A 144,179-nucleotide genomic window follows, 5' to 3' on the forward strand; every position below is an offset into this window, starting at 1 on the left:
TCAGGAAAACCAGAAATGGTGAAAAAAAACAGTTTAATGCGAAAGCGCCACAAATGAGTACAGTGTTCCCTCGTTTTCCGCTGGGGTTAGGTTCCAAAAAATACCCGCAATAAATGAAATCCGCGAAGTAGTTAGCTTTATGTTTTACAACTGTTATAAATGTTTTAAGGCTCTAAAATCCCCGACCGCACAATTTATACACTTTTCTCATTGAGGCATTTACATGTTCTCACATTTCTCTCTTGTTCAAACATTGACAATGTTCAAACCTTCATAAATTTTATAAAATGGGTATATTACTGTAAAAAAATATGCAAAATTGCACTTAAAAAAAAATCCGCGATACAGCGAGACCGCGAAAAGTGAACCGCGTTATAGCGAGGGAAGACTGTACTACATTTAGCACATTTTCAGCTTTTATTTTCAAACATGTATATTGTAATACGAAACAAATCTCCCTAATTTACTTTACCAGGTCTTTAAAAATTTAAAGAGGAAGTCAACCTCTCCACCAAAAAAGATTCTTGACAATAATATTTTTCTATGAAGCCCATTTAGTCTAAATACGGTATTTTGGTTAATATTGCGTTAGTGGAATATGAGTTACACAGCAAAATTCTGCAGTTTTTATCAATGTCAAAAGGCGGCCATTTTGCCACTCGTTGTCGAGTGAAAATGACATTACAGTTACTCAGGTCTTGGGTAACAACGAATCGCAGCACAGCTTCAGAAAACAGGTGAACTGTGATTGGTCGTTGAGCAACTGCGATGTCATCTTCAGTCGACAGCAAGTGGCAAAATGGCCGCCCCCTGAGATGGATAAAAACAGATGTATTTTGCTTCATAACTTATATTCCTCAAATGTAATATTAATCAGAATGTGAGTATGTAGTGAGGTTACTATCAAGAAATGTTTAAGGTTGACAGTCATTTTAAGAACCTTCTCTATGTCTTTGGCCATGTATGGCAAAAGGCGTACATTATAAAGGTGAGCGTTATCTAAAAAACACACAGCACTAAAACAGGATGCTCATAATCCTGAGCAAACATTAAATGTTCACATTTAAAAATTTATTGTCTGGTCAATATGTGTTCTGATGTCATAACCAGGATTTTGCGATTTTACCTTTGTACGCCGACACAATGAATTTCAGAATAAGTTCAAGAATTACAGTCCATTTATCAGTACTAGCTGTAGCACTGACAGTTTTGTTTTTTCAGTTTATAAAGGTAAACTTATTTTTTGTTTATTCACTACAGAAATACTTCATGTCAAAGTAAAACCAAACATTTCTTTAAAAAAAAAAAAAAAAAAAGTCAATGCAGTTAGCGTTCTACTCGCAGCAATTTAATCGCTCAAAAGAACGGTTATTCATACAAAACGCTTCATGAAGGTACACAGATAAGCATCTTAACATTACTTACCGGAATATGCGCTTCCTATGCTGCAAAAAAATTTAGCGGCTTAACTTGATCGTGACTTTTTTTCTTCTACTCTCAAATGTGGCTACATCAGAACGTGCGGAACCACACTGCCCCTAAGTGGCCAAATCGAGTACAACATGAACAGAATTCCCAGTAAAGGCACACACAAACAAGGGCAAGACAGTATAAAATAATTTAAATAAAATTGTTTTGGGGACATTTAAGCTACTACTAAATGAGTACTAAATGAGAATCGCGATTCTTATGAGAATCGATTTTTTTTTTTTTTTTTTTTTGACACACCCCTATTGGGTACCCGTTGATTTGAATGTCATTCACACTTTGGCAAATAGGCCTATACCTATCCTGTTTTGTTTTTTTTTTTGTTCGTTTGTTTGTTTTTCAAAAATATATACTTTTGGTCAGTCTATGTGTGATGTCATTTTTACGAATTAACTCTAAAAACAGTTGGGTCAAAAGTAACACAATTATGGATCGAAAATTGACTGCTCCACTTTATGGGTCAATTTGACCCAACTTTCTGGGTTGTTTAATACAAAATGGCCACATTTTTTTGACCCAAGTAGAGCATCTGACCAGTATTTATGTCTATGAGTTGTTTTACATGGAAAGACCCATTTCTTGACTCAAAGTTGGGTGAAATCAATGCTTCAGCATTCCCACAATGAAAAATTCCAAAACTATAATAACCCTATTTTTGACCCAACTGTTTTCAGAGTAAAAGTATCGAAAATGGCTTGCTCTCTTTGATGATGCAATGGTAATTGGTTGAAAAGCTTTCAGAGGTTTTGGCCTGATGCTAGCAATATTTACAGATTTTTTTTTTCTCAATATTTTATATTTTCTTTGCGCCAATGCCTGCTTCAGTAGTTCAGTGTTTTCAAATCGAAAAAAAACATTCTTGCTAACAACTAAAAGGATTTGACAAAAAATAAATCAATAACTGACACCACATTCTACGTTTATAAAACTAACTGCAGTGTTCCCTCACTTTTCTCTGGCGATACCCCCGCAAAGTAGATGTTCACTTTTTTTTGGGGGGGGGTGCGGGGCAATTACAGCCATTACAGAGAAACGTGCACAGCTGCTTGTGGCTATATAACTTTTCTTAATCAAATATGCGTACTGTTGTGCGTTTGGTTACACAAAAACAAAATACAAAGGGAGCACTCTCAAATCAGACATCATAAACACCAACGTAACTTGAGCCGTGTAACCGGAGCACCTTGTGACTGGCGTCAGACTGCTGCGGACACAAAAGACAACCATATGGCCACACCTGTGCTGCCTCTGACTGAGCTGAGGCGATGGCGTGAGTTTAGATGTGCAAACACAATGAGGGGCCGGCCGTCTTGTACCTACATCCTACATTGGAGGTTGCCATGTGAATCAAGTCCTGTTTGACGGGTGAAAGCAAACAAACCGGGATTGCGTCAGCCGAGCGTGTTTAGTCGTAATAAAGTGCTGCGTACAAACACTTTGGAAGTACAACATTCTCATTGTTGTCTTGCCCATGGTGGCTCAGCTGTCAAGACTTTTTGATAGGCTTTATAGCCGTCACATATTATTTCATAACATTTTTCACTATTAAAAAAATAAATAAAAATAAAATAACAGTGGTTGCAAAAGTCTGCACACCCTCTTATAAATGGGATGTGGCTATACATTGGAGCTAAGCATACATACACCTAATTTCATTTTTTTCCCCATCATGAACATAAATATAAATGTTTTGAGAAGGAAAGTAAAATTAACTGGTTGCAAAAGTGTGCACACCCTCTTATAAGTGGAATGTGGCTGAGCCCAGCAGACATTCACCTAATTTTTTATTTTATGTTTTTTATTTATATTTAATTTAATTTATTTAATTTATATTATTTAATTTTGTTTTTAATTGTATTTATTGCTTCAGTGTGTTTTAGCTTATTAAGCGGGAAAGTAAAATTTGCAAAAGTGTTCACACCCTCTTATAAATAGGATGTGGCTGAGCCCAGCATACGTTCACCTAATTTCACACCATCCATCCATCCATCCATCCATCCATCCATCCATCCATCCATTTTCTTGACCGCTTATTCCTCACAGGGGTCGCGGGGGGTGCTGGCGCCCATCCCAGCTGGCTCTGGGCAGTAGGCGGGGGACACCCTGGACTGGTTGCCAGCCAATCGCAGGGCACACAGAGACAAACAACCATCCGCACTCACACGCACACCTCGGGACAATTCAGAGCGCCCAATTAACCTGCCATGCATGTCTTTGGAATGTGGGAGGAGACCGGAGTACCCGGAGAAGACCCACGCGGGCACGGGGAGAACATGCAAATTCCACCCAGGAAGGCCGGAGCCTGGACTCGAACCCGAGTCCTCAGAACTGGGAGGCGGATGTGCTAACCACTCACCACACCTTTAAAATGTATATTATTTAATTTTATTTTTATTTGTATATATTGTTTTGGCTTGTTTTAGTTTATTAAGCAGGACAGTAAAAAATAATTGTGGTTGCAAAAGTGTGCACACCATTATAAGTGGGATGTGGCTGAGCCCAGCATACATTCACCTAATTTCAGATTTTTTCATCATTAACAACAACAACAAAAAATCTTTTGAGAGTGCAAAAACAACTGTGGTTGCAAAAGTGTGCACACCTTGTTATAAGTGGAATATGGTTATACAGTGGAGCCCAGCAGCATAAATTCACCTATACTTTTAGATTTTTTTTCCATTTTTAAAAATATTTTAATTTTAATTTTTTCATATTACATGATTATTCGTGTATTTTAAGAATTGTATTATTTAATATTTTATTTTTAATTGTATTTATTGTTTTGCCTTGTTTTAGTTAATTGAGAGGGAAAGTGCGACTCTTGTGAGAAGCAGGCGGTTAAGAAAATGGATGGATGGATTTATTGTTTGTTTCGGTTTATCAGCATTTTTTTGAATTGTTAAATTTTATTTTTATAAAGTATCTCAATGGCCGTCAGTCATACGTAGATTTTCGGTGTTCACCTGACGGGCCGGTGCTTATCTACCAACAATCGCAGCGATCCGCTCTATTCAGAATTAAACAATCGCCTTCAAAGTCATGTTAAATAAAAATTTTGACGTGCCTTTGATGAACCCCAATAAATTTCAGCTGTTCTAGTAGGTTTTTCCCGACATTTCTCTTTCAAGCAGAGGCCAGTTTTGTGCTAAAATGGTTTACTACTTGGAACTGCAGGCCCCGGTTCCATCTGAATAAAAACAGCTCTGAAGCAGGATGCTGCCACCAGTATTATTTTGTTGATAAGCAGTCTTGTGTTTGCTCCAAACATGCCACAATTTCAAACACGTTTGGGAGGTTTTGCTAAGCTCCATTAAAACCAACGTTTAACTTAGTTTCGAAACGATTCGTCTTGGTCTTGAGGAGATTCGGTAAACGACGAGACGATGAGATGAAGGTGAGTCGTCACTTTCCACAACAAAAGCGGGTACTGGCGCACTTGCAGGGTGATGATGCTCTATTTGTAGAGCTGGAGAGCTATCTTTTTTGGCACACACACGGCGGGGCAAGCTGCTGGAATGAATAACAGGAAACGCACTCTTCCGCCGTGAAACTCGATCGTCTCAAGGACGGTTGAACAGATACTGGAATCTAACACCTGTCAAAGTGTAACACTCGCCTTGCTGCGTGCGGTCACTTATTGCATGTTAATGTTTTGCTGAGGGGTTGTGGTGTGTGATAGGATTAGAAGCCCTTGTATCGTTTGCTTTATAAATGATTTTGTCCGGGGTGACTTTTCAACAAGTACGTTTATGTTGGTGATGAACAAAGTTTTAAATGGCACATGGCTGTTTTCTGTGCATTATTCGACATAACATTAGACCCGTGCTTCTCAAATAGGGTTGCGCATTTGACTTTATGTTTTTTCTTGCCATACTAGAATAAAGTGTAATTGTACATCCACTACAGTAGGTGGCAGTGGCGCTCTCATTGTCAGAAAACAAGTTTCAATCCAAATGTTTCGAAACGGACATGCGACCTATGCGCGTTTCCATCCATTCTTCTTTCGCAAATATGCTCCGCCAGATGACGTTGTCGTGAGGGGTGCATGATTCAACCACGACGATGGGGAGTTCCGGGTGGGAATGTTGGACTGAACGGAAGTACAGTAGTTTGTCTTGTTGGCTTCCCACACGCATGTAACTGAAGTGTGTCGTTAAATTGAGAGCAGATTTCAATAAATTAATGATTATTATTATTATTATTATTATTATTATTATATTATTATTATAAATTATTATTATCATTTATTGTGACTACAAACGTGCGTGTGACGAGGTATCGGTTAAAAACGTGCCACGTATATCCGGTCTTGTAGCTGCTTATTCTCAAAAGCTATTTTCCATAGCCAAAATGCGCATTTTCCTTTTTTCGATACACTTCAAAATCTACCCCCTCAAAGCGTAAAAAGTTTTTCTGCGAATTTTGGGCCTTTTTTTTTCCAAATTTCTGGCATTTCCTTTCAAATATTCTTATTGTGAGACAAAACGCAATGAAAAAACAGACTCCACAAGCATTGCGTCTCACTTTCCAAATATAACATCAACTATACATTCCAAACCATCATAGACACAAAACAGAATAAAATACAATGTAATAGCCTAATAAAAAAAAAAAAAAAAAAGCTAAACAAAAACATCCTCCCAATCCCATCACCTGAGTGCTACTAAAAACATCTAAAAATGATCACTGCACCGTGTGCTAACCATCCTTTCTCTCTATGAATAACAACATTGGTCTCCAAATCTTTTCAAAGTCTTCAATTTCTGGCGTTTCCATTCAGTTTCTTTTTCGCAATTTTTTGAAAATTTGAATAAAAATAGGTGGATGGAAACCCACCTATAGCTCCTGTGCAGAGCCGTACTTACTTATTTTATTGACAAATGATTCAGTGGTGAGTTATGGGAACGCAAAATATTTTCTTCCTCCCTGGGAGAGGAGTGCGTAGCAAAATATAATTGAGAAGGACTGCATTAGATGTCATATTTTTGCCAAGGGCTGGTAAACCGCTGGTGAATTTTTTTTAACTAGCAGCAATCAGAATGGCTGTACATTTTGCTTCTCCACAGAGCATTTTAGCTTGGTGACAGATTCTGTAAATTGGTGGATGGTAAAACAAGATGCCAAAAATTTCATGATTTGAGATAAGTCGAATGTTCACTGTTGATGTGTAGTAGGAGAACCTACTAAAAAAAAAATAGTAGAAATGAATATGTACATATTTTTTACATATTTTAAATTTTAGATGAAAGATTCTTTAAATTAATTATTGATTTAGAAAAAAAAGAATAATTAAATATTCAATAAAATCGTCCAAATTTGGAAGCTGTCAGGAAAAGAGGCCAAAAGTAGATGAAAAGTTGTTTTTTTTAAATCTCTAAACATATTGAAAATGTGATCATAAGGAAGAGGAAAAGCAGAAAATTACCATATAATGTACACAAAATTGCCCAAAAAGTCTGAGAATTTATTTTTAAAAAGGCAGAAAGGAAACTGTTAAAAAAATGTCCAAAAACAAAAGAAGAAATCCTGAAAATTACCACATTATGTGCCAAAAATTGCCCCCTCCCACCCCCCAAAAAAACACACACAAAAAGGTCAGAAGATGTATTTTTTTTTTTTTTTAAAGGCAAGAAAAAATTAAACTATAAAAAAACTATAAAAAGTCCAAAAACAAAAGAAATCCCCAAAATGTCTATAAAATGCCCACAAAATTGCCAAAAATGTCAGAAAATTTAGAGCAAAAAGGAAGAAACAAATGTCAAAAAAGCCATAAAATGTCCAAAAAGAAAGATAAGCAGAAAGTCACCACAATACAGTATATTCATACATTTACCAGGAATATAAATTTTTTTACAGAAAAGTCTAAAAATGTATGAAAAACTAAATATGAAAATTACACGCAAAAAAAATCCCAAAACAGAAGACGAAAGGTCGAACAAAATTAATCGTATTTAGTGCATCTATAATGAGCTCTTGCTCCCTCAGTACAGTAGACGAACACGAACAGTTTTGTTCATCATAATGTTCAAAGCTTTTGCAGCTGCAGACTGATTTTTTTGTTATTTATTTGGCCTAAAATGGCTTTTTGACAGTAAAGGTCGCAGACTCCTGTAGTACACGACTGCTTGACTAGTCAATTAATCAGATTTACCCTAACGCAGCCCTTCACACATGGATTACGTTTCATCTCCCCTTTGTAAGTGAACAACCCCCCCGACCAACCGCAAACCACCACCATAAGAAGATTACGCAACCTCTCTGCAGCAGCGTTCTGCAAAGCAACAAGACATCACGTATGTGCATCAAGAAAACGAAAGACGATGCGGGCTCTCTGTGAACCATAACTTGAGGGCCACACAGAAATTATGTTGTGCTCTAGTCTCAACTTTATCTTTAGAGCATTTTAACAACAACCACGGTTGTATCGTTTTTCAATAGCTGTATACGGGTACTGGCGTACAAATGAAGGTGGGGAAAAAAAACTAAACTACTTTTACCACAACAAGTTGTAAACTTGGTTGGGATTAAATGGAACAGTCCTAACTGGTTAAGATCCAATTGAGAGGAAATTAGTTATTTTGTGACCAATGGAAGTTTCAAATCTGCACGAATGACCATTACAAGTGGGGTCCCTCAAGGGTCCGTCTTTGGACCCCTTTTAATTGTGCAATACAGTGTATGTTTCCTTGTGAAATATTCCAGAACGCAATGTCAAGCCCTCCTCACGCTGCAAGCGACATCTCGTATATATCAGCAGCGCTCTCGTCCTAACGCGACTTCCTGTTGTTTGCCACCTCATTAAGCAGCAGACAGCAGCAACATAAGCCAAGAGGTCCCCTAAAGGCTTTGGTCTACTTCATCACATGATGGATCGAGCCCATAATCAGCAGAGCGATTTTGCGACTTGCTAGAATGCAATCAGTCTTGAATAACAACACGTCTCTGTTCTTGTGTGGCTGGAAAAAAATAAATAAATAAACAATCACCCTGAAACAAAACATCTATACAAAGACACTATTGCTTTGTAGTGATGATGATGATGATGACCCAAATTTTTGACCCGAAGTTTGCTGCTGCTGTGCTTTGCAGGTCATGGAATGTTCTCTGGCGGGTTCCAAGGGATTAGGAATGTGAACTATTGAGTAAATGTCAGCTATTTCTGAAAAAAGATCACAAGCCTTTGCCTTGCAGGACTATTTTATTTACTTGCCTTGTAGAATGTCTTCAAAATTACAACAAATGTGATTTGTTTGAAGGACTCGTATCAAGGTGAATTTTTACAAATGAGTAGTTCATATTGTTAGCACCTGTAAAGTAAACATAACTACAAAATGTGGAACTGCATTTAAACGTATTTCAAGTACATTCAAACGTATTTAAATACATTTAAACATATTTGCAAGTACGTTCGAATATTTAAAAACGTTTATTTAATTTTTGAACTTACTGGTATAATGTAGACTGAACCTAAAAAATATTTTTTTTCTTAAAGGGATAGCAACATGAAAAAGCAACTTTTTTGAGCTTTTAGCCATGTTAAAATGCTAATTCCTCACCAAAAACATGACAGAAGTGGTGTTTTCCCCCATTCGCCCCGCTCTGAGAAATTCAAGGTTATTCTGCTCTCCAAGCAGCAGCCCCTCCCAACCTGTGAAAACGAGCGAGTGCGCACTTTATGACATCATAAAGTGCGGCCCCATCCCCGCACCGTCTCTGCGAAGTAACGCACACCCACTTTCTCTGAGACCTCCATGGAATAGTGACAAAAGTAGCCTTTATCAGTAAATTTTCTGTCCAAATGGATTCAAATTCTGTGGTCTGGCTGACACTTCTGTAAACTACAAGTAAAATTTTTGCACTATTTAACCTAAGTGAATGAATAGTATAGTGTTTAGTGTGCTTGCTCTGTAAGCAGCAAGTCACTGGTTCAAAACTAGCCAAGTTTTTTTTTTCCCTCCTCCTTTCCTCTCTCATTTTCTCTCTCCTCCTCCACGATTTCTTGTTTCAAATGTTTATTGAAGAATTGGCTTGCGTCAAGTTGTGAGGTGTAGTCAGAGGAGTGCTCAAACGCAAATCTCCAACAGCAGACTGTAGTCGGCTCGCAGGGGGCGCATCAATTATATGGGGAGACGCGTGGTTTTACTGAACTGGGTGTTCTACTTCTGTGTTACAAAAATAACCAGCAAAACACCTAATAATTCATTAAAAATTACATAGTAAGATTTAATCATTATATGCCTATAGTTAACTTTTGGAAGGGCTTAAAATACCGTGGTGTAATCCCTTTAACTTGTGCATGTGCAAGTCAATACCCTGTGGCATTATGGGAAATATGCTACATTTTTAGCAATTAGCCGAAAAGTATATTCACACTTATTTGCAAATACATTTAAACGTATTTACAAGTACGTTCAAATGTATTTGCAAGTAATGTACGTTTGAACGTATTTAAATACATTTAAGAATCTTTGCAAGTACAAGTTCAAATGTATTTAAAAATGTTTACTTATTTTTCGAATGTACTGGTATAATGTAGACTAAATGCTTTAAAAACAAAAAACAAAAAACAAAACTTGTGATGCGCAGCAAGTCAATACCCTTTGGCACATTTGAACATACTTGCAAATACATTTAAAAGTATTTGTTAGTCAAGTCAAGTCATTTCTGTTTAGTAAAAAATGTTTACTAAGCATTGGCAGTTCCTTGCTTCCGGTCTTAACAACCCTGCCAAAATCGCCAATTTTTTTTTAATTTTTTTTTAAATAAGGCTTTAAAATTGTGAAAAATGACTTTTCACGGGGCAGTTCATGTCTCAACAACAGGGCACTCTAATATAGCCACGTGAGCCAGAAGACCCAGTCCACACCCTGGCTGTGTTGTGGGACTTTATAAGAAGAAAAAAAATCAAAAATCCGTCTCTTCATGTTTTTCTTTGTTTGATGTGAGTGCACTCGTGGCTAACAATGAGGCACTCTAAAGAAGCTACGCAAGCTAACCCTCTGAAGCGAAGACACATTTTTAGGGTGGAGGCATAAGTAGAAAGCTAGCTCGCCGCATATCACGCTGGCGACAGTTTACCACGCCATTTTAGCTAGGCCCCCCCAAAAAATCAAGAAAACTGAAATGGTGAACATAATATCAACACAACTGAGGTCTATGTATTTCTCAGCCTTAGCACGTTTGTTATATTAACATTTAACTACATGATAGGGGGAAGAAAAAAAAAGTATAAATGACTTTTCTTGAGAATAATTATTGCTTACACAATTAAAATGATGTTCTGCTACAAAGATTTCCACATGCCTTCCTCTGTTATTGATTGTTGTAAACCGATAGTCGGTACACGCTAACTCATTTCCTGTTACTAGTTGACTTGTGTTTGGATAAGAACAGTGACATTCACGCATGGGTCACTTCTCTTATCTGGACATGGATTTCCAAACAAGTCACAGAACATTTATTTACAGTAAGGTACGGTTTTGTTCAACATGGTCAACAGGCCACCCAAAACCATTTTCTCAGCTAGCATTAGCACTGACGTGCACAAGAATGTTCAATGTGGGAATTATTTGGCCTCAGTAACGTGCCTGCCAAGATACAGTATCACCAGGGTGACAGATTAAGTCCCCAAACAAAAACAGGAATTATTTTGGAGCCAACAGGAATCAAAGTCCTTGAGCGTGCTTAAAGTCTGCTTCCTGGCATGTCAGTTATGCTGCTCTGACACTTCTTGCATTTGATTGGTTTGTATTATTAACTGAATTAGATGCAGGATTTTGACTTTTAAGAGAGGATATGTCTCTTTCCTTTCCCATCCTTTATAAAACAAGATCATCATTTTGACTTCCTCATGCTTAGGATGTTGCATAATCAGCTAAGGCTTTAAAAAAAAAAAAAAGTGTCACAATAAGTGATTGTTCTGCACCAATTTTCCGCATATACGCCCAAATATTGCTTTCCTTTCATCTCTGTCTCACAATACTTGATTTCAAACTCACGGAGGAGGCACATTTTCTTCTGTTTTTCTGACTGTCGTCCTTTTGCATCACCCGTCATGTTGTTGTGCTTCAACTTCAACTTCTCCCACAAAATGTCTTTACACACTTGGGAATTATTATTATTTTTCGTCAATCATGGCAATGCATCAACAAACGATCTTACCATCGGCTGATGAACGTTCAAGGCTTTTAGAGATATTTTTTGTGATGCTTATCATCTTGATGCAAGGTAATGATTCTCCATATCTTCAAATCTGTAGCTGTTCTGAGATCTATTGTTTGGTTAATGCTAGTGCTAATGCTAGCAAACGCAAGATTGTTGTCTTTCACATAGAAGGCATTAGCTTTGTGGTTGACATACTTTTTCCACTCTGTACTTAGAATGTTTACGAAAACGTGACCGTTTGTGTGGTATGTTTACATAGACTGATATTACATTTAATAACCAATTTATGTAGGAATCCAGACAATTACAAGTGGCTCACATATCTTTTCTAGCAACTGTATTTACTTTAACAAGTTAATGCTAAACCTGAACCAACATTGTTCTATCCTGTCAAACAAGGATAAGGGGGTGGGGGGGATAGCTTTCCAGTCTTAGCTGCTACAGTTAAACAGTAGTCACAGCACACATAAGCACACCTAGCCTCTAATTACACGAATGCCACAACAGCTAGACAAGGGCTAATACCCTCATGCTAAAAGTAGCGCCGTATGACATCATCAGCCAAGTGAACAGTTGGTATAAACTCACTGGAACTTTTGTCAATGTCATGGACGATCGCATTGATAAATTTACCAGGATGTAAAAAGGAATTTAATAATATAATTTTTTTTGTTTCTTCCACAGAGGATACCCTACAGGTAATATGGCAAATGTTTTTCCACCTACAAGGCACTCAAAGTGCTTTACGCTATGACTACTCATTCACCCACTAATGACGTAGCATCAGGAGCAACTGGGGGGGTTCAGTATCATGCTCAAGGGCACTTTGACATGGTCACAACGGCCATGGATTGAATCCGTATACCCGATAAGCACACGCACACACCAGTAAGTGACTTACACACTGTCAGACAATCACACCGTTTAAAATGCACCGTTTTGATGACCCCATTGAAAGGCAAAGGTGATCCAGGACTGACCAATCAGAGAAAAGGGGTTGTCCCAAACATTTTGTCAATTCTGGTAATTCCCCTAGTCATGCTACCGAAAGCTGTACTCGGCAACAAAACAGTGATTTCAACAAGTAGAAGTGTGTTTTATGTATAACGGAATGTATGGTGTTCCACAGGGTTCAATTTTGGGGTCTTTGCTGTTTTTGTGCCCCTAAAGTTCATTTTAAAGGGGAAGTCAACCTTAAATATTTCTGACCAATATGTTATATGTGACCTCACTATTCTAAAAATAACATTCTGATGACTATTACATTTGTAGAATACGAGTTGTGCAGCAAAATCCAGCCATTTTTAATCATCTCATTTTGCCACTTGCTGTCGACAGAAGATGACATCACGGTTGCTCAGGCAACAACCAATCACAGCACACCTGGTTTCTGAAGCGGAGCTGTGATTGGTTGTTACCTGAAATGGCCGCCATGTGATAGAATTTTTTTTTATTGGGGGGGGTTGACTTCCTTTAAGAAAATAGTGGTGGCTGTTTTAAAGTGCTCCATAGAGTTGAGTGCGCACGTAGGAAATGAATCACTGACACACATACGCAGATATTTTTCTTATCCCAAACTTTACTCAAACAGTCGAGGGTTTACAAAGACAGACTTAATGCTAAGTTTCACTTGAGACCAAACGGCAACCAATCGCTAAGCAGTACGGGTATTATTTGACCCTCACTGACTATCATCCTCACCATGTTGGGACACAACTACTACTTTCTTACTTCATCTCTAAAACTAGCAGTCACCAGACAAAAATGAAGAAAAGTTGAGCTCTTTCGCGGCCACGTCCTCAGTGGAAGGTGATTCCAGGGAAACTGAGCCAAAGAGAACAAGCCGGAAAGCTGTTAAGAGTGCCTGAAAACCTGCCATTATTATCATAAATATAAATACATCTGAGGTTTTCGACAAGCCAAAAGGACAAAAATAGTTCATTTCCTCAAACTGAAGTCACCCGCATAATCAAAAATGATTTGTGATCTTTTAAGGGGGGGAAATAAGGCTCGAGTACATTTCTTGACTTTTCACAGGTGATTGCAAACAAATTGCGATGAATTTTATTGAGATGGGATGAGAGGGAAATTTCAGGCTTGTTGACACTCTCCACGTGTAATGTTGAACATCTTTGGGCAAATGCGACGTGTGAACTGGAGTGATTCGGTACATGTTTAACACTGCCATAGTTATGTTCATATCACTCTCTTTAAAAGTCACATGAAGGACAAAAATGAGAAAATGGCTTCTGAGATGCATATCAGGGGAAGGGGGGGGGGGGGACATCTCGCCTCAATAAGTAGTGCAACTTTTGATGGCTTCTACCCCTCCAAAAAATAAATTAAGGATAAGGAAATCTACAGAGCACGATATGAAAGTGTTATTCGAAGCACATCAAAGTCATTTAAGTCCCAGCCGTACTTTATAAATATGAAGCCTGGCAGGCCGTGGAAGCAAATGAGGGAGGGGCAGGACAAACGGACGTCACTCCATGATGGCCCGATATATGATGGGCTCGATGTAGTCCTCCCTGTACCGGGAGTTGATGACCCGTTGCCGCTTGGAGTTCTGTTTGACGTGATCCTGCGTGAAGAGCTCAAAGCGCATGTCCGACGCCACCGACTGCAGAGGGGAAGGGAAGAAAATTTGTACTGTGGACAGTACAAACTGGTATGTCGACAAATAGTCCGTCTGGGACTTACCAGTCGCGACTTGACCCGTTTGGGCAGATCTTCATCTAAAGTGTACACGTCTTCGCGCTTGACGGAAATTTGGGATTCGTCTTCAAATTCCACCTGAAAGGCAGAAGACGTGCATGTTGATTCACCTTTTGAGCAAATGTATTGTAACGTAGTTGAACCTTTTTCTGAACTTTTGTTTCATGTTCATCTTTTCATCATAAACCCAAATGTCTTCAGTATACAACAAAAACAAAGAAATTGACCTTGCTGTTCTAATAGTTTTGGAAGAGATTGAAATTAAACTAGAGGTGTCAAAATGAGCAGCCTACGTTAATCTTGAGTTTATTTAAAAGTTCATTTCATTATTTATTTATTGGTTTAAACGCTCGGTTAATGACTGTTCCTTACTTGCAAAGCCTGAAATGGGGGAATTCCAGTCGCAACATAATTTTGCAGTGATAAATTGAATAATAATGCATCGGTTTGTGGAGACAGGGGTCAAGTTGCATTTTACAATTTTAAAAATGTGCAAAATTTTACGTTACTTCATGATCAAGATTAGATAGCTATTAATATGAAAAGAAAAATGCACTGAACTGTCACCAATGTCTTACAAATGCAATTATGCCATCTAGTGGCAGAAAAATGACCAACACAAATCAATATCACCCATTTTTTACAGTACATCTTTTTCATTTGAACTCAATTTTATGAATTATGAAATTACTGTATCAATGACTAAACGATTCAGCCATATTTCCATGAGGTTTTTTTTCTTCACTTTTATGTTAACTAGAGTCTGAAAACTTAGGAAAAAACATTTTATTGTACATTTAGAACAGATATAAAATTTTAGATTAATAACGATTACAAATTTTAATCGCCTGACACCCCTGAATTAAACAGAAAGTAAAACTTTAAAGTGTTGGTGCATTATAATTCTGTTGTGCTCACCTTGGACACTAGGGGGCAGTATAATACAAAGCTATTAGGGGCCCCGCTGATTATACTGTCCAGTAAAATCTCATTTTTTTCAATGCTGTTCAGTAGGGATGTAACGATATCCAAACATCACAATACGATATCACGATATTGTGAGGAGGTTGGCGATATTTAAAAAAGGTCCCAAAAAAAAAAAAAAAAAAGCTCATATTAAGAAAAAGCACAATATTGTGATTTTGTAAATAACATCAATGTTATCAATATTATTCATATTATTATCAATATTATTATTATTAAGTTTTGTTATTATTGTTATTATTATGTTGGGTTGTTAATGCGCACACACATTGATTCCTCCACATATTGACTTGCTTCACAGGCATATTACATATGCCCTTTTCATCTGACAATTAGAGTAGATTTTAAACATAGAAGGGCCAAAACATCCCTAATGAAAATTAAATTGCACTAAAAAACTAGCCACCAGAGGGAACTGCACAAATGGAAATTAACCTGACCTTTTTTTTTTAACAGATGTGTTGCATTTAAATATCGTGAACATGACGACGACGATATCGTGGCAGTTTTAATATCACGATATCGCCGTTATCGTTACATCCCTACTGTTCAATAGGTATGGGCAGGAAGTAAATAACATGCATAACTGCTTTAACATTACTCTTTGTGAATTACATACAGCCTTCTAAAATCCTCTCATATGCCAATTAACACGACACAATGTTTGTATAAATGTTGCTAAGATTGATATTCATTCTTAGACTTATTAGATGAATTAGCTGCTACACAGCAAGAAAATTGTCCTACCAGGTACATAGGGATTGAGTGAGACGCCACAAACTTGGCTCCATACAACAACCCGTCGGTCCATCGCACCGACACGGTAGCGCCCTCTGCAGGCGGTCCAAGTCGCACGCAGTCCCGATTCTGGAAAGAGCAAACCGTCACGACGCGCAGAATGGGCCGGCGTCCAGTGCGAATGCGGCGCGACGCGGACTGACCTCGATGTCCTCCGGGAAGAGGTTGTCGCTGTACGAGCCGTCGTCGAACACCACCTCGTAGAAGGTGGCGGTGGTCAGTCCCACCACCTCGCTGTGGTAGTAACGCCCGTTTCGGTATTTACATATCACCCGCTGCCCCACCGACAGCTCTCGCATGGCGTCCTTGTTACGCTGTGGACCACAACACGTTTGTTTAGCTCACTCCATCGAGGCGCCAAAGCACATATTTTACATGAGATTAGACAAACAAAAAAAGTGACAAAAACAAAACAAAACAAAAAAAGGTTTCCGTAGAAGGTACGTTGCAGAACCTGTGCAATAAGTCAAAATATGTAATATTTAAAATTTTTTATAAAATCATCCGTAAGGTAAGTGTGAAATTATAGACAACTGTTTTGCTGCAAGTCAGTTGTAAAATTAAAAATTATAACACAACACAAGTCAAAACATTTTGTTATAATATGTTCTATGTATCGCCACTAATCTAAACATTGCATTCGTAGAATATTAATTAAGCAGGGGGAAAATAAATCTGATATTATGGTGACGTTATATTAGCTTTCTTTGAACTTAAAGGGATACTTCACTTATTTAGCCGATTACAGCAATAAAAAGTTAATATTTTGTCTATAATTCATTTGATAATTTCATTATTTTTCACGTACAATTAGTTAGTACCTTTAAAAACACATTTTGCAACTTGCTGTCGACTGAAAATGACATCACAAGGGCTCAGTGAACCAATCACAGCTCACACCTGTTTTCGCGGTTTGGTCATGTGACATTCACATGCTGAGCTGTGATTGGTTACCTGAGCCCTTGTGATGTCATTTTCAGTCGACAGCAAGTTGAAAAATGTGTTTTTAAAGGTACTAATTGTACATTAAAAATAATGAAGACATCAAATCTATTATAGGCAAAATATTAATGTTTGACTGCCAAAAATGGCTAAATAAGTAAAGTATCCCTTTAAAAACAAAGTTTTGGATATTTGGAAATCCTAAAAATCATTCATTTACTCATATAGATTTAATTAATGGTAGAAACTTTCAGTTGCGCAAATGCCTTCTGATTAATGTGCACTGCCCTTACAAAAAAAAGAAAAAAAAGAAAAAAGAAAAAAAAAAGATATGGTTTGGGATTGCAAACCTGTCGCCAACTTCTGCCAGCAGGTTGCTTCTGGTTTATCATTAATAACAACAAACTAAATGAATCCTCAAATTTTTATTTTAAGTAATTTAACTTCAATTAACTTAACTTATCACAATGTAAAAAGTTATTGGCTGGTCAAAAAGCAGCAAAAATAAATAAAATAAAATAATTGCATTAAGCTGGAAACCATACATAGTAATTCTCACTGTTACTTAACTTTTCTTGATATTATTTATTTGGAATTATTGATGGTGCAAATGAATAATGCAACTGCTACAACAACAACATTTTTGACTGCGGCAGCTGCGCTAATAAAAGGCAAACTTGATAGAGGTCTTTAACTTAATTTGTTTGCTGTTATCTATTGTAATTTAATTTACGTTTGTATGTATGTATGCATGCATACGGCATGTGTTTTGTTATGTATATAGGTTATTTAGATTTTGTATGTCAGTTTTATGTTAATCATTCCTTGTTGTCATTGTGTATTCCACAGTTTATATAATTTTTTTTAAAAAATAAGACTTCATTAAAATTTGTTTTACAATTTTTAAATGTGCCAGTGTGTACTAGTTAGCCCCAAGTAGCCCATAGGTCTGTTCTAAAAATAGCTCACCGGTGATGGGATACTTGGTGGGCTGGGTACTAGGAGGAATTGAACCAAGAAGAATTAACGTTTATTTAGTTAAATTTAACATGTTATACATCTATTAATGCACTAAATTTTCTACATTGTTAAAAATAAAATAGATTGTGTACAAGGAAAAAAAAACTAATAATTAAAAAAAAAAAAAGTGACTTCAGAGCTGTAATTTTAATGCCGTACGATTTTTGCTCATGGTTATCGTAGCCACTAGAATCTAATATTGCCCATGCCTAATGTGTCTTGCACTGTATGTAATATGAAAATGAAATGTGAGCTATGAATAAATTCTGAAGCTTCCTCCTCACTCTTGGATTGTGCCCACTGTTTTTAACTTGTGATGTGAACAATACACATTACATTCATCCATTCATAATACATTGCGAATTGACCAATAAGTAACCAGAGTTCCTATTTAGACTGTATTTAACTCATTCACTCCCAGCCATTTTCACAGAAGCAATCCCGTTCGCTCCCGGCTGTTTTACTAGATTTTGACTGATTTTGCAAGGCCCACAGAATATTGTGTTCTATTGCTATAAAAGCATGGAACCTATCAAAAGAAAGATTAAAGTCTCTTCTTTCATCAGGAAAAAAAAAAAAAGTATGTTTCTATCGGTTTCCGTTTTGCAGCAATTAGCATTAGAAAGGAGCTAAGTTTCATCAGTTTTCACAAATCTATTTAAAATTGTAAGTTAGCTTTTTTTTCTAGATGGCCCTGGTTGATCTCTTTTGCTCTGCTGCCACCTGCTGGCCGTTTGAGTAATAACTACCATTTCTGCAACCGTTCTTTGCAGTTGAGAGGCAGCATCAAAGCCTTCTGTATGTTCTAGCATTAAAAAAACAAAAAAACAAAAACGTATAAATACGTCTTTGGGACACTTGGAACATTAAAAAAACGTATTTATACGTTATTGGGAGTAAATGAGTTAAGGAGGGGGGGGGAAAAAATGTAGTCTAAATATGGGCATGTTTGTGATGGATCAAAAGCTCTATGAAATTGGAAACTACACAGCCGCTCTTTAGGCTGACCACGTTCCGGAACGTTTCTAATAACATTTGGACTATTCGGCCGCTACCTCAGCAATGTTGTTGGCTCTGTGGCGAGGACAGGTGATGAAGACGGTGAACGGCCAGTCGTCCGGGTGCATGAGGACGCCGGCGGCCTGCGCGCAGCTAGGGTGGAACGCCGTGGAGCAGCGGCCGTGGGAGCACTGGACGCAGCAGCCCGTCGACTCCCTCTTCATCCGCTTCCTGCAGAAAACGCATTTCTGCCAAAGGACAAAGAGTCACGCCGGGCGCGGGTGTCAAGGGGAAAGGTTTCAAGCGGTGGGGTAAAGTAAGGGAAGTGCCAACGGGAAGAAGGGGAAGGAAAGGAGGAGAAAGGAAACAAGCGGGAGAAAGACCAAAAAAAAAAAAAAAAAAAGGTTTCAAAGGGAGTAGTCAACCCGGACACACATGAACAACATTTTGCGGGATACTCAACAGCTTCCTTCTAATGTGAGACTGACATCATACATGCTTTTTATTAGACTATGATACTATTTAAAAGCCTGACTCAGCCTCCATTGAGATTTACAACAATGACAATGGAGGCAAGGCTGACGAATGGGTTCAAAGCACTGAATCATTCCCAGACATTTTCGTTTCACACCCACCTAGGGCTTAAACGATAAATCAAAAAATTTGATTCCAAAAAAGCTCAGTCAGAGCAAAATGTCATGCCTCAAAGTTTCAATTGCATGCATCACTTTGTAAAACTACTTTGTTAGTTTTTGGTTTTCTTTCAAGTTGAGTTCATGTAGTGCAAAAAAAAAAAAGGCAAAAAAAAATACATAGTAAAATATACCATTAGGCTAACAATTTATAATGCACAATCACTAGCCTAACAGTATTGCTAATTTGCTAGAGAGAGAGAAAAAAAAAAAGCAAACATCCTTGGATCCGTTCTTTACAAAACACCAGACAAAAAAAAAAAAAAAAAAAAAAAAACACTTCTGAGAGAGAACGTGAACCAAAGAGGGCAAAAAACGATGAGGACAGCAGTTAAAAAGGTAAATGACCATCATTTTTATTCTTTATTCTATTCTTTGTTTTTTACATTATGCACAACTACCATTTATTGTGCAATAATCTAATTGTAACGTATTTGTTACATGATTTGATGCATTTTTATGCTTTAGAAAACATTTATGTCTGAATTTTGGGAGGCTTGGAACGGATTAGGGCATTTACATAGAAAATGCGTCTCAACTTACAAAATTTTGTACTTAAGAATTTTCTTCCAGAACCATTTAAATTCGTAAATAGAGGTACCACTGTACATCATAGAGATGTGATCCCCACCAGTAGTTTAAAAGAAGACGAACGGGAAGCGACTGCGCCCTGCGATGACATCGTATGAGTTCGCTTTTGTAATACTTGATAAACTGTAGCGTTTTTTTTTCTTCTGTTTTCCATCTAAAATTGCATTCATATTCACTTCTTTAATTAATTCCGAAAAGATTTTTGTTTCGCCGTCCCCCCCCTCAAACATACCTTACTTTATCATCCGCCATTGCTTTGTGACCACAAACGTACGTGTAACATAATATCTGGTCAAAACGTGTACCCGGTCTTTGTCAGCGTTTATTCACATTTTCCTTTTTTTCCAATGGGCTTCAAAATCCACCCCCTCCAAGTGTAAAACGTTTTTTGCTAATTTGGGGCCCTCCTTCGAATTTGTATCGTTTCCATTCAGCTTTATTTTCACATTTCTTGAAAATTCGAATCAAATGGGTGGATGGAAACCCAACTACATTCAGCTGACTACGCTCATTCACCGACACCCATGTCACTCACCAGCGGAAAAAAAAACACTTGCAACTCACATGCATGTTATTATGGTTAATAAAGTAATTTCTGGGATAACCAGCATATAGATTAAGACTTCAGACCGTATTGAGGCCAGTTCATGAAAATGATAAAATATGACCCAATTACAAATCATTTCTATTCAAAACTCTATTGGAACCACTTTTTTTTTTTCGCTCACGATATAATGTTCTGCAATTCAATATTACAACTCTGCAGTTGCAAATGACCACCAGCATCGCGTGAATGTCAACATTTGTGGATTTAAGTGCAAGGATGTGATTCTACAGTATTAACTTGTAATGAGTTGAATCTAAAGAAATAGCCTTTAATGTCCTCATTTCAGTTTCCATTTGTGCCAACGTAAAATATTAAGAGTACCACTTTGTTTTCTACTTTGATAGTCAAATAACAGTCAATTCTCATCAAAATGATGATGATGATTATTATTATTCTAAATTATTGAAGCTTGTTTAAAAAAAAAAGAAAAAACATTACCCCTTTGAACAACTGACAATTTCCCCCCATTTTCATCATGAAGCCGAATTCATTTCAACAACACGAAGGATCCTGGAGAATCATTTATGATCCGTGCACTCTCAAGGGTCGGGGACTCTTACCAGTCTGAAGCGAGGCAGTGGGATTGCTGACAGATCGATGGGACGCCGCTCTGTGATGTTTACAAAGCGAGCTTCCAGCACAGTGATGGCGCACAGCACATGAACCCACCTGCCGCACGGACAAACATGACATTGACTCAAGACAAACAGAACAATGTCCAGGGTGCAATATTCTGCAGCATACCTACATTATTTAGGCAAGCACACATTCAGTTAATTCTTGTCTTTTTTTTTTTTTACTTGAACTTTTAACACAAGTGTGAGGGGGGGAAGAAAAATACATTTTACGCTCAAATAAACAATTGGACAATATGTTACATCCCTTTCAAATATTACCACAGTAAATTTTTGGGGGGACATTTTTAAATGTTTTCATTTGTATGTAGGGAATACATAACTTTTGACGGCTGGCCAATTGAAAGCTGTGTCAATGGGGTAAAAGTATTCAAGTTTTAACATCATTCATATTATGAAATTAGTCATGACAACAGGGGGGAAAAAAGCTCAAGCGCTGTCCCTTTAAAGGGAGGCACAGAATGAACCTGGAAAAAACCTCAGCACATAAAGGTGGTGTGAGGACAATGGCACTGAACAGCCCACTTTCTTAGCTATTAAAATAGCAAATATGAATATTTGTTCGGAAATTCTTCACATTTTGACAGAAAATAAACAGTAACCTCAACATGTGTCATAAGGCCACACTGCAAGAATCATGCATTGCAGCCTGGACTATATATCGACTTGTAAAGCATCTCCAGTCTTTAAAATCCGATGAACTGACAAACATGCCAAATCAAACAATCAAATCACAATCGCTGACGGGATTGCTGGGATTATTTACTTGTCATTGTTGGCTCGCTGCAGAGCTCCGCCTCGGAGAGAACACAGACAGCAATCCTAGTGCAAGAAAAAAAGGGAGGTTGACTCTGTTAAAAGAACTGAAATTAAAAGCCCCAATCAAGACAAAAATAATAATAATAATAATAAAATAATTTTTTGTTTCAGATTCAAAAATGAAAATCTAGATAGCAGTACTGTAATTAAATTCCTATTCCCATTGCACACTGTACTGCCCACTAGTGGTCACTTAAGATCATTAGTGGTGCAAATATTGGGCAATATTCCCGGATAGTTGCAGAAAAATGAAGCAGGAATGCTGATAACAACAGTTAAGATACCGCTCAAAAACAAAACGAGGAACAATGTATTCTACTAACAAAAACACACAACGGAAGGGAACACTCCCAGCAGGACATAAATAGGAGGAGCACAGCCAAGTTGACTTTTCATAGTGCCGTTTTACAGTAGATTACAATGATTTTTTTTAATTTTTTTTAAACCTGTGAGCGGTATGGGTTGCGTTTAAAACCTTCACAAAGCTCCATGTGGAACCTCGCTGTGTTTAAGTGAAGCTTATCAGCCTAACAACAACTGGCGATGAATAATTGAAAGGCCGGTTTCACAAACCTCAAAGGTGGCATCAGCTTCGCAGCGAGCACACAGCCAGTCATCCTGCTCTGCTTCCTCTCTCGTTACACCATAGCAACCTGAGACAGACAAGAACAGGTTTTTTTTGTTCCATTACATTTTTTCCCCTCTGTATATGGTGACTAGCTACTAGTGTTAATCTTATCAGCAATTGTAACATTTTGTCTCAGTTTTAGTCATTAATGTCATTAATATGCACAAACAATTATGGTTAACAGTGGAATATAAATTTAAATATCGTCTATTGATGTTTATGCGCAATGTAATATGGAATGGAACACCCCAATTTTTATTTAGTTTTTTTCGAGAACAGATAATATTTGCAGGCGCTTGCCATGGACATAACACCCACCAAGTGAGTATGAGTCACAGCGCCCAAACCACAAAGAAGGGAGGGGAAAAAAAACAAAAAAACAACAACAACAAAAAAAACTTCTTGATTATAACTGTTCATTATTGTGCGTGACCTTTCAAATTGTGAATGGTTGTTTCTACTTTATCTGTTGAATACTAGGTGTGTTTAGTGTTTTCATTTTTATTATATAGAGTAATTTTAAACTCAACTGTATGTTTTTGTTGAATTATTTGAAGAAGACTAGCGACCACTTTGCGGAAGCTAATGGGGATCCTGATAAAGAATAAGGAATACTTTTTAGTTTTCGTTGACGAAATGAACACTACTAGCTACAAGGCTTGCTTGTTTTCAAATATGAAAAGTGGAGCTAAGAACGAGCTTACTGGTGTGTACTCGAACGCAGCATTGAGAACAGCTGAGCAGCCGGCTGGTGCCGTCCTCTGTGATGTGAGGGTTGGACAGCTGGCCTTCCTCGCAATCGCTGGCCTTGTTGGTGTGCGTGTTGAAACACATTTCAGGAATGAGAGGTTTGGACCACTGGCGACCTTGGCGCTTCACCAGTGTCACACTGGAACTGCCGTTGCTGGCCTCAGACTAGAAAGGAAAACGTCAGTTTGCTTTTTAAGACCAGATTGATCAAACATATGTGATTGATGTGCATGTTTTTAACAAGACAAAAGCCTAAAATGGACTCGATGCATGGAGCGGTGTGACGTATTTCTGGGGGAAATCACATAATGTACCACCCTTCCCTGTAATGGCCAACAAATGTTTGTTTTTTTCATTGAATAGTTTAAAGGGGCTGTCTGCCGGATTCACTCAGGAAAATGCACTTTTTAAGTACAGGATGTACACACTTTAACTTTCAGTCTACGCATCTGTGTTTTTGTTAATCTTTTGTGGTAATTTCGTCCTGTTTGTTTATAGTTTATAGTTTAATTAAGGATTTAATTTTATTTTTTAAATTTCAGATAAACTTTTCTGTTACAGTTAATAAAGCTATTCTTTGTAAGTTGGTGCAGATTTCTTTTTTTATTCTCTTATACGTTAATAAGGATAGAGTGTTAAGCAGAGGTGTGCTTATAACAATTTTATAGACAAATGATACTATTTATAGGGGGGATGACAGAAAATAATTGAGAAGCACTGCATTATTACCATAAATGTGGGAGTGCTGCATGCATATTCTGGAAAAAGTGTTTACGCTGGAGTGAAAATGCAAATTTTGGCTCTGGAAACAGGTTTTCACAATAAACAATGACAGGACATGGTGAAGGTACCACATCACATTCTAGTCTCAAAAAATGGTGGCAGACGATAAAGTAAAGGTTAGTTTGAGGGGGACAATTATTATTTCTGGAATTAATAAAATAGAAAACAATCGTTTGCTCAGTCAGCTCAGACGCTCCCACATGATGTCATCTCATGGCGCAGTCTCTTCTCCTCTCAATATTCAGAAAATAATAACAAATGGAAACAGGCAGAAGTTGCATGTTCGTTGTGCACATTTTCACTCAATGAATTTCCATTTCATTCAATGGGAAAAGATGATACAAGATTTTTATTTATTTATTTTTTTTAGTCACAAGTGACGTCATGGAATGTAATCTACTCCAATGCCTCCTTGCCTCTCTAGATGGAACAACAGTGTTGAATAGTAAGAGGAAATTGATGACGAGCTAGTAAGCTAATCTAGCTCACCTGGTGGTGGGTGTAGAAAAGCAGGCAAATGGAGCAGTAGGGCGCCTGTTCCCCCATTCTCTTATTGTACTCCCACTCCACGTGGGGGTCGAAAGGCTGACACTGCCACAGCCGCCTGAGCGGCTTTGCCCACTCCTCCTTCTCCTCTTGCTCCACCGCCACATCCTGATACATGTCTACAGAGCGGGATGAAAGGAAAACATACACTGAATCCGTTTGGACTTTTTAAGTGTCTCTGTAAGGTCAGTTGTGCTCACCATCATCACTGTACGTCTCTCTGAAGAGCGGATGGTGGCGTGAAAGTTTTCGGAGCTCTTCGTGCTGCTGTTGCTTGGCGACCACTGACATGCAGTAGGACTGTTCTTCTGACACCTGGTGGTGAAATTATATTTAGCAAGGCAAAGCCTACCTGTGAACAAATCTGGGGCCACTCACAGGGCACATATTGAGAAACTATTCACATTCACTCCCCTGGATATTTCAATTCGATTGAGACGAACCAGTGTTGGAAGCGCTGTACTGGCAATGCAATATTTTCATATTACATTTTAGTACTTACATCGTGACTATGAGCAATCACCCTCATGTGCATTGGCTGTTTGACAGGAATGGTGTCTTTGAAGACGACAATGCCACTATCCAAAAGAGGGCACTGGCTTGTCTGTTGTTTGGAATAAGATACATACAATTAAGCACACTTTTGGCAAGCTCCTAATGGAACATTTGGTAGAGCTGCGTACTGTTTCTAATTTCCTCAATTGATTCACAAGAGTTCAGTTTGATTTGATTTCTTTTCACAATTCAATTTGATTCATTTAAAAGGGATACTTGACTCACTGAGCTATTTTCAGCAGTAAAAATGTCATATTTTGTCCGATAATGACTTCATTATTTTTCATGAACAATTTTTACCTTTAAAAAACAAATGTTTCCGCTTGCCATCGACTGAAGATTACATCATCTGTGCCGAGGAAGTAGGTAACAACCAATCATGGCTCAGTTTGCTGGCCAAACTAACCTGGGACCTTGGGGATCGTATTTCGTGCCATGTCATGTGGAAATGTGTGTTAAGACAAAAAAAAAAAAAAAATGTCTGAATCATTGAATTATCAACTTTAGAACTTGAAAGGACAATAACAAAATCAAATCAATAACAACGTGTAATCAGAATAGAATACTAAGAACAAATACTGACTGTTCCTGTTTTGGCCTCTTGGGGGCAGTGTGGTACCGTGCATCCACGGCGTACACGCTTAAAGTGAGTAGAGAAGAAAGTTGCGATTGAATTCTGTTAAAAATAGCTTCTTTTTCACCAAGTGAGAAGAATTTGTGCCTTTGTCTAGTGTTATCTCATCTGAGGGTACGTATTCCCACAAGATTTGTGTGTGGATATTCGTTATTTGAAACAAAAACACTCCCCAAGTCAATGTTAATGTCCTGTTATCACTTGCTAACATCCTGTTAGCGCTAGGCTAGCGATATTTTGAAAACGAAACATGATCGGCGGCCGATTAATCAGCCAAGCCCTAAAAAAAATAAATAAATAGTGCACAAAAAAAGAAAGCAATTTACATTTTTGTGCATGCCGCCTTTATGGTAGAAATGAAACCTTAATACAGACCTTTCTTTTGTTTTGGTGTTTCGATGTCTCCATTTTGTTGACCTGGGTGGGCTCAGCGTCAGCCTTCACCGCTACATCCTGAACATCAACACACATGGAAACACCTGCCATGTGGCCTTTCTCCACGGAATGTTCCGTTTGCGTGAGCTCCGTTTGGCTGAGCGATATTCTCGATTCCGGCCTGGACTCCGGCGCGCGAGACGCAGTCGGCGCGGCGACCGCGAGCTGCGGCTGACGAGGCTGATGCTCTCTGGCGTAGCTGTGCACCTGCAGCATGGTGTGAACCTGCGGCTTCTCTCGCGGGTAATTGTGCACCTGCAGGATGTCTTTTTGAGTGAGGGTCCGATGGAAGAGCAAGCTGGCCACACCCATTTTACGGGAAGACTGCCCCGTGCCGCTCGTCCACGTTGGCGTCGCCGTGGCTGATAGGTCGCCGTTTTGGGAATAGGATGAAAATGCGGGCGCGCGAGTCTTGGTGTAGTGCGGAGTGTGTCCCGAGTCGCCCCGGTGAAACGGATCTATCAGTGTGAGCTTTGTTGGCGTGACAACCAACTTTGGTGGGCCTGTCAATAAAATCAGTGCGTAATCAGTCAAAGCAGATGACGGAAAAACGGCATTTTTTAAGGAAAGTGTAACACCCGTTAGCACATTATACGCACCTTTATTTCGCTTGACATCCTGTGGAGACGAACGCGGGGGCAAAAGATTTAGTCTCGGCCGTTTGGCGTACTGCATCATTTCCTCATCTGTGTCGTTCGGAACAACCTCGTCGGGCAGCTGCAAACACACCCTGTGTCTCTTGGTCTCAATTCTTTGGAGTGGACTAAAGATAAAATTCAGAAATATGTTAAATACAAGACATTTTGAGCCCTCCATTTCATGACCATAATAATTTTTCTCCCATTAAAACCCTAACGTAGTATATGATCTGACACATGCATTGCACGGATAATCCATTAGAGGGCAGTATCACCCAGCTGATGGCTTTTCCAGCGACCTTGAAAGATCGCCCCAATTGAGAAAGATACTTATTAATAGTGGGAAATGTTCTTTCTGATTTTTGGAAATATTATGTTTGATATGTCTGTTTATTATAATATTTTTGACAGTTAAAAATGTACGAATTTAAAGCATTGTGACCAGATGTCTCAAATATGACACAAATCAAAAGTCATATGTGGAAGTTAATTTTTATATAAAAAAAAAAAAAAAAAAAAAAAAGTTTAATCAAAAGGACCGATTTTTTTTTCTATATTTTTTTTATTTACAAAAAATCAGAATTTTCTCATACATTTCATGGTTCAGGCTTTATAAGGTTGAGGAGACTTGAAAGAAGTTGATTATTTTAATGAAAAGTCAGACATGACCCTACTAAAAGTTAAATCTGGGGTCTCAAACTTGCGGCCTGGGGGCCATTAGCGGCCCACAGAATTATATTTTGTGGCCCCCTATTTTGTGACTGCGTCTCCCACCTTTTTTGTCATGTAGTGTTTTGGATTTTGTTTCATTTTAATCACTTATGGGCTACCATAACTCAGGCTCATGGCAGCTTTTGGCAAAATGTCAAAATATCCTGTCACGCAGCCTCAGTCATGTCTTTTTCAAAACTTGCCATAAAGAGAAATGTTAGCGACGAGAATAGCCAATTTCAAGATCGGGAGACAGATACACTTTTTCTGCATTTGATGCTCCTCTGAGGGAAACTATAACTACTATGCAGCCCGCAATGAAAATAAGTTTCACCCCTCTGTTAAATAAAGCTGACCGGCTATTTACATAATAGATGTGACAAACCTCTTCCGCTCCACATCATCCCGACCGCTATCGATGGAACAGCTGCTAGTATTGTAGATGATATTAAAAGAATCGCCCAGGAATTCCTTCGCCTCCGGGGTGGGCCTGGAGTGGTCGATGGGCGCCATATCACGCCCCGCTAGCCACTGTTCGTATCGATCTGGCTGGAATTTCTTGACAAAAACGTCCATGGAGATCTTCACCATGTCCTTGCGGCATGAGCACTGAGAGAAAAGCATTAAAAAAAAAAGTGACAATTTAATCATCCACAGTCTTCACTCTTCACTTTGAGATGCTGTTGTGTAGCAGAAACCGTGACTTATAATAAACCCCCTTTATCGCTGTGGATATGTTCAATAACTTCCAACTATAGATGAAAATCCACAAGAGAGACACTAGATAATAAAAGAACAGTTGTAGTAGACTAGTAGAGCAAAAAGAGCAAATGAATTGGGAATTTTCACTGCACTCTTTAATCATTCTCACCAAAACTGCTTGCTTGCCGTATTCAATCCACCGCTGGGTGGCAAAGTTGGTGGATTCGGCACAGTTGAAACCATGGTTGAAGCCAGCGTGATAAGCATAGGGGAACGTGACCATGAACTCACCAGCATATTGGGTAATCTAAGGGATGGGGTATAAAACCATTCAATAATTTCATGATTTAATGGTGCCTGTTTCGAGCTTGGCAAAATGAAATGATACCTTTTCAAAGGGAATGCCGTATTTCTTCAGTATTGAAGGTGATATCAAGGTCATTTTATGCCTCAAGAAGGCTTCACAGGTTTGAGCACTGCCAGAAAAGAAACCTATAGCGACATATGTTGAATGTTAGAACCACAGTGGTTGGAGGGGGGAACACATAAATGTTGAAATAAATACTGCACTGATATCGAACCTTGAGCCAGACGCTCAAATCTTCTCCCATGCTCAGGAGGGACACAGTACCTGCAAAGATTTAAACGCATCTTGTCACTGAAGATCCCATTGGACTTTTGAGAAACAGCATTTATTGCTACCTTTATTTTTGTATTTCATTTTATTTATGTATTTATTTTTTACCAGGATTTTGGTTCTCCGAAGTGCAAGTAGTTTATACTGTAGAGGTCCATGTCCTCAGTGTGCCATGCAAAGGTGGTCTTCCACATACCAAAATACAAGTAGGGTGTATTGACACCCTCAATCGTGATGCCACTTTCAGATTCCACCGTGTCCAAAATGGTATTTAGATGACAAATGTTCCACTCTTTGACTTCCTGCAAAAAATGCACAATAACATAATAATGAATGATGAATATCATACCAATTTGTGTAAACTAAAAACTAATACTACAGTGTCCCCAAAGTCATTCTCTTTTCTTTCTATTTCGCTTTTCATATGAATGATACTTGAAACAAAATAGACTATATTTGAACATTTTACATGTCGGTCTTTCTGGCTGTTAGAGGACATACATTCATTATTACAGTAAGGTTACAATCTCAGACAGGTGACTGGAAGTTTCTCTTTGATCAACAGTCGCACAAAATATGAAAGGGCACAAAAGATGAAAGAGTGTTCCTCTTGTTAATCAACATCATTTGTTGTAGCCCTTTAACTCATTCACTCGCAGCCATTTTCACAGAAGCAATCCCCTTCACTCCTCGGCTGTTTTACTGGATTTTTTTTTTTTTTTTTTTTTTTTTCCTAGGCCCACAGAATATTGTTTTCTATTGCTATAAAAACATGGAATCTACCAAAAGAAAGATTAAAGTCTCTTCTTTCATCTGAAAAAAAATCTGTTTCCATTTTGCAGCAATTAGCAATTGAATATAGCTAAATTTCATCATTATTCGCAAATCTATTTAGAATTTTGAGTACCGCAATTGAGCTCCCCCCCCCCCCCCCAACATGGCCCAGGTTGATCTCCTTTGCTCTGCTTCCACCTGATGGCCATTTGAGTAATAACTACAATTTCTTCAACTGTTCTTTGCAGTTGAGAGGCTAAATCAAAGCCTTCTGTATGCTCTCGCTAAAAAAAAATAAAAAAATAATAAAAATAAAAAAATATAATTTTTTTATAAATACGTCTCTGGGACACTTAAAACATTTAAAATAGAATGTATTTATAAGTTTTTGGGAGCAAATGAGTTAAGTTGCAATTTGAGCCAGTTTACAATTTAAAAAAAATAAATACAAATCTTTAGTAGAAACTATTATTCTGGCTCATTTTTATAACTGTTCATGATGTAGCACCATTTAATTTTATGTACATTAGATTTGAATACAGACCATTTGCATGTACATTGTATTGTCCTTTATTTCTCAAAACAGAACAGTGATAAATTGGAAGGATATATAACGTCAACTCACCGGATTGTATAAACTGCCACCAACGTCAGCCCCATAAATTGGAGGATTAAATGTCACATTCTTCCAGTACTTCCTTTCCAGTTCATCAAAATCATCATAGTGAGGGCTACAGAACCTGCAAAAATGGACAAAAGAAATGTAATAAATCCATCCATTTTCTTAACCGGATTAACAACAGGTAAAATGTGGAAGTGCCGTCTAATTTGTTTTACTTACTTGTCACTGTTAGCAAGCTTGCGGAACTCTGAAACAGACATCGACTTCTTCTGAATGTTGTACTGAGTGAAAAGGCCCGACTGGCCTGTCACCACCTGCTGAATTGGTGCAGGAATCACCAAATTGTCTATATCATCATACGAGTGTCTGGGCTTCCATTCCTTTGGTGGAACCACCTACAAGTAGGGGGGAAAAACAAACCCATTACTGGCTCATCCAAGAAGTGTTATTAGGCTTAACATATTCTGATCTCTTGATTAACTCATTCACTCCCAGCCATTTTCACAGAAGCAATCCCGTTCGCTCCCGGCTGTTTTATGGGATTTTGACTGATTTTGCAAGGCCCACAGAATATTGTGTTCTATTGCTATAAAAGCATGGAATCTATCAAAAGAAAGATTAAAGTCTCTTCTTTCATCAGGAAAAAAAAAAAGTATGTTTCTATCCGTTTCTGTTTTGCAGCAATTGGCATTAGAAGAGAGCTAAGTTTCATCAGTTTTCACAAATCTATTTAAAATTGTAAGTAATTGAGCTTTTTTTCTAGATGGCCCTGGTTGATCTCCTTTGCTCTGCTGCCACCTGCTGGCCGTTTGTGTAATAACTACAATTTCTGCAACCGTTTTTTGCAGTTGAGAGGCTGCATCAAAGCCTTCTGCATGCTCTAGCATAAAAAAAAATTAAAAAAAAACCTTTTAAATACGTCTTTGGGACACTTAGAACATTAAAAAACGTATTTATACGTTATTGGGAGCAAATGAGTTAACTAGTCATTGTTTGTTTGTATGACAAATTCAAAAATCACTATTAAAGAGACACAAAAATAAAAATAGCCACTGTCACTTCCAGTACAATTGTTGCACAAAGTTGTTCAGTATCAAGCACATACCTTGGCCAGGCCAGCTTTGTGTGCTCCCTGCGACTCCATGTAGGCGACGTAACGGCTGAAGTTCTTGAACTCCTCAACAGTGGGGTAAAATGTCATGATCCCCTTGGAGCCATGGTTTTGGGAGCCTGTATCTGACGCCATCCCCAAATTGATGCTGATTTTGAAGAAGACTTTGGTTACACATAGAAATATGAAAAAATTTGTTGACTGTCGTCATTTCCTGTTCCAGGTTACCAGAGAGATTATCAGGTGTTGCGAGTGGAAATGATCCAATTTCACAGAATTTTTCAAAATCACAATTTGTTCATTACAAATTTCTTGATCATCAATCTAAACAGCGACACATGCAGGCAGAACAATTAAATGTTCTTCCATTAGATGGCAGAAGGTGCAGTTAATCTGTTGACAGCCCATAACAGAGCAAGTGAAGGTTACTTGCGATTACATCAGCTTGTGTTTAATTAAACAGCCCCAGATCTAATACTGACGAGTAAATTGAGATGTTTTTTTATCATATTTATACTTTGATATTTTTCAAAATGATTTTTTTAATGGAAATTTTGCGTTGTGGCTTAATACAGAATGGCATATTAATATTTAGTTCACAAGCATTTTAAAACACGTTTAGAAAATAATTCAAGGAAGGCTTGATTGTTTTTTTTCTTGTGCTAACTGAATAAACCTTGTGATTCGTGTTTCGCCATTTGTGATTGTTTTCTTGTATCGTTATTAGCTTTATAATTTGATTTGTAAGTCGTGATACATTAATTAATATTCAGGTATTGGTCGTACTCATAAATTACAAACATGCTTGGGCCCCTTAAAAACCCCCACTATAATTATAAAGTTATTATTATTATCATCATCATCATGTTATTTTAATTATTAGGAAGGAGGAGCTAACACATTGCCCGTATCTGATTGGTTAGACCTGCGTCTCTTTAACTTGATCCGACCAGTCGGCTAGCGTTAGCTCAAAAGCTAACTCGCCCGAGCCTTATTCTTTACCTACTGCAATCATAATTGTCCATCGGTAGCAATGAACAACATCGAGTTACCCTCTTGCTTCCGCCTATCTCACATTAGCAAATGCTATTCACGCACAATCATGATCACAAGAGGCTAGATAGTGGACACCTTGCATGGGTTAAGACTATTTTCAGTAACACTACTTTTCATCCCACAGACTTTACATTTAAACAGAAGACTGGACGGACACGGGCAAAGAAAATTTAATAGTTCTGACAATATGTCTTGATTAAATGTCAAATGACAGCCATCCAACTTCCGAAATGCTTATTTATTACTTTCTTTATTTCTCAATAACTCAAAAAGTGTTCCGGGAATTAAACTGCGCCCCAATGCAAGCACAGGCTTGAGCTGTCGTTGTAGCAGTCCGGGGCGACCGAAGCTAACAGATTAGCATTTTTGACTTGACGAGCTTCTCGATTCTCGTAAAGTCCGTTTGGTTACTCACCTCTTATTCCCCCGCGGACAAAATAATCGTCACCAGTGATGTTTGTTTTCCGTAATCAACGATTCACGCGGCGATAGGCATCGAGGAGAACGGACAATTTCGATGTGAGTGCAACGCGAACCTCCATTACCTCAGATGCGGACGCACAACGCACGAATGGCGGATGTTGTTTACCACATCACGCACCGGACACGTTCAGCCAATCAGAGCACGGATGATGGCGACGCCGTGCCTGTACGTTGTTTCCACTGACCTGCATATTTGACTGGATAGTCGAAAGCCCATACACGCCCGGGCAAGCCGTTGAAGTCACAGGGCGGCCATTTTACTCCTCCCATCTCTCAAGCAGAATACTGCGTAATTATGTACAGATTAGACATATACTACCCCTAGCAAAACGTATGGAATCACCAGTCTTGGACGAGCATTCACTCAGACGTTTTATTCTGTAGATCAAACTCAGATAAAAAGCATGAAACGTAATTTTTCAAGATGACAATGCATCATGCCACAGAGCAAAAACTGTGAAAGCATTCCTTGGAGAAAGACTCATCCAGTCAATGTCATGGCCTGCAAATAGCCCAGATCTCAACCCAATTGAAAACCTGTGGTGGAAATTGGGAAGAAAAAAAAAAAAAAAAAAAGGCTCCGACCTGCAAAGATGATCTGGCAACTGTGCAATCAAAGAGAGTTGGCACCAGACTGATGAAGAATACTGTTTGTCACTCATCAAGTCCATGCCTCAGAGACTGCAAGTTGTCAGAAAAGCCAGAGGTGGTGCAACTAAATACTAGTCATGTGTTTTGATTGTTTTTTTTCATGATTCCATATTTTTTCCTCAGAATGGAGTGATTCCATATTTATTTCCCTGCACTTGCTCTATAAAAGTAACATTTACTGACCAGCACAATGTTTTTTTTCTTCATTTCTTTTAGTGTTTTAGTGTGAAAGCCAAGATGTTGCACTTTGGAATGACCTCACGACTGTTTCATGTTTTTTTTATCTGAGTTTGATCTACAGAATAAAACGTCTGAGTGAGTGCTCGTCCAACACTGATGAGTCCATACTTTTTGCTAGGGGGTTGTACAGCTTGTAGGCAGTAGGTATATGGCCGGGGGTGGGGTGGGGGTGTTTGTGGCGGGTTGGTCACTATTTTTTAGCAAATAAATAAATAAATAAATAAATAAATAAATAAATAAATGAATAAATACATAAATAACAAGTGGACGCCGGTATGTGCTGCTTTGAAAGCCTCTTTTTCTTTTATCTCTCAGTTCCTTAGACCCCAATATTATTACTATTTGGCAGAGGCATCTTCTGTTCAGTTATAATTCTTTAATAAAAAATAAATAAAAATGTACACGTTTCCTCCTGTAAACATCATTAAGCATAAAATTTATACATCTATTTAAGGCAAGTTGTAACGTCTGAAGTCCTCTTATTTAACAAATTAAAAAAAAAAAAATCATAAATCATGCTGTTTCTACTAAGTACTGTTCTTGGGAGGAGCAATATGGCGGCCTCGCGACTTCAAAAGTCTTGGCCGAGCGGCTATCCAGTCATATATTCAGATCAGTGGTTGTTCAAAAATGTGTCAATAAAAAAAAAAAAAAAAAAAAAAAAAACACTACACAGTCGCACTCACACGCAACGGCGAGGAAAATGGACAGACGCAAACGCTGGAGTTCTTTCGACGACAGCAGGGAAATGGGCAGCTACAAAGAGAGTAGACAATTCAAGTTCTTAAGAACGACGAGTAGCGCAAAAGAGCTGTACAACCAACGGTACAACGAACCATACAACCAACGGTACAACGACGAGCCGTACAACGAACCATACAACCAACCGTACAACGAGGAGCCGTACAACGAGCAGTCCAATGAACGTCACAAAAAGAATTACGGTAAACCTCGCACGATGAATTACAACGAACATTACAACGCACATTTCTCTGCGCCGATCGCCGCCGGACCGAGCCGCTTGGAGAGCGACGTTAGCTTGCAGCGCTTTCCCAGAGAGCCCGACGTACAGGGGGCGCCGTTGAGCCACAATAAGACGGATGGAATTTGCTGTTGCCCGGCACACGGAGGAAACATGTGCCCCACGCTGGCTGCTGCCCTACCAGGCCTGCTCGGTGTCGCAGCCGCCGCCGCCGGAGGACAAGGCTGCGGCATGATGAACCCATTCCTGCGTTTTCCCGCCAACAAAAACACTGCTGCTACACCTGCGCCTATTCTTTTCCCCAATTTCAACATGATGGACCCGGTGCAGAAGGCGGTGATCAAGCACACGTTTGGTGGCCGCGCCGGCAGAGGCTCGGCCGCGGCGAAGCGGAAGCAGCCAGGCAAGTGTGGCGTCTGCCAGGTCAAGTTCAACTCTGACTCGCAGGCGCAGGAACACTACCGAGGCAGCCGCCACGCCAGGAACCTGAACCTGAAGCTGCAGCAGAGCAAGAACAAGCCCAAAAAGCTGCCAGTCAAGACTGCCGCCAAAGACGGCTCCAGCGGGTCGGCCCCTCCCACTGGCGAATTGGGGGCGGAGCAGGCCAAGAAGTCGTTCTACTGCTCGATCTGCAAACTGTCCGTCAACTCGCTCGTGCAGCTGGACGAGCACAATTCAGGCACCAAGCACAAGGCCATGTTGGACGCTGACCGGAGCAAAGCAGGCCCGCAAGCTGGCGTCAAGTCGGGTCGCGCCGGTCCATCTTCAAAGGCTTCCGGTCCTCAGAGCAAAACCTTCCAATGCCAAACCTGCAACCTCCAGCTCAACTCTGAGATTCAATTCAAGGAACACATCTCCAGCAAGAAGCACCAAGACTGTGCGGCGGGCAGGCCCAAGCTCAACAAAAGACGACGTTTGGAGGTGACCACGTCCTCCGATTTGTCGTTGCCGCTGCAGGGCTCCGCCTCTTCGTCCTTACCCTGTCCTGCGCCCGGACCAGTCGGCGACAGCAAGGATTCTGCCGGACCAGTCGACGACAGCCAGGATTCTGCCGGACCAGTCAACGACAGCCAGGATTCTGCCGGACCAGTCAACGACAGCCAGGATTCGGCCGAACCAGTCGACGACAGCCAGGATTCTGCCGGACCAGTCGGCGACAGCCAGGATTCGGCCGAACCAGTCGACGACAGCCAGGATTCGGCCGAACCAGTCGACGACAGCCAGGATTCTGCCGGACCAGTCGACGACAGCCAGGATTCTGCCGGACCAGTCGACGACAGCCAGGATTCTGCCGGACCAGTCGACGACAGCCAGGATTCTGCCGGACCAGTCGACGACAGCCAGGATTCTGCCGTCTTCCCGCCCGACTGAAAAAAGGAATGCTGGGACGACGTCGTGTAGTTTGAAAGTTCTTCCTGTTCAGCCCAGATATTTTATTTTTTTTAACTTTTTTTTTGTTGTTTTTTTATTAACCATATTCAAAAATACAAGTACACAAAGAACATGGTATATAATGTTGAACAAACATGCTAGGGGGTATACAGCTATACATAAGTCACCTACATTCAAAAAGTTTATGAGTACAAATACTGATAGTTTCTTTTTGTTTAGTGAGCTATTAATAAATATACGATAGTATCATTATGAAAGTGTTTAGTGTGTTTTTTGGTTGCTGTATTTGAATTTGTGGAGATAGGATTTAACTAAAATGATCAACAACTGTATAATAAACTATACATCCATTTTTTGCTGTCTATAATAAAATAAAACATTCTCCCATTTTAAACCATAGTCCTTGTGGAAGTAATAAATCCACAAAAGTCCTTCAAAAAGTTGTAGCTTTCTTCTTTGGGGCCATGATGTGGGAAAAAAAAGAGGGCAAAAAAGCCAAAGATACTCAAGCGCTAGCACTAGCTAAAGGCTAAATAGCGGACGAGGGGAAAACACTGCAAACTATATGGCGAACGAGGTGCCAAAATGGTGGACCGGGCGTCACCGTTCTAAAGTCAAACCGCCTTAGGTCGGGTGCGCCTTAACTCAAGGACTCCCTGTATATGTTTCCATAGGACTGGGGAGAGAAACAGATCATATATTTGATTGAACACCTTTAAATAGCATTATTACATCCGTGGGAGTGGCATCACAAAGTATGGCATACTCTTTAAGGGTAGATGGAAACTTCTAAGTACCTAAAAATTCAGTATAGGACATAAGTTGTCCATTGTTATTAAACAGCTCTGTTCGGCCCAGAGACTCAATGGGTGGCGCGTCCAGCTGTGACGTCATGACGTTTTCTAATCAGCTTGCAGGGCCTTCCGGAAGGGAAGTGCCTTGGATGACTTCCTGCTCCTTCCAAACTAAATGAGCTTGTCAAGACGCTATCGGTACATACACCAATGTCGATACATTAAGCAGAAACCTAGTTTTTTCATGTTCGAAAATGAAGTCAAGCAATATATTAAGTCTATTGGTCATTCCACAAATACGAAAGCAAGCAAAACCTTATATTTATGTGAACTGTACAATATATTTTTGTAGTAGTTTATTTTCATATGTATTTATCTCCCCCTGGCTGTTGTGTTTTGTATTGTTGTTCTTTCAATAAATAATAATAATTTAAAAAAAAGACGCTATCGGTGACGCGCATGTGCAGAAGATCCATCTTGGATCTCCAACCACGACGGCAAGCATACTAGAACAAATACCTTTATTGGTACGCGATAGTGCGCGTTTGTAACAACACGATACACATGGAAAAAAAGCTCCCAGCTGTGTTACTGACTTGTCATTTCGAAGATCAGTTTATGTTCGCAATGTGATAGAGTAACGTACCGGAGTTGCTCATATGGGGAAAGTAATTAATTAGATTACTCCGTTACTGGAAAATTGACGCCGTTAGCGACGCTGTTATACCTTAACGTTGTTATATAATGGTGGCGCCATCATCTATCTAGTAACAAACACCCCAAGACTGTGAACATCATTTTTATTTCATGCCAGAAAAGGCACATTCATACAGTGACTCCGACATGGTGGATCGGCTATATGTTGTTCTATGCATCCACAACCAAGCAGTGCATATATCTTATGATTCCCATGAATAAATGGCGTCAAAACATTAACACGTTTTGTTAATCACAAGAAGATATAGCACACGGAAATCACTGACAATAAATATGCACACTTGTAGCAGAGGAGGAAGTACATGTGCACCCTGTAGTCCATACAATTTTGACTGACCTTTAACATTAAAATAGACATGTAGCACAGAACGTTACATTAGTAGCATTGTTGGTTTTGGGGGGGGGGGGGGAAAGTCCATAGCGATTCAATTCCACTCTGCTCTAGTTGCATAAAACTATTCTTGTACTGTACTGTATAACAGACCAGCATTGTGCATGTCCCTTTGATTTGTTTTGGTTGGCTTAATATTTGATTTTAAAGCACTGTACAACCAGTTTCGAAACCACCATGACACCTTCCGCGATAACCCGCCGTCAGCAGAGATCATGAAAGACTGTGCTTGGACTGGTACTTTACTGTCCCACTATGAGACAAGTCAACACCCATGAATGAATGTCTTTGAGTGAGCAAAAAGACTGAGATCATTCGTTCTTCTCGCCGCCAAGCGGGCGGACCGCAGCGTTCGCATTGGTCCGCCAAAAGATACAACGTTAACTCGAAGCAGTTTGTTACCGTTACAAAATCATGAGACTACGGGCAGCTTGTTCCGAATGAATTGAAAAGCACAGTGACGCCTTGAGAGATGAGCTGATTTTGTTTTGTCGTTATATGTCGTATCTTGAATCATCCTTCCACAAAATGTGTTTGTTTGTTTTTTTTTAAGAAGGAAATCATACAATATTCACATAATTTAACAGAATGTAAAGAACTACATAGTTTGTGCATTTTAATTAAATCACCACAGCTCCTTCGGGTGAGCGCGATTTGGCCACCAGGGGCAGTATAATACAGTCATGCAGACACAAATGAGTAACAGCTGCTCGTCACTTTGTTAATGCCAGCCATCGTAGTTCGTTGGAGGTAAAAAAAAAAAAGAAAAACGAAGAAAGAAAGTAAAGTGCCCGTGAGTATTGTTATATCGCCTGTTTACATGTGTTCATGCACTATTTGGGTTTAATAAATAGGTGCCACATACAGCAGATGCTCTTATGGCATTTCCCATTACATGTTAGCATTAAGCTAGCGGATTTACGTGGTTATGTACACAAACTGTAACTCTCTTTTGTTATGTTTAGTTTGAGAGTAAACTCCAACTGGGAGTGGCAATAATACTCTTGAAGCCTCTATTTTGAGGAATTGTTTACTACCTGCCAAATTGCTACTTGCGGAAAGTCTTTAAAAAAACAAAAAAAAAAACAAAAAATCATAAGGATTCACCGTATATTTATAGATACAATTTGATGGAAACAAAATCATGGGTTAAGACAATAATCCAAGCCGTGCTCTGCACAAATGCAGCGCCTCAATACTTTTCTTTGACATTATATAATACTGAAGAATTTTAATTTTTTATATATTTTGTTATATACAGCATGTTTTGTAGATCCGTAATAAATATTCATGCAGCTTTTCTGGAATTATTTAACCTCTTGTATTGGTAAAGAAAGCACTGTTTTTTTTTTAACACTCTAGAATTGTTAACTTAATAATAACAAACCCACTTTGGGACTTACCAATAGTTTTGATTTGTGAAAAAAAAAAAAAAAAAAATTTAGACATAAGATTCCGCCCAACAACGAAGATATGTGGACAATATGTGGGGAAAATAGCATACAATGTGAAGTATACGAGTTTGAATATATGCCTGGGTATTGCCGTATTATAAGTAAACGTTGCATAATTAGTATCACTGTACGTCCAAGATTTCCACTGGACATCCAAACATGTACGCTTGAGCCAATTTTGAGTGTATAATCTTTTGCATTTGCAGCATTTGACACGATATAAAAGACGCAGGCAAGGAAATGCACACATTTCATGACTTTTGCATGTTGCACACTCATCATGACTTGTAACAGTGCTTCTGACCTCCAATTGTGTTCACAAAAAAATACTAATAAAGTCCCTCTCATCTTTATGTCCATCCATTCATTATTCTCTGGTTGGCAGTGTGCCACAGTATGCCAGCTTTATCTTTAGAGCACCGGCGGCCGCCCTCATCCTGGAGACGCGGCCTTGTTTGTAACAGCTCTCAGCCGGGAAAGCAGCCTGAAATGAAGAACATTTTGACAGCAGCCACAAAAAAAAGGCCATCTGCTTCATTCCTTGACAAGAACCTCAAATCCTTGTTGGTTATTTGTCCGTGAACTTGTTGATTCTCAGCGTGTGGAGAGTGTCACTCAGTGCGACGCACTTCTCGGCGTCCGCCTTGCTGCAGTCTTTTTTGGACACGTCGGGCTCCCATAGGAAGAACTCGTGAAGGAGGGTGTTGACGGTGTCGGGACACTCCATCATCACCATGTGACTTCCTTCCTCGATGACTTTTAGGAAGGCAAATAGGAGGATCTAAAAATGAATGCAAATAATAAGCTAGTGAGCACAAGAGCGTTTTGGGCTGTTGGGTGACATTTTGGAATGAAACCTTTACAGGTGAATTTAATTTCAGCTTCGCTAAACCTGTTTGAAAGTTCAACAAGTATTTTTTGCACAGTGTCCGCAATGGAAATGACACAACAGGCATTTGATCCCTGAAATGGACACCCACTTCTAACCCTGTCTGTATGTAAGCCCATTCCTGCCAATATTTATTAGTTGTTTATGTATGTATTTATTCATTTTACTGTAAAAGTTCATTTTAGCTAGTGGGATTTTTTTTTTTTTTTACTAAGTGCATTCACTTTGAAAAAAAAATAAAAAAAATTCTGATTAATTTATTTTTGGACTTTTTTTAATTTAATAACATTTTATTTCTGCTTTTCAATTTTTGTTGTTTAATTTTAGTTTTATGGATTTTTTTTCTTTTTTTTTAATATTTATTTTCTGTGTTTTGGAATATGTTGTTTTCAGAATAATTCTTTTCTGTTTTTCAGGTTTTTTTTTCTATTTTGGGGATTTTTTTGTTGTTTAGAATATTTTTGTTTTGTTTTGTTTTTTGGAATAATTCTTTTATGTTTTCTGGAATAATACTTTTCTATTTCTTTCTTATTTTTTTTTTCTGGTTGTTAGGAAAATGTATATCCCTGTTTTTCTGAATAAATTTTCTTTCACCTGTTTTTCCAGAATACTTGTTTCCGGTTTTTTTTTGGGGGGGGGGGAATAATTTTCTTTTACATGTTTTTCCAGAATTTTTTTTTCTTCTGTTTTTCTGAATTTTTTTTTCTGTGTTTTGGATTATTATTATAATTTTTTTGTTCATCATAAAATGTTTCTGTTTTTTTGGAATAATTCTTTTCTGTTTTTTGGAATATTTCTTTTTTTCGTTTCTTGGAATAATTCTTTTCTGTTTTTCAGGGTTTTTTTTTTCTATTTGGGGGATTTTTTTGTTGTTTAGAATATTTTTGTTTTGTTTTGTTTTTTGGAATAATTCTTTTATGTTTTCTGGAATAATACTTTTCTATTTCTTTTCTTATTTTTTTTTTCTGGTTGTTAGGAAAATGTATATCCCTGTTTTTCTGAACAAATTTTCTTTCACCTGTTTTTCCAGAATACTTGTTTCCGTTTTTTTTTGTTTTTTTTGGAATAATTTTCTTTCACATGTTTTTCCCCCCAATTTTTTTTTCGGTTTTTCTGAATATTTTTTCTGTGTTTTAGATTATTATTATTTTTTTTTGTTCATCAGAAAATTTTTCTGTTTTTTTGGAATAATTCTTTTCTGTTTTTTGGAATATTTTTTTTTCGTTTCTTGGAATAATTCTTTTCTGTTTTTCTGAATCATTCTTTTCTATTTTCTGAATATTTTTTTCTGGTTGTTAGGGAAAATTTGTATCCCTGTTTTTCGGAATAATTTTCTTTCACCTGTTTTTCCAGAATATTTCTTCTGTTTTTCAGAATATTCTTATTTCTGTTTTTTGGATATATTTTTTTATGATAGAAAAGAAATGAAAAGAAAAAATAATTAATTAATTCATTAATTCATTCATTCATTACTGTTGGGAATTGGCTTCAATATATCTGTGACTCTTCCAGTCTCTACTTAATTTTGTTGCAACTTGCAGATGACACCATTAGTAGCCATTTCCCTCTAATTGAACCAGGACGTGGCTCTGTTGGTCCTTGCTGTTCCTTAACAAGGAGTTGAACTGCACGATTCACGAATGAATCAACAAATGAATAATAATATCCTGCTTCAATTAGAATTTGTGTTTCAACAGTCTTATTAAAAACTCATTCACTCCCAGCCATTTTCACAGAAGCAATCCCGTTCGCTCCCGGCTGTTTTCCTGGATTTTGACTGATTTTGCAAGGCCCACAGAATATTGTGTTCTATTGCTATAAAAGCATGGAACCTATCAAAAGAAAGATTAAAGTCTCTTCTTTCATCAGAAAAAAAAAAGTTTTTATCTGTTTCCGTTTTGCAGCAATTAGCATTAGAAGAGAGCTAAGTTTCATCAGTTTTCGCAAATGTATTTAAAATTGTAAGTAATTGAGCTTTTTTTCTACATGGCCCTGGTTGATCTCCGTTGCTCTGCTGCCACCTGCTGGCCGTTTGTGTAATAACTACCATTTCTGCAACCGTTCTTTGCAGTTGAGAGGCAGCATCAAAGCCTTCTGTATGCTCTAGCATAAAAAAAAACCCAAAACGTATAAATACGTCTTTGGGACAGTTAGAGCATTTTAAAAAACGTATTTATACGTTATTGGGAGTAAATGAGTTAATACAGAAAGGCATATAGAAGTGGACCGTTCTTAGAAATGCTCAGCAGCTCTTTGTCGGAGAACCGCAAGTCGTGCGTTCCAAAGTTTCGACAAGCTCAAATTATGAATGGCTTCATCCTGAAATTTGAGCCAATATCCCACTTTTTTTTTTTTTTTTTTTTTTGCGAGTACTGTTACCTCTGCCATGCGTTGGTCCTCATCCATGGGCACAAACTTGTCACACATGCCGTGAACCAGAAGGATGGGCACTGTGAGCTCAGCATGGTAAACCTCGTCGCCCTCGGGCCAGTACTGGCCGCTCATCATGGCGCGCAGCACGAACGGAGACACGTTGAAGGCGTTGCCCTGCTTCAACAGCTGCTTTTCTTTGGCACCCTGGTGGGCAAACCCAGCTCTTGAATTAAAAACAAAAAAAGAGAGAGAATCAAAATGAAATTTGACGATGTGACGTATGTACTCGCGTTGCTGTGACGTGTTCTTCGAAGTCATCTTTGTAATCTTGTTGTTTGCGCCAATGAACTTACTTGAGGAAACTCCAGGCCAAGCACGGGGACAGACAGTGGAGGACACAAGATGGCAGCTGGAAGATGGAACAGAGGCTGGGCTCCAAGGCTGTGGGACCGCCTCCATTGATCATCACCACCTTGTGGACCAGGTCAGGATATTCGTGGGCCAGGAACGTGCAGAACGACACTCTGTAGGATGCAGCATCAGGGTTGGTAATGACCAGAAGGAACGTGGTCGCTCGGTGACATACTTATTTAGTTGGTTTGAAGAGTATTTTACGAGTATTTCAGAGTATTTTAGAGTTGTTCAGTAGATTTCAAGAGTATTTAGGTAACTCTGAGCGAGTATTTTGTATATGTCCGTACTTAGGTAAAATTTAAGCAACTATTTCACAATATTTTAGAGTAAAAGTATGTAACTTTTAGTGAGTATTTATTAGCTTTTAAGATTATTTAGGTAACTGAGTATTTCAGTCGACTTAAGATTGTTTAGGCAACTTTTAGAGAGTATTTAGTAGGTTTTAAGAGCAGTTCGGTAACTTTACGGGAGTATTTCAGTAGATTTTAAAAGTATTTACTAGGAAACTTTTAGCGTGAATTTCATAGATTTTAATACTCTTAAATATAACATTACCCTAATACTCTTAAGTTAACTTTTAGGGAGTATTTAGTATGTTTTAATAGTATTTAGGTAGACTTTTTTTTTTTTTGTAGATTTTATTAGTATTAAGATAACTTAGGGTGTATTTTGTAAATTTAAGAGTAATTGGGTAAACAGTCATTTTGTATTGGGTAACTTTTAGCAGGTATTTCAGTAGACTTAAGACGATTTAGGCAACATTTTAGGGGGTATTTCACGAGATTCTAAGAGTAAGTAACCTTTAGGGAGTAGATTTTAAGAGTATTAAGGTAACTTTTAGGAAGTGTTTTGTAAATTCAAAAGTATTTCTGTAACTTCAACCGAGTAAGTAGTTTTAAGAGTATTTAACCAACTTTTAGTGATGTAAATATGTATTTTTTAGGTAACTTGGCAAAGGGTATTTCGTAGATTTTCCGAGTATTATTTAGGTAACTTTTGAGAGTACTAAATACATCTAAGAGTATATTTATGTAACATTTAGGGAGTGTTTTGTAGATTTAAGAGTTTTTAGGCAACTTTAAGCGAGTATTTCAGTAGATTTGAGTATTCAAGTAACTTTTAGGGAGTATTTTATAGATTTAAGAGTATTTAGGTAACGTTAAGTGAGTATTTCAGTAGATTTAAGAGTATTTATGTAACTTTTAGGGTGTATTCAGGAGGTTTTAAGAGTATTTATAATTTAGGTAAATCTTAGAGAGTGTTTGGTAAATTTAAGTATTTCGGTAAGTATTTCTTTATATTTAACTCATTCACTCCCAACCATTTTTTTTTTTTTTTTACTGGATTTTGACTTTTGCGAGGCCCATAGAATATTGTGTTCCATTTCTATCTAAACATGGAGCCTACCAAAAGAAAGATTAAAGTCTCTTCTTTCATCAGAAAAAAGTATATTTGTATGTGTTTTCGTTTTGCAGCACTGCATTAGAATATAGGCTACTTTCGTGAATATTCACATTCCTGGTGAAAACACTGACAAAAAGAGCTTGTTGCAACATGGCCATGGCTGATCTCTTATACTCTGCTGACACCAAGCTGCATCAAAGCCTTCTATATGCGCTTGCATAAAACAAAAACAACGTCTAAACACGTTTTTGGGAGGGTAGGACAAAATATTGAAAAACGTTTTTACACGTTTTGGGCATTTAATTAGTTTAGAGTATTAAGGTAACTTCTAGGGAGTATTTAGTAGATTTTATCAGCATTTACTATTTAAATAACGTAGGGAGTATTTTATACATTTAAGAGTAATTGGGTATAAAACGGTTATTTTGTATTGGGTAACTTAGCAGGTATATCGTAGATTTTACGGGTGTACTATTTAGGTAACTTTTGAAGAGTATTAAATAAATCAAATAGTATTGAGGTACCTTTTAGAAAGTATTTCAGTAAATTGAAGCCTATTTAGTCAACTTTTAGGTAGTATTTGAGTACACTGTACAAGTACACTCGAGCCTACTATGCAGCATTAGAATGTTATGAGTTGTTTCCAAAACACTCACCCATAAGAGTGGCCAATGAGAATGTTGCGTTTCCGAGCGTATCTCTTGAAGATGGCGCGCAGGTCCTCCGCCAGGGCGTAAAAAGTGTACGCCGCCGCAATCTGCGGGGCCGTGCTGGCTCCGTGTCCCGCCAAATCCGGCGCGATGACCTCATAGCCCAGCCGGGAGAAAAAGTCCAGTTGGCTGCCCCATATGTCCAACGAGCCTCCGACACCGTGCACAAAGAACAGCGCCACATCCGAGTGCGTCCCCTTGCAGCTGGAGATCACCCTCGTGGAGTCGATCAGCACGGTGCGCTTGGGCTTCCGGCGTCGGCGGCGAGGAGGCGGGGCGGGCTTTTGATCGCCGGCAGGCGGCGGAACGGCAGGCGGAGCGGGGTTGGGGTCCGGAGAAGACGCCAGTTCTTTGTAGTCGGCCAGCTCCACCTCGACGGTGCTGCACGGCTCCAAGTCGCCATCCTGACACTGAAGGATCTCGGAGTGCAAAACGTCGCCGAGATTCTCAATCACCAGCTGGCCGTTGCGATACACCGTGATCTTCCTCTTGCAGTGGACGCCGCTGCCGGTGTCGTTTTTAGGCTCGCCGTGATCTTCACGCTCGTGGGCCGCGACGTACTCGTCGACAGGGCGGCGCTCGGGGACGATGTGACGAACTCGCAGGACTCGACCGGGTTTCACCTCCACGAACTCGAAGCCGTCGGAGGGCTCCGTCGACTCGAGTGGTAAAACTAGACGGGCGGCCTTCCCAGTTAGGCAGCAAAGAATGACTTCTGTGATAGTGGTCAGCATGGTGACTTCCTGCGTAAACAACAAACCGCGCATAATTCTTGTGGAAAAATATAGAATTGAAACTAGAAGGTATGAATTGCCTAGTACCTGACGATTCGATTCGTATCACGATTCATGGGTCACGATTCGATTCAATACCGATTAATCCCGATACAAATTTAGAAGTCAATTGTTGCAATTTTTTTTTTTTTTACATGTACACTAAGATTCCTATGAAAATGTATTATTTATCTGAATCTTCAATCTTATAACTAACAAACAGGCTGCAGTCTGTTTGAACAGCATTGAAATAAAAATAATAAAGCTTAATGTTCCATTAACTCATTGACTGCCAGCCATTTTCACTGAAGCAACCCCCTTCGTTCCCAGATCATTTACTGTATTTTGACTGATTTTGCAAGGTCCACAGAATTTTGTATTCCATTGCTCTAAAAACATGAAACCACCCAAAAGAAAGATTAGAGTCTTGTCTTTCATCACAAATAAAAAATATATTTCTATCTGTTTCAATTTAGCAGCAATTAGCATTCGAATATAGCTAAGTGCTATGAATAGTCCTGGTGAAAACACTGGCAAAAAGAGCTTGTTGCAACATTGTCCTGGCTGATCGCTTATACTCTGCTGCCACCTGCTGGCCGTTTTTGTAATAACTACCATTGCTTCAACTGTTCTCTTCAGTTTAGAGGCTGCATCAAAGCCTTCTGTATGCTCTAGCATAAAAAAAACAACAAATACAAACGTATAAATACGTCTTTGGGACACTGGTATGGAGTTAATATAACGTTCTCACATGATTAAGGTGTGAACCTTAACCTTAAGTAAGACATTTTGTTGAATATTTTTCCATCAAAAATGGATGTTTAAAAATCGATTCGGCCACCTCTCGAATCGATAATCCATCCCACCTCACAGGTGTGCCATATCAAGATGCTGATTAGACACCATGATTAGTACAAACGTGTGCCTCTGACTGCCCACAATAAAAGGCCACTCTGAGGTGAAGTTTTGTTTTATTTATTTTTTGTACTTTCTCCTACTTCATTTTTCATATATTTTACAGACTTTTCTGACTTTCTGTCAAATTGATGACATATTTGGCAGTTTTATGGACATATTATGGTCATTTTCTGCCTCTCTTCTTCCTTTTTTGGACATTTTAGAGCTTCTTTTTTTTTTTTTACATTTTTAATGCCTTTTTTGCTTGAAATTTTCTGACATTTTTCGCTAATTTTGTGGACATTTTAAGGTCATTTTTTTGGATTGTTCTGTTGGTTTTGAACATTATATAGTTCCCATTTGAATGTTTTTTTTTTTTTTTTAATAAATGTTCTCATTTATTTTACTTTTTTTTATTTTTATTTTTTTATTAATATAGCAATTCCAAAAACATTCTATGGTAAATTTCTGCCTTTCTTCTTCTTCTTCTTCTTTTTTTTTTTTTTTTTTTTTTTTTTTTTTTGTGGGGGGGTATTTTATGGTTACTTTTTGAAGTTTTCTTTGTTCTGCCATTTTTTTTTTTCATTCAACTGGACATATTTTTGTCAATTCCATGGACATTTTATGCTCAATGTCTGCGCCACAGTCATGTAAGGAAAGACGTTGCTTTCATGCATTACATAAACTCACTCTCACCGTCTCTAGGAAACAGTGAGAAGAGTCACATCTTTTGTTACCTGGTAACCAAATGAGTGAAGGAAAATTCTAATAGAACCCCAATTAAATTATTCATAAACAGAAAGTGATTAGGTTTCGTTTCATTTACTCATTATGTTTGTGACGATTCTGACGAACTAATTAGGCACAGCTACTTGATGTGGGTGTTTCGTGTCAGATGTGAGAAAGCGTCAATTGGCAGGCCGCACATTCGCCACTGAAACCTTCACCTGTTTGACATAAACATCAAAAGGCAATATAACAGCATGCAACTGTGATATGTATATCTGGAGTGGCTCCTAATCCATATTTATCTAATAACATGACAAAATCAAACAAAATGTAAGTATATACCACAATACTGTATTTGAAAATGCCTCTAACTAGAGCAGGATGTGTATGACACACGAGACCATGCGGTACATTCGTGGTAATAAAAACAAACGTCAAATTTACAATACATTAAAATTATGAATCATTGGGGTTTGTATGGGAAATTTGCGCCCCCTAGTGGAGTCACCCCCGAGAGTGACTGATGACCTCGTCACTCCATCAGAAAAAACAAGCTACCCTCCATATTTTAAAGCCACACACATTCAAAGTCACAGATACTACAGTGTTGAAGTTGCACATATGCATATTTTGGTATGAAAAAGAAAAAAAAAAAAAATATATATATATATATATATATATATATTTATTTATTTATTTATTAGGAGTGTAACGATATATCGATATCACGATAAATCCCGATAGATTATCGATACGTCTACGCAAGTTTCACGATATTTGTAGTTAATATACAGCCACTCTAACGCCTCCATTGTTCATGACTTATTGAGCAATTACTTGGCGGGCCACTAGGGGGAGCGCCTCATAAGAGTGGCGGGGAAATTATTATATATATTATTTATTTTTACTATTATATTTTTAACATATATATATATATATATATATATATATATATATATATATATATATATATATATATATATATATATATATATATAATGTATTTATATTATATTTATATTTATTTATATTATTATATTATATGATTTTTATTTCAATAATAATAATAATAATAATAATAATTATTATTATTATGTATTAATTTTTTTATGATTAATTTAATCGTAGATTACCATGGATTTATGACCTGAGTAACATGTCGATAATTGCGGTATCGTCATATCGTGAGATAATAGTTATCGTGAGCCTTGTATCGGATATCGTATCGTATCGTGAGGTATCCACAGGTTCCCACCCCTAATATATATATATATATATATATATATATATATATATATATATATATATATATATATATATACATTGTTCACGAAAATGTCATTTTAATGCAGCTACCCTGCTGACCTACTCTCAATCAATCCCACTCATCAACCCTCACAACAAACAGACTGAATGATCTGTCCTGTCTGCACTGCAAAATATTTAGGTTGATTCGTCTGCCAGTTGGTACACCGTGTGTTGCTCGATTTTTTTTAATTATTATTATTATTTTTAATCAGTGCAGCCTGGATGGGCACACACGTTGCAGCATGGCGCAGTTTGTCACCCACTTTCAGTCATGCGTAACGTAACCCACTTCTTTTTGGTGCCAATTCTTGCAACAACCGTGTTAAATGTGCACGATGAGTCCGACTGTGATGACTCAACAACAACAACAACACCGTCTCCAAGCCGCATGCAACCAACACAGGCAATCAAGCTTATTTCATGACTGCACTTCGCATGATAATAAATACTGCATTAATAAAGATTAAAAGGACAAATTCCACATTACAGAGTGCAGGCTCTATTACTTTTTAAATGATTGATTCATAGCTATAATTGTTTATGCGCCACTACAGAGCAGGTGCACTTTGTATTGTTGCAGGTGATAGAAGGCATTGATTGTGTTATACTGAACGTTACAATCTATCATATCATATGTTTTCTTACCTGCAGCTCAGATCGATGGTGTTTAGAAGTCAACCAGATGACCGCCGAGGGCCGGCAAAACCATGCATTTGATGCCGCAAAACAGTCAAACCGCCTCCATCATCATTCTGACAAGACTATAAAATGACTGAAAAGGACGTTAGAGCGTGCATGCATAAAAATGGCCAGTTTGAATTGTGATAAAATGCCCATCACGAAAAATAAATAAATACAATGTTTTTTTTCCCCCTCTCCTCTCTCTCAGCATCGGCCACTGCGCACCAAAGCAGAAGTACCACCCAGCCCGGTTGCCTGTTTCTGCGCAGGGCCGGCTTCACTCCTGACAGGCAGCAGAAAGAGCCAATAGCAGCGAGCCGAGCGCTCAGTTGTGGCCAATGGGGGCGCGTCATGTGCTTGTTGCTAAGGCTTGGCAAAGCAATGCAGCCTTCCTTGCGCTTGACTGCAGGTTACGGAAAAAAGGACTCGGAGGAGTAAGCAAATCCGCCATGAGGCTTGTGGTTTGTTCATTTTACAAATAATGAACACCTGCATGATTCCAATTTATTTCCTGGTGTCTCACCTGTAAACATTTATTAGAATAGTATCTGGCGCACAAACAGTTTGGAAACATGGCCGTCGTATGTTCTCCACTCCAGGTGGGATGTAAATACTTCATTTAAATATCCTTAGGTAAAATTTTCAGTCTCTGAATTTATGTAGAAGCAGAGAGATTAAAAAAAAGAAAAGAAAAAGAAAAAAGAATCGTCAAAGGAGGCTATAGCTACTAATTAAAATCCTTCAGGGATGAAGTTTTACTGTCAGTTATATACAACACCCGTTTTGATATCTTGGCACAACAAATTAATCGTACTGAGAAAAAAAGAAACTTTGTAAAGTTGCTAATGATAACCAAGAAAAATAACCTTTGCAGTAATATTTCCTTCAATGCAGTAAGTAAAGTATGATTACTTGTATATGCAGTGGCATCCCCGGAGCTGCAGGTGGCGTCATTGTTCCAATAACGTGATGTTCACCTCCGCAAAGCACATTCCGGACGTAGAAGAAGAGCCGTGACATTCACCCCTCTCCCATGCCTCAGACGTTCTGCTAATTTATCACAATGAATACTTTCCTCACATCTTTTTCCCGTTTGCGTGGAATAACCCATTTAAACAGGTAATAAAGCACTCATTTTATTTCCAGTAAGAGTTGTGATAACCCGGATGCGCGGCCATATTGACGTAAACAAGCTAACGCAAGCTAATGGAGAATTACATTGAGAATTGTTTGGCGAGTCTTTATCGACGTCAAATTAACTTCTAAAGCTCGGCAAAGCCCACCAAAGATGCTAAGGCATATAGGGACGGACTTGGTAACCTGGAAAAAGCCCGCGATTTGGAAAAAATACGTCTTACCAGCGGTACAGATCCGTATGAGTTGGCCACCGCTTCTTGAATCCACGACAACCCGGCGAGTCTTCCTTCAATTACATACTCCGACATTGTGAACTAACTACCTGATTTTCTCGCCGAGCCCGTACACAGCAGAATACCTTAAATCGTACAATGGTTTTGGAAGCTTACAACCAAATGGTGTGTGCATGGGTGTGGGAGACACATTACCAAGTCATCAACGTATCATAGTCTAGATCGAAAAAGGAAAGAAACCTCTAAATAATTAAGTATAATTATTATTATTAATAATAATAATAAGTAAATAATTAATTAAGTATTTCAGTGAACTGCTGTGAAGTTTTGCACTTCATACGGTTTACTTGTGGTTTGAATTGATGTTGAATTAATTTATGTATATATTTATTTTTTCCAAAGGTCGAAAAAATGCTTGTTATGCCATAGCGTAATTTATAATACTCTTATATACACTGTTGTATGCGGTTGAGATGCATGGCTTTCTTGAATAAATGTGTGTGCTGCTGAGTGACATTCTGTATGTTGTCTACCATAACCATACAGTAACAATGATTACTATAAATAGCTAATCTTTTAGAAATATCTTGAGGCTACATATTTGCAGTCCAGGCAAGTATATGCAACAAAATAATGAATGGATGTTCTCACCACTAGAGACCGCTATTGTATTACTATTATCCTTTCATTCTGATTGTTGAATTGTAACAAACTTCTGTTATTGTCTTTACTGAAAACAGCTCACTCGGTATAGACCGGATAGTAGCTATTATTAATACAGAAACACCCTAATCAAGCTTAATGCATTTCGCATTTCATCTGTGTGTTTAAAAAAAAATATATATATATATGTTTTAGTTACTAAACAAAAAATAGTCATCTATTAATGATTAATGGTATTTTATTTCCAAAGTGAGTATGGAATACACTAATCAAAATCAACATCTGATGGACAAAGGTTCACCATTGTCCTCAACAAAGTTCTCGGTTATGGTGCGGACTCGGAGTGTCGCCACGATGGCTACTTCCGGGTTAATGACGCGCCTGATGACGTGTCGCGTTTTCGTTCGTTATTTACTAAAATACTGATTATGATTTACAGTAGCGAAGTTCTACAATGCTGGCCATTTGTTGTCCACCACGCATTCTTGATCTGAACTAGTAATATGTTGTTCAGATCATAAAATGTATACTGTATTCAATAAATAGTTTATCTTAATCATGGCCGCTTTGGCCAATTGAAACCCATGTAAACTACTTAAAAAAACAAACAAAAAAAACGTTGCTATTAATGGATGGAATTATAATTTGGTAAAATGTGTTTTACTGAACACATTTGGATGTGACATTATGCAGTGTATAATTAGATTTATTATTCTACAAAAAAAAGTGACAAAATTGTGTTGACGATGAAGAGTATTTATCGTGTTTTCTTCTTTTCCCTCCCCCAGCATCCCAGCAGTAAATGGGAAGTCTCACCTCCGATTGTTGAGCAACTGGCTTGTCCCCAGAGCGCCTGCGGATCAGCAAATGTCCAAAAGCGGACCGCTTACTGCCCAAGCCGAGGGCGCGGGAGTCTTGCGGCAGCTTCCTTGGCAATACCAGCAAGTGCGGACAAAGAAAAGAGGAACCGAGTATCAGCCCAAAAACCTGAAACGCAAGAGGACCCACGGCTGGATCAAGAGGCTCAGCACACGAGGAGGAATTGAGGTGCTCCTGCGGCGAATGTTGAAGGGACGCAAATCGCTCTCGCACTGAACGTCGGAGTTGGAAAGCAAGATTTTGGAGACTTTCTGGTTCTGGTGTTCGCAAGACTTTAAGAACCTGTGTATTGTGTGGAAAAGCGATACTCTGAGTGGGTTGGGCATTTATCACTCATTAGTGACGGGTGGGGGGGATTGAAACTGGCTTTAAGAAAACGAGTCGCAGTTGCCTTGAGAAGTACTAAAGGTGGTTTCGTTCACCAAGTTATGTATTGTCCCTGTATGAATGAATGATTTATTAAATGACATTCAAAATCAAGTATTTGTTTGAAAATGAATCAGTCCATTTTCTTATCCTAAAAAAAATACACGTAAATATCTGAGTGTTGTAGAATCGGCATATTGCTGTCATTTTACCACTTGGGATGGTCACCGTCAGCATACTGTATATCCAAAATTACTAATGAACCCAGACGTTTTTTTTTTTAACTCTGTGATGTTTATTAAGTGTAACCGCATACGGCTTTGACTTGATTCAAGTGGGATTCTTTTGCATCAGGAATACATTCACTACTTCATGTAGCAAAATAACTCATACAAAATAAAATCAAATTTGAGAAAAATATAAGACTTTTCATGGTCACAGTGACTAGAAGAATGTGAGCTATTGCAGGAGAATATGTTGGCTTTTTTTTTTTTTTTAAAGTGCTAAATAACATCATGAACAGGTGACTCGTGCACAGTATGCATTCAATACAGGCTGGAAAAGGAGAACCAAACCTGGAATGGGACTGAGCCATGCAATAGTTAAACTCTCAAGAGAGAAAAAATGTTCATTCAAAGAGTCACATTCACTGTACTGTACATGTATTTACATGGAAGCTGTTAGAACTGGTACATAGTTGGATGTTTTGTGCAAAGTAAGGTGCATTTAACTCTTGATCTCACATGTCTTCTGCCAGTATGGAAAGCTGTTTGAGCATTATTGATATTCATCTTAAGGTCAAAGCACTAATAAAAACAACATACGAAGGTGTGCTATAATGTGTCATAACTGATGAAAAGATCTGCCTACAGTGATGGCCTGGGCCTGCTTTGCGACTACAGCACCAGATGTAATGACAGAAATGTAATGTAATGGCAGAAACTCTCGAATGTAAAAACAAAACAAAATGAATCCCTTGGCATGTGGACATGACATATTTGCGTGTCTAAACTAATGTGGCTTGCCCCGAAAAAAAAAAAAAAAAAAAAGACGTGGGAAAAAAGAAGGTAAAAATCAGTTAAGAAAAAAAAATGCCAGCAGAAAAAATAAGCGTCTGATGGGGTTAAGGTTTTGAGTTCTCAAGTCAAAGTTCCACCTTAAATCCAATTGAGATGACTTCAATTGGACATTTTATGCTCGAATATCAAAACAATTCTGTGAAAATGATTAGGCCAAAATGCACCAAAAGCTATGCAATTGCCTATCGACGCCACAAGATGGCGACAAAGCTTTTTTTAAATGACAAGAATATCCATCCATCCATCCATTTTCTTGGCCGCTTATTCCTCACAAGGGTCGCGGGGGCTGCTGGCGCCTATCTCAGCTGGCTCTGGGCAGTAGGCGGGGGACACCCTGGACTGGTTGCCAACCAATCGCAGGGCACACAGAGACGAACAACCATCCACACTCACACGCACACCCTAGGGACAATTCGGAGCGCCCAATTAACCTGCCATGCATGCCTTTGGAAATTGGGAGGAGACCGGAGTACCCGGAGAAGACCCACGCGGGCACGGGGAGAACATGCAAACTCCACCCAGGAAGGTCCGAGCCGGGACTCGAACCGGAGACCTTAGAACTGGGAAGCGGACGTGCTAACCACTCGACTACCGTGACGCCCATGACAAGAATATGACCTGACTAAATGAGGCCTCCCGTCACTTTAAAATAATTCCTTGCCCCAAAGATGCCACAAGATGGCACCAAAACAACCCACCCAACCACAAAAACAAACAAGAACAACCGTGAATCGGCAAATGGTGTTCACTGCATATGGACCTACAGAGTAAATGCTAAAACGGCTTTCCATTATGGAGGACCAAAACTGCCAAAATTAAAACTGAATAAATGACTAAAAGTGAAAATTAAAATGGACATGAAAAATATAGTTCAAAAAAAAAAAAAAAAAAAAAATCCCTAAATAAAAGTAAAAAAAAAAAAAAAAAAACGAGATAAAAAAAATACAATGAAAATACATGTAAATAAAATGTCGAAATAAATAAAAAATAAATATAAATAAAATTAAATATCAACCAATAAATAAAAACGCTTTGCTCTCATATTTTTTTTATATTTATTTTTTGAAACTTTTATTTTTGTCGTTTTTACTTTAATGTATTTAATTATACATACATTTGTTTTTATTTCCATTTATATTATTTTTTGTATTTAATTTTTGTATTATATTTTTATATCCGTTTTTATTTTCATTTTTAGTCATTTATTTATTTTTAATTTTGTCAGTTTTGGTCCTTCATATTCCATATGCCAGACTTGACATGTGTTACTACTGTGCATGTGTCTGTCTTCCAATTTAACAAAACGCAGGTCATGCTTTTTTTTTTTTTTACGCTAAAAATGTTTATGAATTCTTTGAGCCTGAGCTTTCTAAGTCAGCCTCTCCTTTATCAGACTCATTTGACGGCAACTCCTCATGAGTTGAGTTGAGGTCAGCCCTGTTGCCATGACAACAGTCCGGCTGGCTGGGAGGCTGCGTCCCGTTGGCGCACACCACCGTTCCCTCCGACTTGCTGAAACTGAACAGCTTGCCCGGACTGAATGTCCTGTTGGGAGACTGATTCCGCTCCTGGCCACTAGGGGCGGCCGAAGAGCCGCCCGTCGATCCGGGCGAGCCGGCAGCTGTCGCCGGCTCTTTTTTCACCTCCGTCGACTTTAAAAACTTGAGGAATCCCGGCAGCTTGGCCTCCCCGCCGGTGGGCGACTGGGCCGGGGAGCGGGAGCTGCCGGAGGAGAACTTACCCTGGAGGGGGATGATCTGCTTCAGCTTCATCACGTTGTTGTTGCCGAGCAGAGAGCTGGGCCTCTTGGGCTTGCCGCCCGCCGCTTTCTCGTGGTGGTGCTGGTGATGGGCGTCCGGCTTATGGCACTCGCTCTCCTGACGCGCCTCCGCCTGACGTTGGAGCTCCTCCTCCTCGCGCCGACGTCTGAGCTGCTGCTGGAAATGTTGCTGCGCCTGCAGTTCATGCCTCTGGATGGGAGGTTCGATTATATGGTTTATATCAATATCAATATTTCCAACCTACATTCCAATTTGTTCCATGAAATTGTATTAATTTAGTCCCAAAAGTTTATTCTTTCCATTTCGTTGCGTTTCTTTTGGTTGCAGTGTTTCCGGAATGTGTTTGTGAATGCTGGATTTTATTTTAAGTTTTTGTCCAATCAGACTTCAGCCTTTGTGTTGCCAAGCGAATTTAATCTGCCTTAAAAGAGGAAGTAGAGTCAAAAATGTTCTTTACAATATGTTCTATGTCTGTTTTTGTGTGTCTCCGGGGGCAGCCATTTTGCCATTTGCTGCTGTAAATGACATCAGTATGCGAATATCACATAAACAAACCCAGAAATCTGGTGAACTCTGATTAGTCGTTACCCGAGCAACTTTGATGTCATTTTCAGTCGACAGCAAGTGACAAAATGGCCGCCCCCTGATATGGATAAAAACTGCTGGATTTTTCTGCTTAATTCATATTAATCAGAATGCCATTTATTCACTTGCCTACTTCTTGTTATGAATGTTTTTATTATTTACTTGTCTACAAAAAACTTGTATACTCACTTAAAATGTTTGTTTTGTTTTTGTTTTGTTTTCTTATTCTTTACTGCATGACCGATTTCTGTTTCATGTACAGCACTTTGTATACAGCAATGCTTGTTTTAAAGTGCTTTATAAAGAAATTTCAGTGAATTTTTATTTTGTTTGACTCCAATTTTTTAAAATTAAGTTAGTTTTCATTAATTTTTAGAGCAAGTTTTTTTTTTTAATGCTTAATTTTAGATTTTTTCCAATTAGTTTTAGTTTTTTTAACATATGGAGTATTTTTTGATACATGATTTAAAAAAAAAGTCCCTATGTATTTATGTATTATGTAATACATTAAACTACAATTTTCAAATAACGGTATGATCTTCCTTCTTCGATAGCTGTGGATGTACAGACAGTACCAATACAAAAATAAAAACATTTAAAATGCAAGCTCATGTACGATATTGACAAAAGACGAAAACATTTTTGCTATAATTATAGTTTTATTTTTTGAGAGTTAATTATTTAATTTAATTTCTTTTCTTTTTAATTTCTGTTTTTTTTTTTGCTGTTTGCTTGTTTATATGTTGAATAAATCAAATCAAAATCAAATCAAATAATTAGATATAATTATAATTGTATAAATATAAGATGCAATCTGTTATTTTATTTTCATTTTTTTAATTTCATTTTTTATTTTATTAGTTTTCGTTGACTATAATAAGCTTAGTATGCACCTTGGCTCAGTAAAGCTTGAGAAAAACTGCACATATAGAATTAAACCAAACTGTACTATTATTTAATACATCCACTCAACGTGTGGAGACAAAATACTGTACACCAAACAAACACACCAAGGGACACATAACACAATTATGACATCACATTGCACATTGCGACGGCGGAAGGTCTTTCAAGTTATATCCCAACTATACCTTGAAAGCTTCCCTTCGTCGGTATTCTAGCTTGGCCATCTCTTCTGCTACCCAAGCGGGGATATCGGGGATGGCAACATGGATGATGTACTTTAGGAGGATGGCAAAGTGCTGTAAAACCACCAGACACACCACAGAGGCACACGCTCAACACATCAAGGTCATATTTTGCGTCTTATTCCGCATACACTGTAAAACATGACTCCTGTGAGGTTTTGCGTGTGGGTTATAAGCACACAGCAACAAATAGCAAACCATGCATAATATTGAGCATTTTGTTATTTGGTAAAATGAAACATACATTCCTTGAATTTACTGCTTTTGAGGGAAAGGGAAATGCAGAATAGGAATTTTACTATGTGATGACAAAAGTACAGTTTCCATCCATCCATGTTGTCGGACGCTTATCCACATCTGGGGACTTCTTTTTCATCCCTTGCTGACCACCAGTGGGCGGAGCCCGCGACCCTACTGAGGATGACTTCAAATGGATAGACGCAACGTAAATATGACGTTTCATCTCAGCTGCCTCAAGAATTTGAGGTTTGCATTTACATCGCCATGAAAGAAGATTGGTTGAATATTGAAAGAAAATGTGGCAATTTTCTTCTCATACTTCAGCTACCCAGACCGGCTTGTTTTGGATTGGATGGAATAGGCTCCTTGGTCTGACACAGACGAATAATCAATGGAAGCGTTTTCAGCTGACAAGTTGATTCATAGAGGGTTTCGAGACAGAAGCCAAATGCATGTTTTGCCAGACAGACTACAATAACTCATTTGAGACATGAACTACTTAAGAATGAAGTCTGCTTCCCTGACCATTTAAAAAATAAGAACTCTTCAAGCACCATCTGCTTATAAAAACTAAATTCAGTAACGTGCATTCAAACACAAATAATTGTGGTCACTAAAAAAAACATATTTTTTTTTTACTTTTTTTAATTTTTAATTTTTTATTATTATTATTTTTTAAAGAAATAATAGTCGAGACTTCCTTGTTCGCCAAGCTGCTCACTCGACCAATCACAGGCAGCATGCAACGGCGTAGTCCAACCCAAGACACGCTTAGGACCGCCCCCTCATTTGAATAACATTTCGACTTGGCAGTACGGCCCAAAACTGCCAAAATTCAAAAGAAATAAATGACTAGATAAATGACTAAATAAATAAAGGACTAAATTAATAAATAAACAACTACATAAATCAATAAATAAATAAATAAATAAATAAATGACTAAAATTAAAAATAAAAACGGATAAAAAAAAATATAATTCAAAAATTAAATACAAATGTGTGTGTGTGTGTGTGTATATATATATATATATATATATATATATATATATATATATATATATATATATATATATATATATATATATATATATATACATATATATATATATATATATATTGCTCTTTTTATTACCATTTATATTTATTTTTTGGATCTAATTTTCAAATTATATTTTCTCCATCAATTTTTATTTTCACTTTTAGTCATTTATTTATTTTGAATTTTGGCAGTTTTGGTCCTCCATACATATCAGCCCATGCACTGAATCGCTTCCTTCACAATTTCAACCTTGACAGATAGCAGAATGTGGAGAAAAACGTTTTTTTTTTGGTGAAAATCATCTTTATTCACCATAATGTTATGAAGAGAAATTTTTATTTTTACATAGTTAATTTTTTCACATTAGAAAAGCTCTACATTATTGAAAAGAAATTTATTAGTAGCAGGTATCATTTTTAGTATATGCCGCGGGCCACCTAAAAATGGATGGTGGGCCACAAATGGCCGCTGGGCCGTAGTTTGGATGCAATCATTTAAGATACTGTAGAACGTATTTATACGTTTTTGGGAGCAACAGAGTAACATTCTAAATTTAATTTCTGATTAATTTAATGTAATCCTTTTAATGAAAAAAAAGAGAAGGTTTTCTTCTTAAGCGTCCTTGAAAGGCACTATAACAAATCAAGTTATGATATTTCTCATCATTACAGACTTACCTCCAGCAAAACAATGGAGACGACGGTCATCTCGGGACTCAACCAGGGGAAAAGACGCTGCAGCTGACCACACTGACCAATTAGGTAACAGTTAACAAGAATGGCTATCAAGCCCATGGCCTCCATTGCTGTCTAGGGGTACACAGACAAATACAAACTTTTCTCTCACAGGCTATCATAGACGGCAATATGACGAGTAAGCCGCCCTGAAGGCGTTTTTGGGCCGACGCACTGACCTGCCATTGGCCAATGTTCTCCACCCTTTGGCCAAATGGCCTCTGCAGGCCCGTACACAGCTTGAGGGCATCACTACGGATCTCGATGATATTGTTGATGAGCGCGCACATGGCCGCCAGAGGAAACGCCGAGGAGAAGAGCACCACGTAGCCAAACTGAATGAACATCTCCTGGTAGTCCTGAAGCGTATCCTGCATTGCGTAATGTTCAGGGTTTGCGTACTTTTTTTGCACAACGTGCTGCATGCTAAAATTCACAACACGTGTTTGATACATGAATGGACTAAGCAGCTTTCCTGTGACTTTCCTGGGCGACCCACCTCATACGTCTGCATACAGCTTTCAATCTCAGCCTGCGCGAGAGTGACGGTTTGGGGTTCTTCTGGTGGATCAATCCAGGACTTCTTGTCCTCCCTGGCCTCGTCCACTGTTTTTTTTCTCTGACGGAGACCGTTTGATTCTCTTGAAGAAGGTATGGGGGGATTCTCTTTGGAGTCCTGTCAATCAAAATCATTTGCATAAATTGCACACTTCCCTTTTGATCAGTATAACTCTGACCAATAAAGTTGATTCTGCTAAAACTCGGGTACTCTTGGAGGAAGCTATCATAAAAGTACTTAAAATAAGCTTATTTACTGAAAAACTCATATACTGTATTTGGCCAAAGATGCCAAATAATGGCGCTGAGCTAATAGGAAAGCAGTAATTGGTGTCAAGGAAGTATTGTTGACGTGTTACATCTCGACTGAGTCTTTGTCTGTTGGGTCGGCGTTAGAGCTGTCAAAATGAATCGATTAATAGACAAGTAATCGATTATCAAATTAATCGACAAATATTTTAATAATTGAGTAATTATTTGGAGCCATTGATTAACTTCAAATTGTACAATAGCTTTGATTTCAGCTTACACAGTAATTATTACAGACTGATTTTTGTCGTCTTCATGAAAGAAGGCCGATATATTTTGACATTTGCCTTTACTTTGGAAAACAATGTGTTTTTAAAGGTACTAATTGTATGTGAAAAATAATGAAAGTATCAAATTAATTAGACAAAATATTAACTTTTTATTGCTATAATGGGCTAAATAAGTGAAGTATCCCTTTTAATAGCAGCGTTTGACTATTTGGAAGCAAAGTGGAAATGAAATCCTGGCATACTGCAACTGCAAGCATACCTGAGCTGGCAATTCCAGGTCGCTATCTTCGTCGCAACTGTCAAAAATACTGGACGGATCCATTCCGTCCTCGACCAGAGTAGGACTGTCCTCCGGGATGTTTTCATCCGCCGTCTGCGCTTCCACCGCAACGTCCTGGTAGTCCACCTTCTCGGTGAAGCTGACTTTTCGTTGCTTCAGGGCGCTGTCGTTCATATCCCACTCTTCCTCCGACAGCCTGAATCCAGCTTTCAAATCCCCTCTCGTCTTCGGCTGAGGGTCCACGCCCGCGCTGTCGCTGGCTGGGAGCCCTTTGGGCCCCAGGAAGGAGTAAGCTGTCATTGAGGCTTGCGCCTTTCCCAGAGCCAGGCGGCCGTACTTGAGCATGATGGCTTGTAGAAGCTCCCACAACACCTTGGGGGTGAAGACACCCAGCTTGTTTTGTTCATAGAGATAAGGCTGGAGGACCTCTTTAATGTTCTGGAGAAACTGACGGAAAATCAGTAGCGTTGCGAGCATCTGTCAAGAAACGTGAAAGAGGGATGGAACGATATTCAAACGTCACGATACGATAAATATGATATTGTGAGGAGTTTGGTGGTATATCAAAAAGCTCACAAATATTCTAATATAGCTGCTCAGGATCTTGTTTTAAAAAAAAAAAAAAAAAAAAGTGCAGTTTTACTGCCAAAAACGTTTAATGACGTATGCTAAAATTCTAACAAATGCTGCCATAAACGTTAATTGACGTCAATTAATTTTTTTTTGTTTTTTTTAATCAATGGGCATCTAATCTAATATAAAAATCTTTATATATATATATATATATATATATATATATATATATATATATATATATATATATATATACACACACACACACACGCACATATATACATACATATATAAACACTGCATTTATATGTGCTTAATCTTAAAAATAAATAAATAAATAGAATTTTAAAAAAATCCTAGCATATAATGTGTAGATTACATTTTCTTTTTCCAATGAATAATTCATGTGTATGAGTTGGTTTTGATTCAGCATGATAGCATTCATGTCTCACCTCCTTGAGTCGCTCCATATCCTTGAGGTAGAATCCAATGTAGAAAAGACTTAGGTAAGAATTGATGAATTCAAACTGTCCAACAACAGAGAGCATCACAAAAGTCAGTTGCATGAATATTGTGATACAACTCAGAGGGAATGGAGTTTGACTTACGAAAACCATCTTGATTATGAGATTATTGTCGTAGGCACTCTGAAGTCTATAATTTTCTGGAAAAATAACCACAATCAAGCAAATCATGCGTCAATATTTTAATGTTAAAAAAAAAGGTGATTAACTTCTGTTGCTTACCCATGTCATTGAGCCAATAGGCAATCTTCTTATAAACCTCATCACATATGGTGACAGTGATCGCCAGGAGGATCTTGGGAATAAATCTCGTGATGCCAGGTAGCTCCTGAATCTCCATAACCACTTCCTGGAAGGTCAGTTAGTATGATCCATACTGCATTTCAAAGCTGCTATTCATTTATATTTGCACATTCAATCCCCGCGGCTCTTCGAATGAATGAATTAGTTGAATGTGTTGTTTAACCTGGGAGGGAACAAGTGATCCTTGCCCAGATCAACTCGACGCTACAAATGCACACACCTGCAGTTCCAGACAGAGGAGCATGATGAGGAAGACAAAACAGAGACAGAGGAGGCAGATGGGGAGGCTGACCAACCATCTGAACATCGCCCTCTTCCATGGAGGATAGTAGAACTCTTCACAGCCTGTTATGGGACTACAGCGTTTTACACCCTGCGAGTAAAACATTAAAAACAACAAAGAAATTCATTTTAATGATGAAACACCTTCAACTAATAAAAGGCGGATTACAAATGTTTAAAAAGGTGCTTAAAATGTAGTTAAATTCTGTTTTGTAGTTACTTTTTAATTGAACAAAGTACATCAATGCACAACTTGGGTCCATGGGTGTTACTTGTGATAGCTTTGGAATAAATTTATTTCATATTTTGAGTATTCAAGGAATTCCTCAATTAACTTATTTTTGATCATATACATCCTTAATTAAAAAAAAAAAGAAAAGACGTTTATTTGTATCACTTCAAATGTGCAACAAAGGTGAAAAATGAACCATAATGCATTTTCCATGTCATTTAAGTTGCATCTGAATTTTCGTATGAAAACATATTAACTCTTTGTGCGCCAAAAACGTTTAATAACGCTTAGTAAAATCACGATGTATGCCGCCATAAACATTAAATGACGTCAACTACACTTTTTTGTTGTTGTTGTTTTTTTTAAATCAGTGGGCAGTACAACGTCTTAAGTGCAGCGCTGCCTGGTCAACGGGTTGTGGAATCAAAAACTCCCACTAACAATGGCCAGCAGATGGCAGCATTGTATTTCTTTTGTATGGAATTACAATGAAACATGAAGGAATCTGATGAAATCGTGAGAATGCACATTTCCTGCCGTGTCAGTGTCATTGTTCATTTTAAGTTCCAGTGGATATTATACGTGGTATATGCACCTCAAATGTAAGTCTTTGTTGGTCATGTACTCTTTCGTACTGCACTGTAATCGGAATTCCTCACGAATATTAAGGGTGCTAATGATGCTAAACTACAGTAAACGATGAATTACTGTCATGGTGAACAAACATTTACAGTATGCTATGTGCTGTGCTAAAACGGTCTCATTCATTTGTAGGTAAACTAAATAAAATGAAACTAAATGTGTTTGTAAAACATGTAACTACGTTTAATGATGAAATAATTCTCAACCAGTTAAAAATACTCAATTTTGTAAAAAAAACAAACAAACAAAAAAACAAAACAAAAAAAACAGTAACCTGTATGTTCAATTTAATATCTATCTGTCAATTGTCTTTTATTTTAAAGAGTGAAATAAATTTGAATTGAATTGAACTGTAATGTATTTAACAAATACACTGTACTAGTTTTATGGCACTATAACATGTACAGTTTGAACATTTAATCCGTTGATTTAAAAAAAAAAAAAAAATTTAATGAGAGAAGGAGGCCGCACAACCCACACTGGGAATCATTTTGGACTTGTGATTCCTGATTCAGTCCAAAGAATCCAATCATTAACCCTGTTGATTCATGAATCCACCAGCTCTAATCTTTTAATGGCAGTCAATCATGCACACAGACTAATGGCTACACTGCATTACCTCAAATCATCACTTGAGCTAAAAGCATTTATCGAAAGATTCATAACACACTGTTGACAGGCACTTTCACAAATGAATAGAAAAACAAACAAACAAACAAAACATTGCGGTGCAGTCTCCTGGATTGAAGAGTGATTCTTACCCTGAATTGTGGTCTTGGCTCCTCCAAGGACTCTGCAGGGGTGTCAAGGGTGCCCCACCTGTAGGCCAGCTCGGCTTCTCGCCTCTTCCAGCGCTCCAAAAACAAGGTTGCCCACACAACATTGAAGAGTGCAAACACCACACAGCAAATATCCTGACTGGTCTAAACAAAACAGAGACAAATGCACGGGTACTCTCCTTAAATGTTTATAAAGCACTTTAAAAACAACAGCAGCTGAATACAAATATGTACAGTCAACATAAAACATAATAGATTGATAGTTGAAATAAAAACAACATGAAACCTGAGAGTCAAACATAAATAAGCACTAAAACAGTCGCAAGCAGCTAATGTTTGCGAACTTAGCGAATTTTGTGTTTTCTTCAGGGCTCGTAAAATGTTGCAAAGGAGTCCACAGAAAGAAATTTTGAACATGTTCAGACAATTTTTCACTGTTTGAAACCTTTTATGAACTCTGACGAGAACCCAAAATTTGCTATGTTCGCAAGCATTCGTCTCTCAAAGAGATACCAGCTTAACAGATCAATTTAAAAATGGGTTCATTTCCTGTCAGAAAGAGTTTCAATGCCCACCTCCGGCAGAGCTTCTCCCTTGTCTCGGGGGAGGTGGGGGACATTGAGTCCGAATGGACCATGTTCCGCGCCTCCATTGTTGAGGCGGCCGATCGGAGCTGTGGCCGTAAGGTGGTCGGTGCCTGTCGCGGCGGCAATCTTCGAACCCGCTGGTGGACACCAGCGGTAAGGGATGCCGTCAAGCTGAAGAAGGAGTCCTATCGGGCCTTTTTGGCCTGTCGGACTCCGGAGGCAGCTGACAGGTACCGGATGGCCAAGCGGAACGCGGCTTCGGCGGTTGCTGAGGCAAAAAATCGGACATGGGAGGAGTTCGGTGAGGCCATGGAAAACGACTTCCGGACGGCTTCGAGGAAATTCTGGTCCACCATCCGGCGTCTCAGGAGAGGAAAGCAGTGCACCATTAACACTGTGTATAGTGGCGATGGGGTGCTGCTGACCTCGACTCGGGACGTCGTGAAGCGGTGGGGGGAATACTTCGAAGACCTCCTCAATTCCACCAACACGTCTCCTTTTGAGGAAGCAGAGTCTGGGGACTCTGGGGTGGGCTCTCCTATCTCTGGGGTCGAAGTCACTGAGGTGGTTGGAAAGCTCCTCGGTGGCAGGGCCCCGGGGGTGGATGAGATCCGCCCGGAGTTCCTAAAGACTCTGGATGTTGTGGGGCTGTCGTGGTTGGCACGCCTCTACAACATCGCGTGGACATCGGGGACAGTGCCTCTGGATTGGCAGACCGGGGTGGTGGTCCCCCTTTTTAAGAAGGGGGACCGGAGGGTGTGTTCCAACTACAGAGGGATCACACTCCTCACCCTCCCTGGTAAGGTCTATTCAGGGGTGCTGGAGAGGAGGGTCCGTCGGGAGGTCGAATCTCGGATCCAGGAGGAGCAGTGTGGTTTTCGTCCTGGCCGTGGAACAGTGGACCAGCTCTACACCCTCCGCAGGATCCTCGAGGGTGCGTGGGAGTTCGCTCAACCAGTCCACATGTGTTTTGTGGATCTGGAGAAGGCGTTCGACCGTGTCCCTCGGGGAGTTCTGTGGGGGGTGCTTCGGGAGTACGGGGTGCCGGGCCCCTTGTTACGGGCTGTTCGGTCCCTGTACGACCGTTGCCAGAGTTTGGTCCGCATTGCCGGCAGTAAGTCGGATTCGTTTCCGGTGAGGGTTGGACTCCGCCAAGGTTGCCCTTTGTCACCGATTCTGTTCATAACTTTTATGGACAGAATTTCTAGGCGCAGCCGAGGGGTGGAGGGGTTCCGGTTTGGTGGCCTCAGCATTGCATCTCTGCTCTTTGCAGATGATGTGGTGCTGTTGGCTTCATCAGGCCGGGACCTTCAGCTCTCACTGGAGCGGTTCGCAGCCGAGTGTGAAGCGGCTGGGATGAGGATCAGCACCTCCAAATCCGAGACCATGGTCCTCAGTCGGAAAAGGGTGGAGTGTCGTCTTCAGGTCGGGGATGAGATCCTGCCCCAAGTGGAGGAGTTCAAGTATCTTGGGGTCTTGTTCACGAGTGAGGGTAGGATGGAGCGGGAGATCGACAGGCGGATCGGTGCAGCGTCTGCAGTGATGCGGACTCTGTATCGGTCCGTCGTGGTGAAGAAAGAGCTGAGCCAAAAGGCAAAGCTCTCGATTTACCGGTCGATCTACGTTCCAACCCTCACCTATGGTCACGAGCTGTGGGTCGTGACCGAAAGAACGAGATCCCGGATACAAGCGGCCGAAATGAGCTTCCTCCGCAGGGTGTCCGGGCTCTCCCTTAGAGATAGGGTGAGAAGCTCGGTCATCCGGGAGGGACTCAGAGTCGAGCCGCTGCTCCTCCGCGTTGAGAGGAGCCAGCTGAGGTGGCTCGGGCATCTGGTTCGGATGCCTCCTGGACGCCTCCCTGGGGAGGTGTTCCGGGCATGTCCCACCGGTGGGAGGCCCCGGGGACGACCCAGGACACGCTGGAGAGACTATGTCTCTCGGCTGGCCTGGGAACGCCTTGGGATCCCACCGGAGGAGCTGGTTGAAGTGGCTGGGGAGAGGGAAGTCTGGGTTTCCCTCCTGAAGCTGCTGCCCCCGCGACCCGACCCCGGATAAGCGGAAGAAGATGGATGGATGGATGGGTTCATTTCATGGAACTTTTTATGTATGTATTTATTTACAATTTCATTTAACTTTATAAGAGATGTTGCTTTTTGCTTTTGTTAAATTAAAATAAGTGAAAGTTTAAACTTTCAGTTATGTAAAAATTCTGAAAAACTTTACTATAGAAAAGTATTTACTTTTTGTTACAATTTTAAAACAAAGTTATTTGCTCTATGATTAAATTATAAGAAAAACTTTAATAAACATGATGAAAATTTGAAAAGTTTTTTTTAAACAAACATGCTTAATTTATTTTCTTTTTTTTAATGTTAATATTTTTTATTTTACTGCAAAAGAATATTGGCTCCAAATATCGGTTATCGGTAGTGGTAGGTGGATCGATCCAAATATTGATATTATCGATACCAAGTCAGTGTCGATATCAGATTGATACTGGCACTACAATATCGGGCTAGTAGTTTAGTTTCAGTTTAGCTTGTTTATGCACTAATGTTTGTAGTACTGTATATTGCATGAACACATACAGTATTATACTTGAAAAATATTTTTTTGGGCATGTTGTTTTATGTTTGTTGTTACACGTTCAAAAAAATATTTTGCTATGGTTGGAATGTGTCTGGGGGGGGGGACATTGATGAAGTATTTTCTATATAATCAATAAATTTTATCCTAATTTCGTCCTTTGTTAAAAAAGGAAACAACACACAAACACTTAAAGGTTGAAATTTGTGAATTAAATTGATACAGCTACCTTAATTTAAAAAAATAATTATATGCCATAATTTTCAAAAAGTATCGATATCAGCGGTGATGGGCCTGTATTTACTTGGTATCGGATCAATACCAAAATTTGCAGTATCGTACACCGCTAGTTATCAGCCTCCTTGCCTAATAATATCGGTATCGGCCCTGGGGGGGAGAAAAAAAAACATCGGTGTATCACTCGAATTTAGACTGTTGGGGGAAGCTGTAGAATCTGGAGAAAACCCACCACGCAATCACAGGGAGAACAAAAACTCCACACAGAAAGAGCCCAAACATGCATTCCGAACCAAGCCTTCTTTCTGAAAGGTCCCTGTGAAAACCACATGCTACATCACATGCTTTAAGATACCTGATCGGCTTCTGCAAGTATCCACAAGAGAAAGCCAATGACGGCAGGGTAAAGCATAGAGTTGGTGTAGAAACCAAGCCAGGCGAAATACATGCTGATCTTCACTCCAAAATAGTCGCAGATATCATCTGCAGCATGGAGGAAAGCATACTTACAGCGGCAAAGCAAATATACCTATTAAGAATGTATCAAAAAAATGGTCATTTACAGTTACTTACCCAGAGGCTGTCTTTCACAAACAGCCTGGACCCATGACGTCATCAGCTGATTTAGGATCCTCTGCTCGTGGAGAGGAAACATCTGATGGATCACGCCACGGGCCACCAGCTCTGGAACTAGACCAAAATGTTATACATGGTGCCAACATTTGAAAAAAAGTACAGTAGAATACAGTTTAAGGATGAAAAGTGAAATGGAAAAAGTGACACTCGTAAATAAGCTTACTGATGGGTTGTCCCTCCAGAAAGTGAATGTTGTGAAGCACTTCCCCCTGCTTGGCTCGCAGATTGTCGAGCCAGTACTTGATGATGCTCTGACGCTCCTAAAAACAAAAGTCAAGGATAACAAGGTTGAGGTTTTCTGTTTGTTTTTTGTTTTTTTAAAGAGGAACTCAGCCCAATTTTTTTGGCAATATTAAGTTCTATGCAGCCCCACTAGTCTAAATATGGTATTCTGCTTAATATTGCGTTAGTGGAATATGAGTTAAACAGCAAAATCCAGTTGTTTTTATTCATCTCAGAGGGCGGCCATTTTGCCACTCGCTGTCGACTGAAGATGACATCACAGTTGCTCAGGGCTCAGGCAACAACCAATCACAGCGCAGCTTCAGAAAACAGGTGAGCTGTGATTGGTCATTTCCTCAACCCTGAGCAACTCTGTCATCTCAGTCGACAGCAAGTGGCAAAATGGCCGCCTCATGAGCAACTGTGATGTCATCTTCAGTCGACAGCACATGGCAAAACCGCCCTCTGAGATAGATAAAAATGGCTGGATTTTGTTTCATAACTCATATTCCACAAATGTATTATTAATCATAATGTCATGTTTAGAATAGTGAGGTCACATATAACATATTATGGTCAAGAAATGTTTAAAAGAAAATTTCACAACACATTTTTAGTGTTTTCCTCACGTGACAGATATGGTAAATAACATACTTCACTTTTTAAAAAGATGGCATAATGACCTGAAAAGGAAAAAAATGACTGTGACGTTTCTCTATTTTTGTTCAATACTAGAATCAAACCCAAATCCAACCTGCGATGTAAAAAAGCAGAGCTCGCTCTCTATGTTCTCATAGATGTTGTCCTCTTCGCAAGAGAAGCGTCGCATCCCGCCGCCAAACTGCGGTTTGACGGCCTTGTGCATGCTCATCTGTTCCGCTCCCCGCAGTAAACTGAGGACAAAAGTGCAACAGGATTAAACCGGATGTGGGGAAAAAAAATAGCACTACACAGGAGCTAGACTGTTTCTGTTTTGGGGTTCATCGAGAGCATGCAGAAAAAAAAAAAAAAAAAAAAAAAAAAGTTCTCAAACTTTTTGGGTCAAAATTTTCAAACGACCCCCTTCATAATCCTACCATGAGTATCATATAAATTATTTTTCAAGATTTTTTATGTTTATTTATTCATTTAAAAAAATTATAATAATAATTTTACGATAACAAATGAAGCTTTTTTTCCATTTATAAAATGAGTTTGTGAAACCACATAACCTCAATTGTTTATTTGTATTTCCACTTTGATTTATTTTTATTTTTTTTTAACAGCTTACAGATCACGTTAATAGTGGATTTTGAAATGATTTATCTTGGTCACATTCTTTTCATATTTCAAAAATTTGGATTTTAATAGGGGTGTGTAGATTTTATATCCACTGTAGGTCTTCACTTTTTTTTTTTTAAATGTCCAACAATTTAAACGAATTGTCTTGCGTAACCCTGTCTTGCAAACAACATCTTAGAACATCAGAATAACTTTAAAAACAAGGCATTAACACCACTTAGTGATAAGTTAGTAAGACGTTTTCTATTAATACATCTTGTACTTCCACCCAACATAAAATGAGCAATACAAATGCAGTATTCTTGTCTTACTTCTCAAACGTGGTGGTGATGAAGAAGGCATAAGCTTGGGTATGTTTATGCTGCCGCACTTGAATACTGACTTGTGGGATTCCGACCCGGATCTGATTCAGGAGCCACAGCAGAGTGTGGTCGTCTATTGAATCTAGAGAGAGCAAATCATAAGAGAGAGCATTTATTGAATGTCATTGTTTCATATAAAATAAAGTGGAGTTTGTATCAGCCACAGTGAACCACGATTAGTAATATTTGGCATATTAGTTTTAAGAGGGACAAAACTTTCCTTGCTGCTGTTCTATTTGTGATTGTGATCATTCTTGCAGGTCTTTCTGCTGGGAGGACGTGTATGCTCCCTGTTATTAATACAATCAAAGTATAGCGTGACTTCATCCGTTGTGTGCATATTTGTTTGCATGTTAAATATACACAGGCTGTCTTTACATAGCTGACATTCATATTGTTGTTCTGGGCTTGGTTCCAAATATCCATTCACAATAGCGCAGGTGGTCAATCGAGGGTGTAGTCCATTTTGATTGAGTTGTTTTATTGTCAAGGCATCCATTTTCTACCGCTTTTCCTGTTCAAGATCACATGGAAGCTTGAGTAGTTCCCATCTGATACAAGCCCGACAATTACATGGGCTGATATAGAGACTACTTGAAACACTATTTACACATATGGAATCAAGTCTGCTATTAACTCATTTCCTCCCAAAAACGTATAAATACGTTCTATTTTAAATATTACCAGTGTCCCAAAGACGTGTTTATACATTTCTTATATATATAGCTATATTTTTTAATGCTAGAGTAGACAGAAGGCTTTGATGCAGCCTCTGAACTGAAGAGACCGGTTGAAACAATGGTAGTTATTACAAAAACGGCCAACAGGTGGCAGCAGAGTATAAGAGATCAACCAGGGCCATGTTGTAACAAGCTGTTTTCATCCAGTTATAAACAGATTTGCTGATGAAACTTAGCTATATTCTAATGATAATTGCTGCAAAACGGAAACAGATAGAAATATACTTTTTTTCCCTAATGAAATAAGAGACTCAAATCTTTCTTTTGGTAGGTTCCATGTTTTTATAGCAAGAGAACACAATATTCCGTGGGCCTTGCAAAATCAGTCAAAATCCAGTGAAACAGCCGGGAGCTACAGTGAAAATGGCCTGGAAGGAATGAGTTAAGGGAAACATCCATGATTTTGGACTGCATTAGGAAACTAAAGTATCCAGAAGGCGCACATGCAAGAATACGCAGATTTGAACGGAGAACCTGTGAGGATGAATTGCTTACTCCGATGCTCTTGAAATTCAGTCTGATGAAAATACATCTTGACATTGTTGCAGTTGCTTTTGAGCATGATTCAGCAGCTCCAGGTGGCATGCAATTTATAACTTGCTAGATGGATTTAGTATAACATTGAAAAGACTTCGAGAGGTCTGCGGATACCAGTTGCAGATCGAGTCAAGTTTTGTATCCCAGACACGTATACGCCTTTGAATTTTGGATGTCGAGTGTGAGCTAATGCCGAAAACCTTTTCAGGATGTGGTAGACAAGGTTGAATAAATCAAGCTACTTTGCAACATTACAATAGAAGGACATTTATTAACTGTCTGGCGGAGACTCTCTCCTGTTGCTTGGTTTTCAAGGGGAACGATTAGGGTTCGTTTTACGAACAAACCAGTTCCGAGGTGCCTGAATAACATGGCTGTGCTCACAAACGATTAACTAGGTTGTGTGATCACATTTGATGGGTGGGCAAGGACTCCAGAGACCCAACTTAATGAACTTATGGGATACAAATTTAATACACTAAAATTTATGGATCTGGGTAACTATAAAATCATCCAGGTTATATATAAAGTTAAAAATCAGCAGTTACCAAATAGCATCCAAAGATTTTTTTTTCCAACTGAGAGAAAGCAAACATCTCAGAGGAATTTTTATGTTTAAAAAAAAACAAAAAAACAAAAAACAGAACTAATATGAAGCATCACACGTCTCAATGAAATGAATTACACTATGGAACAGCTGCAGTGATGAACTGAAATCATGTAAAACAATAGGTAGGTTTAAATACATCTTTGAAACGGAAATGAAATATTAAACAAATACAGAACAGAAAAAGAATAGAAAATCAACATCATGAGTGGTTTTTTTTATCCAGCAATGTCACTTTCTTTAGTTTTGCTTACATTTTGTGTTTTGTTATTTGCCTGATTTTGCTTATTATTTATGATTTTGCTGTTACTGTATTTGCAATCTAAATTATTTCCTGTATACTGAAAAGGGTTTCAGGGCGAATTTAAGTGGTACATTTTGAGAAGGAATAATAAATGGGACTAGATAAGTCGTTTTACTGCTTCCTATACCCTTTTCAAGCAGAATTGTGTTTTGAAATTGAATACTGATATACTGTCATAGCTTAAAAATGATTTTATTTTGTTGTGTATGTACAATTGTTTACATAATATATATGTCTTTCTTTCCTTTTCAAACAAATGTTGTCCACAAATAATTAAAAACTCAATTTCCCCCCTTTAAGCAATTGGAACAGTTCTGTGCATATTACAGTGCCTACAGTTGCAGATAGTTTTGTGACCAGACCCAGTTAAATAATTATTTTTTTACGTTTAATTTTCACTGTTTACTTTCAGATCACGGATGGATGTAAAATAAATGTCTCAATAAAACAGACCACTGGTCTAGATGCTGTACAGTACCTGGGAATGTCATCAGGATGTCACAGTTTTCCGTGGGAACCATCTTCAGCCAGGACTTCCTGGACAATATGTAGTGTCTGGCCTGCAGGAGCCTCTTTCCAAACAATTTATCTATAGAAGGCATAATAGTAAGTTGTAAAGTTGCATTATTTACAAAGGTGCACATTAAAACATCCATTTCAAGTTAGCATGAAAAAAAAAATCTTTCATGTATTCATTATTCATTCACTATTCTATCAGAAGCACTGACACATATTTATAGCCAAAATTTCAATATTTCATTAGCCAATAGCAAAATTGTCCATGTCATGTTTAACTTACTGTCACAGTACCAATTAAAAAAACAAAAAAAAAAAAAAAACAAAAAAAAAAAAAAAAAAAACAAAACAAAAAAAAAAACAATGTCCTTGCGAAATATTGTGTGTCATGGTCATTTGAAAATGTTGAATCAGCCAACTGGAGTCTTGTTTAACTTGCTATGTTTGTTTAACCAATTAGATTTCAAATTTATTTCAATGGCTCTGAACAACCTTCACATTTTCCACCTTCTGATTGGTTGGTCAGAGCAAGCAAAGTTTGAGTAGCTAAACACGTCTGCCTGATCTGCCTCAGGGCTCCAGACTGCCACTAAATGGTGGCATTTTGCTCCTAAAATTTGAGACAATGGAAGTAAACAGTCTTGTCAATTTGTAATTACTAATCTTGAACATTTTTTGGTTGCTGACAAACTTCTGTGCCACTCTTCAGCCCATATATCAGTAGTGAAAATGTGTGAATATTAGGGGTGTTAAAAAAAATCGATTCGGCAATATGTCGCGATACTACAGCACGCAATTCTCGAATCGATTCAATAGGCAGCCGAATCGATTTTTTTTAACATCCGTTTTTGATGGAAAAATATTCAACAAAACGTCTAAATTTCACAGTTTAAGCATGGACGAATGTTATATTAATGGAACATTAAGCCTTAATATTTTATTTCAATGCTGTTCTAACATGAAAAATGTTACAACCTCTTTGTTAAATGCAGTGGCTCACAGTTCTAAGACTGAAGTTTCAGATCAATAAATAATAAATTTTCATACAAATCTTACAGTGTGCATGTACAAGTTTACTGAATGGTGTTTTCGAAATTTGAGTAAAAAAAAATCGCAACAATCGACTTGTAAATTCATATCGGGATTAATCGGTATCGAATCGAATCGTGACCTATGAATCGTGATACGGATCGAATCGTCAGGTACGAGGCAATTCACACCCCCTAGTGAATATCTCGTTTGGAAATTGTTTACAACGTGCTACCCAAAATGTTCTATATGTGCCCTGAAATGTTCAAATTAGGGCTTACTGTACTTGTAAAACTAATTTGGAGCCCGGTATATTTCAGCATCTTTTGTGAGTATGACTGACTGACTTTATTAGTTTTTAAAAATGGTTTTGTCATTGTTATTACGAGATAAAACGGGGTACTCTAGCTAGCTAACTTTCGGATTAGCACTTCATGTTTTCAATTAGAATACACAGCTTGCAATGTTTACTCACTCTTTTAGTGTTGTCTTGGTACAGTTTTATCATTTGCTGCGCCCCAATTTTGTTGTACTACTACAATGACAATCATTTCCATTTTTAATTTTCTGGCGGGTGCACCTGTGGACCACCACCCTCAGTGTACCTGCATGGGCCCGTTTGAAGCTGAACGTGCACCATGTAGCATCTCTACCACCATTTCATTAAACCACATCTAGTTCCACTGGGAGTCATTCGGTATCACTATCATCATCATAAATGCTAACCCAACCACCCCTTTCTCATTTTCGCCCCCTTAAGCATGACCCAGCTTCTCACTAATCTCCACTTGACTTAAACCACGCGTGGCTGATTTTAATGGTGACTGTTATGTACTTACCGAGCACGCCGTATGTTCCTGAAGACGGCCCAGGCTGGTGCTGGTCGTCGGTCCGACGCTGCGGCTCCCCCGCGGGCGTCCTTTCCATCCTCTCCGCTGCTGCGCCGTGCTGGTTGTCTGCAGCATCGCCGTCAGCCTCTCCGCCGCCCGTCGCATGCATGCTGCTTCAGCTTCACATGTATCCAGGTAGGGAGGGGTGGGGGGTGGGGGTGGGGGGTTGTGGTGGTGCTGGGGGGTGCACACACGGCTTGTACAACACACGGCTACTTTTTTTTAATGCACGGCTATCGCATGCGAAGTAGAAATCCTTGTGATACGGACGAGGGGGAGGAGGGTGAACATGATCATGGAAATGACACGTTAAGGTGCCCCGATCGTGACTGGCTGGTGACGACAGACAGAGGAGGGGTTAACACCGCCTTTACCCTCCTGGGAGCAAATGATGAAAATCAAGAATGCTCAGTACTAAAACAGAAGCCTTCCAACAAATTAATATTCCTCTGAAAACACACAGACGACGCGTTTAATAAATGATAGAGCGGCGTTAATACATGTGACAGATACATTGTAATGGCTGCCACCTAGTGGAAGAACATATTTAGTTCAGCCTGTCACTATAAGTCACAGACAGAAATGGATGAACATAATATACATTTGAAGTCAAATCATTTTAGACTAAGTGAAAGCATGTTGAACGTGGCGCAGTGGTTGGAATGAAATGGTTGAAAACGTGTAGTGTGCATTTAAATTGTCCACATTTCATGTTGGTTAAAATGAAATTTCATTTCTTGATACAGTTAAAACAAACAAACAAACAAAACCTATATTGATTAAAAGTAAAAATGAAATGATTGGAATTTCAATTAAATCACTCATGTCCTTTTCAAAACGTTATCCGTCATTTGATATGACCTGTGACAGCTCAGGTTGTTTGAAAGCGCTATATAAATAAACTTGAGTTGAGTAACTTGCAGAGCTCAATGGGAGGAGGGGAGGGGAGGGGGGTCAAGTGGGGAATTAAACAACTGAAATCATGTGGTTTCCCAAGTGTGCACACTCAGCTTTGTTCAGAATTAACTAGGAGTCAGCACTTTTGATATATATTTAAAAAAAATAAAAGGATTATATTAATTATGCAGTCAATTATAGCGCACCATCAGTTTCATCTAACTAAGCACTTTATTTCGTCATTGCCTTTTTCGTCAAAAATTGTGGTTTTCATTATTGTAGTATAGATTGCACTATGGTTTACCTTTCTCTGTTACTTTTCTCTATTCTGTACCAAATTTGAACTGCTGAAGTATGTGGAAGTGGGAATGTAAATGAGTCAAAACGGACACTAGGGGGCGCCGCAGAATAAGCCTAAAGTCAAACATGGAGAGCAAAGCAACTGCACTTATTTTCAGCTCCGTTCATTCGATCTACAAGTCTTTATCCTTTTACTTTTATGTGTAAAACAACCACTCACACCTACTGTATGGTCAATTTATTATATTCAATGAATACAGCTCCACACAGGAAAGCCCGAGCCACCTCATCATGCTACAACGGAGCTAAATTGATTGAATAAGAGAGTTGAAATGGTCCAAACAATTTATTAGCAACCAGGAAATGGTCTTGCCCATTTAGTTACTCTTTTCACATGACCTAATTGCTATACGGGCTGGCAACATACAGTTCTGGACAACCCCGTGCAGTGACTGGCCTAATTCAAAGTATCAGAAATCAAATCCCAAGCTGTGGCTTTAACTCAATTTCGTGTCATTAACAAGCGGATGCTCTGTAATCTTTTGCAGATCCCCTGCCTGTGGCGAAAGCATCCCAGAAAGTGAAGGATAATCAATGACACAGAGAGTGAGGCATGGTTTTAAAGGACTATACGAGCATCTTTGACAGCCACAATAAATCAGTGACTTTCACGATTCGTAAGCTGGCCCGGTCCCTGTCGGTCCACTGTATATTTATTCTTCCACATGCCTATGATCAGTTGAATTAACTCCTCAATACAAAGTTTATTCACTCCTTCTCTTTAAACCTCATAATATACTGGTCACATTACCAAAGTTCACAAATTCTTTATAACTTTGAAAGGGTCAACTTTAGATTCATAAAACTAACTTTGTTTTTGTCTTATGAGGAAAAAGTAGTCTTTAACAAAGAAAAAATTATGAACTACTAAGCCGTATTTTTTCTTATTGACCAAATGCATATCAAATTCTCTAAAGGAACTCTCATTAATTATTAAAAACACTTTTGGTTGGTGATCGAACAGTTTCAACAAAGATAATAAACTCTGTATGTGTTTTTCTTTGACATAAGACTCAAAACAGTCACACAAAAACAAAACAGATTATACTAAATTTCTTCAGAAAATTGTATAATATTACAATTTAATTCTCGTCAATTACAACTTTTGTCTTATTAGGATTACTTCTTACCTAATTTCCAACCGTACTCTCATACCGTAGTATCATTCTACAGTGTTGCCTTGAACCGTTTTTTGGCTTTTTTTTTTTTTTTGCTTTGATTTGAGAGCAAAAAAATACCAGCGCTGTATGGTGGCAGTCAACGTACTATAAAACAAGCAGTCGTTTTTTTAGATACACTTAGAACACTTCAAGAAAAAAAAAAAGACTTTGTCACTCCTAGTTAAAGTTTGCTGTCAGACTAAATTAAATTACACATTGCATATTTAAATCGACCATAGTTTCACCTTAATAAAGTCTGTTTAGCTTAATGCTAACAATGTGAAATGCCATAGATGGGATAACATGACAGCTATTTGAACGCACACAGTGAAGCAACACGTAGAGATAATATAATACTCACAGTCCTTTATTCTTTATCCTCTGCAAGGAACAACTAATATTACTGTTGCTTACTGACAGCTGTTGCCGTCTCCATTTATATTCATGCGTCTGAATGTACGCATGTATTATACTGCCCCCGAGTGGCCAGGATGCACACACCAGAAGAAGCAACACAATTTCCATTCAAATGAAACAGAAATTGCGTCAAAAATGGTTTATTTATTTATTCATTTATGCCATTAGTGTATGTTATCGGAGACAACATTATAGAGTGGGTTAGGGTTATAAACATTACAATTTCTGGGGGGGGCTGTAACAGTTTAAAAGCATTTTCATTCATTTCAGCGGGTAAAGATGATTTGAGATACGAGTGTTTTGAGTGACTACTAACATGGTCACAGAAGGAATACAGCTATTACCTGAAGGCACCTTAGTATATATTTTTTTTCTATTTCAAGAAAAACAAAACAAACTTGCAGGACTGCGGTATTCTCTTTAAAAACGGAAGCTACTGATGGATGTTATGTAAAGTATCCCAAAGCAGCAAACACTTGAGTCTTTTCCTCACCATAATTCTCCCGTGGAAAGAGTCAAAAGTGAAGGTCACCGCGAGTGACATAAGAGGAAGCCCTCCGCTCGGAGTATATGCAGTAGTTCCCCTCCCAGCTCAATGGTTTTACCAGGCTGGGCCATGGGACCAAGAGACAGTGCAAGCAAATAGGAAACGCAATTAGAAGTCACAGCAAAGGAGGACATTAGCAACCACAGACAAAAGAGGTCAAATTCGTACAACCCCAGGTAAGGAAGGACATTGTAATCATAAGCAACCATTCCCTTTCCTGCACCGGGTGGGCCTGGAAGGTGGTCGACCAGGCTGCGACACGCTAGACCCCTTCAATGTTAGTCATCAGGCCATGTGTCACTGCTGAGGGGCGACATCCCGTTTGCACTGCGAGAGAACAGTTGGACTTTTTTTTTTTTTTTTTTTGGGGGGGGATTTTCCGCCCCTTAGACCTGTGCACATCACCAAACTGAAAGGTCACAAAAAGTGTTTACAGTACTGAAAAAATGTTTTTTTTCTCAAGAAGAGATATGTGTTGAATAATCTTTTATTGGAAAGATGCACACCCCTAATATAAATGCATACACACTCAATGTATGTTACGTACAAATGATCTCTTAAGGAAATGTCACAATTATAGTACCATACCCTCTTGAATGGAACCGTACCACATCGAATGGAATCGTAATCCCAGTGAATCGAATCGTTCCCCTTAATGGGCAGACTTGGACGCGAGACCAGAGAGATGAACCTTCACAGGTTAGCTTAGCACTAGCTAGCTGGTACGACAGAACACAGATGGATTTAAACTTTACCAGAAGTAAAAAAAAAAACACCCTGGGTTCTTGCCGTACAGCAACGGATCATGGAGGTTAAAGTACGTTATTTTAAACTAAAAAAGGAAAACTCTTCCGTAGGTTAGCAGCTTCGTTCATGTGTTGGCCTCATACAGTCTTGATACACGTAGATATGTTTACAAAAAAGTGAATTTGAGCCTTGGTAAAGCGATTTGGACAAAATATTGTGTACATTAAGTATACATTAACCCTACATTTACCATTATGATCATTTATGTTTTGTTTTGTTTTACTTTGACGTGTTTTTGGTAAAATTAGTAACTCTTTAGTTGATTCAGGACTTATCTGTTAAACGAATATGCTAACACATATTGTGACTGCAAGTCCAAACTTTTTATTGTAACAGTCTGTTTTTCCTTACTAAAGACTGGAACGAATTAACTCATTTGCTCCCAATAACTTATAAATACGTTTTTAAGTGTCACAAAGACGTATTTATACTTTTTCTTAATGCTAGAACATACAGAAGGTTTTGATGCAGCCTCTCAGCTGCAAAGAATGATTGCAGAAATGGTAGTTATTACACGAACGGCCAGCAGGTGGCAGCAAAGCAAAGGAGATCAACCAGGGCCATGTTGAAAACAAGCTCAATTACTCACAATTCTAAATAGATTTGTGAACATTGATTAAACTTAGCTATATTCTAATGCTAATTGCTGCAAAACGGAAACATATAGTAATATAATTTTCCTGATGAAAGAAGAGATTTTAATCTTTCTTTTGATAGGTTCCATGTTTTTATAGCAAAATCAGTCAAAACCCAGTAAAACAGCCTGAAGCGAACGGGATTGATTCTGTGAAAATGGCTGGGAGTGAATGAGTTCGATTATTTAATAAGCGTGGTCACCGAACAACTTGAACTCATCTCCATGTACCACTGTATTTGTCTGAGTTTCACGTGTATTGCTTTCATAAAAGAAAGCAGTATTTCATTAATAGAAACGTTAAAATGTCGCGATTTGTACACCGCTAATGTCGCTGTTTCAAAAGCCTTCCGGACTGTAGGTGTAAAGCCACAGGTGCACAAACTGAAACTTGTTTGTTGCTTCCTGGAAAACCTTGAAAATCGTACAAAACAACTCACTCACCGTTAAAATATGCCCATTGAGGTTAAATTCCTTCCAGAACATTAGTCGATGTGTTATTGAGGAAAAGGAATGAATACTGAGATGCGCTGACAATGCAGGAAAACATTTTGTGATGAGGGTGAATCATGTTTGTACAGACCTGTGTGCAAACATGATTTCCAGCCAAACTGACTTGGACAGTAAGATAAACCAACCCGAAAGCGTCCACGGTTTTTAATATTGTGACATCTGGCCCCCGCAAGTAAGCTCTACAGTCTACTAGTATATGTGGAAAAGTACTTGATATTATACAAAGGAAATCCTTTAGACGAGAGTTGCGCATTCAGTCGCATCCAAGCATTAATTGGGAGCAAAAAAAAAAAAAAAAGAAGACAATACACACTGGGATTACCAGCAGGCACCAGACATCCTCTCACAGTAGAACAGACAGGATGTTTGTGTGTTCCTATAGTGATGTTTTGCTGGCAAGTGTACGATTCATTTGGTCTCTCTGGCGATGGAGATTTAATGAAATGGAAATAATTTCATTCGATTGCGCCATTATGTGATGCAAAAGTGATGATTTAAAAAATAAATAACAGCCAAGCAAACATAGTAATGAAATGTTTTATTGGGGGGGGGGAAGTCATGACACTTGTTTGATTCAAATGGTTAACAAGATACCTGCCAGTCATATTTTTTTCAAAAACTGTTTTTATTTTGGAAAACAATTTAAAAAAATCATTTTTTGCAGATTACCATGACCTGGATGACTGAACCATCTATACAACAAACAATTTCGATTTCTAGCAAGCACATTGGTATTAGTTTTTAATTAATATTACAACAGCAAGTGAAAAATTATTTATGCTATTAGGATAATGAAATGTTGCTCATTTGAACATCTACTAGATAAATTTGGATTTTGCTTACCAAGTGGATTTCCAAGCCATGTTTTTTTTTTTTAAACTCAATTTTACTTAATATATTTAATTTCATTTTGACAGAAAATCTGAACCTAAATTGTCATTTTTCTTAACTTACAGATGTATTTTCTTTTGATCAAATCCATTCTTAACATAAACTGAATAATAGTCATATTTGGTTATCACTATTTTTCATATTTGATTTCCAATGATGGTGATTTTTTTTAATTAAAAAATGTCATGAATTCTGTACGTTAGCTTCATTTGTAACTTACAACCACGTCAATAAAAAAATATTGTGCTTATAAAAATGTAAGATTTTTTTTCTTTTTTTTTTTATGCGTATACTATACTTAGTAATCCAGGTCATAGTAATCCACACAGGTTGAATCTAGGCGGCTGGCAGCTGGACACGTTTTGGGGGGAAAAAAAAAAAAAAAAAACTTAGTAAAATATACCATTAGGCTAACAATTTATAATACACAATCATTAGCCTAATAGTATTGCTAATTTGCTATTGCTAAAAAAAAAGAAAAAAGAAAAAAAGAAAAAAAAAAAGAAAAAAGGTTATAATGCTGTTAGGATAATGGTAATTAATGGATAATGGATAATTAAAAAAAAGGAAAAGAAAAAAAATAATGGTAAGTAATGATATCTGAACATTTGAACAGTCTTGGAAAATAAACACAAACAACAAATTCAACAAATTCAAGAGTCCAATTGCTTTGATTTAAATTTGTGGATTACCATGATATGAATGGCTGAGAATTTCACAAAGGAAAAAAGGCACTTTTTTTTTCTTTTTTAATTGGTATTGTGACAGTTTAAAAAAAGAAAAGAAAAAAAATGGCTCAGGCAATTATGTCGTTAGTTTGACGTTAGTTCGTATGAGAAGGCAATTAATTTATATAATTTTCATCATTGTAATCCCAGCTCTCTGAGGAAAGCTATAACTACAACGTAACCTGCAATAAAAATAAGTTTGACACCCATGCTCCAAATTGTACGCTTTATTTCCTCTAATTTGTTATGGAAATCAAATTACAGTATAATGCAGCCTTTAAGAATCATCATTTTTTTAGCAAGACATTTTACAATGAAAGGTCTTGACACTCGTTTGATTCAAAATTAGCTGCCCTTGTGAATCTTTGCTAGATATACAGCATTTGGATTTTGTTTACATCATGGATTTCCATGTTCTTTTTAGTCAAGTACATCGTATTGTTTTCATCGACATTAGTGGAGGTTCCTAACTTCCTCCCGACTGCCGCCACCAGGCTGCTGACAGGTTGGCACGTAAATGTAAACACGGTGGATGGATTTAATCTTCGTGCCAGTAAATCCGGCACAATCTTCAGCTCACAGGAGGGGCAAGTGATGTGTACTTTGGAGATCATTAGCAAGACAATAGGTGACGCACACAGGGACAAACAGTCACTTCCAAGTCGGAATGGTGTAATATCTCAAATAGATTTGTTTATTAAAAAGAGACGTGCACTTGAACAAAGACTTCTGTATTTACAAGTTTAAAAATACCACATGCGATTGTTCTCACACAGTTGTACACAATTGCAAATGATTAAAACAGTTCATATTCTACATATAAAAAGGTGCTTAAGTTTGTCTATCCTTTTTGAAGTTGCATATTCTAGTACTCAACATCTTCAAGAGAGAAAGCACAGTTAATACCATGAAGAACTTGATGAGCTGTGGGGCACTGATAAATCCTTTGCAGTTTGCTGTTTTCCTTGTTACGACGGACTAACCCATCATTCTGGACAGCTCTTGTCGCTCTCTGAAATGACAGTCGGATATGGGATTCAGGTTATTGTTGTGCAATGTAAATTCAACACATATAACATCACTTTACAAACTGCAGTATCATATTTGAAGCCACAACAAAAAAAACTGAGAAGCCACTTGGGAGCTGAAATAGCCGGCCTGTTTCAGGGAGCCAAGCCTAAAGAAGCGGCTCTCGAAAAAGAGGCAAAATTCCCATAAATGGTTTGGTGAGATTGCTGTTAGTGATCAGGTCTTGCGTTATCTACGAGGAAGCCTTTCCCGATGTTGGTCGCAATCAAGTGGTAGGATCTTGAGGATCACAGCAACGAAGCAAATGAGTGGCTATCTCCCATTCAAGGGTTAATTTAAGGTTAATCATTAGTTCAAGAGATTGTAATTCTAGTATACTTACCTACTATTGTTCACATTAACAAACCTTAATATGAATAATTTTAGTGTATTATTATTATTATTATTATTATTATTATTATTATTATTATTTTAATAGTAATGTGAACATTTTGGACTTGGACATTTTGGTCCATCTTTAAATTATTTCCTTGGCATTGACTAATTTTGCAATAAACCAACAAAAACCTATTGGAAAGTTTTTTTGTGTTTTTTTTCCGGTTTTTTTCCTCAATAAGTTTTCCCCAAATTAGCCTCTTAATTCCTTCATATGAATTTTGTTTTGGAAAAAAATATAAGTTATTAACCTAGAACCACAGGAAAAAAAAAAGCAAAAATTCTCAATTTAAAAAAAAATAAAAATTGAGAGGTGAGGTTTTGAGTTCAATTACTATCCTTTAACTCATCAGAAAAAATGTTTTAACTGGTTTAGATATTCTTGAAAATTTTAAGGAGATTCAATTCAAGAGGCTACTGTGTGTTAAGTGTAGTTGCCTGTATGGACCTTAAATTTTATATACGTATACAAAGGCAATAACTCTAGATTTTTAGTGACAATGTCAATGAGGTAATATTAGAAACTAAGTATGCTGGAGTTCATTTACTGTAAATGACAACATTAAATGGACAGTTGGCTCATTTAGCAAAAAAGTTCATATGTTGTCTCAAACTAATTTGAGTTAATATGAGTTAAATCTAATTAATTAATTCTATAATAAAAAGCTCAGAGCTCAAGGTAGTGACCAATCACGGGTCGTCGTCTTCTGGGTGTAGTCAGGTGACGTGAGCAAACTGAGCCATGATTGGCCGTTAACCTGAGCCCTGAGCACACGTGATATCATATTCAGTCGACCGCACGTAGCAAAATGTGTTTTAAAGGTATCAATTGTACATGAAAAATTATGAAGTTAGCAAATTAATTATCGACAAATTATTTTCCTTTTCCTGCTGAAAATGACTGAGTCAAGTATCCCGTTAACATTTTTCCGTTAACACTGCTGTGATTGTGTCCAAATTGATTATCTAAAGGCAACAAAAACTAACATTTGAATTCACATCTTGTGATAAAGCAGACATGCAAACCACTATTCCATCATTGGGCCTCTTACAATTATTATACTTCTATTATTAAATGATTTTTGCATCAAAATGAATGGTTCAAGAAAAACATAGTGAAAGTACAGGCACTTAGACCCACCAAAAAAAGGATGAATTTTTGGGGTGAGGCATTTATTTTCTCAAGCGGACATTGTACCTACTGATTATTAATTGTGGTGTATTTCAGTTAATTAAGCGACTGACTTGGTCAGAATATTAGAAACACCTGTCAGTATGATGCATTGCAGCTAACCGCTGATGAAGTCAAAATGCCAAGTTTTTGTAATATACAAAAATGAGACCAAGATAAAATATTTGTCTTCACGATGAATGTGATGCATAAGTTGAAAACTAAATTGAAATCCTTGTTTAAGTCTGAATATATTTGAAGTACTTGGGAACACAACTACAATCTACCACTTCATACTTACTCATAAGCATAAGAGGGGTTGATGATACGTTGCAGATCTTGAAGGTGCTGAGCAATGCTGACTGTATGCACAGAAAAATAATACATTCATCAGTCAATTTCACCGGCAGGACATTGCAAGCAATGCAGGCTTTTTTTTATTACCTGATCCACCACCTAGACCACCGGTCCTCCCTGTTCCAAGTGAAGATCCACTTGAGGTCCCTCTCCCTATTCCACTTCCTGGCTTACTTTGTCCTGTGTTACTGTTGCTTGACCCAAGCCCAAAAAGGGAGAATCCAGAACTGGATGACCCACTTGATCCAAGGCTGGAGGAGCTTTTTAGACTTGAGGTCGGTTTATTATTTAACCCAGACGAGCCAAGACTGGAAGTGCCCAAACCAGATGATCCTTGCCTGTTCGATCCTAACCCAGTCGAGCCAAGACCAGAGGAACCTAATGAGGTTGAGCCTAATTTGTTTACTCCTGACCCAGCTGAGCCAACGGTTGAGGAGCCCAAACTAAGTTTATTTAAACCTGACGCAGATGATCCAAGGCTCGAAGACCCCATACCTGTTGATCCTAATTTGCTTGATCCTGACCCAGTTGATCCAAGACTTGAGGAGCCTACCCCGGTTGATCCTAATTTGTTTAATCCGGATGCAGTTGATCCAAGACTTGAGGAGCCTAAGCCGGTTGAGCCTAATTTGTTTAATCCTGACGCAGTTGATCCAAGACTTGAGGAGCCTAAACCGGTTGAGCCTAATTTGTTTAATCCAGACCCAGAGGAACTTAACCCTGTTGAGCCTTGTTTGTTTAATCCTGTCCCAGTTGAGCCAAGACTTGAAGAGCCCAACCCAGTTGATCCTAATTTATTTAATCCTGACCCAGTTGAACCAAGACTTGAAGAGCCCAACCCTGTTGAGCCTTGTTTGTTTAATCCTGTCCCAGTTGAGCCAAGACTTGAAGAGCCCAACCCAGTTGATCCTAATTTATTTAATCCTGACCCAGTTGAACCAAGACTTGAAGAGCCCAACCCAGTTGATCCTAATTTATTTAATCCTGACCCAGTTGATCCAAGACTTGAAGAGCCCAACCCAGTTGATCCTAATTTATTTAATCCTGACCCAGTTGAACCAAGACTTGAAGAGCCCAACCCAGTTGATCCTAATTTATTTAATCCTGACCCAGTTGATCCAAGACTTGAAGAGCCCGACCCAGTTGATCCTAATTTATTTAATCCTGACCCAGCTGAACCAAGACTTGAAGAGCCTAACCCTGTGGATCCTTGTCTGTTTAATCCTAAACCAGTTGAACCGAGATTTGAGGAGCCCAATCCAGTTGATCCTAATCTGTTTGATCCTGAGCCAGTTGAGCCAACACTTGGATTTAACCCATAATTTGAGGAGCCCAACCCAGTTGACCCTGGTTTGTTTGATCCGAAACCGGGTAAATTTGAGGCAAAACCATTTGACCCTCCCCTTCCAAACTGTCCTACACCAGTTCCCGGCAAGCCACCGAATCCAGTCTGAAATCAGATTAAAGTAATGTTAACTTAGAAAAACAAACTTAATTGAAAATCAATGCCATGGTGACAGCCCACACACAAACGTACCTTAGCCATGCAGGACATGTTGAGCTTCCTGACTTGCTCGTTGAGATGTTCAACTTCTTTATTTTTGTAATTGACACTGTTTTCAAGAACTTCAATATCACCTCTCAGCCTTGTTTTGTCCGACAGATGCCTGTCAACGTCATTGTCGTGTTTCTTCTGAAGCTTCTCTAGGGTCTGTCTGTGCTCTAGGATCAGACCTGTGCGGTTTTGACTGCATACGCGGTAGTCATCACGCCGTCGCTCGTTCTCAGCCTTCAAGCGACTGTTCTCAGACTGGATCTCCGACATCTGATTACCGAAATTATTCAAGTAGCTCTGGAACCTGTCCTCCACCTCTCTAGACAGACTGGTGCAGTTGGTGCGGATCTGCTCTAGGTGCTCCCTCTGTTTCTCACAGGTGAGCTGGAAGGCAATGTGAGTCGGGAAGAGGGATTCAATCTTCAGCAGAAAGGCTCTTGAGACATTGGAGACGCCACTCAAGGACTGAACAAAATCTTGTTTGCATTTTTCTTTGTTAAACTCAATTTGTTTAAGATACATTGACTTGTCCCTTCTTAGATGGATGGCCTCCAGGTTAAGGTTGTCCCTGTCTTTGGCAATCTGTTCCATTTCCATCCTCATTCTCTGCGTTGTCTGTGTAAAGTTGGACTCCACAAGTTGAAGTCGAGCTGTCACCCGCTCCATCTCAAATCCACAACCTCCAGTCACTGGCACAGTTCGCATGACTTGGATAAAAGGGGAAAACTAATTTTAGCTAACTCATTATACCAGAAGGTGAATTGAATTGAAGAAATATGCATTTATTTTTTTATATATTCATAAAGTGATTCTGGGTGTCCAACTAAAAAATGTTCCACTTACTGGTGGGTTGTTGGTTATTTGTAGGAAAGCGGGCCTGGGTCTTGCACATCACCAGATCCATATTGGATTGTTGCTGTTTGTTTTATAGTAAAAGAAAATGAAAACCAATCATCAAAACAGTAAAAACAATTGATGACATTTGGTATACCATGACATTCTTGACTGAGGAACTAGAGCTTTGGCAAAAATACACATCTCGTTTAGAAAATGCAACAGTAGTACATCTTCACCAAATGATTAGAAACAATTATGTGAACTTCTACACCACTAAAATCTATAACATAATACAATGCATATTAAAATACATAATATGGCAACAAAACCAAGAATATTAATGCAAAAAAAAAAAAAAAAAAAATGGTGCTCACAAAATTCTGTTTTTATCGTTCAATTGGCTCACACTAAAACATATTAAACATACTCACCAGCCTCCTGTCCAGGTCTTGAATGAAGATTAGAGACCTGTTTGACAAGAGTCGAATTTTCAGCAGGTCCCATTCGTTGCGGGTCTTCTCGGTCAAGGTGACATTGAGTAAGGTCGTCAGATTCCTCCTCTGTTGCCTGAGGGCGACGTTCTCAATGGACAGTCGACTGAAGCTCTCCTCCAAGTCCTGTATGCGTGTTGTTGAAGCGGAGTCCTGCGTCTTACCGTAGACCAAGAAGAGAACCAGGCTGACTATGATGAGTGACTGAATCAGTGAGGAAAAGAAGAAGATGATCTTCAGGTAGTAGCCACAGCTCTTGCCCTTCGAGCGATACCGCATCTTCTTTTGGGCCTGAGGGCCGGCCTTGGACACGTGAGAGTAGCCGCTGCTGTACATGGGTGCTGCTCGCCCAAAGAAGGTCCAAGAGAAAGAAGCACAAGTTCCTCCTAAGCACTCTGCAATCCAGATAACATCTATGAAGACCCAGGCTTTTGAGGGAAGCTTGGGAGAGGCTTTAAAAGGGCTGGTGCCCGTTTGTCTGACAAAGTGTAAAACACTACAAAAATGGACCAGACGTTTCCTTTGTATGGCGATGAAAACATGAAAATCGATCAGATTGTGGGTGAGGTGTAAACATGGGTAGGAATTTATAAACTGCTTGGCCGCACACTTCCCATGATGGGAAGTCAGCTTGACGTTCAGACCCCTCCCATCATCACTCTCAACCTACCATAAGGGGTGGTCCGACTTTCTGGGATAGCACACGTTTGTCTCTATGCATACATGTACAGGATGCATTGTGGTAAGATGTTTTCTTATTAAAATCACATCTTCAGCCTTTTATTTTGTTTTAAAGAACCCCACTTGCCTCTAGATGTGATTGTGATTTCCATGCAAACTGGCATGAGAGTTGACATTCACAGAAAACACCTTCAGTTTCTTATCTCTTAATAAAGCCATCCATCTCACTGTGCGAAACGTTGCCCTCGTCCATGTGCCAAAAACATTTTTATGGGATCATGAACAGCGTTTTCCGGTGCACAGTCACCGGGAGGACAATGGCTCGCGTTGTTCTCGATGGGAGGCTCTTTGAAGCATCGAGTCTCAGTCCAACATGATGACGTGGGTAAGCTGCCCTCTGTCTCACAGGACGCGTGCACACACACGGATTCTAAATGAAAAGTAAGGGCTTGACAGTAGCAGTCACCACTTTTTTTCCTGCCAGGCATTGTTGACGTGCCAGACCTCATCTTGACAGGAAGCAGTAATTCATAGAGATGTTGATGGCCAAACGTTTCTAATGTCCTGGACTGTAGATAAAAAGGCGCCAACAAATGGCGGATATTAAGAGAAAATGCAAGATATAAACACTGTGTAGATTTAATTGAATTGTTTTTTTGGGTTGTTTTTCTAAGTTCATGACGATGTTTGTCAGGAAGATGCACAGCGCAGCATTCCTCCCTTTTTGAAGATCTATTCAATGTGTCGTTGCTGAAACGGTGTTCATAAATGACAAACGTCGTTTCTTCCCCTCTGCGTATTATATGCAAGATTAACTCATTCACTGCCTTTGACAAGTATACTTGTCAATTGTATTTTTTAGAGCGGTGCTAAATGGGGGCGAATCTGAGCATGCTCCACTGTAAATATCAAACTTGGAAACAACTTTACTGATGCCCAACCACCGGTAGATGACATCATTGCCCCATTTTATAGGAAATAAACACAGTTTCAGAGTCCATGGGAGAAATGGCTGTATTTTGGCAAACCTACATTTTTCTGCTGTCAATTATAAAAGAACGGGACGGGACAAAAAGTAGGGAGTCTATTCTGTTATTTGGTAGATTCGGTTTATATATAATTATTGAATGTAATATCACGTGAGTATTGGAAATGTAAAAATTTTCTATAATGACTGGCAGTGAATGAGTCAGTTTCATTTTGTTTCATTTTATAAGTCAATGCCAAGAGAAGTAAAAAACAAGTTAAATCAGTGAGTCCTTCTTAAATACTGTAATTTAAAAAGAACCCAATTGAGTGAATTTGAGATTTTACTTGGGGAGGTGGGGTAGAAAGTGTGCATCCTTTATTTGTAAACAAAGGCTCACAATATACACAGTAAATACTTCAGTACATAAATTAATTTATATATCTGCACAAATATATTTTTTTAAAGAGGAGGACCTCCGTTTTTAGTTTTCAATTTATGGGCTCAGTGCTTTTCATGCAAATAAATATAGATTAGAGTATGATGACTTTACTATGACTTACAAACAACATTTGGGTTATGCTCCCACCGTTGGGAATTAAGACTTTAGACAAGTGTGGATAGATGAATCACTTTCATAGTTATATGCAATTTCTTTTTGTTCAATTGAATTAGGTATTGTGTAATTCAAAATATTAAATTCACAAAACTGTGTGACGGGCACACGTTCATGCGGCGTTTCATATGCTTTGCTTACCCTTCTACAAAGTGTAACAGTAGTCAAGTGCAAGCAAGCACACAGTTATGGATGGCACTGCCACTCAGTGGAGCACTCAGACAATTACAGCTGAAAAAATTTTATTTACTTGGGCCACATTAGGGCATCTAAAAAATATTTGAGAGACTATTAACAACGGAGAAAGCAACAAATCAAGTATAGTTGTATATAATGATGATGAGGTTTTTCTTTGCTCGATGAAGATTGTATAGGCGCATTGCAATTATCCAAAACACAACATATTCTCATAAATTGTTACACTAACGGTGATCTTACACCGTCATAAAAATACACTAAAATGTAATTGTGACAATAGCAATAATTGAAAGACCATTTTATAGATCAACTGATCCGTTGATAACGGATTCAAATAAACCAAAATTGGTTCTTCTTTTACGTATTTACTGACTCGCACCATTTCGCTGATGTTTATTTGAACAGCAATGACAGAAAACAGGCAAGTTTCAGTATGTTGGGATCACACGGTCTACCTCCAAAGACATTTGGCTAATTTTTAACTTGCTCTGAAGACTCTGGTTACTCATATCACAGACACATGCTACATCAGGTGACTGGCCTGAAGAAAGAGCTCTCTGTACTGTGCATGATAGGGAGACAGGCCGAGAGCGCAGGGAAAGTGATAAATACTTCACGAGCTTCTCTTTTTACACACAAATAAACAGCACAGTGCGAAATAGGTAAACGGGCACAGAAAGAGTGTGGGGCATGTGGGCATTTTGTTAAATTGCACGTCATCCGTTGATTTTGGCCTATTAACATGGAGCTGCTTTAAAAGTGTTTCAGCATTAACATGTTATTTTACATGTATATTTTGTTTTAATGCATTTTTTTTTTTTTGCTGTTAAACTACCGTATTTTCCGCACGGTAAGGCGCACCTAAGTGCCTTCGATTTTTTCAAAAGCTGACCATGCGCCTTATAATCCAGTGCGCCTTCTATATGGATCAATATTGAGCCGCAACAGGTCTCGCTGTCAAAACGCTATCGGTGTCCCTGCACGATCGGTGACGCGCATGCGCAGAAGATCCCACCATCTTGGATCGCTAGCCAATACTAATACTTTACCTTAGAGAAAATAATAAAACAGCTTTTTATTCATTTTGGGAGTGAATGGAGTTGTCAGAAAACTGGTTTGTAATCTATTAAGAAAGTTTGACTGAACTGTTTGACTGTTTTGTTGACATTCCCTTTAGCGCAGCACCATCTAATGGATGCATAACGTAACCCCAGCCCCTACTGTAGCGCCTTATATATGGAAAAAGTTTTAAAATATGTCATTCATTGAAGGTGCGCCTTATAATGAGGTGCGCCTTAAAGTGCGGAAAATGCGGTACTTCTTCACTTGTCAACCGATTGAAACCATTCCAACTTCAACAAGTTCCAAAAATTCACGCTTGGCAGTCTATTATTTTTCCTCACTCCTAACATACACGGTTTTCCCACAATTCAACATTTTCAACCCAAAAATGCCCCATTCAGTTCCAATGAGACATTCTATAATTCACTTCCATTCAAAATTCTCTTCATTAAATTCAACTTGGGATCCATTTTCCCCTATTCCCACAGAGCAAAAATTCCACATTTTTCAGTCAAGAGTGCACATTTTTGACCGACAAAATTCCTCACTCATTTCATGGGAATGGATTAGGGTTAGCTCTTATCCTTCCTATTCAAAATTCATTAAATTAAATATTTCACCAATTTCATACAATTAAAATCATTCATTCCCACATTTATTAAAAATTCCACTCACATAGAGCACATTTTTTCCAAAACCATTTCGCCTAATAATTTAACATCATTCAATGCATGCATTTTAACCACTAACACTCAATATTTTTCAATGTAATTCCAAATCATTCAATATAATTTCATCTTTCAACATTACACTTCATTCAATATGATTCTACGTTTCTATATATATATTTTTTTCATTTCACATTTAGCATAAGCAGAAATCTAGTTTCAAATAAGACGCAATATTTCTGAGAACTAAAACATCCAAGGCCGCGCCATCATTCATGATGTCAGAATATTATGCAAGGTGTTACTGAAATTTTTGCCTAAAGCAGGGGTACACATGCAACTTTTTAAACACTTTAAAAGGTGAGGGTTTGGGTAAATTGTTTGGGTTCAGATGCAACTGCACATAGAATTAATTAATCACATTTCAAAACAGGTCTCACTCATTTGTATTTCATTGTGTTTTCTTAACACCTGTTTTTCATGTAATACCATGCGGCTGTGCTGGGAATTAACAATAGCTTTAAAAAAAAAAAAAAAAAAAAAAAAAAAAAAAGGATTGTGGTGTCAATGGTGTGATGTAACTCTCTTTAGAAGTGGCTTAAAAGGCAAAACGGTAATGCCTAATAGTTAATCCCCCCTCTTCTATCTCCTGGACGCAGCAGATGTTTTCCCTTTGACCTGCACAAAAGGCTTCTGTTTTGGTTTCTCGGCTCATCTTTTCTGCAAAGGTCACAGGTCACCCTGGTCTCAGGGAGGAGTTGTCACGGCAAGTCTAAACAGCGACGGCCATCGTGGCGGAATGAAAACGGCGAGAATGACGCACGACGCATCACGATTACTTGAAGTAAAGACCTACGTTCCATAGGTTGATGTGGTTAAAGCAACGCTGCTCACACCCTGAGATTGAGTTACATGTCTGGATGCTCAAGGGAAGAGAGCTGGCCTAACTTAAGACATCCAGTCATGTGGTGGGTGGTGGGGCGGTTGGTTTTCCATTTGCAAGAGGGACGGGTCTCTATACAGACCTTAAAGGTTAACTCAAATGTTAAGTGAATCAATAGCTGACTTGAGCAGGGCCTGCCTTACCCCCGAAATGCCACATGATGAGGTTAAATGTCCAACAATTTTGTAGCTTTGAGCCATCAGAGCACCGCACCCGCACAAGAAACACTTCAATGCATTCATATTGACACGGTGTATAAGACGGAAATTTAAAAAGGATACATACTAAACACTTTAACTGAGACCATCGCACTGTTTTCACAATTATACATTTAACGCACATACAGAATGACTTTTTTTTTCTTAAATAAAAACATCCAAGATAAATGACCAAGCGCGTTATGTTGTTATACGACTAATACAGTTTTAAACTGCAGCTGTCTGTGTGCCATTCTGCGCACGTGTTGACTCAACATGCACGTCGACAGAAATATTTTGCTTCCTCAACACGAGTAGCGCTTTGGTTCAAAGGTCATGTCACTTCTGCCCCCTGTGGTATCCATCACACCCCCGGTGGAAGGGGAATGACAGACACGGGGGTGCGTTTCCTCGCTCAAAGCGGCTTACATTTCTGTCTAAAAATACATACCGTTTGTTGCGGCTTCGTATTTAAACTCAGCATTCGGAACAGATTAAGCTGATAACTACAGTACAATGGAGTTCGGTAAGCGTGCAGGAGATGCAAGGCTTAAAACTGCACATTATATACATTATATATATATATATATATATATATATATATATATATATATATATATATATATATATATATATATATATTTGGTGATCTCTTTTGGTCATAAAATATTACAAACGGTACAGAGAATGATGGAGTGAAGGTGGACGTCAACAGACGTGGCTAGACATGTGGGTAACAGGACGGACATGGAATTATCTGATTGGCTGATGACCAGATTAAAGATTCCTGACATCACATAGCTCCTGACATCACATAGCGTCTTACCAGTTGAAACTAGATGCTGGTTACATCAGTTCAAAACAGACACTTGACCTCAGTTCAAAACAGACACTTGACCACACAGTCATGACAAGGGATGTACCGATCACATTTTTTTTTGCACCAGAGTGTGAGTCCGAGTCACCTGATTTTGAGGCTCTGCCGATACTGAGTCACGATCTGATTCCTCGGTAAAGTATTAAGAAGGGGGGAAAAAAGTGCTTCCATTTTGTTTCCCATTCATTTGAACAAAACCATCCCAATGATGTTTTTTGTTGTTGTTGTTTTTTTTTGGGGGGGGGGGGGGGGGGGGCATCAGAAATGCACAAAATAATAAATAAATAAAAATAAATAAAACGTTTTGTTTGGCAATATATTTACCTATGGATGATTTTGTTGCTTTGTAACCCCTAAAATAATAATAATAATAATAATAATAATAATAATAATAATAATAATAATAATAATAATAATAAGAAGAAGAAGAAGAAGAAGAAGAAGAAGAAGAAGAAGAAGAAGAAGAAGAAGAAGAAGAAGAAGAAGAAGAAGAAGAAGAAGAAGAAGAAGAAGAAGAAGAAGAAGAAGAAGAAGAAGAAGAAGAAGAAGAAGAAGAAGAAGAAGAAGAAGAAGAAGAAGAAAATTGCTAAAAATGAAAACCCAGATTATTTTCTCCCGATACCGATCAGCTGAAAATGACGTGATCGGTACATCCCAAGTCATAACCGTTGCATGACTCAAACACAACCCTGTCATGACCCAGTCATGACATACACGTTTGTCTTAACCAATCACGGCCATGGGTGAAAATTTCGAAAATTTTCGAAAAGGGGGAAAAACATGAACATCTTACCAGCTAGAAATGCATGAATTGCCTGTCACTGTTCAACATTCAACAAGGAAACGGTGAGTAATTCTGCAAGAACAGAATTAATGGCAGCGTCCATTCGTCCATGTTAGGTTCGTTTGTTAGCTCCGGCGTCGGTGCTGGCTTCCTGGTTTCATCACAGTTGCATATCCCGCCCCCAAACACAATGTCGCTCTGTGATTGGCGGTTATCTGCGGGAGCGGTACAAGATGTATTCTCCGGAGTTTGTGAACTCACAAATACCGCGAGAATTCATCTTGCGAGAGCAAGATTAGCGTTTAATAGGGGTGTGAATTGCCTAGTACCTGACGATTCGATTCGTATCACGATTCACAGGTCACGATTCGATTCGATACCGATTAATCCCGATACGAATTTCTAAGTCGATTGTTGCGATTTTTTTTCATTCAAATTTAGAAAATACTAATCAGTAAGCTTGTAGAGTGTAAGATTTATATGAAAATGTATTATTTATTTATCTGAAATTTCAGTCTTATAGAGGTTGTAATCTGTTTCATGTCTGAACAGCATTAAAATAAAATATTAAGGCTTAATGTTCCGTTCATATAACATTCTTCCATGCTCAAGGTGTGAATCCTAACCCGAAGTCAGACGTTTTGTTGAATATTTTTCCATTAAAAATGGAAGTTTAAAAATCGATTCACACACACACAAAAAAAAAAAAAAGGCAATGATGATAAGACGTTGAATCGGTAAGACTACCGAATGAACAATTCTGAGCTCTTAAAAAAAAAAAATACTTATTTAAAAATAAGATAAATATTTAAAATAAATATTAAAAAAAAAAAAAAGAAAAAAAAAAGATTTTTTTTATTGAATCGATTCGAGAATCGTGCGATGTAGTATCGCGATATATCGCCGAATCGATTTTTTTTTTTTAACACCCCTAGCGTTTAACCATTTTTGTTGATTTTTTTTCTTGGCTTTGGACAACCACGCAATGCAGTACCAGGAGCTGGATTGCTTTTGTTTGTCCGCAGCAAAACGCACCTGCCGTCGCAGGCATGACGACTTGCGTCTTGATTGGTTTACTAGGTCATGCGGGCGTGGTTTACGATAAGGTCAATTAAGGGGACTTTTATTCAAATTAACATCATCCCCCATCACACACACACCCCTCTGATGACCTATTAGGCTAGCACAATGCTGCTCACACACATGGTGGTCTCCAGGGCGTTAGCTAGGAATTCTGTGTGTGTGCGTAGGTGCGGAGGGGGGCGGGATGATCTTAATCACATCACGTAGATAAGACAACAGGTTGCACACCGTCCGTCTTCCAGGGTGCTTTCATGTGTCCATATCTGTGACGGCACCCCCCAGCCCCAAACCCCTCCACACACACACGATCAGCACATTTACAAGGAGATTCATTACTTATCTCTTATCCGGGGGTTGTTCTGGGTGCTCTCCTCCCTCTTTATCCGCATTTGACCTCGGGCTTTTTGCCATAGTCGGGGTGCCAAAGTCTCTTTGACCTCTCGCTGTGTGCTCCGCTAAGCGCCTGCGAAGTGAGCAATGACCGTAAAACGTTAACCCTTTATTCACGACACAATACGGTGTCCATATACATGAGAATTGAGGGAGGGCTATGGTGGAGGGTTTAGCGTTGACATGAAATAAAGAAGCAAAGTTCATATTTTGGCCATTAGGATGACAGTGAATAGCTTTGTGTGAGACAAAAGGCCAGATTGCTTGTATTTGGAGCAGGGAGTAATCTGGTATTGTGTGTATGTGTGTTTTTTTAAGGCCTTGGGGTCATGCTCTTTGCATCCCAGCAGAAAGATCCTTCACATTCTTCCTCTGTGTGCGCGTATGTTGTGTGCTGCCCCACACAGCCCACTCTTTTTGCTCTTTGACTCCAATGGCCATATAAGGCAGCCAGCGCCATGGCAACCACAGGGCTTGAATAGTAGTGTCAAATCCCACAGAACACACACACACACACACACATACACCAACCCCTCCCCCTCTGCACACACTCCAGCCCCCCTCCCTCTCTCGCTTGCTCGCTCTCTCACTTGCTTGCTTTGCTTTATCTCCCTGTGTCCAACACACAAATAGGCTAGAGGAGAAAACCGACACACACATAAAGCAAAGAGGAGCAGCGAAGAATGCAAACGTAGACAGGACAGCCATCCAACTTGTTTGTAGCTTTGAATTTTCTCCCGAATACTAACTGGGAGTGCAGACGCCCGGAGAGAAAGAGAGAAGAGAAAGTAAGTGCACCCTTTTTTTGCCTTCCTCCCCCACCTCTTGCCACAGGGGAAGGCGCACACACTCGCGCACAGATGAAAAGCAGTAGCTAGGCCGCACATCATTAGTTCTCGGTGGCCAAGCACCAACAAAAGGCTCGCAAACGAGAAGCTCGGAGCGAAGCTCGGGCTCCTGGTGAAGGAGGAAAGGAACGCAAAGGACAGCACTTCCTCGTGTTAAGCACACAACGCCTTGCGTATGTGTGTGCGCGTTTTGGAGGTCAACTTGACAGTCCAGACACGTTTTTTTTAGTTTTTTTTTTACCGGAAGCCTTGAAGAGAAGTCTAACGGCCATAGGAGCAAATGACGTGGAATAGCTTCACTTTGTGGGTCATGATGGTGCCGCTGAGAGGATTACAGCAGAGTAGGAAAGCTGCCCTCGCTCTCTGGATGGAGGACGGGAAGATCTAGCGGCAGAGGATTTATAGCAACGGACGTATTCATGTTGAATCGGAGGTAAGCACTGAATGATTTATATCAGGAGGGCAACGGTATGGCGAAGGGGGGAATTCAATGTTAAAGCCTCCTCAGGCTTGTGCCGCACTCAAACCCTATTTCAGCCATTAGCAGGAGAGACTGAGCTGTCCATGTTTGTCTCTGTGTTTGTGTCTTTGCGCTCTATTTATCACCTCATTTTCTCATCTCTTCCACAGTCGCCGGTAGACATTGTTTACAGTGGTGAGGACCGTCAGCCGGTTTGGTCACCATCTGGATTCGACGGCAGTCGAACCAAGCCTGCGGGGTGGAACAAGAGGACAAACGTTGACATTTAGAGGCTAAAAAAATTGAAAAGTTACACCACTCAGACCGGTTCCAGGTCATAGTGCAGTGGGAGGGGACTGCTCTTGTTTTTTCCTGCCAAACACCCTCCCTATTCTTGTTTTTTCCCCTCTCATTAGTCCTTCCAAAACCTTTCAACATTTTTAAGTCGTTTTTTTTTTCTTTTTAATAAAGCTTCCTAAAGCGCCAAAGCAGCTGCTAATATTCATGTTACCTTGACGTTTCTTGGCTGCCTGACTGTGGCGTGTTCTTCCTCGGTGGTTCGGTAACCAAGCGATGGCCATGGTGAGTGGGGGCTGGGGAGATCCCAATGGCGGAACCAACGGACTGGGGGAAAAGGGCTACCTGAAGCGGGAGGATGAGGACGGCTCTCCCCAAGCGGGAGGCAGCGACATGGAGGCTGGGGAGGACGACAAGGCCTGCGTGTTGGACTGTGTGGTGTGCGGGGACAAGTCGAGTGGGAAACATTACGGCGTGTTCACCTGCGAGGGCTGTAAAAGCTTCTTCAAGAGGAGCGTACGACGTAACCTCAGCTACACGTGCAGGTGAGAGGGGCGTAATGGGATATGTGTGCTGTATGGCTATGAGCCGACATTTTTGTAGTTCTTTTGCCTGATTAGCAAACTAGCCATCACGTCAGCATGTTGTCAAACTTTTTACACTACATAACAGCTAAATAAAAATACCTAACTCTCTAAGTACCACCGTAATGATCAACAAACAAACAGTAGCTGTCTATTTTTTTTTGTCAAAAAGAAAGATTTTATTCATAAAAAGTATTGTTATTTTTAATAACAATTTTCAAAGCATGGACGTACACGTACATCCGGGCATTTCTGATATTTCCGCAAATGCAACACAACTTTCACGGTGAAAAACCAACCACATATTGTATTGTCACACAGCTGTATATGCCACAACTGAGGCACATTTTTAATGACAGGGTTCCTGCTATCACTTTAAAATATAAAAATATCACATTTAGATAATAAAACTACAAGTATCCCAAACATTTAACCCCCCCACCGCCGCCCCCACGTCTTATTGCAGATAGAAGGATGTAAAATGAAAAGTGCAGTGTGAGAATACAATGTAAAGAAGTGTTAGGGTTTGCATTATTCAAAAATTTAATTCCAACATTTTATCTTTTACTGCAAATGAATATTGGTTTCAAATATCGGTTATCAGCCTCCTTGACTACCGATAATCGGTATCGGCCCTGAAAAAAAGAATATCGATCTATCTCTAATCAGAATAAAAAAGCCGTATCAGAATACAAATGGAATTTTATTCAGTGGTGTCTTCCTCTTGCTAATCCAACCATCATGTTGTAAACAGTTACATCAGCTTGCACATGCTTTCCCTTGACAACGTAAATGCATAGTGATGTCTTTCTGCTGTTGCTTTCATAAAAGTATGGAAACAATTGCAACCTATTGTGCTAAATAAACTTATTAACTGAATTTTGATAATACATTGATCTCCGTGTGCATGTAAACGGCAGATTGGAACATGTAAATGGTTGACCAGAGATATTCTGTCGGAATGATTTCATGCAGAATGACAAAAAAAAAGTCTAGATGTAAACCCGGTTATATGTATAACGGCATACAACTGTGCCACGTACGTCATTTAGAGCCATTCAGAATCAATACTTATCAAATAACATAACTAAATCATAAGAAATTTAAATAAAATCAAATAAAATCATACTTTTAACTGTGAGATGATTAGTTGAAGTTACATGGGCCAGCACTATACGAAAGACCTTAAAGGGATAGTTCGTATTTTTTGACATTCATCCTCACCTCCAGTGTGTGCGATCAGCACCGACTTACCCCTGACAGCGTTCCGTGACATGAGTTCTGGTCCGGTGTTGGACGAGAGGAAAATAGTCCAGCAAGTTGGCTGGGGTCACCTAAATAAATGAGTGATACATTTGCATACTAATCTCCTTTCTGAAAAAAGTCAGACGCCATTACCGCCGGGCACTACTTTTTTGTTCGTTCGTATCACTGCGCGGCGCCCTGTAGACAGCTGATCAACGCGCTGCAGACAGCTGATCCGCACGCCTTCCGCCTTCAAAAAGACAAACAACTTGTAGATTAGTGCGCGTCTATCAGCTGCATGCGGGGCACCGCACAGTGATACCTACAAACAGAAAATAGTGCCCGGCCGTAATGGTGTCCGAAGGGAGTTTTGTATGGCAATGTATCACTCTTTGAACACAAATTGTTTTTAGAAGAAAAACGCTTTATTTCCGTGACACCAGCCAGCTTGCTGGACTATTTTCCTCTCGTCTAATACCGGACCAGAACTCGTGTCACGGAACGCTGAGGTGAGGATGAAATAGAGATTCATGTAAACAAATCCGAACTATCCCTTTAAGTAAATTTGATCGACATGGCAGCACATAGAAGCTGAAATTTGATTGGACAATTGTTTTGTTTTATTTTGGGTTTTTTTTGTGTGCCAGAATTCTGGTTGTATGTTTGTGTCACCTATTTAATTAATCTTTTCCAAATCTTCCACCAAATGCACAATAACTCAATTAAACTTTGCAGCCATGTTTAAAGCGAACTGAACCCCTTCCCTCCACTGCTATCTTCTTCTTGTGTAGCTAAATCGCCCCAAGGAATACTTGCTTTTACAAAACATTTTATTCTAGAATGTTAATAATGGTAACCTCCATAGGATTTTCTGTTTCACAACCTATTAAGTGAATTTTCAGCAATAAACCAGAATAACATTTCTAAGAATTAGAGGACTTCCCCCACTGTCTCATACCGACAAGCGCATCTTCTGTTTTCATTCAACATTGACTTTAAAAATGGAAGATTAAAAAGTACGTGATGGCCTGTTATTGGCCTCACCAATCACTATTTTATTTGTTTTCAGGTCTAATAGAGAGTGTCAGATTGACCAGCACCACCGCAACCAATGCCAATACTGCCGCCTCAAGAAGTGTTTCCGAGTGGGTATGCGCAAAGAAGGTAACTATTTTTTCCTTAATATGTCACCATTATGCTTTCTTTATGTTCGAAATGGATTGCTTTTCTTGATATAATCCTGTTTGAACAGTTTTTATTGTAGCACACATTTATCTATCGGGGCCCTATCGTAGCTCATTTAATTATTTGTGTGTGTCTGGTCAATGCCATGTACTAGCAGCCTTAATCTAGTTTGTGTCATGGTGACAGATAAGTGCTTGCTAAGACACCCAAGTCCATCAGCCTTAAGCCAGCGGTTGAAGCCGGATTTTATAGGTCTTTAGGCACAATCCAATACACTCAAGTGACCCATTGATGGGGTGGATTGCTTGAAGTGGAAATCTTGGTAAAATGTAATTTCATTCAATACTTTTAAATTACATTTATAGTAGCAAGGTTTACACACTGTTGTTTATATTAGGGATGCACACACGTTTTTGCAGGCTAAATACACGTACTTAACATTTAAGTAATTGCCAATACCAAGTCATGCCCTGCGATTGGTTGGCAACCAGTCCAGGGTGTCCCCCGCCTACTGCCTAGAGCCAGCTGAGATAGGCGCCAGCAGCCCCCGCGACCCTTGTGAGGAATAAGCGGTCAAGAAAATGGATGGATGGATGGATGGCCAATACCAAGTCATGATATTTGATAATAGCTTTACAACTAGTAACTAGTAATTTTGATATATAAAATTTCCACACATACATACACACACAAAAAAAACGACACTTAATTTTAAAGGGATACTTTACTTATTTAGCCATTTTTGGCAGTCAAACATTAATATTTTGCCTATAATAAATGTGATATTTTCATTATTTTTCATGTATAATTAGTACCTTTAAAAACACATTTTGCAACTTGCTGTCGACTGAAAATGACATCACAGCGGCTAACCAATCACGGCTCAGCTTGTGAATGTCACATGACCAATCTAGAAAACAGGTGAGCTGTGATTGGTTACCTGAGCCCTTGTGATGTCATTTTCAGTCAACAGCGAATTGCAAAATGTGTTTTTAAAGGTACTAATTGTATGTGAAAAATAATGAAAGTATCAAATTAATTAAAGACAAAATATTAAAGGGATCGTTTGGCTTTTTTGACATGAATCTGTATTTCATCCTCACCTCCAGTGTGTGCGGTCATCACTGACTTACCCTGACAGCGTACTGTGACACGAGTTCTGGTCCGGTGTTGGACGAGAGGAAAATAGTCCAGCAAGCTGGCTGGTGTCACGGAAATAAAGCGTTTTTATTCTAAAAACAATTTGTGTTCAAAAGAGGATACATTTGCATCAACTTTAAAAAAAAATTGAAACAAAAATTAGCTATAATAAAAATTGTTAGCCTCTTACAGACACTGTCAGACCACCGTTTCAAGATTGTTAAAGTACAATTATTAGCATTAGCACATTATTATTTGGCAATGGTAAAATTCAACGAGATTGCTTATTATTTTGTGTTCTGTGGTAGACTACTATCTCTCTGTTCCAAAAGCCCCTATGTAAGTGTGATTTCTCTGATTATTATTTTTTTATTACATTAAATACTTTTCATTTGGCTTTATTATCATGATTTTGTTTTGATTGATTTTAATCAAATAACTCTGCCTAGTACATAGTAACAAGTGATTGTCAACAAAATCAGATGTAAGTCAGAGTAGACAATATCTGACGTGTCTCTGTTGTTTACCTGAGACCGAACAGAAACAGAACATAAAACACGTTAATGAGACACATTATGGCTCCCTGTGGAGAAATTGTCTTTGTCTGGGTGCGTCTGCGGGGAGGTCGGAGTTCAGGGTCAGCCACAGAGTGGGATTCCTGTGTCTGATAGCGGTTCAGCTTGCTGCTTTGTGGACAGCTGGAACATTGTCACGGAGCATTCTCTTGATAACCTTTATCTGGCGCTGATGAAAAGAAGAACGCTCGCATTGAGGAGGTCTAATTTGCATCTTGAAGAAAAGCCGGCTAATCGGCTCAATCCCGCCTGCCTGTAATCTGACATATACCGCTGGTTGAACCCAGTTTTAATTTTTTTTTCTCCCTCTGTTTTCTTTCCCAAATCCTCCCTCCACCTCCCACTCTCTTTTTGTTATCCGTGCACCTTCCTCTCCTGTCGTACCCCTTCCCCCCTTGCTCCCCCAACCAAACTACAGCAGTTCAACGCGGCCGTATCCCACCGCAGCCTAGCCTCAGCCCGACCCTCACGCCTATAGGCGGCACCAGCGGCCTTGGAGGCGGCGAATTCTACAACAACAACAACAACAACGGTGGGAGCGGCGGTCAGCCCGTTTCCGAGCTCATCTCGCAGCTGTTGAGGGCCGAGCCGTACCCCAACAGCCGCTACGGGCACCAGTACAACCAGCAGGCCGGTCCCGATAATTCCATGGGCATTGACAACATCTGCGAACTGGCCGCCCGGCTTCTCTTCAGCACAGTGGAATGGGCCAGAAACATCCCTTATTTCCCAGAGCTGCCGGTGTCTGATCAGGTTAGTGAAACTTAGTCCACAAGGTCCATTTTTACTTCAACTGAAAATATGAATAGGCTTATACCAGTGACTCCATCTTGTGTGTGTATTCTTCATGACTTATAATTTGTACCGTATTTTTCGGATTATAAATCGCGTTTTTTTTTCATAGTTTGGCCGGGGGTACGATTTATACTCTGGTGCGACTTATGTGTGAAATCAACACATTATTATATCATTTCACGTGTTATTTTCATACTAAACCGCAAGAGGGAGCTCTTGGCCTGTGTTGATAAATTCAACATTGCATTGTCTACCTCCCGAGTTGGGGGAGTTGTTTAAAAGTGACACCGAGGATGAAGATTTCATTGGATTTAGTGATTTGGAGTGAAACTGATAGTTTGGTAAACTTGTTAGCATGTTCTTTATGCTAGAGTTATATGAATAACTTGTAGTGAATTCACCCACAGAACGTTGGGACGAAGGGAGAGTTCCGGGTGGGAAGGTTTTGTTATGTGGAAAAGGGGAGTTAGCCTGTTAGCTTCTAGCTGAGTGGGGGGGGGGGGGTTGCTGTTAAGACCTCAGAAGCTGATGTCAATAAAACGCCAGCCTTTGGATCCGTGCTTCAACACTCCGCCTCCGACTCCCGTCACTGTTCGCTACAAACTCTTAATATGTTACATCGTTACTGACATTACCAGGCATGTCAGTCATGTAACGTTAGTATACCGTACACTTATTCAGCCTGTTGTTCTCTCTTTTATTTTTATTTTAAATTGCCTTTCATGTATGTTTTTGGTGTTGGATTTTACCAAATAAATTTCCTCCAAAAATACGACTTATACTCCAGTGCGACTTATATATGTTTTTTCCTTCTTAATTATGCATTTTTTGGCTGGTTCGACTTATAATCCGGAACAACGTATAATCCGAAAAATACGGTAAATATTAAATTCTGCTTGTGAGTTGTCAAATATGCATTTGTGGATCGTCCCACGCACATTTATTTTTGAGACAAATATCACCCTGTTTCAAGATAGTCACACACACGTCCTCAGATATTCACACGTCTAAGGTCGGTTCATCCTCCATCCACAAGGAGGCAGTGTTGCTGTCGCCGCTGAACGGAAACGAGCCGTTGCACGTTTCTAATAAGAAATGAATTTGTTTCTCTTGAGCTTGCTTTGCCTTCACTTAGAAGACACTGTTCTTTTATTGTTACCTCTTTGGCTGCTGCTGCTTTAGCGGAGTAGAAGAAGAAAATTTAACAGTAGAAGAAGAACATCTTGTCGAGGCAGCGTATGCGCACACACAATAAATAAATAAATGAAAAAACACATGAAAATGGTGGATATTGTGTGAATAATTTTGAGACAAATCTCTCACCATCCAAATAAGAGTGGGAAACACTGTAATAGGGAAGGGTATTTTAAACAACCTTTATTGACAAACTATAGAATCATCTCGAAGCAGAAGTCAAACATTTTCTTCGATGCACGACCACTAGTCTAAACATGCTTGTGGAATACGAATGAAGCAGAAAAATCCACCTGTTTGTATCCATCTGCTGAAAATAGCTCAATAAGTCTGTCTCAAAACCTCTTTAAGATTATGGTGTCTCAGTTTGAGCACTAGGGGGCGCTATATAAAAGGACTACATACAATAAGAGATGAAGAATACTTAAGAAACAGACAAGAATGCAGAGTTTGGAAGGTGCCATTTTATCTGTTTGTGTTAACTACTAAATAAAGTGAGTAAAAAAAATACAAGACTGCTTCATGGAAATACAACAAAGTAAAAATAAATCTGAAAGGACGACTGAAATACACCATTATCATATTATCGCTGACTTTTCTTTAGTTGATGTGCTGCGCTGCATCACCCAAGTCCATCCATCATTATGATATTATTATATTTTATATATGATGTCCATGCCTCATGCACTGTAAAAAACAAAATCACAGTGAAGCATTTGTGATCAACATGCTAACCAGGTGGCCCTGCTGAGGCTGAGCTGGAGCGAGCTGTTCATCCTCAACGCGGCCCAGTCGGCCCTGCCGCTCCACATGGCGCCCTTGTTGGCCGCGGCGGGCTTCCACTCGTCGCCCATGTCGGCAGAGCGCGTGGTGTCCTTCATGGACCAGGTGAGGGTGTTCCAGGACCAGGTGGACAAGCTGACCCGACTGCAGGTGGACTCCGCCGAGTACAGCTGCCTCAAGGCCATCGCGCTCTTCTCACCAGGTGACAGAACCTTCTTTATTTGTTTAGCAATTTTTGTTGTTACAAAATGTACTGCAGCATCATGTCAGACTTAAGGAAACACTTCTGCCACCTACTGGACGATCATAGTCAGGTCAAGTGGGCACTTTATTAGGTACATCTAAATTAATCAGGGCAATGGATCGGGTACATAGATAGATAGGTGGATACTAGATAGATTGAACAGGTGACGTGGGATTGGTTGTTACTTGAGCCCTGAGCAACTGTGATGTCATCTTCAGTCGACAGCAAGTGACAAAATGGCCACCCCCTGAGATGGATAAAAACGGGTGGATTTCGCTGCTTAATTCATATTCCACAAACCCAATATTAATCAGAACGGCATGTTTAGACTAGTGGGGGTGCAAAGCATATTATTCTAAATATTTATTTTTTGATTTGGCATCCAATTTAACAATTCATTGATTATCAAAAATAATTAATCATCGATGAATTTGATAATACTGGGAAACAACACACAACTGTTTAGGGTATTTTAATATGGCTCAATCCGAAAATGATCTTGTTTTTTCCGAATTGGCTGTAGTTTTTTAGATATTCATTTTTTGAAGTGCTAATAATAGGCACATTATGACATTGATATTCTCTTTATGCTACAAATTTGATGAGGCTGTATCTGTCTTTCTGTTGTTAATCATTATCATAGGAAGTCTTCTGCAGGCAAATCATGTTGCATGTGAAAATCAAGCGAAAATTAGGCAATATTAGCAGTAAACAAATCCAAAAACAGTTGATGTCAATGTAAAAACACTACTTTTATTAATGATCAAAGTAAATTTGGTAAAAAACAAACAAACCAAAAAAGCAAATATGTTCAAAGCCATCCCCGCAGTAAGGGGATTTCCACGAAGTAGAAGCCAACTCTTCCACCCTTCTAAACACTTGTTACACTTAATAAATTTAGGTTCTAAACTGCAAAATGTATGAGTTGCTGATTATTATTATTATTAGATTATGGGGGGTGGGATTTCATAAGTTTTCTTCTTCCCACTCCTTTTTATGACTTGCACATGTTGAGCTTTCTTTATTATCACTGGTATACATGCTGATGTTTTTTTTACTTGCCATGCTTATTTTCTGATAGTTTGCTAAATTGCTATAATCTATTACCTTGTTTGGCATTTTGAAACATGTCATATTGTTTGATCTGCTCAAAAACAAATAAATCAATCAATAGACTACATTCATAAATTAATGTGAACGGAGCTGCGCAGCACATGAGGACAACAACGAAAAGTATATTTATATTATTTTAGTATTAATAACTTAATTGAAGATTTTATTTTTAATCTTTAAATGGTTTACCTTAACCAGAAACTGTATTAAAAATGTCACAAATGCAAATATGCGGCAGTGATGATCCGCAATAACTGAGCTGCGACGTAGCAAGGGAACACTGTATCTTAAAAATAAAGTAAAATAAAATAACCAACACGTAATTTTTTTTAGAATCAACAGCACAAAATTACCCAAAAAATATATTCATCCATCCATCCATTTTCTTGACCGCTTATTCCTCACAAGGGTCACGGGGGTTGCTGGCACCTATCTCAGCTGGCTCTGGGCAGTAGGCGGGGGACACCCTGGACTGGTTGCCAGCCAATCGCAGGGCACACAGAGACGAACAACCATCCACACTCACAGGCACACCTAGGGACAATTCGGAGCGCCCAATCAACCTGCCATGCATGTCTTTGGAATGTGGGAGGAGACCGGAGTACCCGGAGAAGACCCACGCGGGCACGGGGAGAACATGCAAACTCCACCCAGGAAGGCCGGAGCCTGGACTCGAACCGGAGTCCTCAGAACTGGGAGGCGGACGTGCTAACCACTCGACCACCGTGCCGCCCCCAAAAAATATATAAATATCTTTCAAAAAAATGTTGGCCAGAATTATTGATTATTTGTTGATTAATTGTTGCACCGTCTAGTATTATATAAACAGAATATGTGTCACGGTAGGCAGCAGATTGTGAGAAAAGATGATGCAGTTAATGTCGCAAATAGCGAATACAATATGTAAAAAAAAAACAAAAAAAACAGCCACAAGCCAGTGAGTCAGCATTGCTCACGATGCGTTGCTTAGTTGTGAATATGTAAATAAATTATTTTAACTTTTGAAGCCATTTTGTTTATTTTGTTTGATAGTTTGAGGCGTCACGAAAGGGGAAAAAATATTAAAAAAAATAAAATAAAATTGGGCCAGAAACTGGTGCTGGCTAACCACTGTTAACACGTTAATCCCAACGTTGATAAATTGAGCCCTCCACAATTCATCACGACTCTTTATGTAACCTGCCCACAACATTAAGTAACTTCCTCCTCCCTCTCTGTCCACTAGACGCCTGCGGTCTGACAGACGCAGTCCACGTGGAGTCCCTACAGGAGAAGGCTCAGGTGGCTCTGACCGAGTACGAGAGGATGCAGTACCCGAGTCAACCGCAGCGCTTCGGACGCCTGCTCCTCCGCCTCCCCGCTCTGCGCGCCGTACCCGCCAGCCTCATCTCCCAACTCTTTTTCATGCGCCTGGTGGGGAAGACCCCCATCGAGACGCTCATCCGAGACATGCAGCTCTCCGGAAGCTCCATCAGCTGGCCCTACGTGCCTATGTGATGGGAATGATTTTCCATCCGTGATCCATTTTTTGCTGAGAACGTGACAATGCGGCATAAGGATGACGTGAGCACACGTTTCTCTGCAAGGGGTTTGTCGTTGGAAGACTTGGAAATGTTTTGGGTGGGGGGGCGTGAAACGGTTCACGCTGAACAAATTGAAGTAAAACCAAGGAAAATTCACCAAAGTTCATCCTCGGATCGATGCACAAAAACAGAGAAGACGACTTATGGACTCTGTCTGCTTGAACGTTAGCTGGTCATTGGTTGCTATATTTTCCAGCAGTGACAAGAGACCAATACCTCATTTAACATCAGAATGCTTTCATCTGATATTAAAAAAGAAAAATAAAACTCTGTAAATGTTCCTCACCAGAAACCGCCTTCTTTTTAACAACCGCCTTGTTATTAGCTATAAATTTAGGACTTGTGCAAGCATCTTAAACATTCAAAGTTGGGATCACTTTCTGTCTGAAAGAGTGTCATTATTTTTCACGAGTCGATGGTGGACCCAAATTAAGTAGCAAATCAGTCGCTGAAAACAAACACCGAATCAGAATTTTCCCATTTTAGTTGAGTATGGGAATATTTAACCAGCTAACGCCACGCTGTTGGCTGGCTAATGCCGTTCAAGCATAGGGTGACCAGATTTTAAAAATTAAAAATTGGGACGCTACAAATTTGCTGCAAATCAAGCATACAATAAATCTTCACAAGGAACTATTTATAACAAATGTAATCGCTTTTCAATCTGGTGACTAGTGTTTGCGTTATTACTTTAGCTAATGGTAAATGCTGTTTTGGTTGAAAGTTCAACAGCAGTAAACAAGGCATTGCACTGCTTTTTTTTGCTTGGTTCTGGTAGCTATTGGAAGCTTCATTGTAACATTGGAAATATGCCGCCAGAAAATCACAGTTTGCGTCCGCGCATTCGGCTAGTAGGACTACATTTCCCATGATTCTTAGACACATAAACAACGCTACCATGAACATGAAAGCAAATAGGAAATAATTTAACAGTTAAATTCCTTTTTGGTTTATCGTATGACTCGCTACGGTAACTGTGTAATTGACATACAAATGGCAAAGAGTTGGCTTGCAGGCTGGAATAAAAAACAAAAACGGGACACCTGGATCGGGACCTGCGTAAAAGTGCGACAAAACAATGCCACTGGCATAATCTGTCCCAGTTTAACCAGTGTGTCTGGTCACCCTATCCTAGCAAAAAGGGAATATTTGGCCAACTAACGCTTCGTTGTTGGCTAGCTAACGCTTCGTTGTTGGCTAGCTAACGCTTCGTTGTTGGCTAGCTCACACTTCATTGTTGGCTGGCTAACGCTGTGTTAGCAGCAAATGAAAGGGCATTTGCTACCTTGACCTGAGAGAGCTTAGCGCTAGCTAGGATGAGGCTAGTAGTAACGTAGGTGAATTTAAAATGGGACCAAAGAGAAAAAGCATCCTTTGTTCTGCCATTGGCCAACGGTATGGTGTAGGATTCTGGAGGTTAAAGTAAGCTATTTTAAACAAAAAAAGGTTCACCTTTCCATGTGTTGATACGAAGATACAAATACGAATATGGCTTTGTAAACATATAACTCGAAGCACCCTATTTACTATTTTGATCAAATTGGATTTTTCATTTGTTGGACTATGACACGGTTTTCGGCAAAAGTACATTGAGTAACCCAGTCGGTCATTCTATGGCTAATGTCAACACAAATAGCGAATGCGGATATTTGATGCGAGTCCGAGCATATTTATAACAAACACTAAGGGTTTACGTTAACTGTGTTGGAGCTTTTTGTGTGTAAATATAACGAGGCCACCTTTGATTTCTCTTTGCATGTTCAAATGTTTTGGCGCACTTCTAAGTTGTTTCATCCTTTGTGTAAGTAATTCCTTTCAAAATATAAGTGTCGCTTTCTCTGTTAGTTCCTCATTGTGTTTCTATGTGTTTACATAAAAATACCTCTCTCGAAAGACCCACGTTATCACTCAAGACTGAGCGCTGTTGTACTCTTTAAACGATGTGAGGGGGACGTTGAAATGGATGATTACAAACTGCACAAGGACGATTTTGAAAACCAAAATGTCACATGTCCGCCGCTTGGTGGGCTAAAGAAGGCCCCTGATTGACCACCAGGACTTACCTCACGCTAGTAGTTTGAGACGTTTTGTTGTTTTAACAAATATTTGAGAACAAAGAACATAAATCAAGCGTAATCCTTTGCTCCTTGCTTTGAGCCTAAAAGTGACGACCCGTGTCATTCATGAAGGTTAGCTCGACAGTACAATTAATTTCTTAGTTTTTGTGTTCCTGAATTCTTACGTTTGAGCTTTATGTATATGGCAAGGTTATTAAAAGAATCAAAAGATAGCAAGTGTGTCTTTTGTTATGTATGTTTGTTTTTTCAAACTTGTTGAAAAAGTGTTGTAATTACAGCTGTATGACGAATGCCAAATAAACACTGCAACGTGCACCGCCACTGTTTAATTCTATGAGTCCCCAAATTAATGCATTTCCAGTAAATAACCAAAGTAATAAACAACTGTTGATTGATGGATTTTATTGCTCATGTATCATACTTTTGATATTCAAAAGTCTACACAACCCTGTTCAAATGCCAGATTTTTTGTGATATATATATATATATATATATATATATATATATATACATATATATATATATATATATATATATATACACACAGTTGAAAAAGTGTGATTGCAAAAGTGTGCACATGCTCATCACTGTGGACATGTTCAGAATTAACCAAGCCACCTCATTATAATTGGGAGTCAGTACACAGCCCAAATGAAGTTCAGCTGTTCAAGTAGGCTTTTCTGTCATTTTCTCTGTGCTTTGCTGAAGTCTGAAGGTTTTTAACGGTACAAAAAGTTTGTTTTTGTCTCATTTGTTTGATCGCAAAACGCTCCATGAAATTTGATGGGGGGGGTGTGTAGACTTTTTATATCCACTGCAAGTGATGTTCTTTCACAAAGGAATAATTTTATTTCAGATTTTCAAGTTCACTCGCTGCGCCAGTAACATCATTATGACATGGTTGTAAACAAAGTGACCAACATATTTTTTTCCCAGTTTGTCAGTATAAACATGAACAGTCCAAAGCTGATCGTGTCCTTGTTTCTTCAATATTAAACTGATCGAAATGCGCTAACAAAGGCCTTGGTCGAAGTTTTGAACTAGGCGTTTGATGTGGAACAGTTTTTGCCGAAGTTCTTTGCTCTCCTTTTTCTTTTCTTGATAATCTGGTGCCTAAAAGAGAGACCATGTATAGTTAACGAAAAAATAAAAATAAAGTTGAAAACACTTTTAAAAATATATATGTATAACTGAAACTACATCATACTGTTAGCAAACTAATCATAGCAAAAATGTCCTTCAATTTCATTTTGGTCAATTAATATCATACATGAGCTTTCGGAATTCATTTCAGATGGATTTATTTTGGTATTGCTGTATGTCTGTAAAAAAGAAGGACGGTCAAACAGTCATGTGGGAATTGTGGTTTAATTTTTTTGACTATACAATATTTCGTAAACTGTAACAAAAAAAAAAATCTTATTATTACTATTATTAATGCAATATAAAAGGTAATATTTTTAAGGTTACTTCATACTAACCTCTGCAGCTATTTAGCTATTTGCTATCCACTGTGGCGTCAGCGTGTTCTGGCTCAAAATGCGGACTCTATACAGATGTATACTTATTAGGGCTATCAAAATTAAAGCGTTAACTCTGGATATTCATTTAAATTATGTAAAGCATTAGAAAAAAAAAAACTCTGTTAACTCAGTTTTATTTACTTCCACTTGGCCACTAGTAGACGCAGACGTAGAAAATGTGATTAATCCCAATTGATGTTTGATGTTTAGTCTACTTATTTATGTATTTATTTATCTCTTTATTCACTCGCCTACTTCTTATTTATTTACTGATGTAAAATGTATTTACTTGTAAAAAACAAAAACAAACTTGTATTCACACTTCAAAATGTTTGTCTGGTTCTTGTTTACTGCAAAACTGATATTTGTGTTTATGTACAGCACTTTGTATACAGCAATGCCTGTTCTTAAAGCGCTTTATAAATAAAGTTGAGTTGAGTTGAGAATTGATTATGGAAAATACATTTTTACAAAATTGAACTAATACTTACCCTTTTGAGATCTTTTAGTCTGTTATATTCATCGACCACACCCTGAGGAACCAGAATAATGTAATTAATACACTTAAATAATCAGCATTATTTTCCAAACATTGATTTAAACCAGGGATGTCCAAACTTTTTCCTCTGAGGGCCACATCCAGAAAAATCGAAGGATGCAAGGGCCACTTTAAAAATTTTCAACTTTAGTTCATTAAATTGCGCCATAATCAGTCAAGCAATTTTCTATTGTTTATATATTACAGTTAGTGTGAAAACATATTGTAAAATGAGATGAGATAAATATTTTAAACAACAATTTTTAAAGCAGTCAATTAATTAATCTAATAGGTTCACAATTCGGAGAAACAATCAAAATGAATTATCAACTATTCACCTCAGTGTTAGGAAGATAAACGTTCCCATTTTTCTTGTAAATAGTTCAATTGTATCTTTTCATAGAAAATCTAAAATGAATTAAATACTAGTAGTGGTAGTCTCCACCAACTGTACAAATAGAGTTTTTTTTCATCATTTGCCGCGGGCCACTGAAAAATAGTTGGCAGCCCACAAATGGCCCCCGGGCCATAGTTTGGACACCACTGATTTAAACGGAAATGTGTAAACTCCTCATGCATGTGAACTAGTTTAACCCCCTCCTCATGTGTTTTATGTTCTTAAGGATGAATATGTCATAGTTACAGAACGCCTTGGAGCAGCTACCTGAAACTTGATGGAATCCTTGTCCAATGAGTCCAGTTCTCGACTCAGCTTGTGAATCTGCTCACAGATGTCATCCATTTCTTCACGCAGGCTCTTATAACGAGCCAGGGAGGAGTCAAAATCTCGCCTGTACTGCCGGCGCTGCTGGTCCGAGATGATTTCGGGGTACCGTCTGCACAGGGTCGTGAACGTAATGTATTTTGGTTATTTATCTTGCTTCCAGTGACTAATTGTCAGTTATATTTCCATTACAAACCAGTGTAGCAGTAAAGTGACTACATTTACTGTGTAATGAATGTCTAAGTAGCAGCGGAGGATGAAGTCACCTGAAGAGATATTGGCCTTGGTCTCGGTCCAGCTCATTAGCAGTGTCCTCTCCAGCGGCGTAGGCCGTCTCATTTCGGAAGTCTGCCATCTCCCGAGCAGCTGCACGATCCCTGTGGTTCCTCCGGTCCCTTGAGGCGGGTTTCCTGCCGCTGTCTGCGTCACTGCTATTCTGGTACGGATGCTCAGCCTTTCTATGGCCGCTACTGTTCTCACAGTAGCTAGAAAAATAAGCAAATTAGTGTGTATTATCACTGCTGGGTTGAATTGTCACATCGCCAAATTCACTTTTTCAGGAAAAATAAAAACATCTATATGGGCAAAAGTATTGGGACACTTTTCCACTAGTCATGCTCTATTAACTCTTTTACTGCCACACGTTATCAAAAACAATTAATATGACAAGGGCTTTGATAATTCATGTCATCCTTGAAAACGTTCTATTTCATCAGATTTCGTCATGTTTCATTGTAATTGCACACCAGCAGCCCACTGAAAAGTGATACAATGCTGCCATCTGCTGGCCATAGTGAGTGAGTGTTTTTGATTCCACAGCCCATTAACCAGGCAGCGCTGCAGTTAGACGTTGCACTGCCCATTGATTAAAAAAAAAAAATATATATATATATATATATATATATATATATATATATATATAAAATGTAGTTGACGTCATTTAATGTTTATGGCAGCATAAATTGTGTACTAATCGTTATTAAACGTTTTTGGCGATCAAAGAGTTAACAGCGCTTCATTTTTTCCCCCCACACTTTGTTACATTCTTGTTACAGTTTGTTTTTTTTGCTTTAAAAATATCATTTAATTTACAAAACTGAAACTCTGATTTTACATGTCAAATGTAATATAACATGAAATCACTGTAACTGTAAAAACACACAATATTTCTGTTCTTTAAAAAAAAAAAAAAAAAAACTCCATTAGAAATACATATTTTGATTGTTAAAATGTGTTCACAAATGTATCATAATTTCACAAATATGGGGAAATGCTACGTAAATGAATTACCCTAACAGTAAACTGTTGCAATTTTAAAACCCAATATCTAGATTTTCAACAGTAATTGGCCATGTTTTGAAAGATTAATCACATACATTTTTTGGGTAAATACTGTCATATTACATACATTCTTGTTTAAAAAAAATACAGTTAAAAACTACTTTAGTTATGGGGAAAAAATAGTGTTTTTACAAGAAGTTATTTCACAGTATTTTTCTGGCACCCCAGCTGCCGCTAAATTACCGTTTTTTATTTTTTATTTTTTATTTTTTTTATGAGAAAGTAATTTTCTGTTATTTCACAATATTTTTCTGCCGCCTCAGCTTCCGGAAAATTACTTTTTTTAATTTTTTTATTATTATTTTTTTACAATTTCTTTGTTTTTACAGTGCACTGGAGAGGCATTAATATAGCGAGATAGCAAACGCAACACACCTGTTACTAGGGGTGTGAATTGCCTAGTACAGTACCTGACGATTCGATTCGTATCACGATTCACAGGTCACGATTCGATTCGATACCGATTAATCCCGATACGAATTTATAAGTCGATTGTTGCGATTTTTTTTCATTCAAATTTAGAAAATACTAATCAGTAAGCTTGTAGAGTGTAAGATTTATATGAAAATGTATTATTTATTTATCTGAAATTTCAGTCTTATAGAGGTTGTAATCTGTTTCATGTTTGAACAGCATTAAAATAAAATATTAAGGCTTAATGTTCTGTTCATATAACATTCTTCCATGCTCAAGGTGTGAATCCTAACCCGAAGTCAGACGTTTTGTTGAATATTTTTCCATTAAAAATGGAAGTTTAAAAATCGATTCACACACACACAAAAAAAAAAAAAAAAAAAAAAGGTAATGATGATAAGACGTTGAATCGGTAAGACTACCGAATGAACAATTCTGAGCTCTTAAAAAAAATAAATGAGTAAAAAAATCGATTTTTTTTTATTGAATCGATTCGAGAATCGCGCGATGTAGTATCGCGATATATCGCCGAATCGATTTTTTTTTAACACCCCTACCTGTTACTATTCAAATTTCCATCACTGTAAACGAGGCCTGTATCGTGGCAGTAAAACGCTGTGCTGTTTCCCCCACGAAAGTCAGAAGCTGCTTTCTCTGATATAACAACAGTTGGCGCCTGCTGGGTGCTGTGTCCTTCTCCGACATGGTTTACCTATAATGGAGTAAAGAGACACAAACCAAAATGGGTAAAATTATTCCGATTTAAGTAGAAGTACATATAGGTTTGTTGAAGAGAGAGAGAGAGAGAGAGAGAGAGAGAGAGAGAGAGAGAGAGAGAGAGAGAGAGAGAGAGAGAGAGAGAGAGAGAGAGAGAGAGAGAGAGAGAGTGCAACCCATATGTACGAAGAAGAAACTACAAATAATTTCTTTCAAATAAAACATCAGAAGAATACATGCAACAACCTGAAAAATCTAGCAACTTCTCAGTTTTTGTATTCAGTTATTTACTACCAGTAAAAGAAGCTTTTTGCACACTAATAGCAAAACAGTGTGTTATAATTGTTTCAACATAGAACACGTAAGAGTGGATTTCACTTTTATGAGTCTGCTGTGCGGGAGTGCACTTTAATATCCTCAGGAGCACATTATTAAATTGAGGGTGAAATCAGTAGAATTTTACAATACACTTTCCAATAGTCAAATGCAGTCATTTGTATCTGAAGCAACAAACCACCGCGCTACTGGTAATCTGCTGTCATATGGTGTAATGCATCATTAATGACTCGTAGTCGCTGACCTATATCTGGATAAAGAGCAAATGAGCACGGTATGGGAAGAAAAGCAGATGGTGAACTAGATCTAATGAACATCCGCACAGAATGGGAAAGGATCATCTGGCAACTGGAAGTGATCTAATAGAGCCAAGTACTTTCTCTTGTGTGTCTAGTCAGTCACTGAGGCTATGTTCTAAGGTGCTTGGCTATAATAAAAGGACACAAAGTGACTCATTTAAAGACACTTGAGAAAATTCTGAATTTTAAATTTAAATACATTATACATTACAGTATATGTTGGAAGATTGCTGAGAAAGACAAAGAAATGAAAACTACTTAGTACTGCATTAAGGCAATATAGTGTTTGCTAAACTGTTTTTCACCATTTCAGTGTTCTTGATTTTTTTTTTTTTTTTTGGTGTCACTAAAACATGTGTCGCCCTCTTTCCCATACAAGAACGTCAGTGGCTATCTAGCTTAATTGCAAGTTACTAGGCCTAATTCTATTATAACAGCATACTAGCTCTGCAGCTAGCTTGTTAGCGAGCTAGCTATTCTTTGAAACTGAAAGTGCGACTTCTCTGGATGGCACATTTACATGGCACATTTACACAGCATCTCAGTGTCATGATTTAAATTCACAAAGGAGGAGGGGACGCCACAGACGAGCCCCCTGCCTGTTTGGCGGACTGTTAGCTTATGAGGTAGCAGCTAGCTTTCTGCTGTGGCAGCAAATCTGTTAAAAAAAAAAAAAAAAAAAAAAAAAAAAAAAAAAAAAAAAGTCAGGTTGATTTCTATTTGCGCAGATCTAGCACCCTCTGGTGTTTTTTTTTTTTTGTAGTGCAGTTTAATTTTCACAAGGCATGTTTTGGCCCTTCAATGTTTAAAATACGCACTAATGGTCAGAGGAAGGGGTCACGTAATATGCTTGTGAACCGAGTCAATATGTGGAGAACACAATGTGTGTGTGTGTGTTTGCAAATACGTGCCTCAATATTAAGTGTTATTAGAGATTGTAGGTGGTTTATATGTATTGCTGTTATGGACAAAGCACACTATTGTGTGTGTGTTTTTGTAGTATGAGCTAATTTTTTACAATATTGTAACTTTTTATATCGCCATCCTCCCTACAATATCGTGATAATTATCACATCGTGACCTTCATATTGTATCGTGATGTTTGGATACCGTTACATCCCTAGACTAGCATACCAAACGGTATTTCAACACATGTTGAAATCAAAATAATCCTCACAAATCCAATTACAACGATCCAAAGTCGAGCTGAGAGTTTCCTTTCACCGAGTTAACCGCCATTTTGACTTGTGATGCCAGCTCAAAATTGTCATTTTGCTGAATTTGTGTTCAGGCTAAAGCAGTACTGTTATTGCTTTGGCGCCATCTGGTGGCAACATTACCGAATTTCCAGTGCAATCACTTCCTTTGTAGGGTGATTCTTAGATCATAATACGTTTTAAACATTACCTTCATTCTGATATATGTTGTATGTCAAAACTACGACTGCACATTTGATCATACATTATACTGCTCCTGTGTTCTTTTACGACAAGTAGCAAACTTTTACGTTGCCCAACTTGCCGTGCGAAGCCAGCCAGACTGAATCATTTACTGCCGCCACTCTGTGGGGATTCACACTGCAGCACAGTGGCAACCCGACCCTTTTATAAATTATACACGGCCATACATTAAATATGCCTTCCCTGCAAGGCAAAGCATCCTCAGTGCGGTACACTAGTGGCCCAGCATTCTAATGAAGCCGCCTCAAGATCACTGGGAGAATGTAGGCCAAGGCATCTTTGGATAAACTAATTGTGTTGTCTGTTTCCTTATAATGAGCTACACCAGAGAGGAGACTGCTACACGACTGAAGGCCACACGAGGCCCCCCTGCTAGGAAACAGTGAAGCATTAAAAATGGTTTTCAGCAGCATGCTAAATGTTACAGCAATCAAAGACAATGTTACATTTGGGCTTGAGACTGAAAGTTTTTTTTATATGATAAACACATTGGCCACCTAACATTTTATATTATAGTAATATCATCAATTATTAGTGGGAAATTTCACCTATGCTATTTTTGTGCTAAGGCCAAAGCCATGTACTGCATAATATAAAAATATTACTTTGCCACCACCTTGTGAGATCTTGTTGAAGAGGACGTCTGATTCTAAGTTAAGACCACACATTTCATTTGAAACATCCGGTGCCTTCATAGTTGCTCCTGTTTTGGTTAGCAACTGGGTGAGCAACTACTGTATGTTTTTCTGGGGTCAGAAATTAGCATTGCTCTATAAGTCTATACTGTACTGCAAATCTCAGGGGTGAAAAAAAAAAAAAAACTTGAGTTCTCATTTAGATTCAAATTAAAACAACTGCATTCAGCATTAACTAATTCAAACCCAAAAACGTGGAAATACGTTTTCTGACACTTTGTCCTGCACTCGCAAAAATGTGTTTTTATGTTTGTTTTTGTTTGTTTGTTTTTTAATGTAAAAACATACAGAAGGCTTTGATGCACCTTCTAACATGTAGAGGCGGTTTAGAGCAATAGTAGTTATTACAACAAACGGCCAGCATGTGGCAGCAGAGTATAAGAGATCAGCTAGCACCATGTTCCAACGGGCTGTTTTCCTCACTGTTTTAAACACATTTGTGAATAATGATGAACCTATTAATTAGGGCTGGGAATCTTTGACTGTCTCACGATTCGATTCGATAGTGATTTTTGGGTCTACGATTCGATTCAGAATCGATTTTCGATTCAAAATTATTTGATTGACAAATGATTCATGCTTCAATTTACAGATATGCACAACATAGTCATGATCTACTCCAGTCTGCTTTGCAACTGCCTTTTCCCATTCTTCATTTCTAATTTAAATCAAATCAATTTTTGGATATTAAATATCGATTCGATTCGATTAATAAATGAGAATCTCGATTCTTTTATGAATCAATTTTTTGGCACACCCCTAATATTAATATTCTAATGCTAATTGCTGCAAAACGGAAGCAGATAGAAATGTACTTTTTTTTCCTGATGAAAGAAGAGACTCTAATCTTTCTTTTGGTTTCCATGTTTTTATAGCAATAGAACACAATATTCTGTGGGCCTTGCAAAATCGGTCCAAATCCAGTAAAACAGCCGGGAGGGAAGGGTTGCTTCAGTGAAAATGGTTGCGAGTGAAGTGAGTTCTTCATGATTATGTATTGTTCAAAATGGAAATATTCAACCAACTTAAATTACGACTCTTTTCAGTCACAAGATGAATGGTGTTACTTCTTTATTGTCACAAAAGATCCTACAATATGTCATTGCAGCTATCGCTAGTTAATGATCAATCAGAGTGAAACCTGGGTGTGCCTCGGATAAAGAAAACTATCTCAAAGTCCACAGCAGCTTGCATGAGCATGGGAAACCTAATTTGAATAGTCATTTGCCGGAAAATTCCATTGTGATTATATGTCTATGTATGATGATTTTCTTGACTTACAAACACACGTGGCATCAAAATTGAGTGGACATTTTAAAAGTATCTAGCCATTCATTTTTTTTTTAGTTGCAGCCACTCCAAGTTGACTTTAAGGGACAGCTGAACTTCACCCTGCCTGCTCACCAGTCAATCTTTTTTTCTTTTTTTTGTAAAATAAATAATAATGCTCACCCAATCCTGTACATTCTGCCCCTCTGACGGTCTGACCAAAGGCTTGTCCCAGTAGATGTTTGCTTTCCCATGACGCCAGATTTTGCTGCGAGTCTTCCAGGAGTAGAAAGCAGCCAATGACAGAGCCAACACCACCATCAGACCCAATGCGAATGCTACCGCCTGAGAAAAGAGAGCATGGGATAAAAAGGGGACCTGCAAGCCTTTGGTCGCAAGCTATACATTAAATGGCTACACAGCCATCATTCCACATGTTTACCTCCTCTGGGTCCATAAAGCAGTAATGGTACAGGTACTGGCTGTACATAGGAAACCCCCCAGGAAAGCCAGCTCCAATACTGCCACTGAGACTGGGCTTGTCCGGAATGTTCTGGCACATCATCAGGATTGGATTGTACAGCATGCTCTGTGAGCTCTGAGACATTGGGTTGACCCCAATCACAAAGATGATGTCAATGATGCCCTGCGATTCAAACAACGTCAGCCACAGTCAGTGCTTATTAATGTTACTGCTGATTTTAAATGAAAAGTACAGTGCTGCAAAAAAGTAGTGTTGTTCCGATACCGTTTTTTTGGCCCCTGATACCGATACCGATACGCAGCTTTGCAGTATCGGCCGATACCGATACCATACCGATACTTAAGGTGTTTTTTTTTCCTCAACATGAAAAAGCTGTCGTGCCATTGGTTCAGAGCATTCAAGGGCCAATAGGATATCTTAGATCGGCATGCAGTGAACATGTCACATACCAGTGAATGTCGTACACCAGCAAGACACAAGATGCTGCATCCAAAATCCTATATTAGCGTTGGAATGAATGGTATCAGTATGTTACTTGTGAGTAGTCACCGATACCGATACCACTGTTTTAATGCAGTATCGGCACCTCTGCCGATACCAGTATCGGTATCGGAACAACACTACAAAAAAGTATTCCTGATTTCAGATTTTTTTTTTTATGTGAATATTTATCACATTTACCGGTAAATACTTTGGATCATAAACCCAATTATAGTATAGAATATAAAATACTGCTTCTAAATAACTATTTTATTTTGTTAATGGACAAAAATATCTATCTATCTATCTATCTATCTACCCTTAGTGAATTAAACCATCATTAAGCTATGCTGCAAAATGCAAATAGCAAAAATCTGTGACTAATAATTAACACCGTCCCATAAAAGGCTTGTAATCGCCTCTTTGTGAAATGATAACATTTGTTGTTGATGAGTTGCGCATACGTATGATGGCTGAGTGGTTAGCACATCTATCTCACAGTTTTGAGGTTTGGGTTGTTTGAATGCAGGTCACAATCTTCCTGTGTGGTCTAATTGTGCTTGCATGAGTTTTCTCTTCTCTTTCTCTGACTTCTTTTGACATTCCAAAAACATAAATGTTAGGCTACATTTACACTACATTCCCTAGAATCACACTTGGTCGACTAAATATTTTATGTATTTTATCTTTATCTCTCCAATCAAAAAGTTTTTTTTTTTTCCTAGAACAATTGAGTTGTAAAGATTATAGGTCACATTAATAGTGGAAACTGTTTTAAAATACGTTAGTTTCTCTTTTTTAATCATCTAATAATAATAATAATAATAATAATAATAATAATAATAATAATAATAATACTGCGATTGGCTGGCAACCAGTCCAGGGTGTACCCCGCCTACTGCCCAAAGCCAGCTGAGATAGGCTCCAGCACCCCCCGCAGCCCTTGTGAGGTATAAGTGGTCAAGAAAATGGATGGATGGATAATAATAATAATAATAATAATAATAATAATAATAATAATAATAATAATAATAATAATAATAGTGCCATTTTTGGCGCTCAATTTGCCTTATATTGTGTTATTTTATGAAGATTTTATCTTTTTTTTTATTTCATGAAGATTGTGTTGATTCATTATTTTATATTAAGTAACATTTTTCAACAATATCTTATTTATTTATTTTGTCTTTCAAATTGTATTTAATGTTCACGCTCTGATTTAAAATTTTTTTTTTGAAAAATCGGAAGTTAGATTCTGATTCCGATGACTTTGTTGATTGCTAAATGGACAATTTCCTCAGTCATAACCCGTCCAAGACACACGAAAACAAAAATCACCAACAGGGGGAGACAGAACGGGAAGCCTGGCGGGTTGCCTTTCAGTGCCCCGAGTTTCTTAGATGAAAAAATAAGGAAAAAAACACAAAGAAGGAGTAGGGGGAGAAAAAAAAACAATGCTCAAGCTCTGATCTTGAAAAGGGACACAATTAAAACCTGTGGGGAAAAAAAGTTACTCACCAGAGTACTTTTTTACCCTTACACAAGTAATCATTTGGATGAGTACTTTTTACTATTACTTGGAGTCATAGTGTTCTAAAGAGGATGATGGAAAACAGCTGTATGGATGTTCAATTTTCCTCACCTGAAGCACCGCCAAGATGGTGTCACAAATGAACACGGCGAGGTAGAAGCTGGACCCTCTCGCTGCCCGCGAACGGGAGAAACCCCCCACCAGAAACCCCAGCGAAACCAGGAAGTTGATGGCAGCCATGGAGATCATCGCGGCCTTGGCAGACTGCGGGGTCATGTAGGAGCTACTGTAACCATAGCTACCTCCATAGTAGCCCTGCCCCGTCCCTGGAACACCACCAACACCGTAGCCAAACCCGTTCATGTCCCACACCAAGGTTGACGCCACGCAGGCGAAGATGAGGAAAGACATGAGCACCGTGGCTCCGTGGAAGGTTTTCACGAAACCGGGAGGCGAAAACCACCTGTAGAAGTGTTGAGGCGTCTCCTCCGTGTAGTGGAGGTCTGCAGGGGGTTTGGGGGTGTAGCTGACATCATGGCTCTGCGGGGGGTGCACGCTTCTTGGGGGATGGAAGCTGCGGGAGGTCGTGCTGTAGGGCGGGCTGTACAGAGGTGGGAGGTCATCGTGCCGGGGTTCATACATGGTTGAGGACCACGATGTCTCAAATTTCACCTGGAGGAAGGAAAGACAAATGAATGGTGTTCATTTGAGGTGTCTTTGCTGATTTAGATTCGATTCATTTAAGTGGACAATGTTTTCACTTGCTGTCGACTGAAGATGACATCACCTGTGCTGAGGAAGTACAGTATAACGACCAATCACGGCTCACCTGTTTTCTGGGTTTGGTCAGCAAACTGAGCCATGATTATTACATACTTCCTCAGCACAGGTGATGTCATCTTCAGTTGACAGAAAGTCGAGAAAAAAAAACTTTTAACTCATTCACTCCCAGCCATTTTCACAGAAGCAATCCCGTTCGCTCCCGGCTGTTTTACTGGATTTTGACTGATTTTGCGAGGCCCACAGAATATTGTGTTCTGTTGCTATAAAAGCATGCAACCTATCAAAAGAAAGATTAAAGTCTCTTCTTTCATCAGGAAAAAAAAAGTTTGTTTGTTTCCGTTTTGCAGCAATTAGCATTAGAAGAGAGCTAACTTTCATCAGTTTTCACAAATCTATTTAAAATTGTAAGTAATTGAGCTTTTTTTTCTACATGGCCCTGGTTGATCTCCTTTGCTCTGCTGCCACCTGCTGGCCGTTTGCGTAATAACTACCATTTCTGCAACCGTTCTTTGCAGTTGAGAGGCTGTATGCTCTAGAATTAAAAAAAAAAAACAACAACATATAAATACGTCTTTGGGACACTTAGAACATTAAAAAAAACATATTTATACGTTATTGGGAGCAAATGAGTTAAGGTATTAATTGTACTTGAAAACTTACTTACTTACTTACTTGTACTTTGAAACCACATCAAATTCATTCTGGACAAAATATTAACTTTTTACTGCTGAAAATGGCTCAATGAGTCAAGTATCCTAATCTTGCTCTCGCAAGATGACTTCTCGCGGTATTTGTGAGTTCACAAACTCCGGAGAATACATCGTGTACCGCTCCCACAGTTAACCGCCATTCCCGAATCACTGGTGGTTCGGACCAATCACAGAACAACATTGTGTTTGGGGGGGGCGGGATATGCACCTGTGACGGAACCAGGAAGCCAGCACCGACGCCGGAGCTAACAAACCTACCCAACATGGACGAATGGACGCTGCAATTAAACCTGTTCTCGCAGAATTAATCACCGTTTCCTTGTTGAATGTTGAACAGCGAGAGGCGCTTCGCGCATTTCTAGCTGGTAAGATGTTCGTGCTTTTCCCTCCTTCGACAAGAACGAACATCAAATTTTCACCCGTGGCCGTGATTGGTTAAAGCAAACGTGTAGAATGTCGCATCGTCCAATCAGCTCGAATTATTGTACAGAACGTCCCGCCTTTTCCCGACCAAATTACTGTGGAGAGGTACGGCTATTGCCAGGTTAGAGAATGAGTAGCTACGTTAGCTACTTTCCCCCTTTAACTGTGTTCTGGCAGGTGCAACTCCCACTCAGGGCGGAGCTAGTAATGAGTATGTCTGCCTTGTGATAGGCTGGTGAGCAGTCCAACTTTCACTTTTCAGTCAGCTGGAACAGACTTCGGCTCCCCGCAGGAGTCAATTTCTCAGCTACATATGTGTAGAAAACGTGCAATTTGAAAGTACTATTTTTATGTTGTATTCATGTACTTCACTGCTCTTCATTGACCACAACCTGCTCTCAGGTATCACCAGCCCTCACAATTCACCTCTCCTGTGGAACTCAGGCCAACTCAACAGGCTTTTAATAATTCAGACTGAAGACAGATGAGAGGCAAGGGCAGCCATGTTTGGTGTTTACTGTAAGAGGAAGCAAGCAATATTTCTGAAAATGTCATTATAGTTATATAGTCTCTCTCTCTCTCTCTCTCTCTCTCTCTCTCTCTCTCTCTCTCTCTCTCTCTCAATTAAGTTCATTTTAATTACTTTTAAGAACAGGTTTGTTAGTTTTCATTAGTTTTAGTATTTTTGCAAGATGCTTGGTTTTAGTTTAGTTTTTATTAGTTTTAACATTAGTTTTATTTTTATTTTTTTATTTGGCATAATTGTGCAAGTTTAAAAAAAAAATCATGATAAATATTGTGCACTAAAAAATCAACAAAAATATTACACATTCTGCTTCTAAAGTTACAGTAGATGCGTCACAACCGTAAGGTCTTCCCTTGTTTACCAAGTCGCCGACTTCTCACGTGGTAAAATGTAGTTTCAGTATATTTTAATTTGAATTAATAAGTTAATTAATTAATTAAGTTTACTTTTTGTTTTGTTTTTTAAAAAAGGAATAAACCCTTCCTTTTTAAAAATGCTTTTCCTGATTGATTTTTATTTTGAGTTTGGATTATATTGATTATTGCTATAATGGACTTTTTTTTATTTAAGTCAGATTTTTTTATTGACCGTTTTCCTACTGTGTACTTTTACTGCTTTTATTGTTTATTTATTTATTTATTTATTTATTTATTTATTATATAAATGTAAAGTTCATTACAAATAAAATCTTATATTATTATGTTTTGAAAGTCTTTTCATTTTTATTTTATTTTGTTAATAAATTAAAAAAAAATCTTTGTATTTTAATTGTATTTATTTGTATTAGTTTTCAATATGTAAAATAACATTGGAACCAACATACGTTCCTTCCTTTGCTGCTGTGCTTCTCAATTATTTTTTAGTGAAATTTTAGTTACTACAGCGAAACCCAGCTATTCATAGTTCCATATTCATAGTTCCATATTCATAGATATTCTTGTTTGTGTGCCTTTGTCTTTGCTACATTGTGCGGTCTATAAAACCGATCATCAACTATTCAGTAAAAAAAACAAAAAACTTTTTGTGCTCTGTCTGTAACACCCTAAGATACCAAAATGTGCCTAATAGGAAAGTAGCAATATAGGCTTCAATGAAGTATGTTGGATACATCTCAACTTCAAGATATCGTTGTATGTTGGTGTGGAGCTAAAGTTTAGCCTGGGTCGTTATGGTAAGTTATAGCTAGTCTTTGCTACAAATGCATGTAAATGCAAACTTTGGTACATTTTCTGTTTTTTTTTTTTATCATATCTTCTGTGTGACATTTTTTAGGATAATTTTGAAAGATGATTTTGAAAACATTCAAGTGTTTTGGGATCATAGTTTGTGGCATGTTGACTGGAAATGTAAACTTTTAATTTACCAAAAAAAAATAAAAAATGGCACAGAGGGTCACTTACTTGCATTTTTTTTTTTTAGCAGGAGTTAGTCACCAACAAAGAATCTATCAGCCTATATTGTCGCAAACATTCAGAATTTACAAAGATAATACTGTATATGTTGCGTTTTGGTAGCCACTATCAGAGTGGAATTAGTTTGCAGTTACGGCTTCTCATTCAAAAGCAATTGAAGTAGCACAAAATCACCTTTAAACTGTTGACATTAAACCACAAAACACAGCATAGCAACTTACCTGAACTTTCAACTTCAGACTTCAGAGCACTTTAATTTAGTCTAATTCCATGCCATACATGGAGACCTCTTTCAGTTCTTTTCTCATGATTTGACAGCAAGGCACGCAGTGGACTTTCTTCTTGTCGCAGCGGGTGGAGCCGCTGCCACTCTGCTCGCGTCTCATCGTGGACGTGCAGTCGAACAAAAGTGAGCCACCTGCCCAACCCACGTCGGCCTACACGTGTAATGTCTGCCATATGGCTGCACTTGAGAGGGCAGGGCCTAGAAAATAACAATAAAGCACAAGTAGCATACTACTACTACTACTACTACTAATAATAATAATAATAATAGATTACAAACTTCAACTCATTTCCAATGAAAGAAAGAAAAATAATTTTTTTTAAACATGTAAAATACTATCAGTATTTCAATAATATAAATTCCTATTAAAGTCCACTAAAATTTTTTCTTTACAATAATATATATATATTTTTTTTAGTGTTTAGCCCACTACTCTGAACATGGTATTCTAATTCATATTTGTTTGTGGAATATGAATTAAGCAGCAAAATCCACCTTCCATTTCAGGTGGCGGCCATTTTGCTGTCAATTAAAAATGACATCACAGTTGTTCAGGGCTCAAGTAACGACCAATCACAGCTCAGCTCGCAAACGTCACATGACCAAACTCAGAAAACAGGCGAGCTGCGATTTGTCGTTAGACTCGTTACCTGAGCCCTGAGCAACTGTGATGTCATTGTCATTCGACAGGAAGTGGCAAAATGGCCGCCCCTTGAGATAGATAAAAAGAGGCGGACTTTGCTGCTTAATTCCTAGGTGGCCCGTTTAGTGAATCTCTATAATATATTTGAGTTTAACTTTTTTTTTTTTTTTTTACAATATTGTAGTTTTGAGAATAATTGAGATACACCTGTATGCTGCTAGAATAGGAACAACACATGATGCAGTAAACCATTCTTTTCTGTTGCTATGTCATAAAAGTATCACGTTTCTTTACAATCCGAATATAGTTATGTATTAACTCTACTTTTGTTTATCTGTCATATAAAAAGCTCAAATAACCAGGAAGAACAGAAAAGCATTTGATATTGGGTATTATGGCTGAAATTGCAGTAATGATTTACAGTCTCAACATGCAATCTTGGATCAGGTGCGGTTTTCGTTTGCATGACCTCTCAGACATAGGCCTATATATATATATATATATATATATATATATATATATATATATATATATATACAAAAAAAACATGGGTTCATTTAGGACTCTAAATAGGTTTGAATGTGAGTATGAATTTGTCTCAGTGTGCCCTGTGATTGGCTGACGCAGCATTATGAGGACTTCAGTGACAATGAAGCTATTCTGATTCTGATTCACATGAAGGATTATTATTATTGGATGTCTCCATGTTCTCCATTTTGTGTCTGTTTGCATGAAAGTTTCAATCATGAAGACCTACAATTGGTTCATTTCATGAATAAATGAACATTTAATTTCATTGCCACCCCCAGAAAAAAAAGGCAAAAACAAGCAAGTAAAAAACATTGATAATTTTCCATTTTGATATGGTTATAAAGGCAAGTAGTGCAAATACAATAGTAGAAAAATAAAGCAACATCATGTACATTCTTGTACAATCTCACAAGTGACAAGTCATCGCATGAATATGTATTCACAATAATACAATAAAGCAGTGTTTGTTAATTGTTAAATCCAGTTGTATCAAAGGTTGTGTCAAAGGCACGGATTCTGTTTTTTATGTGACTCAGTTTGGCTTTCAAGTAGTCACAACGTTGCTTTTTCTCCAGAAAAGTAGGATCCTGTAACAGAAAAAAAAACCCTCAAATCATTCTTGATTCACTTCTCCTCTGACAGCTTCAGTCTTGCCTGCTCTACTTGTTACAGTATGTCAAATGAGATTTTCCACAGCTTTGATGGACTGAATCATTGACTGCCTACACAACAGTACTGTAGGGTGGTGTAGTAGTATTTCAGGGCTAAATGTCAAAATGAGCTGCTTTCTCAATGAGGGACATAATCAGCATCACTTACGCTTTTTTTCTGCTCGTACTGCTTTACGATGTTTTGAATCCTGTCTCGTTCCTGAAAAAAAATAAAATAATTATTAGGGACTTACAGTAGCCTCCACAAGTGAGTAAAAAAAAAAAAAGAGTGGAAGTAAAAATACAAAACAAATAAGTTGCACGTGGCCATTTCTAAATTGCAGTCACTGTTAGCATAAAACCTTCACATTTTTGCTAGAAAGCAAATATATGTCAGGAAAAGCTTACTCAATCATCTGAAATTTATTTGGGGTTAATCATATTAAACAGTTGCAGGTGTGTGTTGATGACCATTTAACAAGATGTTATTGTTTAATTCTCAATATGGTTACATCTCGAGTCATTAGAGGGTGTGTACACTTGTGCTACTGCATTAGCTCAGTTGTTTGTTTTTTTACTTGTCTTGATAAGATAATTATTTTTTTTCCAATTGAGTTGTTGGATGTATTTTTTTTTTTTAATTATTTATCTCGGCCTCAGTATTTTATATCACAAAAATCTGGTGAACAGGCCTGCCTCAACTTAAAAAGAAATACTTTATTTACTAAGTACCTTTTACATTCAGTTTTTTTTGTTTCCACTTACATTCACAGTGTGTGTACATTTTGACTTGTACAGTTTATATTACAGTCTTCCCTCGCTATAACGCGGTTCACTTTTCGCGGTCTCGCTGTATCGGGGATTTTTTTTAAGTGCAATTTTGCATATTTTTTTTTACAGTAATATACCCATTTTATAAAATTTATGAAGGTTTGAACATTGTCAATGTTTGAACAAGAGAGAAATGTGAGAACATGTAAATGCCTAAATGAGAAAAGTGTCTAAATTGTGTGGTAGGGGATTTTAGAGCCTTAAAACATTTATAAGAATTGTAAAACATAAAGCTAACTACTTTGCGGATTTCATTTATTGCGGGTATTTTTTGGAACCTAACCCCAGTGGAAAACGAGGGAACACTGTATACAGATTAGTAAACCCCAACTCTATTGCTGTTAAATCTATTTATTAATCATTGTTTAATCTAATGTACAATTTCAACGATTTATTTTTTATTTTTTGGAACAACTACCGTAACTTTTTTGGAGGATTTTAAAAATCGGCTGTATCTCCACTCTCGACCACAAGATGGCAGCACACCTCTTTAATTTGAGACTTTGAACGAAGAAGAACAAAACAGGAAATACTGTTTTTCCAGTTTTGTTTAATTAATTTCTTTTTTTGAGCGACCGAAAGCGAAAGCTGTAGGTTCATTTTATAATGTACATCTTTGGAAATAATTATTGTTGTATATTGTGAGATGATGGGTTAAGTTTGTTAGTTGGGGGGAAAAAACCGTAATTTGTTTTCTGTAAACAAAGAAGGACTGTTCAATCTTCTCCATTGCTGTTGCGCTCTATGTATTTAAATGTATTTGTATGACTGTAAAAGTGTGTTTAAGGGCATTAAAAAACACAAGAGTCGTTCATGCTAGGATTGTAGAATATTTAAATAGGGTTAAATATTATTTGACATGGGCCGTCATCACGTATCCTACCTCTCTGCTTTTTCCATCTGTGATGAGTCGCGCCATGACAGCATCCAGCTCACTGAACTTATTGAGGGTGGCACTGATGTCTTTGTAAAGGTCTTTGTACTCCTGATACTGGTCATTGAACACAGCTTTGTATTTTTCCCTTTCTTCCACACAGCTGATTTCCGGATACTTCCTACGGGGACGGATATGACAGTTAACTGTCACATGGACTCACGGATGACCATTCATGCAGACGTCTCAAAATTGTTGGCTCACATGACGTAGTCTGCAATGATGTGCACTTCGGGGATGCACGCCGGAGCCGCTGCTTTTTTCTGACAGGCAGATCTTTCCTGGAGATCGGAGGTGAGTACATGCTGCTTGTTTGGACCCTTGTTTCCTCTGCCGTCTGTTTCAGTCGTGAACGATATGTGTTTTGGTTTTGGTGGGGCCAGGAGGTTGGTGCGAGGGCTCTCCCCGGGATTCTGAAAGTCCATAAAATGTCACATTTTTACCAGTATCTGAACAAACACGACTCACCAAAACTTATTGGGCTTTCAGGTGAAATTTCAGGAGCTCAAACTAAAAACTAAAATTTGACTTTTAACTTCTCAAAACTTTTGAATGCACAAGTGATGTTTTACTACAATTACCAACATTTAAATTGGGGATACAATGAATATTGGTCGGGCCGATTGGCGCTGATATTTAGCTTTTTGACGAATATTGGCATTGGCCTTGTTTTAAAAAAAAACAAAAAAATAAAAATCTGATGGCTGATAATAGATCAATTTATATCTGTGTTAAGTTAACTTGAGGGAACTATTTATCTAATTTTCTGTTAACTTTTCTGCTGGCCCTGGAAACTATCTGCAGTTGCACCTTTTGTTTATGTGTGAAATTAAAACTAAATTAAGTGAAAATTTAACATGGAGGACATTTTGAAATTTTGGAAAACTTTATTTGCTGTGGAAAACAATAGTGAGATATTTACTTGTTTAAATTTGCATTTAACGTTTTAAGACATACTGACAACCCTGGGAGCGCCTTAAACATTTTGTTAGAATTTTAAAGCAAAGATGTGTATTATTGAAGAATAAAAAACTAACAAAAAAAACCCAACTAAAAATAACTAAATCTGAAGAACATTTTCTTAACTAATTTAAATAAGAATGAGAGTGCTTAAAAATAAAAATAAACATCTGAAACGACATTTTACGGTCAAAAATCCAACTGTATGTATAATTACACAGCCAATTCCCTTTGTTTTTGTCTTTGTCAATTAATTTTAATCAAATGCTCAGGGTTTATTAAACAAACAAAAAAAAAGTATATTGGCTCAGACGGTTTTACGGCAGCTGTATGCTTAACGGCCATGAGTAATATTTGATTATATGAATCTTTAGTTGAGTTTTTATGACACAAAACATCCTGTGAAGTTTTTTTTTAAAATATCTTGTACATAATAAATACCCTGTATTACTAAAAAACTAAAGCTAATACTAAAACTAATAAGAACTAAACTAAATCAGAGAATTTTTTAAAAACAAAACAAACTAATAAGCACTATCAAACCCACTTTGTTAACTCATTGAAAGTAACTGAATTTGAAAAATAAAATTTAAAAACAAATTATAAACTAACTCTAATGACAAATCCAAACTATTATAACCCTGTGATGACACTTCTCTCTGAGAACATTCTGGCTGAAGTCTCACCATTGTCAGTTTCAATTCAATTCACATGCATGATAATTGAACCACTTGATTCATTGCACCTTGTAAATGTTCACATATGAAAGAGGATTGAGCAGGGCATTACATTTCATTAAAACATCCCACTGAATTATTGGAAGAGCAGGATCACTCCAACTGCCATACATCGTCTCCACACGTGACGGCAGAACTTACTGCACCTTGTCTGTTTGTGTCACATATTGAATACACTAAAGCAAGTCAATTAAATTATGTTAAAGTGTTTGCCAGCAAAAAAAAAAAAAGAAAAAGGAAAAAAAAAAAGCTGATTCGCCAATACCAAGTAAAAGCAAACTCACTGCAGATTGTCTTGACTGATGTTAAATTACATCAGATTTGCTTTCCCTCCTTTTGTTCTGCGGCCGATTTTGGCTTGTGCTCTTTCATTAGTGGGATTGCTAATGTCACTTATTATAAATCTAGAGCTTGATAAAAAATCTAATTAAAATAACTTGGCAGATGCTTTGGTGATGTTATGCACAAGTGGCATTTAAACTTTTGTATTTGCTGAGTGTGAAGTGAAGCACTGGAGATTAAAAAAAAAAAAAAAAAAAAAAAGTCATATAAATAAGAGATAAGATACAAATCAAGTGACTGGCGAAGGCTTTATTTTCTCCTGTCTGGTTAATGTGCCAAAACACATTTGAATAGTAATTTGTCAGTCATTTTTGTAATTTATTTCGTGCTGGTCATTACTAACTGTTAAAAGCTAAGTAGCATGCTAGCTCTTGGAAGTTTGGATGTTTTGTCACCAGGTTCCGTTCTGGCGTCCCATTTTTTGTGTATCACTCAGTTGTCATACCGATTTCACGATAAACCCATTAAACTCTGGCATTATTCCTCAACGTCTTCAAGGTCAATGAATGACGTCAATGACAAGTCAACTTGTTAACTAGTCAACTTTCAGTCTCTAATGCAGGGGTCTGCAACCTGCGGCTCTGGAGCCACACATGACTGTTTATTACCTCTCCTGTGGCTACTAGAGGATCTCTAATTTTTTTATTTTTTTTTTGGAAACTAGTATTTTTTTTTAACATATTTATTATTTATTTTTTAAATAAAATATTCTTTAAATGAATTATTGATTCAGACAAAAAAAGTATAATTAAATGTTAAAAAAAAATGTCATCCAAATTTTTTATTTGCCAGAAAAAGAGAAATGAAAGGTAGATGAAAAAGTTTTTAAAAGTATCTAAAAATTTTAAAAAACGAAGGAAGGAAACGCAGGAAATTGCCATTAAAGGGATACCTTACTTATTTAGCCATTTTTGGCAGTCAAACATTAATATTTTGCCTATAATAAATGTGATATTTTCATTATTTTTCATGTACAATTAGTACCTTTAAAAACACGTTGCAACTTTCTGTCTACTGAAAATGACATCACAAGGGCTCAGGTAACCAATCACAGCTCAGCTTGTGAATGTCACATGACCAAATCTCAAAACCAGGTGAGCTGTGATTGGTTACCTGAGCCCTTGTGATGTCATTTTCAGTCGACAGCAAGTTGCAAAATATGTTTTTAACTCATTCACTGCCAATGACGACTATAGACGTCAAAAATAAAATTAAATAAAATTAAATAAAAATTTTAATTAAAAAAAAAAGAAATTTCAATTTAGTTTTAGTTATAGTCTTCTGGCTAAATATAATTAAAGCCTTAGTCATAACTTAGTCACCTGATTGTATTTGAGTTTTAAGCCAACTTTAGTCGAAAAAAATAAAGAGCAATTTCAGTCGACTAAATTGACTTCTGGAGGTCGAGACCCAGTTTGTGGTCTCAGTAAGACCAAGACCAATCACTATGCACGATGGTAGCACTTAGTAATGAAATTGTTGTCATTGTTGTTATTAATAACAATTGGGATTAATAACTCTGAATGAAAACAATGTATAACTAAAACTAAATTCAAATTTCTTGTCAAAATTTGCACTGGCTGTTTGCTTGGATTTTTGACGTCTATAGTCATCATTGGCAGTGAATGAGTTAAAGGTACTATGGTATTTGTACGTGAAAAATAATGAACGTATCAAATTAATTATAGACAAAATATTAACTTTTTATTGCTATAATGGGCTAAAAAAGTGACGTATCCATTTAAATGGCCATGAAATTGCCAAAAATGTCAGAGAAATTAATAAATAAAAAGCAGAAAAGAAAACATTCAAAAAGTAACTATAAAATGTCCAGAAACAAAAGAAAAAGTTAGAAAATTACCATAAAATGTCTTTGGAATTGCCAAAAACATCAGAAGATTGACTTTAAAAAAGGCAGAAAAGATAACGTTCAAAAAGTAAACATAAAATGACCAAAAACAAATGAAGAAATACCAAAAATTATCATAAAATGTCCACAAAATTGCCAAAAAATATCAGGAAATTGATAGCAAAAAGTCAGAAAAAAAAAGTCAAAAATAGCCATAAAATGTCCAAAAAAAGAAGTGAGGTGGAAAATTACCATATATACATAAATTTGACAGAAAGTCAGAAAGGTTTAAAAATGTTTGAAAAATTAAATTTAAAAAAAAAAAAAATCCAAAAAGGTAGAAGAAAATGAATATCTATGTATTTGATGCTCCTGTCATATGTGCAGCTGTAATTAGCTCTTGGGCCCTCAGTACATTAGAGTAACACTAGCACACTCTTTCCTTCATCACAATCTTCTAATTTCAGATTTTTTTGTGATTTATTTGACCTAAAGTGTCTGTTACGTTTAAAAAATGTATCTAAGTTACATTTGCTAAAATGCTTTACACTCATATGAACGTTAACTTCTTTCTTCAGATGAACTGTACCAGACAGTGGCTGTGTTTAAAATGAGTCACACCGTCTGGGCAGAAGCGAAAACGAAAACATGCTTATTTGCAACACACTTGCATCCAAGCATGTTATTTTTAGATAATGTAGCGTTGCACTATTGCGCTTTCCCCACCCCCTAGTGATGCAATGCTATCTTTTGTAACCGGACAGGACATCATCCCCAATAAATAGAGAGAGTGCAAGAGAATTGCCAGAGCATCCTTGACAGCTTGTACCTGGCAACTCTGCTCTCCTCGCTGCGAGTAGAAACGAATAAGTCTTGTCTTCTCATCCTTGTGTTGTCATTCTTATATGTTTTGTTGCGTAAACCTAACAGTGTCTCTTTTGACAGTAACGTTTGCTGACCCCTGCCCCAGTGTGAAAGCTCGTTTGTCTATATGCACACTGGGATTCAACCAGGTGTACCTCACTTATACATCCACCTCACCATCATGGAAATGTAGCTTTAGTGTTCCTCACCATCGCCTTGTCCTCCAAATCCACCCTCTCCCTCCGCCTGGCCTCGTGCCGCCACATCTTCAGACAGATCAGAAAACTTCCCAGATACATGGCCATGTTGATGAAGATGAAAGCGCTTCCCGCCATCTGGCCCCCTTCCACTCGGCACATGCCGGCCAAGATGGGGTTGACACCGACCGTCATGTAGCACAGCCCCCCGCGGTTCAAGTCGTTCACGTATACGACGGCCGCCGCCATGTAGAGTAGGAACAGCGTTAGGTTGATCAAGGCTTCGGTCAGAGGCCACCAGGGCGCATCGAGGAGGATGGTGCGATAATACATGGTCATTCCCAACACTAGGAGGAACGTTGTCAGGACCCAGCACACTCCCGCCACCGAGACGACGAATGGGGTCATAGGTCCGTTATAGCTGTACCCCGACAGACCCAGTCCGTTGTTGTAGACGCCGTTATACAACCCGTATGTGTTGGACCATTCGCTGTCTTTGTGGATGTAGGCGATGACACAAGCGACGACCACACCCCCGAATAGAAGCTCGATGCCAGCCAGAAGTCGCAGCAGGCCCGGCCATGACTTCAAGTAAGAGTACTTGAGGTTGTAAACTTCCAACTTCTCCGCGTAGTACTCGGCGGGATGGATGCTCGTGAGTAGAGAATCCTCATTCGGGCTTGGGGTGGTTTCTTTTAAAAACGTCTTTTCCGGGGTTCCATCCCATTTCCTGCGCTCCAGGAAGGGACTTACAGGAGGGCTGACCCTGGTTCCGTTCGGGAGGATCTTGATCTGACCACTGCTGGCTTCTGAGTCATCCGCACCGACTTGTCTCCACTTCCACTTTATGCTGCCCCATGAATTGGGGAGGAGGGATTTCAGCTTATTCAAACTCCCTTTTGTGTCGTTGTTGTCCTTCTGTACATAAGGCGGCGCACTGGATGTTCTGCTTGTGGAGTCATCATCACCTGCGCTGCTCTCTGGTGTGGGCGTGTGAATCACCCACACGGGCACTTCAGTGGGCTTGTTCATCATGTGGGTTGATGTCGGTGATTCACTGAAAACAGTCATGACATAATCACTTTGTGAAAGAGAAACCAGATGCTGTTACTGTCTAATGTCTTTAGATACAAAATAAACCTTGTGCAATGTTTTTATGGTTAACTAAAACTAACGCAAAAACTAAAATTCAAAAAAGAATTTCGTTAACGAAATAAAATAAAAGGAAAAATTCTTTTTAAAAAACTAAAAAAACCAAACCAAAACTACATTTTATGTTTACAACATTAACAATAATTATAATTCGTTTTAGTCTTTGGTAATTAATTTAATACATGAGCCTTTGGGGTTGATTTTTAATGTGATTATAAGTACATTTATTTTGATCGGAATAAAGTGAAAAGAAAGTGTGTCACACATAAGTGACATCATCTAGCAGCAGCCAATAGAAAAACACCTTTAGATGTCGTCGTTTCCATGGTGTTTTTTTTTTATTTTTTAAATATTGTGCATAAGTAATACACTTTAAAAAACAAACAAAACTAAAACTAATACTGAAACTAACTAAAACTAAACAAAAAGTAAGCATTTATTAAGTAACTAAAATGAATAAAAACTAACAGAACCACATTGAAAACTAATTAAAATGTATTTAAAAAAAAAAAAAAACAACAACCTCAAAACGAAATAAATAAAAACTAACTAAAAAAAAAAAATCGAATAGCCGTATCTAATATCGTAATAGTTTAAACCAAGGATGTCCAAAGTTTTTATTCAAGTGTGTTGTAAAGATTCTGTTATGTGATGAAACCGAAGATGACTCTTTTGGCCATACTTCTAAAAGATCACAAAATTGCTCATCAAAACAACGCGCTATTCAAAGAATGAAGCATTGGCAGCATGATGCTTTAAGGATGTTTTTTTTTTTTTTTTTACAACTAGAACTGGGAGTGAATTATGAACAGTTCAAAACTGCAGTCAGTGTTAGCACAAAAACAACAACATCAACTGACTTTGTTTGGTGTGAGTCAGAGGCACTTTAAATGGCGCCAGGCGTGTCCTTGAATTTGATTGGTTAATTCTAAACACAGCTTAGTACCAGTTAGAAGAGGGTGTGCACACTTGCGCAACCACATTTGTAAGTTGTTTCATTTTTCAACACTTAAAAAATGTTTCATTTTATTATTATTTTGTATTCGTTTGAGTTGTACATGTTTCTGGTCTCATTTTCAGATCACGAAAAACTGGCATTTGAAGAGGGGTGTGTAATGTTTTTTTTCTATCCAGTGCGTATTTTATGTATTTATTAAAAGAAACAGCTTGGTGATGAAGCAAAAAGTCAAAAAGTTTTTCATGATTGAGCAGCATCAAAATCATATCTCAACATTTCAGAACCAAAACAAGCAATCTGTACTTAAGCTGACCTTGGCACGGAGCAGAAAGTGACGCAAACACTTTGCAATTCGTGCCATTTGCTGCTGCTGTAACTGATTTATCTTCATCACCGGGGCGTCAATAGAAATGTTTCTATTTTAGTTGTGGAAAGCTAGTAAGTAAGAAATGAAAATGAACTTATCTTCTCCTGCGATTCACTCAGTATAGGAAGTAAGTAATATATAAACACAGGCAAACAACATGGGCTGCGTCAAATGCTAATTTTAGCATATGCTGCTAAAAAAACAGACAACTACACAGAACATAACAAATGTATTGTACTGGAAGTGCACTGTATTATCCAAAGCGTCATTCTTACACATACAACTAGAGGGCATTAACATTCGTGGTACCACACTTCGAGAACCACGGCAGTAGAGAATTTTTTATTTTTATTTTTTTAACACGTGAGCCTCACTCATTCTACAAGTGTGCTGATTTTCCTTCCCATTAGCGAGGTCACCTGGATAACAAGATATGGAATAAATGCTCAAACGTCCTTTCAATATCACATTTCTGCGTGTGAGAAAACAGCACAATATTGGACTTTAGTCCATCATAAAAGTATACTGGCTTACTGTACAACAAAACAGCACCAAACCACGACAAATGCTAGCTTGAAAATGTCACTTTACCTGACAATGGAAACTCACTGAGGTCCAGACTTACCTTCAGGCCTTCTCCATGTCTTATTGCTCCGGTCATGGAGGTGTTTAGTTTCTGCCCTGGAACTGATACGGACAACAAAATGGCTACTTTGCCCGCCGGGCCCACTAGGCCCCAGCCGTTCACAATCTCTCTCAAGTGACTCACTGTCGGCTTTTGATATTCGCCCGCTCGCTCAAACACACGCGTGCTCGCGCAGAGGGCGAGTAGGTGGGAGGTGAAGCTTAAATATTAAACCTGAACTCCTTGTGCTGACTGGCACAAGTACAAACCATGTGAAAGAGTGAGGGAGTGTGAGAGAGATTATTTTGATCCACCATTTTTTATTTTTTTTGGTTCTGACTAGCAGCAAGCAAAATTCCCAAGCGCTAGACAGTGACAGCAAACTAACAACAAGCGAAAAGTTTGATTACAAAAAAAAAGGGAATTGTACATGATTGTGTATTTAAAACAACCACATAAATTTGCCTTAGTCGCTATTATTTGCTATCTCGATGCTTAGACAAAACACCATTGACAGACTAATGAAAATAACACGTGTGGAGTGACCAATAGTATAGATTTTTGAAAAATAAATAAATAAATTTAAGACATTGGAGGTTCATGCCTGACTCTAGCGATATATTCTTTATCCTCTGCAGAAAACAGCTAATATTGCTGCAGCTTACGGAGTCATTTAGTTGTGAAACTCTTCTTTGTGTGTGTCTTAATGTCTGGTTACACTGCCCCCTAGCAGCCAAGATGCACATAGCACTATGAGCACAATGTGTGGCTGCAGCCGATTAATGGCGTTTACGTTCATTTAAATGGAGAATAATGATTTGAAATATGTGTGTTTGATGTTATAAGCATTGTAATGCAACACATTAAAATCTTAAACCACTGTATAATGTGTAAATAGGTATTTTAGGCCACACCACCAGCATCCACTAGTCCAAGCAATTTCATTATTAATATATTTGTTGCATTAATAGCAGCTTCCCTCTAGAATTAAACATTTGAAAATATATTTTATGAATATAGTTTTTTTTTTCCTATTAGAATTGAAACAACATTTAATTGATTTAACGTTTAAATAAAACAAACAAATAAAATAAACAATTTTATGTATAAATTCAACATTTAGTATACATTTTATCAAACAATTGTTCGATTGCATCAAAGTTGAATGCATCATTTTAGTAATACAATGTTGAAATCTGAGTAGAATAAACAATTTTACATATACAATAATATAAAATAAATAAATAAAAACAGTACTGTTTAACTATAATTACAGGAAAGAATGGGAATTAAATATTTTATTATTAAAATGATCCGTTTTCCATATTTTACATGCACTTATCTCCTACATTTTAAAATTTTTGCATGCAACGTTTTTTTTTGTTTTTTTTTTAAACTCATGTAAGAATGACCTGGCCTATCTGTCAAATAATCAAAGTTTGCCCAAAGCTTTGTGCAGTATTATTTCAATATTTCTGAATGAATCATTTTGGTTTCAATGTTACAATTCGCCACTAGAGGGAAGCAGACTCCTGGCTTTCCTCTGACATCACTCTGCAGACTTTTTTTTTTATTTTATTTTTTTCTGCTCGTGCTCGTGCTCTTGTTCCGCCCACTGGCTGTCATGTTTTTTTTTGTTTGTTTTTTTCCCCTTTCTTCTACCTGGCCTAACATTGCATTGCTTAGAGATCCCATCTTCTGAGTTGGGAATCTCAACAGAGGAGACCATTTTCCAAGGATAATTTATTTAATGTTTGAACTTAAATATTCATTACCTGTTGAATAGAAAGAAGCTTAACCAAATTCAATTGAATAAAAAAATGCCATAGTGATTTAAAAGTTGATCATTATGATGTCATGATAACAAATTCATATTTTTCTGAGAAAACAGATTGTATGTTATGAAAATAACGTACTTTTTTCCCCCTCCAAGAATGAATGTTGAAATAACATGTAATTACATGAAGAAAAGTTGTGTATTGTTGGACTAACAAGTCAGAATATTATGAGAGAATAAAGTCTTATTTTTTCAACACAAAGTCATAAAATTACGATATGAAAGTGAAAGTTTAACAAGGCAAGTTAGTCATATTTTAACAAGTGAAATCCAACTTTATTTTCGTAATACTATGATGACTTATAATTCTTGAAAATACACCTCTTGAGAAAATATGGATGATTTATGCAGGAATATCAAAACATTTGAACTGAATCATAATTGAAGTGCTTTTTTTCATTAAAAAATAAATAAATATATATATATATATATATATATATATATATATATTTTTTTTTATTTTTATTTTTTATTTTTTTTAAACTTTTTGTTCTACTGACTTGAGCGCGACAGTTCTTTCTAGGGCCAAGCCATGGGCGCTTCTAGCCCATTTTTGGGTGTGCTCAAGCACCCCTAAATTAAACCGCAGCATCACTAAAATTTTGCAGTACTGACAGTAATTTGTTCACTCTTTATATAATATTTTAATGACAAAATTACAGCAGCTGTATTATGTGACACCCAAGCGGTGTTGATTTTCATGTAGAGACAGCTCAGGGCAAGGACATCTGGAATGACCCCCATCTCCACCCATCCACCCACACTCCACTCAGCAGTGCTGGTGACCAATAGGCTCACGGAAGCACATCACACAACCCACTTCCTCAAGTGAATGGAATCCCACCAGTGGCCTGCCTTGCCTGGGGCACCCTCATCTGCTGCCGCATTGCCGCCCCCCACCCCCACTCCACGGCGCAAGTAGTCATAAGTAATGTGTACATGGATGTAATAATCATGCAGAGGGAGGCTATAGAACATAAAAATGTGAGTACGTCAAAGTGCCCATTTGTGTGTCTCATACATATTAACACAATGAGTCGTCAAAATGTTACAAATCTTTCTAACATTTATAGTTGTGCATTCACATGGGCATTATTTAGCGTTTACGGTTTACATTGTTACACTCAACCTCCAAACAAAAAATTCACGATGAGTATATATTGTAGAAATGCAATTATTACATTCCAGTCTACCATCAAAAACAAAGAAAAAAAAAGTTGCATATTAGCAGGTGCTAAGCTAACCAGGAAGGGTCACTCTATCATTATAAAACTATATTATACAGTATACTACCACATTTTTCACTTCTAAAAAAGTTGCATATTAGCTAGAGCCAAGCTAACCTGGAAGGGTCAGTTTATCATTAAAAATTTGTACAGTATATTTATTACCACATTTTTTTCACTTAAAAAAAAGCTGCATATTAGCTTGCGCTAAGCTAACCTGGAAAGGTCAGTTTATCATTAAAAAATATATACAGTATATTATATTACCACATTTTTCACTTCAAAAAAAGTTGCATATTAGCTAGCGCTAAGCTAATCTGGAAGGGTCAGTCTATCATTAAAAAATGTATACCGTATATTGCCACATTTTTCACTTCAAAAAAAGTTGCATATTAGCTAGCGCTAAGCTAACCTGGAAGGGTCAGTCTATCATTAAAAAAATACATAAAGTATATTATATTACCACATTTTTCACTTCAAAAAAAGTTGCATATTAGCTAGTGCAAAGCTAACACTAAAGCTAAGCTAAAAAAAAAAAACCTGGAAGGGTCAGTCTATCATTAAAAAAATATATATGGTATATTATATTACCACATTTTTCACTTAAAAAAAAGTTGCATATTAGCTAGTGCTAAGCTAACCTGGAAGGGTCAGTCTCTCATTAAAAAATATATACTGCATATTATAATACCACATATTTTAGAGAGCCATGGCAACCATTTTCCAAAACATTGAAGGTGTTTTCTGGATTTCCGCATGTGATAGCAACATGTCTGCACCCATTGATACTTCTAGTGCTGACATGAAGGCAAAGAAAATCCACCTTCCTTCCTTCCCCAGGAAAATGAAGCTACTGTACAGCAGCCACCTCATTTGTATCCCTTCTCTCTGCTTTCATTCTTGTCCGAAGAGAAACGAGACACACGGAGATGGAACGGCAGACAGCGAAATAATAACGGAAGCCGATAAAAATGACACTCAAAAAAACATTTAGTGGAATGAATAGGCCCTTCACACCCACTCCGCACCTCTAGCTTGGTGTGCATTAGGAAAAAAAAAAAAAGACAAGATCAATACTTGTATTTTCTCGGATTTCTCAAGTGTGCAGCAAAGCCCGTTTGGCTGCTGGTGATAGGCAGGACGCGAGGCATTATTCAGCTCCGTGCTGCATGTCCGTGCGCGGACACACAGGGAGAAGAACAGGCCGAGCATGGATTTAATAAATGGCTCCCTCTTCCTGCCGCAAGCTGTCCCGAAAGGACCTCTGGACAACCTGGGATGATCCTCACACTGCAAGAGAACCTCCCCCAATATCTCCAAAGTGCAGCAGTCTAAGCTTGTTTTGCTTTTTTGTTCCCACAAGACCACATTTCAGGTTTTTATACTATAGTTTATGAAACCGGTCAAGGCCTTCAAGGTGTTCTCTCTCTTCTGGTCCAAACATTGTCAGAACTATAGATCTACATTTATAACTTATATGAAATAATATGGATTTATTTCCAACTGTTTTTTTTTTTAGATCTTCATCTCATAGCATGGCTTTGGCCAATCAGATTTCAGCTTCAATGTGTTGCCATGCAAATATTAGTTGGCCAACGTCCTGAGTGCTTGCGTCAACTAAACCCCCCCAAAAAAAGACAACGTTTTTTTTTAAAAATTGGAAACCAAATATTGATTTACAGTGCAGGAGACTGTCGACGTTGATTAAAAAATGATTTTCAAGGCGCAGTTTTAATGAAAAACTCAACTTTATGAGGCTAGGTGACCCCTGGGCACATGATTTTTTTGTTTGTTTGGCCTTACTAAAATAAAGTACGATTACTAGGAGTGTCAGGTGATTAAAATTTTTAATCTGAATTAATCGCACAGCTTCAATCGTTAACTCATGATTAATCACAAATTTTAGATCTGTTCTAAATGTACAATAAAATATTCTAAGTTTTCATATTCCTGTTAACGTCCATCCATTATCTTGACCGCTTATTCCTCACAAGGGTTGCGGGGGGCGCTGGAGCCTATCTCAGCTGGCTTTGGGCAGTCGGCGGGGGACACCCTGGACTGGTTGCCAGCCAATCGCAGGGCACACAGAGACGAACAACCATCCACACACACAAGCACACCTAGGGGCAATTCGGAGCACCCAATCAACCTGCCATGCATGTCTTTGGAATGTGGGAGGAGACCGGAGTACCCGGAGAAGACCCACGCAGGAACGGGGAGAACATGCAAACTCCACCCAGCAAGGCCGGAGCCTGGACTCGAACCGGAGTCCTCAGAACTGGGAGGCGGACGTGCTAACCAGTAATTTCATAATTCATAAAATTGAGTTAAAAATTAAAAAGACGTACTGTACTGTAAAAAACAAGTGTGAGCTTGAGTTGGGTTGAGGTCATTTTTTTGCCACTAGATGTCATAATTGCATTTGTAAGACGTTGGTGACAGCTCAGTGCATTTTTCGTTTCATATTACGAGCTATCTAATCTTTAACATGAAGTAACTTTTTGTAAATTCTGCACATTTTTAAAATTGTAAAATACAACTTGACCCCAGTCTCCACAAATATATGCATTATTATTAAATTTACTACTGCAAAATTTTGACGTGGACGTGTCTGCTGTGTTGTGACTGGAATTCCCCCAGTACAGGCTTCCCAA

General features: G+C 38.3%; 8 protein-coding genes and 1 long non-coding RNA gene across 15 annotated transcripts; 3 read left to right on the plus strand and 6 right to left on the minus strand.

The window, feature by feature from the left end:
* Window positions 1-13,211: 13,211 nt before the first annotated feature.
* On the minus strand, window positions 13,212-35,323 carry kdm4ab (lysine (K)-specific demethylase 4A, genome duplicate b). 4 transcript variants are annotated; one of them, XM_077517530.1, is made up of 23 exons: window positions 35,100-35,323; window positions 31,978-32,131; window positions 31,092-31,267; window positions 30,876-30,990; window positions 29,585-29,778; window positions 29,421-29,470; window positions 29,228-29,331; window positions 29,009-29,146; window positions 28,523-28,746; window positions 27,388-27,551; window positions 26,729-27,291; window positions 25,667-25,768; window positions 25,365-25,479; window positions 25,108-25,283; window positions 23,790-24,000; window positions 23,031-23,110; window positions 22,405-22,460; window positions 21,564-21,672; window positions 19,170-19,361; window positions 16,296-16,466; window positions 16,102-16,221; window positions 14,356-14,448; window positions 13,212-14,275 (listed from the first exon to the last, which is right to left on the minus strand). In XM_077517530.1, exons 2-23 carry the CDS (start codon window positions 32,116-32,118, stop codon window positions 14,138-14,140), a joined length of 3,432 nt encoding a protein of 1,143 aa, XP_077373656.1. In that variant the 5' UTR covers window positions 32,119-32,131; window positions 35,100-35,323; the 3' UTR covers window positions 13,212-14,137. The 4 variants fall into 4 exon arrangements, with proteins under 4 accessions (XP_077373656.1, XP_077373649.1, XP_077373639.1 ...); XM_077517523.1 differs by lacking the exon at window positions 35,100-35,323 and adding an exon at window positions 33,455-33,748 and having other exon boundaries at window positions 31,978-32,147; XM_077517513.1 differs by lacking the exon at window positions 35,100-35,323 and adding an exon at window positions 33,455-33,644.
* On the plus strand, window positions 35,081-37,181 carry LOC144016416 (uncharacterized). The gene has a single exon (XM_077517556.1). It carries the CDS (start codon window positions 35,117-35,119, stop codon window positions 36,764-36,766), a length of 1,650 nt encoding a protein of 549 aa, XP_077373682.1. The 5' UTR covers window positions 35,081-35,116; the 3' UTR covers window positions 36,767-37,181.
* Window positions 37,182-38,402: 1,221 nt separating this feature from the next.
* Window positions 38,403-51,848, minus strand: LOC144016433 (protein ABHD8-like). Its single transcript, XM_077517587.1, has 5 exons — window positions 50,286-51,848; window positions 45,880-46,676; window positions 43,759-43,929; window positions 43,412-43,628; window positions 38,403-40,924 (listed from the first exon to the last, which is right to left on the minus strand). The coding sequence occupies exons 2-5, from the start codon at window positions 46,665-46,667 to the stop codon at window positions 40,712-40,714; spliced, it is 1,389 nt and encodes a 462-aa protein (XP_077373713.1). The 5' UTR covers window positions 46,668-46,676; window positions 50,286-51,848; the 3' UTR covers window positions 38,403-40,711.
* mrpl34 (mitochondrial ribosomal protein L34) lies at window positions 51,272-54,430 on the plus strand. Its single transcript, XM_077517601.1, has 2 exons — window positions 51,272-51,440; window positions 53,143-54,430. The coding sequence occupies exons 1-2, from the start codon at window positions 51,385-51,387 to the stop codon at window positions 53,447-53,449; spliced, it is 363 nt and encodes a 120-aa protein (XP_077373727.1). The 5' UTR covers window positions 51,272-51,384; the 3' UTR covers window positions 53,450-54,430.
* Window positions 53,879-75,989, minus strand: LOC144016422 (anoctamin-8-like). 2 transcript variants are annotated; one of them, XM_077517567.1, is made up of 18 exons: window positions 75,402-75,987; window positions 73,496-73,606; window positions 70,779-70,911; window positions 69,941-70,079; window positions 69,128-69,224; window positions 68,902-69,018; window positions 68,684-68,811; window positions 64,901-65,062; window positions 63,204-63,356; window positions 62,903-63,029; window positions 62,765-62,820; window positions 62,609-62,683; window positions 61,563-62,060; window positions 60,706-60,882; window positions 60,386-60,577; window positions 60,150-60,281; window positions 58,136-58,246; window positions 53,879-56,648 (listed from the first exon to the last, which is right to left on the minus strand). In XM_077517567.1, exons 1-18 carry the CDS (start codon window positions 75,559-75,561, stop codon window positions 56,022-56,024), a joined length of 3,195 nt encoding a protein of 1,064 aa, XP_077373693.1. In that variant the 5' UTR covers window positions 75,562-75,987; the 3' UTR covers window positions 53,879-56,021. The 2 variants fall into 2 exon arrangements, with proteins under 2 accessions (XP_077373693.1, XP_077373702.1); XM_077517576.1 differs by lacking the exon at window positions 58,136-58,246 and having other exon boundaries at window positions 75,402-75,989.
* A 7,082-nt stretch (window positions 75,990-83,071) lies between these two features.
* Window positions 83,072-93,002, minus strand: plvapa (plasmalemma vesicle associated protein a). Of its 2 annotated transcripts, XM_077517629.1 has the most exons (7): window positions 88,222-93,002; window positions 87,797-87,869; window positions 86,936-87,660; window positions 86,068-86,848; window positions 85,486-86,007; window positions 85,343-85,403; window positions 83,072-83,418 (listed from the first exon to the last, which is right to left on the minus strand). In XM_077517629.1, the coding sequence occupies exons 1-7, from the start codon at window positions 88,615-88,617 to the stop codon at window positions 83,385-83,387; spliced, it is 2,592 nt and encodes an 863-aa protein (XP_077373755.1). In that variant the 5' UTR covers window positions 88,618-93,002; the 3' UTR covers window positions 83,072-83,384. The 2 variants fall into 2 exon arrangements, with proteins under 2 accessions (XP_077373755.1, XP_077373747.1); XM_077517621.1 differs by having other exon boundaries at window positions 85,486-86,848.
* A 1,923-nt stretch (window positions 93,003-94,925) lies between these two features.
* LOC144016479 (uncharacterized) lies at window positions 94,926-98,912 on the minus strand. The gene is made up of 3 exons (XR_013282921.1): window positions 98,567-98,912; window positions 98,202-98,307; window positions 94,926-96,820 (listed from the first exon to the last, which is right to left on the minus strand). It is a non-coding gene; the product is annotated as an uncharacterized LOC144016479 (long non-coding RNA).
* On the plus strand, window positions 97,345-111,186 carry nr2f6a (nuclear receptor subfamily 2, group F, member 6a). Of its 2 annotated transcripts, none has more exons than XM_077517652.1 (6): window positions 97,345-98,028; window positions 98,226-98,897; window positions 101,251-101,345; window positions 103,503-103,834; window positions 105,809-106,055; window positions 108,436-111,186. In XM_077517652.1, the coding sequence occupies exons 2-6, from the start codon at window positions 98,629-98,631 to the stop codon at window positions 108,705-108,707; spliced, it is 1,215 nt and encodes a 404-aa protein (XP_077373778.1). In that variant the 5' UTR covers window positions 97,345-98,028; window positions 98,226-98,628; the 3' UTR covers window positions 108,708-111,186. The 2 variants fall into 2 exon arrangements, with proteins under 2 accessions (XP_077373778.1, XP_077373768.1); XM_077517642.1 differs by having other exon boundaries at window positions 97,346-98,028; window positions 103,500-103,834.
* Window positions 111,187-111,432: 246 nt separating this feature from the next.
* On the minus strand, window positions 111,433-138,726 carry ocln1 (occludin1). The gene is made up of 14 exons (XM_077517666.1): window positions 138,463-138,726; window positions 135,373-136,417; window positions 130,616-130,824; window positions 130,361-130,532; window positions 128,816-128,866; window positions 128,492-128,583; window positions 122,794-123,361; window positions 120,630-120,833; window positions 120,371-120,532; window positions 115,969-116,123; window positions 113,923-114,141; window positions 113,597-113,768; window positions 112,886-112,927; window positions 111,433-111,984 (listed from the first exon to the last, which is right to left on the minus strand). Exons 2-14 carry the CDS (start codon window positions 136,393-136,395, stop codon window positions 111,883-111,885), a joined length of 3,171 nt encoding a protein of 1,056 aa, XP_077373792.1. The 5' UTR covers window positions 136,396-136,417; window positions 138,463-138,726; the 3' UTR covers window positions 111,433-111,882.
* Window positions 138,727-144,179: the final 5,453 nt, after the last annotated feature.

The sequence above is a fragment of the Festucalex cinctus genome, chromosome 1 (assembly GCF_051991245.1).
Source record: "Festucalex cinctus isolate MCC-2025b chromosome 1, RoL_Fcin_1.0, whole genome shotgun sequence".
NCBI lineage: Eukaryota > Metazoa > Chordata > Actinopteri > Syngnathiformes > Syngnathidae > Festucalex > Festucalex cinctus.

Bases quoted from the DNA above. Each gene is read 5' to 3' on its own strand.
- kdm4ab (XM_077517530.1), bottom strand. From the start codon at position 32,118: ATGGCGTCAGATACAGGCTCCCAAAACCATGGCTCCAAGGGGATCATG. The intron at 27,552-28,522 runs GTTTGTCACATC...TTTTATCTTTAG, and splicing joins GATGATGTGGAGCGGAAGAG to TCCACTCCAAAGAATTGAGA. The intron at 21,673-22,404 runs GTAAATAATCCC...TCCGTGCGGCAG, and splicing joins CAGCGAGCCAACAATGACAA to GTGGGTTCATGTGCTGTGCG.
- LOC144016416 (XM_077517556.1), top strand. From the start codon at position 35,117: ATGGACAGACGCAAACGCTGGAGTTCTTTCGACGACAGCAGGGAAATG.
- LOC144016433 (XM_077517587.1), bottom strand. From the start codon at position 46,667: ATGCTGACCACTATCACAGAAGTCATTCTTTGCTGCCTAACTGGGAAG. The intron at 43,930-45,879 runs GTGAGTGTTTTG...TGCATCCTACAG, and splicing joins CTCATTGGCCACTCTTATGG to AGTGTCGTTCTGCACGTTCC. The intron at 40,925-43,411 runs GTAACAGTACTC...ATTCATTTTTAG, and splicing joins AGGACCAACGCATGGCAGAG to ATCCTCCTATTTGCCTTCCT.
- mrpl34 (XM_077517601.1), top strand. From the start codon at position 51,385: ATGAATACTTTCCTCACATCTTTTTCCCGTTTGCGTGGAATAACCCAT. The intron at 51,441-53,142 runs GTAATAAAGCAC...TCCCTCCCCCAG, and splicing joins GGAATAACCCATTTAAACAG to CATCCCAGCAGTAAATGGGA.
- LOC144016422 (XM_077517567.1), bottom strand. From the start codon at position 75,561: ATGCATGCGACGGGCGGCGGAGAGGCTGACGGCGATGCTGCAGACAAC. The intron at 73,607-75,401 runs GTAAGTACATAA...TGCCTTCTATAG, and splicing joins AGGAACATACGGCGTGCTCG to ATAAATTGTTTGGAAAGAGG. The intron at 56,649-58,135 runs GTATAGTTGGGA...CCTCCCATCCAG, and splicing joins GACGAAGGGAAGCTTTCAAG to AGGCATGAACTGCAGGCGCA.
- plvapa (XM_077517621.1), bottom strand. From the start codon at position 88,617: ATGTACAGCAGCGGCTACTCTCACGTGTCCAAGGCCGGCCCTCAGGCC. The intron at 86,849-86,935 runs GTACGTTTGTGT...ATCTGATTTCAG, and splicing joins ACATGTCCTGCATGGCTAAG to ACTGGATTCGGTGGCTTGCC. The intron at 83,419-85,342 runs GTAAGTATGAAG...CTGTCATTTCAG, and splicing joins AACCCCTCTTATGCTTATGA to AGAGCGACAAGAGCTGTCCA.
- nr2f6a (XM_077517642.1), top strand. From the start codon at position 98,629: ATGGCCATGGTGAGTGGGGGCTGGGGAGATCCCAATGGCGGAACCAAC. The intron at 98,898-101,250 runs GTGAGAGGGGCG...ATTTGTTTTCAG, and splicing joins AACCTCAGCTACACGTGCAG to GTCTAATAGAGAGTGTCAGA. The intron at 101,346-103,499 runs GTAACTATTTTT...ACCAAACTACAG, and splicing joins AGTGGGTATGCGCAAAGAAG to CAGTTCAACGCGGCCGTATC.
- ocln1 (XM_077517666.1), bottom strand. From the start codon at position 136,395: ATGATGAACAAGCCCACTGAAGTGCCCGTGTGGGTGATTCACACGCCC. The intron at 130,533-130,615 runs GTGAGCCAACAA...CCGTCCCCGTAG, and splicing joins ATCATTGCAGACTACGTCAT to GAAGTATCCGGAAATCAGCT. The intron at 113,769-113,922 runs GTGACTTCATCC...GACCCTGTGCAG, and splicing joins CAAGGCCAATATCTCTTCAG to ACGGTACCCCGAAATCATCT.